Source organism: Mesocricetus auratus, unplaced genomic scaffold (genome assembly GCF_017639785.1).
Source record: "Mesocricetus auratus isolate SY011 unplaced genomic scaffold, BCM_Maur_2.0 Super-Scaffold_4256, whole genome shotgun sequence".
NCBI classification, from domain to species: domain Eukaryota; kingdom Metazoa; phylum Chordata; class Mammalia; order Rodentia; family Cricetidae; genus Mesocricetus; species Mesocricetus auratus.
The window spans coordinates 80,651,802-80,795,980 of record NW_024429182.1 but is presented as its reverse complement, the minus strand read 5'-3'; the positions used below and the strand labels follow the sequence as shown (position 1 = coordinate 80,795,980).

At 46.4% G+C, this 144,179-nt stretch overlaps 3 protein-coding genes across 15 annotated transcripts; all 3 read right to left on the bottom strand.

Annotated features, from left to right (window-relative positions):
• Nucleotides 1-5,909: 5,909 nt before the first annotated feature.
• LOC121134659 (mucin-5AC-like) lies at nt 5,910-11,657 on the bottom strand. 5 transcript variants are annotated; one of them, XM_040733224.1, is made up of 5 exons: nt 11,493-11,657; nt 10,436-10,579; nt 9,123-9,171; nt 7,935-8,042; nt 5,910-7,292 (listed from the first exon to the last, which is right to left on the bottom strand). In XM_040733224.1, the coding sequence occupies exon 5, from the start codon at nt 7,150-7,152 to the stop codon at nt 5,938-5,940; it is 1,215 nt and encodes a 404-aa protein (XP_040589158.1). In that variant the 5' UTR covers nt 7,153-7,292; nt 7,935-8,042; nt 9,123-9,171; nt 10,436-10,579; nt 11,493-11,657; the 3' UTR covers nt 5,910-5,937. The 5 variants fall into 5 exon arrangements, with proteins under 5 accessions (XP_040589158.1, XP_040589154.1, XP_040589162.1 ...); XM_040733220.1 differs by lacking the exon at nt 7,935-8,042; XM_040733228.1 differs by lacking the exon at nt 10,436-10,579.
• Nucleotides 11,658-37,035: 25,378 nt separating this feature from the next.
• Clec19a (C-type lectin domain containing 19A) lies at nt 37,036-53,944 on the bottom strand. Its single transcript, XM_005075746.4, has 5 exons — nt 53,857-53,944; nt 43,632-43,872; nt 41,148-41,241; nt 38,742-38,871; nt 37,036-37,658 (listed from the first exon to the last, which is right to left on the bottom strand). The coding sequence occupies exons 1-5, from the start codon at nt 53,942-53,944 to the stop codon at nt 37,579-37,581; spliced, it is 633 nt and encodes a 210-aa protein (XP_005075803.1). The 3' UTR covers nt 37,036-37,578.
• An 11,101-nt stretch (nt 53,945-65,045) lies between these two features.
• Syt17 (synaptotagmin 17) lies at nt 65,046-135,819 on the bottom strand. 9 transcript variants are annotated; one of them, XM_040755788.1, is made up of 8 exons: nt 135,695-135,819; nt 123,481-123,498; nt 122,716-122,864; nt 115,076-115,224; nt 112,780-113,399; nt 89,899-90,019; nt 88,245-88,400; nt 65,046-66,379 (listed from the first exon to the last, which is right to left on the bottom strand). In XM_040755788.1, exons 1-8 carry the CDS (start codon nt 135,752-135,754, stop codon nt 66,183-66,185), a joined length of 1,470 nt encoding a protein of 489 aa, XP_040611722.1. In that variant the 5' UTR covers nt 135,755-135,819; the 3' UTR covers nt 65,046-66,182. The 9 variants fall into 9 exon arrangements, with proteins under 9 accessions (XP_040611722.1, XP_005075680.1, XP_040611742.1 ...); XM_005075623.4 differs by lacking the exon at nt 135,695-135,819 and adding an exon at nt 128,265-128,758; XM_040755808.1 differs by lacking the exon at nt 135,695-135,819 and adding an exon at nt 128,265-128,657 and having other exon boundaries at nt 123,481-123,503.
• Between the last annotated feature and the right edge of the window lie 8,360 nt (nt 135,820-144,179).

The window sequence follows — 144,179 nt, the reverse complement described above, 5'->3', positions numbered from 1 at the left end:
CCTTTTTCCTTTCACTTCTTTTTATCTCTACCTGTGCTAATTTACTTGTCCCCACCCTCATAATAGCTTTCTGATGAGATTAAGATCCACTTAAAAGGAAGGAACTCATCCTGGAACTATAAACCTGACCAAGAACTTGTGGCTAGAGAGAATGCCTGGGCATCCTACCTTTAGGTAGTTACATGACATCTCCTTGACTCTGTAGTGACCAGTCCTCTATTTTAGCAGCCATTACAGGCTAACATGTGCTTGCATGACCTTGCCGCTCCTGTCCTGGTCACTAAGGTCAGATGCCCTCCTCGTGGCAAGGAACCAATCAGAAGTTAGCTGGCAGCCAGGCGGTGGTGGTGCACGGCTTTAATCCCAGCACTCGGTAGGCAGAGGCAGGTGGATCTCTGTGAGTTTGAGGCCAGCCTGGTCTACAGAGCGAGTTCCAGGACAGCCTCTAAAACAATACAGAGAAACCCTGTCTCGAAAAACCAAAAAGAAAAAAAGAAGTTAGCTGGCAGGGCTGTGCTTTACGGCTCTGGGTGTGCTTTACGGACACAACAGTGACGTGCAAAACATAACAACTGCCCTGGGAGGGCCTATGGACCATAACAACCAGTTGACCAATCAACATAGGGCAGGTAACCCAAACCTGGAAGCACACCAATCCTGAGACTGTTTCATACCCCTAGACACTCTCTACATAGTCCTGGGTGGAACTCACTGTGTTGGCCAGGATGGTTTTGAACTCACAGAGATCCACCTGCCTCTGCCTCCTGAGTGCTGGGACTAAAGTCATGGGCCACCACATCCAGCCACACAGTTTTTTAAAAACTCCAGGGGCTGAGGATGAAATTCAGAGGTAGGGTGCTTGCCTAGCATGCATAAGTTCTTGGGTTTGATTCCCAGCACCACAAAACAACTCCCCCTTCCCCACCACAAACAAAAAAATCTCAGCAAGCAGAAAAATGGTGTTTAGCAGACAACGGAGGAGGGTACGTGAGCAGTGATTTGGGGTACTGAAAAGTGATCAAGACCCATGCACAGCACTGTGGTTGTGTTTAACATTTTCAATTGCACATTTAAAATGGTCACGATGGTAAATACATTTAGTGTTCTTATTAACATTAAAAATATGACTATCTAGCCAAAATGTCAGATGTCAAAAATTCAGTAATGGTCTATGTAAATGTCAGATGTACTATTTTTCTGTATGAATGTGTTCTCCAATAAACAGAAGTGTATTTTAAAAATTCTACTAGTCCTAGATTCTGTATTTTCATGGTGCCTGGACATGATCTCAAATGAAGCTTTATATATGATATCTAGAAAATATTTCATAGTTGGGCCTAGTGGTACAGGCCTGTGTTCCTAGTTACTTGGGAGGCCAAAGTAAGAAGATCACAAGCCTTGGCTATAGAGGGAGTTCAAGGCCAGCTTGGTCTACAAAGGGAGTTCAAGGAAAGCCTGACCTACAGAGGGAGTTCAAGTCAAAGTTGGGCAATTTCATGATACATCATCTTGTAAGAAAAAGTAAAAAGAGAGCATGGATGTAGCTTAGTGATGGAATGTGGGAGGACAGAGGTCCTTGTGCTCACAGATAAGCCTTAGGGGAACCAGTGGTGTCGAGCACACAAGGTTGTCTCTCCAAGGGGAGAGACCTCTGACCTGTTTTCTGCCTTCTGGGAATGGATGTGGCTAATAGCCTGGTGACCTCTGTGCTATCTGTGAGTACAAGCCCACATCAGATCCTTGCCCAGCCCCTTACTATGAGCTTGTCAATCTATAGACCCATCTTTATGAAAGATGCTACAGTACTCTATAAAGAGTGTTGATGTAGTTGTGTCTTAAGCTTTATTGTGCTCATGGGGTTGAATTAATTGTCTCCCTTGAGCCCTGAGGCTGAAACTGATGAACGTCTAGTTCCAGTGTGACTGGGCCAGGCACACTGTAGCCTGGAGCTGGAAGACCACTGTGGAAGGTGGGTACTAAGATTCTATTTGAAAATCACTTTCTGAGAGGAGGGGAGGACTCTGAGAATGGGCTTTTCAATAAAGTGGAAACCTGCCCAAGGTGATGCAGGTCTCAGTCATGTTATTGGCTCTTCTGGAACCTGGAGTGCTCAGAGCAAGCATGAAGGAAGGGCAGATGCTGAGGCACCAGGCATGTGGAACCCAGTAACACAGTTAATCTGGTCCCTGGATCCAGACACTCTTTGATTTTGCAATAAGTGACACAAGTCAGTAAGTTCCCCACACTTTTGCCGAAGCCAGTTTAAATGTCACTGTAAACAAAAAGTATAACATAGCTCATTCAAGCCAGGTTTGGGAGTTAGGAAGCCAGGCATGTCAACACGAAGGCCAGCATTTCCTCCACTGCACATATGAAAAGCTTAGCCATGACCTGAACATATACTGTGTGTCCCCTAGACTTAAGAACCAGTGCAGGTGACTCGTGGAGAGCACATGACACATGGGTGAACAGTCACAGCCTCCCATCACTATGGAGGATAGAGGTACTGCAACCTGCTCAGCCAGGCTAGGTTCCTGGACCTTCATTCTGTTCTCCCCAGTGTTAGTCCAAAGTGGGCCCGCCAAAATGGTGGACAATATGCTGCTGACAATGTCCTAAATGACAGCCTGGGTTCAACTCAGGCTGGACTCTGACTGGGTAAATGGTAGGATTGCTACCAGGTAAATAAGAGCCCAAACTCAACATTCCTCAGAATTCTAGTGAAGGGGGTTTCTGTTTGTCAAGAAAAGACATTACTTCCTGTATCTACCCCACCCCAGAATGGTCTACTACCTTGGACAAAGGTCATCTAGTTCCTCATTAACTCAAACAGTCTGCAACAGGTCAAAGCTCTTATACTGGGTCCCAGGCTGCCCTGGCTCACACCCCTCCTTCACTGCCAACTGTCCCCATAAAGCTGACAAGGCTTTCCCAGTACACACCATTCTTTGCCCCTTGAGAAATAACAGCTCAACAGTTTGATTCCCCAAATAAACTGTCTTCCTACCCACATTGTGGTCTAGTTCGGTGGATTCACTGAGCCTTTGCCTATAACCCAGGATCTCATGAAAATTTCAGAAATGTGCACCTGCTCTCTATTCAGGAGATGTTTTTGTGTGTGTGCAGAGATTCAGGTCTGGAAATTTGATGGGCTGACATACTCAGACAGAAATGACTTGTAGCCAAATGCCAGAGTGACAATGTCACTGGGCTGCAATGACTTAGCAGTGAGAGAATGCTTTCCCATGTCTCAGAATCTGCTGCCCAATCAAAGTCTGTCTGGGGGGCATTTTCTAAAGAGCCTAGAAGAAGTGGGGTGGTGTTGCCCTATCTTGTTAGTTAGTGTGAAGATTTGATTGTTAGACACAAGACTCAAAATCAGTGTGTGTGTGTATTTGTGGTAGGAGATAGCTTGTTTGATTTAGAGTCCTCTGAGGACCTACCTGAGTTTGGCTCCCATGTGAAAACTGGGTGCAGTGGTGGGTGATTGTAATTCCATTGACGGGGAAACAGAGACAGATGGCTCCCTGGGGCCCATTGGCTAGGTAGTTTAGCAGAGTGGACGAGCTCCAGGTTCCTTGAGAGATTCCATCTCAAAAAACTAAGATGGAGAGGACAGCAGGATGGCTTAGGAGTCAAGGCGCCTGCCACCACGCCCGACAACCCGAGTTGAATTCTCAGAGACCACAGGGTAGAGGGAAGGAGAGCGTCAGCTCTGTCAGTTGTCTCGTACTCTTCACACATGCGCCACAGCAATGCTCCTCCCCCTAAAATAAATCAAATTTTAATTAAGTAAAAACAAAGTGAATGAGAGACACTGGATTGTAAAGAGAAGCTTTTTCCTTGAGAGAAACCTTCCCGCCGTCCTGGTTCTAGAGCCGCATCAGTCCCAAATAAACACACAGGAGGCTATATTCATTATGAAGCTGTTGGCCTTGCTTGTTTCTTCCTGGCTATCTCTGACTTAAGTAATTACCCCATGATTGTTAATCTATGTATTTCTCTTACCGGAGACGTTTCCGGGCTTCCTACCCCATGGTGTTACTTCTCAACTCTCCTGTGTTTCTCCTTCCCAGAGTCCTCCTGGACTCCTAGTCCTTCCTATCTTGGTTCCCTATTGGCTCAATAGTGCTTTATTGACATAAGACTTCCCCAACACTGGATGTCACCAACCTTTGGCATTTATGAATGTACATGCACCCAAACACACAACACACACAATAAGTAATGATAATAATCATAATAATAATTAATATTAACAAGATGAAATTTTGTTTCTGTCTCCCATGAAAGCTGCTGGCCTGACAGCTCTTCCCAGCTGTTCTCCTGAGCCCAGGATGCTGACTCCCACCTGCAGGTTTGAAGGTGAGGCATTCCTCTTTTAAGGGTATGCTACAGATGTCCAAAGAAGAGAAGAAGGCTCATCTGTTAAAAGCACCTACTGCTCAGTCATGACTAGTGAAGTTTGCATTCCAGGTTTCATATAGAGCAGCTCACAAACACCTGTAACTCTAGCTCCAAGAGATCTGATACCCTCTTCTGGCCTCTGAGGGTACATATACATGTGTACACACACTCACATATACACACACATCCATATACACACATAAAATAAATTGTCAAAAAACTATAGAATTTGAGTCTGGTTAACTTTGGTGCAAAATGTTTTTACTTTCTTGCAAGTTTTTAAAAAAATAATAAAGTTTATAAAATTAAAATAAAAAAGGAAATTGGTCAAGTTCCCTTGGCCAGAACTTAGTCACGTGACCACCCAGAGCCACAGCAGCTCATTATTCTAGGCAGCTGCATGTCCAGCTGAGGAACTGGAAGCCTGTTGCTGAACATTGTAGACTCTCACCTCAGACTCAATGATTTTGCCCAAGTGATTCTTCCATAAGGGTGTATGGACTAAGTAGCCCTTCTCTAAACTGTGATAACCAAAACCTGCAGGCATCAGTCAATGTCCCTATGAAGTCCAGGTGACCTTTGGCTGAGAACTACTACTGTGAAGGGAGATATGAGAAATAGGGAGATATGGACAACAGCTGTTTCTGCCAGTTTCTGGGGTGTTCTTTCTTTTCTCCTAAAAGGCAGAAGAGGGTGACACCTAAGAATACTTAGAATTCAAGTCGACCTGACTCCAAATTCCACCCTTGGTTCCATATGAACCATAATTCTTTCCTGAAGAAAAACTGACTCGGTTGCTAGGTGCATAGAAACAAGAGTTGGTAAGAATGTTCAGCACAGTTACAAGAATCCCTTCCCTGGGACATTAAACAACATCCACTCCTCTTAAGGTCTCAACAACAAACCAAAGTGTGATTCTAACAGAGCCCATCAAGGGATTAAATGTGTTCACTGGGCTTTCCTGAGCATGGATGAGGGGTTACTTTCAATTCTTTTTGAGATGGGGTTTCTCTGTGTAGCCCTGACTGTTCTGGAACCTGCTCTGTAGATCAAACTGGCCTCGAACTCAAGAGATATACCTGCATCTTCCTCAAACCTTGAGCCATGATTGACCTCAGAAACTCTATGTTGCCAAGGATTATCTTGAACTTTTGATTTTTCTACTTTTGTCTCTCAAATTCTGGGAGTACAGACACATGCCACCTCACAGCTTACACAGTTTCTGGATCTTGAACTCAGGGCTTTACGTGTGTTAGACAATCATTCTACCAACTGAGCTGCAACTCCAAGTCGTCAATAGCTCTTTGGATGTTTTTCTTTAATTAAAAGATTCTGGTTCTCCAAGACACATTACTGCCATCTGCTGAATTTGTCAAAGCAAAGACACAAATCTATGACATCTGTACAACAATGTGAACAACAGGCTGTAGATGCAGGCTGACCTTGCACAGTGCACAGCCCACTCAGCTGGGAGCACTAGACTCAATGTAGGGGACAGAAACTGCAGTCAGATGTTTATTGTATGGTAGTTCAATAAATAACATGGGTTCCTGGGATTGTGACCTTTGTGGCCTCTGGAATAGGGAGATGTTGGATGCCTGGAACTAACCAGTTTGGGTTGACAAGCACCAGGTCAAGAGAAAGGCTAAGTTTTTCTTTGTCTTGCTTCTTTTGGTTCTTAGGGTGAGTCCTGGTTCTTGATTTCATGGCCCCTGCAGAGGGTTGTTTTGAGGCTACCAAAGAGGGTGCCTTCACAATTGTTGTAGAGGGTACCTTCAGGTTATCTGCAGAGGGTGTCTTTATGGTTGATGCAGAGGGTGCCTTCATGGTATCTGCAGAGGGTGTCTTTATGGTTGATTCAGAGGGTACCTTCATGGTATCTACAGAGGATGTCTTCATGGTTGATACAGAGGGCACCTTCAGGGTATCTGCAGAGGGTGTCTTCATGGTTGATACAGAGGGTACCTTCATGGAATCTGCAAAGGGTGTCTTCATGAGTAATGCAGAGGGTACCTTAATAGCATCTGCAAAGGGTGTCTTCATGAGTGATGCAGAGGGTACCTTCATGGCATTTGTAGAGGATGCCTTCGTAACTGATATAGCAGGTACCTTCATGAGGTCTGTAGAAGGTGTCATCATGGTTGATGTAGAGGGCATCTTCATGGTATCTGTAGACAGCATCTTCATGGTTGATGTAGAGGGTACCTTCATGGTATCTATAGAGGATGTCTTCATGTTTGATGCAGAGGGTATCTTAATGGTGTCTTCAGAGGATGCCTTCATGACTGATATAGAGGGTACCTTCATGGTATCTGCAGAGGGTACCTTCATGATTGATTCAGTGGGTGAATTACTAGGAGAGCACAGGGTTGGGTTGATACTGTTTCTGAACCCATATGTCTGATCAATCAGTTGAAGCCTAGCTGTGGAATCCTCAGGGATGTAGACTTTTGTGGCCTTGGGAATAGGGATATGTTTCAGCAGCTCTGGGGCCAGAAGCTTTCCTACTGTAAGGGGACACAGGTCCAGGTGGTAGAAATTTTTAGGCTCAGAAAGATAGCACCCACAATTCTCTGGAGACTTCTTGGACCAATTTCCTACCAAGTCCGGCGTTTTGAGGAGGGATCCTTTGGACTTGTTGGTCTTGAAAGATTTGGTGATATGTTTGGGGGCTTCTGAAGATGTCTGGTACAGGATGTAGGTCAATGGCTTTGAGCCTGGGGAAATGTTCTTGGCTGTCATCATAGGGGGATGTCCTATGACTCGTTGAGTGACTTTAGTCTGGGTCAGGGATCACAGGAGGCAAGTGGTTCATGGGTGGTGGGTGTGATACAGAGGTCCCTGGAGATGCTGTCACTGAGTTGACCTCAAAGGCTACTCCATTCCTACAGGAAAAGAAATTTGTGATACTGAAGCAGGAATTCTAGGGAAACTCTCCCAGAAAAGAGGTTCTCTTTTTTCCTACTTCCCAATCATTTATCTAGTTATTCTTGCATTTATTCATATGTTCATTCATTCCCTTCTCATTTCCTTGTAGGTTGATTTATATATTCAACCATTCATTCTACACCATTAATTGACTCATACTTTCATTAATTTATCCAATAAATGCTGAACCTGTTGGAACTGGAAACATCTACAAGGGTTATGTTCATGCCAGTTATACTGACAAGGGCTTAACACTAGCTTAAGGGCTGGGGAGATGCTTGGTGGTTCAGGGATGGGGAGATGTTCTGTGGTTCAGCGATGAGAAGATGTTCAGTGGTTAAGAGCTCTTGATACTCTTGCTGAGAACCTGAGTTCAATTCCTATCACCCAAATGTCAGCTTAAAACCATTTATAACTCCAGTTCCAGGGAACTGGTCTCCATGGGCATCAGGCATGCATACAGTTCATATGCAGACATGCAAGTAAAATGCTCATACACATAAAATAAAAATAAATAAATCTTTTAAAAATTCAGCTTATACCTCTTAAAATTTTCCTGAGGAAAGTAATTATTATAGACTGAATATTTGTAACCCTACCCCATGTTCCTGTTGAAGACTGCATTTAGGAGGTGTCATGTAGCAATTTCTTTAGACCTGGAACGTTCCATGTGTCCTGGAGGTAAGCTCCTTAAGACTCAGAAAATTCTAAAGGGAGGATATAAAGACTGATACTGTAAAAAAAACTCTCTGGATTCAGGAAGCCCCTGAAACTTAACTGATTCACAAGGTTCCACTCCCTTCAAACTTATATGAATATCAGGCGTTGTTATATGAGCAGACACTTTGAGCACTCAATAGCTTTTCCTATCTAAAGTTCAAAAAATGCTACCACAATCCTACCAAAACACAGTTAGGTCTGTCACAGCAATGCCCCATGATCTGGTATCAATTTCTGTCATAGAGTTTCTATTGCTGTGGTAAAACACCATGACCAAAAGTAACTTGGTCAGGAAAGGGTTCATTCCATTCCACCTCTCAGCTTGTAGTCTGTCACGCAGGGAAGTTAAGGCCGAAACAGATGCAGAGGCCATGGAGGAGCGCTGCTTATTGACTTGCTCCCCATGAGTTACTCAGCCTGTTTTCCTGTGAACTAGGACCACTAGTCCAGGGGTGGCCCCACCCACAGTAAGCTGGGTCTTTCCATATCAATACTTCAGAAAGTGCCCAAAGACTTGTATACAGGTCAATCTTATGGAGGGGTTTTCTTAACTGAGGCTCCTTCTTGTCAGGTGACTCTAGCTTGTGTCATGTTGACAGGAAACGAGTCAGGCCAGCTGCTGAGGAGAGAAGGCTCTCCAACCGATAGAGCTGCCTGCAAGTTGAGTAAAGAGCTCCAGGGCTCTAACTTTATGAACTGTCACCTGTATTGGTGTGAGCTCATGGTGATACAAATTGCTCTTGTAGAAAAACCCCTTACTCATACTTTGTAGGTAATCCCAGTGAACTCATTGGTTTACCAAGTTAGACTTTGATCATACTGTTACTTTGGTCTGTCATTGGTTCTCTATCTGGGATGAGTTGATATTTGTTCGTGTTTTCCCGGGAAGGATGCCATACAGCAAGAGGTTATGGGGGTGGGGCCCTGTGGTGGGATTGTGTCTTAAGTAAGAAAAAGAAGGAAGACCAGAGTGATCTCTTCCTTTTTCATCTCCCCACCCCCACTCTGGCTCATTCCCTCTGCCACATAAGGACACAACATGAATACAGCCACAAAGAAAGCCTTACCTGTAGCAGAGCCATTTGGCACTTGCTTCTGTGTTTCCAGTCTTCAAAACTGTGAGGAATAAATGTCTTCCGTTTAAACCATTCAGTTTAAGGTGTTTTGTTACAGCAGCTTCAGCTGACTAATGCACAATTAAGATCACATTCTTATTTTTGTATTTTGGAGGAGGGTACTGGAGGTGAGGTATCTATCATTCATGTCAGGCAAGCACTCTAATATTGAGTTGCTTCCCAGCGCTAATGCCCGACTCCCCTGACTTCTCTGAGGCAGGGTTACTCTGCATAGCCCTGGCTATATTGGAACTCACTCTGTAGACCAGGCTGGCTTCTAACTCAGAGATCTAACTGCTCCTGCCTCCCAAGTGTTGGGATTAAGAGTATGCCACTACCACCCAGCCTAATTCCCCATTTTTATAGGTAAGCTGTTTTTACAGTTTGTGAATGCCCCCAAAGGCCCAGGTATTGAAGGCTGGGTGCCCAGCTTGTGGTGCCACTGGGAGGGGGCAGAACATTTAAGAGGTAGGGCCTGATTGAAGGAAGTTAGGTCGTTGAGGCATATCATTGAAGGGGATAGCAGGCCCTGTCCTCCCTTTCTGCCCCCTTCTCTCTGCTTCTCCCCTGACTCAAGGCAAGCAACTTCCTCTATCCTACCTTCCTCACTGTGATGTGTTGCCTTGTCACAGGACTGAAGATGATAGGGTCAAGCAACAAGGTCTGAGACTTCTGCAACCATGAGCAAAACGGACACAAGCATCTCTGTCTCTGTCTGTCTGTCTGTCTGTCTGTCTGTCTGTCTGTCTGTCTGTCTGTCTGTCTCATATGCTGAGGATGGAGTCCAAGTCCTGATGCTTTGTGTTTGAGTTATATTCCCAGATTTATATTCCTTTTCTTTTTTTCTCTTTCTTTTTTGATAGTATCTCCTGTGGCCTGGAACTTGCTATTCAGAGATCCACCAGCCCAGTCTCCCGAGTGCTGGGATTAAAGGCATGCATCACTATACCTGGTTCCTTTCATTTTTTAAAGTTGAGTATCTCAAGTATTTTGCCACAGCAATGTAAAGCTGACTAACATAGCATTCTCCACAGAGCTAGGCATCAGCAAAGCATGGTTTGGAATCCAGGCAGGTAGTTCTCAGAGTGTGACCTCTTCCCTGCTATGCTGGACCACCTTCTGAAAACAAGGCCACCTCTCTGTTCCCAAGCCACACTTTAATGGGGTAAGTACTACCCACTAAGAGATCAGAATACTGGGCAGGTCTAAGACTCAGGGACCTCACCAACTGCTGTGGGAATCATGGGGCAGGCTCTCTTACTTACCTGAGGGAGATGTGGGTGACATGAAGGTTCCCTTGTTTACTGGCTAATCATACCCTCCTTATCTGTGACATCAAATCCATGTCTGGAAGAGGTCTTCATGCACCTATGCAGTGACTTGATGACTCAGTCACCACTGAGCACTAACTGTGGCATCAGGGTTAGAGAAAGGGGAAAATTATCTCTGTCCATCTGGAGTGCACAATCCAGTGAATGAGACAGCAGGGTGGCCATGCACAAAGCCATTTCACACAGCTCCCCTTACCCCTCAGAGCTCCTGTCTTGGTCTTTGAGGCCCATGCTCCACGTAGCTGTGGGCTACAAGGGTCAGTGAGTTGGGAATCCTGGCTCTAACCTGCTTGGCCTCAATTCCATCAAGCTGTATATTCAGCTCTGAACCTTTATTTCCTAGTATCTAACATGGGATAGTGCTAGGTAAACTCTTAATGCTATTAATCTAGTCATCTCCCACATCCATTTTCCACTTTCTCCACAGTCAAGAAGTCTGATGGCACAGTGGCATATCATTTAAAAAATTTATTGCATTTTAAATTAACTCTGTGTGTGTGTGTGTGTGTGTGTGTGTGTGTGTGTGTGTGTGTGTGTGTACAGCATGTGAGTAGAGGCCAGAGGATACCTTGCAAGAGTCTGTTCTCTTCCTCCACCATGAGAGTGCTGGCAATCAAACTTAGTCAGGCTTAACAGCAGGTTCCTTTGCTTTCTGGGCCATTCACCAGCCCCTTGTCAGTGTTTTAACAAATGAATTGATTAGTCAGTTAATATCATTGTGTGTGTGAGAGTTTAGATGCGTGCATATGACAGCACATGCGTGGAGGTCAGAGGGCAGCTTGTGGAATTTGGTTCTCTCATTTCACTTGCTCTGAGGTAGGGTCTCTCTTGTTGCTGCTTGGCTGAGTGCTCTAGGCTAAGCTGGTCCTCAAGCTTTCAGACGGTTCTTCTGCCTCTGCCCCTCCCCTTGCCCTAAGAGTGCTGGGATTACAGACGCTCCGGCATCTGGCTTTTTATGAGTTCAGGGGTTCAAACTCAAGCTGTCTTTTACCTGCTGAATCATCTTGCAGACCCCAGCCTCACCACTCTTGTCCACCATTCCAGGCCTCCTTTTCAGGGAGACGTGGTGACTTGACTAAGTCCTCGTCTTTGGACAGTGAGCCCAAGTGTAGTGGGTAAACATAGGCATCTCTCACTTCCAAGCCAACTTCCTGCTCCACCCTCTCTCCTTCCCATGAGTGAGTGGCAGTCAGGGAGGGTACCATCTATGACATAGAACAAAGTGAAAAGAAATTTGACCCCACATGACTGTGTACTCATAGTCATTTCACTTGCCCAGACCACTAACCTCTGAAGCCTCCCAAAAGCTAGAAATAAAACCCCTAATGGTCTGAGCCATGTTGCTTTGGGATTTCTTTTTTTCCTTTTTTTCTTTGAGACAGGGTTTCTCTGTATTGTTTTGGAGGCTGTCCTGGAACTCACTCTGTAGACCAGGTTGGCCTCAAACTCACAGAGATCTGCCTGCCTCTGCCTCCCGAGTGCTGGGATTAAAGGCGTGCGCCACTAACGCCTGGCCTGGGATTTCTTTGTTACTTTGCACAAGTACATGGAATACAGGACATGGGTTGTCTGCGGTTTTATTATTCATTCTTGTCTTCCCTTTGTGTTAGCTTCTCCTGCCCCAATTTAGCTATAGATGACAAGCACTGTCATTTTGGGGTTTTGCCTACTTCTCTAAGAATGGGTTATCTCCCCGTGGGGCTCATCAGATGGGGAGCCAGTGTGACATCAGAAAGACGGTGGTAGAACCCCATCCCATTGTCAAGAGGCTACTGCATCATCTCCTCCCAAGAGGGGTGCCCTCCCAGAGTGTCCATCTTCACAGTGAGCAGAAACACACCTCGAATAATCACCATGGGAGGATAGTCTCGTGATTGTGGGATCCTTGCATCTGTGAAAAAAATAAAAATAGTGATGATAAATGAGAAAGTCTGTCTCTTCAAGCATATTCAACTCACTCTGGCCAGGTGGGTGATACTCACCCTCTCTCTCCTCTTTCCTTCTCTGTCTCCTTTCCACTTCACTCTCTCTCTCACTTTCCCAGGATCTTGTCGTGCCAGGAAAGCACTCTGTCATGGAGCTGTACCTCTGGCCCCTATCATTTTCTGCTTTGTTTTAAGACAGGGTTTCACACTGTAGTCTAAGCTGGGCTTGAATTTGTGATCCTCCTGCCTCAGCCTTCTGAGTACTGGGATTACAGGTGTGTACTATCTTACAGGTATGTACCATTGTATCTCCTTCTAGTGTTTTCTGGCATGCATGAGTGCGCACACGCACGCAAGCGCGCACGTGTGTGTGAGTGTGTGTGTATACATGATGCACACTTGGAGGTCAGAGGACAACTTGCTTAGAGTCAGCTCTCTCCTACTGTGTGGGTCCTTGGGAATCAAACCAAAGTTATCCGACTTGGCATTTTGACTGTAAGTGTACTTATCCATTGAGTTATCTCACCACCACCCCCTCTTTCAGATATAGGGTCTCCTGGTGTTGACCTATGAACTCCTGGGGCACAAACCATCCTCCCACTTGACCTCTGGAATTGCTGGGCCTACTGGGGCATGCCATCATGCCCAGCTATTATTAACCCATCACCACTTAACAAATGAGGAACTGAGACACAGACAGCACAGCAAGCCCAAGATCATACGGTCTGCAAGTGGGAGAATGGAGTAGGCATATGCTCTATAGTACAATTTCACTGATGCAAAATTCAGTTGCCGCTGGGCGGTGGTGGCATACACCTGTAATCCCAGCACTCGGGAGGCAGATGCAGGCAGATCTCTGTGAGTTTGAGACCAGCCTGGTCTACAAGAGCTAGTTATAGGACAGCCTCCAAAGCCACAGAGAAACTTACCATGAACTCACAGGGAATCCACCTGCCTTCCAAAGTGCTGGGATTAAAGGCATGTACTTCCATGCATAGCCTAAATGACACTTCTTTAGATGTGTCTCATGCCCATAGAGAAAGAATTCCTTCCTCCTTATTGTTCCAGGAATACATGTGGCTTAGAAATGAGACGGGAGAGATGGCTTAGTGGTTAAAACCACTGACTGTTTTTCCAGAGGACCTGGGTTCAATTCCAGCACCTACATGGCAGCTCACAACTCTCTGTAACTCTAGTTCCGGGGTACCTGGCACCCTCATAGAGACATACATGTAGGCAAAAACACCAATGCAGATAAATAAAAACTAAAAAGAAAAGAAATGAGACTTTGCGAATCTTAGGTCAGGCCTTCTGTGTGTGTTGGCTTCTCAGGTATGAATCAGGTCAAAAGCCATGGCCCAGGGACTGGTGTGAGGCTCCATCCGTAACATGCTTGCTGCATAAACATAGGGATCTGAGTTTGGGTCTCCAGAACCCACACAAAAGCTGGGCACTGCAGCACTGGGGGAAGAGACTGATGGGTCTTGGGTTCACTGGCCACTCAGACAAATCAGTGAACTATGAGTGAGGGACCTTGTCCTAAAAAACGAGGTGGAAATCGATAGAAGAATACACCCAGCATCTAACTGTGGCCTTCACACATACCCATACGGATGAATGCACACGGCTATGTGTCCCCACTAAGAGTGTAAAAGGTCTTTTTCATAGTGTCATCTTCAATACCAGGTATTTTTCTGTCCTTTTACCTTCTATTCATTGTAAGGGCAACATGGAACTTTTTGTTGCTGTTTACACTTCTCTTTCTCTTACTGTGGAGTCCAAGCACTGTTTCATGTGGCTACTGGACACTTGGGTCTCCTCCAGGGACACTTTGGAGCCTCAGGGGCTGCACAGCTCTGACAAACATACTGGAGTCCCATTTTCGTGTTTCCTAATATTTGCATACCTTTCCTCCTAATGCCTTCTCTCAAAAAGCCAGACCTGGCTGGCATCTGCCTGTGCCTGATGAAGGGCACTGAGTCTCTTTGTAGTCATTCCCTGTAGTTGGAAATCATATAGAACAAATTGCAGAGTGCCTGGAATAAATATGTCAGTATTTCTAAACTGTGGTGACTGGTTGTTAATCTGGTGCCTTGCTGTGGGCCAGGTTCCTGAGAATGACTGCTCGCAGGCTGTGGAGGCTGTGTGATCTGGCAAACCTGCCCCCAAAGCCTCATTTGGAAGCTGTAGAGTGCAGCACTGCCTCTCAAGACATATATTGGATATGATGTCTGTGTGAGTCAGGGGCCTCTCGGTGGCAAAGAACTTGTAAGATCCAGCATTACCTCCCTGTCCTCCATGACAGATAAATTAACCTTCCAATTACCTCAAATACCCTGGGCCTTAGAGACTGGTCTGAGCCTGACTCCCATCCTCCCTCCCAACTCAGCCATCACTGATTCTATTTCTGCTCCCTGAGAGCAATTGCTCCTGGTTTCTTGAGTACGATCACAAAATTTGAAATCAGAGAGTTCTGTACTGGAGTAACGACTTCATTCTCACAGTCTGAGTGCTATGTGCAATGACATACACAGAGAAGACTTGACAACTCTATCTATCTATCTATCTGTCTGTCTATCTATCTATCTATCTATCTATCTATCTATCTATCTATCTATCTATCTATAGACTTAGTTTCTCTGTGGGATGGTCCTGGCTGTCCTGGAACTCACTCTGTAGACCAGACTGTCTTGGAACTCACAGAGATCCACCTGCCTCTGCCTCCCAAGTGCTGGGATTAAAGACGTGTGCTACCACCTGGTAACGAGTTGCTTTCAGACAAATTACTCCTGGGGCCTGAGAGATGGCTTAGTCAGTAAAGTGCTTGCTGCTCAAGCCTGGGGACCTGAGTTCAAATCCCAGCCCCCGTGTGAAAGTCAGACATGGGAACACACTGTCTGTAACCCCAGCATCGGGGAACAGAAACAGGTGTCCCTGCCACTCACTGACTGTCCAGTCTAGCCAAATCTATAACCTCCAGGGTTGATAAAGACTCTGCCTCAAAAATAAGGTGGAGAAGCCGGGCGGTGGTGGCGCATGCCTTTAATCCCAGCACTCGGGAGGCAGAGGCAGGCAGATCTCTATGAGTTCGAGGCCGGGCTGGACTGATAGCCTCCAAAACAATACAGAGAAACCCTGTCTCATAAAAACCCCCCAAAAAAAGGTGGAGAGCAACTGAGGATTTCTGGCCTCTAAAAGCACACACACACACACACACACACACACACACACACACACACCAGACATTTCAGATGTGGTCTTTTAGTATTTTGAAGATGTCATGGGATTCAGGGCCTTGCACATGGTGGACAAGTGTCTTACTACTGAGTTGCATCCCCAGTACCATCAAATATGGTTCTCAGACTAGATAGCAGGAATAGGTTTGTGTGAATGGAGAGCCTCAGGCCCTGTTCCCTTCATACTTCTGCCTTAGCACATGTAAAATTCCTGGAGTTGGAGACCCTGCTTCATTTCTCTTGAGGTTTCCAGTCATGTCTAGCTCCTGGATTGTTGTTCAGCAAATTGTTAAGTGCTGACGACTTGGCACAGTTTAGTGCAAATGTTTTTCAAACTTTTTGGTGTGTTGGGAAAAAAGTTAGTGGATGGTAAACATTTTAAAAATATTTTTGATTTTTAACATTTTTTTAAAAGCTAGAAAAAGATTCTAGAAACATGGGAGACCAGGGAGCTTCACTGGACATTAGACCTGAGAAATGCAATATAGCTGAAGCACAAGACAATCATGAATATGCACAAGGGCCTTAAAGGGAATATGAACAAGTCCATTAATGAAATCTATGAAATCACTGTAAAACAGTGGAATTAATGATGAAAACAGACTTGCAAGTGGAAATAGGATAAATAAGGAAAAACCAAACTGAGGGGAAACTGGAAATGAAAAATTTAGAAATTCCAACAGGAGTCAAGCCTCACAAACAGAATTCAAGAGATAAAAGCAAAAATCTCAGGTATTGAAGACAAGATAAAAGAAACAAATACCTCAGTTGAAGAAAATGTTAAATATAAAAAATAATTAGAAAATCCAGGCATAAAACATTTAGGAAATTTGGGACATTATGGAAAGATCAAATCCACAAATAATAGGAATAGATGAAGGAGAAGAAACCTAAGTCAAAGGCACATAAAATATTTTCAACAAAATCATAGAAGAAAATTTCCCCCATCTATGGAAGGAGATGCCTATTAAGATATAAAAGCATACAGACTAGACTGAACCAGAAAAGAAATTCCCCATGGCACATGATAATGAGAATACTAAATGTACAGACCAAAGAAAGCCTTTTAAAATCTGCAAGGGAAAAAGATCAAGTAACATATGAAGGCAGACCTATTAGAATTACACCCGATTTGCCAATGGAGACTCTAAAAGCCAGAAGGTTCTGGACAGATGTTCTATGAACTCTAAGAGAGCACAGATGCCAGCCCAGACTACTATACCAAGCAAAACTTTCAATCACAATAGTTGGAGAAAGACATTCCATGATAGAACCAAATTTAAGCAGTACCTATGTATAATTCAGCCCTACAGAAGATGCTAAGGAAAACTTCAGCCAGAAGAGTCTAACCACACCCAAGAAAACACAAAAAATAAATAACATCAGACCAGAAAATTGGAGACTGGACATCTCTTGTCACCAAATGAAGTTTCCAATACTAGGAATGAGTTACATCTAATCCAGTTGTTGGCCAAAAGGGTCCCATGGGGACCTCCAAATAATCCAGGGTATTGCCAAGACTTTTGGTGGCTCTCCAAAAACTGACAGCAAGGCCCATATGGCTGAAGACAACACACACATAACTTATTGAACGTGAAGAGATCAAACTGGTGCCTACAAAGGGCCTTCACTGCTATGGACTAGTGTTCCTGGTATTGGAAGGTACTCTGCATGCTACCAAAGGAGAAATGTGAATACCAATACAGTTACAAATCTTTGACTTGCAATAGTGACCTCCTTGCAAGATATGTTGGTGCAATAATAATAATAAGCTGGATGTGGTAGCAGCTATTTTTTTGGGTATATTTATTTATTTGGTTTTGAGACAGGGTTTCTCTGTGTAACAGCCCTGGCTGTCCTGAAACTTGATTTGTAGACTGGTTGGCCTTGAACTGACAGAGATCTGCCTGACTCTGCTTCTGAGTGCTGGGATTAAGTCATGTGCCACCATGCCTAGTCTGATGGCAGCCATTTTTAATAACAGAATATGGGAAGCTGAGGCAAGATCCTCCCCCAAAGTTATTAATAAAGGAAATACAAGATATTAAAGAACGTTACATGCAATAATATTTTATGATTTTTTTGGCTTAGTTTTGTGTGTATATAGGTGTCACTGTGTGGTCACTGCATTAAATGCATTTCCTGATGGTTGTTGTGTAAAAAGTGTGAAAACCAAGGTGTGGTGGCTTTGTGCACAGTTGTAGAGTCATGTAGATATGTATCCAAACTGCCTTCTACTATTGCTGAGTGTAACTCTTGTGCAAGCTCATTAATCACTCTGAGCTCCACTTTCCTAACGGAAGACAAGTATAAGGGCCCACGCTCTAGAACTACTGTGCAGATAAAGCTGGATGGTTTGAATGTGAACTGCCCCGTGAGTTCAGAAGTTTGAATGCTTGGTCCGCAGCTGGTGGAGCGGATTGAGAAGGCTGTGGAACCTTTAGGAAGAGGAGCTCCGATGAAGGAAGTGGTCACTGGGGGCAGGCCTTGAGATTTGCTAGCCTGGCCTCACTTCCTGTTCCCTCTCTGCTTCCTGGCTGTAGACACTATGTGACCAGTTGCCTCAGGCTCCTACTGCTCTTGTAGCTAAAATTTCTTCCCTTGCCAAGGGATATAAACATTTATTCCTCCCCCGGGGCCCCAACAACAGTGAAGTTTCTATCAAAGTTCACCAGGGGGCACCAATAAGTGACCTTAAATCAGCTACACTGGAAGGTTGTACCCAGCAGGGATGATGACTCCCCAAGGATTTGTAGATAGAACCTATCCTCCTCCTCCCCATCTGTATCCTCCAGCCCCTCCCCCAAGACTATGAACAATTAGGGCAGAAATGCAAATAACTGATTGGGAGGGGTGGCTGGATACTCAGGTGAGAGTCAGATACCTCTCCCCAGCTCTTGGGGATATCAACAGCCACCAAGTCCAGCAATGATAATCTTTGGTGAGGAGGCCCAGCTTGACCTGCAGCAGTTTGACTCTGAGGATAGTTCTGTACAATCACCTCTTACCCACAGTGGACTGTATCTTCTCCTCAAACTGTGAGTTGCAATAAACCCCATTTTCTTAAGTTGCCTCTACCTCCTCCTCCTCCTCCTCTTCTTCTTCTTTTCTTCCTCCTCCTTCTTTTCTTCTAAGATTTATTTATTATGCTTACAGTGTCCTGCCAGCATGTATGCCTACATACCAGAAGAGGGTCAGATCTCACCGTAGATGTTTGTGAGCCACCCTGTGTTTGCTGGGAATTGAACTAAGGACCTCTGGAAGAGCAGCCAGTACTGCTGGTTAACTGCTGAGCCATCTTTCCAGCCCCTTAACTTGCTTCTTATCTTTTCATGACAAGAAGAAAAACAACCCAGGTGGCATTCTGCCTGGCACATTTTTGGTGTTTCCTGAATGCCACCTATTGTCACTCATAAATTGAGTCACATTTCCTATCTAGATGGGGAATCTAGGAAACAATACAGCCAGCTGGGAGATATGTATTTTTGTCTTTAGGAAACAGTAGGCATTTCCTTCAGCCTTTTGCAGCCTCAAGTTTGGCAGAGATAGAGACTTCCTGAAGGAAGCAAGCCTTAGGGATATCCCTTAATGATAGAGAAGACACAGGCGGATGGGTCAGGTGTGCAGGCTCTCTGGAAGCTAGCAGGTTGCAAGCCCACAACTCTAGTGTGGGGGCTCAGAAATGTGTGCCTCTCCCTGGCTTTCAGTAACTGATGAGTCTCACTCCTCTCAGGTGTGTGTGTGTGTGTGTGTGTGTGTGTGTGTGTGTGTGTTCATTCCTCCTTTTGCTGGGAAAAAACTTGCACATTTGAGGAGAAACTCAGGGTAAGGCTATTTTCAGTTGTGAGAACACTGGGATGAGAATAAAAATGGGCCTCCATCTGCCCAGCTGGGTTATTAGCATCCATTCGGAGGAAGTAGGGTTTGAAAGTACAGGGGGGCTGCCCACAGCTAGCTCTTTAGTAGAGTGGGGGCTGCCCACAGCTAGCTCTTTAGTAGAGTGGGGGCTATCCACAGCTAGCTCTTTAGTAGAGTGGGGGCTATCCACAGCTAGCTCTTCTTTTCTCTGTGCAAAACCTCTGGATTTAGACCGTTGAAATCATTCTCAGTCAGACACTGTTGGAAGAAAGTCTTAAAAATCTAGGAAGCCTTAACAGATTTGTTTATTTATTTCTAGTTATCTAAATGGACATAGAATATTGGCTAACACTACTAACACTACCAGCTAACACTCTACCATTGACCTACATCCTCAGCCCTATATGTTTATTTCCTGTATGGATGCATGTAGAGGTCAGAGGTCAATGCCAGGTGTCTTCCTTAACTGCTCTTCATCCTTTAATCTTATTTTTGTGTGTATGTGTGTATGGTGGTATGCACGTGTGTGTGTGTGTGTGTGTGTGTGTGTGTACGTGTACACAAGTCTGTGTGTGTGTGGAGAGCAAGGGAGGAGGTAAGACATCCTGTTCTATCACTCTGTATCTTGACCTTTCACACAGGATCCTTAGCTTGGAGCCTGTCAGGGCTCATAGGAGTGGCTCCATTTCATCTTGACTTATTAAGGTCAGAGAGTTCAAACCTACTCTTGCTCTTTCAAGGTTAAACAACAGAATGTATGGCCTAAGGTGTGGCTCTTGTGTGTCTTGTTTTGACAACAGGACATCTGACCTAAAGTGTAGCTAATGGATGTTGCACATTGACAACAGGATATTTGTTTAGGGTATGGGTACTTGATGTTTTGGGTATTGATTTTTGTTTTTTGTTTTTGGAGACAGGGTTTCTCTGTATTGTTCTGGAGGCTGTCCTGGAATTCACTCTGTAGACCAGGCTGGCCTCGAACTCCCAGAGATCTGCCTGCCTGTGCTTCCTGAGTGCTGGGATTAAAGGCGTGTGCCACCAACACCCAGCAGATGTTTTGGGTATTGTGAAGGTAATTTCGCTTGCTTGTTCTTTGTATCTTGGTAAGGAAGTCTTTTGCCTTCCCCCTTTGATTGGTTTATGTAAGAGCCTTGAGTAATACATTTGGGGCATTCACTGGGCGCCCTCCCAGCTCTATCTCTGTCTCTTGTCTAATTCTTTCCTCCTTCCAAACATGGACTGGATAAGTCTGCTGGACTAGACAGATGCCCCTCAGTGTGGGGCCAGGCCGAATGGCCCCTGAACATGGGACAATGACAGGAACTATGCTGCTTGCTGGTCAGACCTATCAGCCCTCCAGTCTCTGCTTCCATAGTGCTGGGGTATTGGCGAGTGCTAGGCCACCCTATGGGTCTCTGTTCTTATTCACAGAACCATCTCTCCAGGCCCCGCCACCTTAGTTTTTGAGACAGAGTCTCTCACTGAACCTGGAGGTTACAGCATGGCTAGGCTAGCTGGCCAGTGGGTTCTAGGTATCCATCTGTTTTCATTCCCAACATCACTAAGGTTATAGAAAAATGGTTCTGGGAACCCAAACTCAAGTCCTTATGCTTGTGTGGTAAGCGCTTTGCCAACTAGGCGCTCTGCCCGTTATTTATTTATTTATTTTTCTTGTGACAAAATATAGTTGCCATAGACTAAGTGGCTACTATGGCCTGAGAGGGATTTTGTGGGTGGAGAGGGGTTGGAGGCAAGGATGTAGTCGGATAAGGATAAGGGTAATAATTCTTTTTTTTTGGCTTTTCGAGACAGGGTTTCTCTGTGGTTTTAGAGGCTGTCCTGGAACTAACTCTTGTATATCATGCTGGTCTTGAACTCACAGAGACCCGCCTGTCTCTGCCTCCCGAGTTTTGGAATTAAAGGCATGTGCCACCACCACCCGGCTAAAGGTAATAATTCTTATGCTCTATAGTGATTATGATGCACAGTAATCATATATTTCAAAATGGCTGGTGGAGAACTTTAACATTCCCAACATGTTAAATATTTGAAAATATAGAAAATGATAAATATCTGAGGTGATATAAACACTAGTGACCCTGACCTGGCCCTCACACACTGCATGCATGCCGAAATGCCACACTGTACCTCATAAGCATATGCAGTTACTATTATCAGGGACCGGTTGGGGGATGAGTAAAATCACCTGCCACCAAGCCTGATGATCTGAATTCAATCCCCAGAACCTTCATGGTGAGAGAGAGGACTGACTCTCACAAGTTGTCCTTTGACCTTCACACAGTCCCATGGTACAGGCAGCCCCCAAACAAACTTTTAAAAATTTAGATGCTATTATACGTCGATTAAAAATAAAATATTATGAATATATAAATACAATTCATTATTTTAGCCACCATTTAAAAAGTTCTTTGGCTATTTCATATGTGAATATAGTGAATTTTGGTTGTTTTTAACCTCTCATTACCTTCTCTCATGACTTGCCCCCCTCCATGCTGAAACCCTTTGTCATGTTGAACACGTTCCTGCTCTGATACTGGTGTGTGTGTGCGTGCGTGCGTGCGTGCGTGCGTGAGAGAGAGAGAGAGAGAGAGAGAGAGAGAGAGAGAGAGAGAGAGAGAGAGAGAGAGAGAGAGAGATCCACTGAGCTTAGCAGTGGCTGCCTGTCTGAGCACAGGTTTTTTACTGGAATATGGGGAACTGATCAGTGGCTGCAGCACTGAAGAAAATGACAACCCTTTCCCCAGTCACCATCAGGTGCCCAGTTCCTCAGTGAAGGAGCAAGGGTGGGTCCTCATCCAGCTTTCCCTTCCACTTTGAACATGTTTAAAGTGTGAGACTTAGTGAAACTGAGTACAGTCACAGTGTTGTGAAATGACCACTTCTGTCCATCTCTATAGTTCTTTCACTTACCCTTAAAAGGAATCTCTGTGTCCACTAAATGGTGGCTCCAGTCCCGTTTCCCCATCTCCTCTGATCTGCCATTTGTCTCTATGGCTTTGCCTACTCTTGTTACCTCATCTCAGTGGGATCATACTCGGGCCCCCACCCTGTGTATATGCTTCACTACTCTAGGCATTTATCAATCCAATCAGGAAGATAAAGTAAGCCATCAAAAGTCCACTCACCCCCTGTCAATTGGACATTCAAACTCATTTCCTTAAACCACTGTCTGACTCTACAATTACCTCCTTCCCTATTTGTACTTCTTAAAAATGTGGTACTATAGTCAGAGAGATGGCTCAGTAGGCAAAGGTATTGCCTTATAAGCATGAGACCCTGAGTTCAATGCACAGAATTCACATTCAAAAGCCAGACATGGCAACGTGCTTGTAATCTCAGTGCTGGAGAAAGCCAAGATAAGACATCACCAGTGCTTGATGGCCAGCCAGCTTAGCTTGTGTAGTGAGCCTCACCTCAAAAAGAAAAAAAAAGATGGACCACATCTGAAGAACAATATTTTTCATTGACCTCTACATACCTGAACAAACCTGAAGCCACACACACACACACACACACACACACACACACACACACACACACACACACACACATACACACACACACACACACCAACACAGATAGACACACACGTGCACACACAGAGTGAGGACTTCCTGCCCCACATGACTAGAAGCCAATATTAAAGCACCAGGTTTTGATTATGCAGTCAAACAGCAAGGAGCCCAGATCACAAAATGCAGCACAAATGTCCTTCCCAGATCAGTCAGCAGTGGGGTGGCTATAGGGAGGGAGGCATTCCTTGTTGGTTGGACAGCAACCCCAGGGGACTCTGGGGTTGTGACTTGGCTTCTTGTGTTCGTGTCCACGCTTAAAAAGTCAGTTTTGAGCTGTAAGACTTGGGAACAGGAGGCTGGAGGCCTTTCCTTAAAGACCTTCCTTACTTAAGAAACCTATGTCTGAGTGTGCACAGGCTGTAGTCTATTTACATAATCACCCTTCCATAAATCTCCTGGAGCCACTTTAGATCTTCAATTCAGAGAGCTCCCTGGGAGAGGAGCTCATCCTCCATCTTCAGTTGTAATGACTTAGTGATCACTGCGTGGGTACATGTGTACGCAGGTGGACATCATGTGTGTGCACGTGTTTAGAGGCCAGAGGTAGACATCATGTGTCTTCCTCAGCTGCTCTTACTTTAAAATATTTTTAGATTTATTTTAGGGGTACGAATGTCTTGTCTGTGGTATGCCTACCACATGAGAGACTAGTGCCTATGCAGGTCAGAAGGTGGCATTGTATCCCCCTGGAGCTGGAGCTAGAGCTAGGATGCCCGTGTGCCAGCCTGTGGGTACTGGGTCCTCTGCAAGTGCTCTTAACCAGGGAACCATTTCTCCATCGCTCTCTTACATTTTTGAGGCAGGATCTCTCACTTAGTTGGAGCTCTCCAATTTGCAGGCATTTACTTGGCTCCATCTCCTCAGTGCATGGATTGCATGTGTGTGCTACTGTACCTGGCTTTTTCTGTGGGTGCTGGGATCTGAACTCAGGTCCTCATGCTTGCACAGCAAGTGCTTTACTGACTGAGCCACCTTTCAAGCCCTACTTCATGATCTCTTGATTTCAAATGTTAAGAACAAGTGTCAAAAACTCTGGAACAAAGCAGAAAGCTTACAGCATAAGTTTTCAAAATCCCATGGAACTTTTCAAGGGTTATCAGACTCTGGAGACAGATTTGACTCCAGCTTATAGGATGAGATGTTACCTCACAGAAAATTGCATGTGATCTTTATCCTATGGAGATAATGCCATTCATTTCTAAGTTAAAACATTTTGTGCTATCTTTAGCTGCATTCATAGCCATTTATCGCCCACCTCAGTGTCTGACCTAATATCCTTGTGACTCAGGTAAAACCTTTTGGAATGTATTGATAGACCACTAGCTTCCCCAAACCCCAAAGCTAGGAATGTTTCCCGATAGCATCTGAGGTCTGTAATAGAGATTCCCCATTCTGCTGCAACCACCCACCTGATGGGTTTGAAATGCCTTGATCATGCCTTTCTTTTGCTCGGTCACTATAAAAGGTCATTAAACTGTTTCCATGCTGGAGAATGGTATTTGGGGCAACAGAAGTGCATGTCCTGGGCCGCAGTTCTTCATGCTTGCCTCCAGAAGACACTTACCTCCTTTGAGGTAAGAGCTGGGTTTTGCATGGACAATTCATTGTGTTTCCTGGGATTTTGGACAGTCTTACAGACAAACATTAAGAGATGGGTCATTATTCATGAGTTAAAGTGGGTGGCAGTCAGGAGTGCACTGGAGGTTTTCTGACAACAGGGTATACTCCACTTTTGTGTCCTTACATGGGGTGACCTAGTGTCAGATGATGGCAGCAGTCAGTTGGGAAACCAGTGAGGGACAGGTGTGTGAGTCCATGTCTTGGTCAGTCAGGGCGGTCATAGCTGGTTTGGTGTGGTCTGTGTGGTCTTGTTTTGCACTTGTTTTGTACACCATGATGTCTGGTGTGATGAAGCCCTGCAGCTGTAATCAACTTCTCCCCACCATGCACTTGGCTTCTTTTTATACTATGGCTTCTTCTTATACTATGCCTGCTATGTCCACTTTAGTGCCGTTTCCTGTTTTCTTCTTCTTATTACTATTACTAGTCTTATGATTGTGACACATGCACACGATGTGTCTGCGGCGTGTGTAGATACTAGGAGACAACTTTGTTGGTCTTTTTCTTCCATCATTACATGGGTCCCAGGGATGGTACTCAGGTCTCCAGGCTAGCACAGCATGAGCTTTTTACCAGCTGAGCCGTCTTGCCAGTCCTCAGTAACTTTTTCCTATATTACAAAATACAACACACACATAATGTTTCCTTTCTTTTTTCTTCTTTTTATTTAAATTAGAAACAAGCTTGTTTTACATGCCAATCCCAGTTCCCTCTCCCTCCCCTCCTCCCCTGCTCCCCACTAACTCCCTATCCTATCCCCTTTCTGGTCCTCAGGGAGGGTGAGGCCTTCCATGGGGGATCTTCAAAGTCTGTCATATCATTTGGAGCAGGGCCTAGGCCCTCCCACATGTGTTTAGGTTGACAGAATATCCCTCTATGTGGAATGGGCTCTCAAAGTCCATTTGTATACTAGGGATAAATACTGATCCACTACTAGAGGCCCCATAGATTAACCAGACCTCCTAACTGACATTCACGTTCAGGGGTTCTGGATTGTCTTCTGATGGTTTCCCAGCTATCAGTCTGGCATGCATGAGCTCCCCCTTGTTCAAGTCAGCTGTTTCTGTGCGTTTCTCCAGCCTGGTATTGACCCCTTTGCTCATCATTCCTCCCTCTCTGAAACTGGATTCCAGGAGTTCAGTTCAGTGTTTAGCTGGGGGTGTCTGCTTCTGTTTCCATCAGCTACTGGATGAAGGCTCTAGGATGGCATATAAGGTAGTCATCAATCTCATTACCAGGGAAAGACTTTCAAGGTAGCCTCTCCATTATTGCTAAATTGTTAGTTGGGGTCATCCTTGTAGATCTCTGGGCATTTCCCTAGTGCTAGATTTCTCTTTAAATCTATAATGCCTCCTTTTATTATGGTATCTCTTTTCTTGCTCTCCTCTATTCTTCCCCCAACTCAGTCTTCCTGCCCCCTCATGTCCTCCTCTTCTCCTCTTCTCTTTCTCCCAGCTCCCTCCCTCCCCATGCTCCCATTTAGCTCAGGAGATCTTGTCCCTTTCCCCTTCTCTGGAGGACCATGTATGTCTCTCTTAGGATCCTCCTTGTTTCCTAGCTTCACTGGCGGTGTGGATTGTAAGCTGGTAATCCTTTGCTCTACGTCTGAAATCCATATATGAGTGAGTAGATACCATGTTTGTCTTTTTGTGACTGGGTTACCTCACTCAGGATGGTTTCTTCTAGTCCTATCCATTTTCCTGTGCATTTCAAGATTCCATTGTTTTTTTCTGCTGAGTAGTACTCTGTGTTTCCTTTCTTTATATGTATGAATGTGTGGTATATCTGTGTGCATGTGTTCGTATGTTTGGGTTTACATGCTTGTTGAGGCCAGGTCAACATCAAGTGCCTTCCTCTATCATTATCTGCCTTACTTTTCTGAGGCATGGCTCCTCACTAAACCTGCTTAGCTAGAATTGGCTGGCCAGTTAGCTTGGGGATCTTCTGTTTCTGCCTCCCACCCCCAGCACAGGTGCTACAGCTGTGCACCACCATGCCCGGCTCCCACACTGGTCCTGGGGATCTGAACTCAGGTCCTCATGCTTGGACAGCAACACTTTACCCACTGAGTCGTCTCTCCAGACCACTGAATGCCATTTTCCTTTTTTCCTTTTTTTTTCATTTTTTTTTTGAGACAGGGTTTCCCTGTGTAACAACCATGGCTGTCCTAGAACTGGCTCTGTAGACCACGCTGGCCTCAAACTCAGAGATTGCCTGCCTTTGCCTGCCAAGAGATGGGATTAGAGGTGTGCACCACCACCATCCAGCCCACCACATACCATAAAACATGTTCTTCATGCAGTTTTCCCCCAGTCATTTGAAAAACCGTAAGAGCCACTTGGAGTTGGTGGATCCTACCTAGAGAGCTTTTTTAAAATCCTGTTTTAGGCCATTAACTAATTTTGTGTTTAGCTAGATGTTTACTCAGCAGCCTTTCTGGTCAGTGTTTACACGTTTGTATACAGACACTTAGTGTGTGTTTTCATCTCTCTGATCCTCTTTGAACCAGAGTAGAATCCCACTGCTTCCACCATTAACAAGATGAAAGACTGTAATATGCCTTCACTATAGAATTGTAGAATTGCTGTTTTTAGCTTGAAAACATGTTCTGAAAATTACACACTGATGAATGGGAAAGAATTTTCTGTGAGCTAGCATCTTCCTTTATGTCCACTCCAAATTTATTATTTGTCTGTTTGAGACAGCGTCTCTCTACTAGTCATATCTGAAACTCACCTTGCTGCCTGAGATGGTCTCAGGCCTGCAGAAATCCTTCTTCTTTGATTTTCTGAGTGCTGGGACTACTGGCTGCACCATACTTGGCTCTAAATATCCCAATTTTGAATGTACACTTGTATGGTTTACACTTCAGTGGCCTTGACTTCCCTCCCCTACATCAAAGGCTTTATGGAGTGGGAGAGATGGCTCAGTGGTTAAGAGAAGACAGGCTTGGTTCCCATGTCAGCTCACAACCACTTTTAACTTCAATCTCAGAGGATCTGACACTCTTTCCTGTCTTCTGAGGGTACTTGCACAAATGTCACACACACACACACACACACACACACACGCACACACACACACAATCCCCTAAAACTAAATATACCTATGTTTTCCTGGGTCTGGGGATATGTCTGGGGAGATGGTATAAGGACCTATGAGGACCTCAGCCTCATACCATCTGAACCTCATTAGTTCAGATCTTAGCTAGACATCCTTGAGTGCTCCTGTAACTTTGGTGTGTTTGGCCAAGAAGGACCACTGAGGTTTGCTGGCTGCCAGTCTAGCTCCAGGTTTAGTGAGAGACCCTATCTCATGGGAACAACAAGTTGGAGAGTGACCCTGATGTCCTCCCCTGGCCTCTGCATACTCTTGTACAGGTGTGTACGTACATGTACATATAAGTGGACACATAGATATTTTCATAAATAAAGGCAGGTCTGTCCTTAAGAGAAATTCAGAGGCTTGCAATTCCCCTACCATCCTAGTATCACTATGAGTTCCCTTTTGTAACACCCTCTCCTGGAGATGGCAGCCAGGACAAGTACCCAGACTAGGAGTGGAGCTGGTGATGGGCAGGTTTGCATGGGTGAAAGGTAATGAGTTAATGACACTGTGAGTGGGTGATGCACCAAGGGGTTTATCAAGGAGGTGCCAGGGACATCAGGCTGTCAACAGCTCTGTGGAAGAGAGCAGAGCATGTGGAGGCTCTGAGGGCTCCTGCAGGGCCTCTTCCACCCTCTTCTGGCAGCTGGGGACTTGCCTCTGTAGATCTACGGTATCATTAGTGCAGGCCAAGGCTTCCCACCACCCTTGGATTTGACAGACCGGTGATGCTGGTGGGTTCTTTCTATTGTAAAGTGAATAGGAGTGACTCCAGTGGGTGGAGGGCAAAGTATAGGTTCCTGCCTCGTGGTTGCTGGGTACCATGGTGGGACAGGTATTAATTAAGTGGTCCTTAGGCTGTGGGAGTTGGGTTTTCCTAACTTAGAAGCAAGGGGAAAACCTGGTGCTCCTTCCCCTGCCAGCTCAAGAGGATGTCCAAGAGTCTATGGAAGAAAAGAAAGACTTACAATTACTTATGATTCAAGAAAAAAATTATACCTTGCTTTGCCTTCCAGTCAAGGTCACAGATATGTTTTGAATTTGTACTTACCAACTGCTTAGAACTCCCCTGGATGAATGTGCTATATTTACTGGCCGTTTATTAAGAAATTAAATATTATTAAATAAAATAATATTGATATTAAACACATTTAATATTAAATAAAAATAAAATATTATCTAAATAAAAGTTTATGAGTGTGTGTGTGTATATGGGCTTATATGTATGTGTCACAGGCATGCATGGAAGTCAGAGGACAACTTGAACCATGTAGGTCCTGGAAATAGAACTAGGGTTGGCAGTCTTGGTTTCAGGTACTTTTACCCACTGAATCATTTTTCTGACCCATAACAATTTAGTTTTAGACCATTGGTTCTAGTCTTAGGATGTCATAGATGATAGAGGAGGCTCACATTTGATGTTTTGGAAGTTTTTTTTTAATCCCTCAAGGGTTCATATGTTCAGAGTTTTGTCTCCAATATGGAAATATTGGGAGGTGGTAGGACCTTCAAGAGATGAGACCTGGACAGGTCAGGTCATTGAGGGCATTGAATTGGAAGGAATTTGTGCTGGTCTTGTAAGGTGAATTAGTTCCTAGGACAAAGGGTCATTATTAATGAGTGAGGAAGCTGGAGAGATGGTGGAAAGAGTACTTACCGTGCAAGCATGAGGATCTGGGTTCAAATGTCTAGCACATATGTACGGTTTCAGAAGTCGCTACTTGTGTGCCTGTAGCTCCTATGCTCTGGGGTCAGAGACAGGAGGGTCACTGGAGTTTGCTGCTCACCAGTCTAGCTTCAGATTCAGTGACAGAACCTGAATTGTTGAGAGTGATAGAGTAGGACACCCAAGGCCTCCTCTGGCCCTTGGGAGTCACTCATATGTATGTATACCATGCTCACACATGCCTGTGAGACTGAGACTGGCCCCCGAGTCTTTTTTCTGGCTTCCTGTCTCACCATGGAATCTCATACTCTCAACATGCTTCCACCACAATGGCATTTGCCATGTTGTGACCTGCAAGGGGAGTCTCACCAGGAGCTGAACATGAGGAACTGTCCAGACTATGTGCAAATCTAGACTCTAGAGAAAGAGAGCATAGGAATGTGCTTGGATGTCCTAAAAAACCAAGGCAATCTCAATGAGACCCTAGCACTCCACAACCACCAACAGGGAACCCCGTTTCTTCCTGAGCACCCTGCATATGCTTACCTCACACGTGCACACATACACTTCTCTGCTTCTGTAGAGTAACACATTTAAAAACCAGCTTTATTGACATGTGCCTTAGTTATTTTTATGTTGCTGTGATGAAATACCATGACCAAAAGCAACTTATGGAAGGAAGAGTGTAATTTGGCTCCCAGTTCCACAGGGAGAGTCCATAATGACAGGGAAAACATGGCAGCAGGTGGCTGGAGTGAGAAGCTAAGAGATCAGATCTCAGCGGTAAATGTGAAACAGTTGAAATGGCTATGGGACAAGGTTATTGTCTTAGTCACTGTCCTACTGCTGTAAAGAGACACCATGACCATGGTAACTCTTATAAAGGAAAACATTTAATTAGGCTAGCTTACAGTTTCAGACATTCAGTCAATTGTCATCATGGCAGCACACAGGCAGACATGGTGCTGGAGAAGTAGCTGAGAGTTCTACATCTGAATTCATAGGCAGCAGGAAGAAAGAGACACTGGGACTGGCTTGGACTCTTGAAAGCCCAAAGCCCACCACCAGTGACATACTTCCTCTAACAAGACCACACCTACTCCAACAAGGACACACCTCCTAATCCCTCTCAAGTAGGGCCACTCTCTAATGACCAAGTACTCAAATATATGAGCCTACGGGGCCATTCTCATTCAAAGCACTGCAACTCTGAACCCTCAAAGCTCAACCCCAGTAAAGTAATTTCTCCAGTGATGTTCTACCTTCTAAAGGTTTGATGATCTTTCCAAATTGTGTCACCAGTTGGGGACCAAGTGTTTTATACCATCACCACAATCAAGGATATAAACACACACCATCTGCAAAAGCCACATACATTGTTTTCATAATGAAAATGCAATCTTGTTTTAAATGTTCATTAACTTTGAACCAGAAATGCCATTTCTAGGACCAGCTACCTAAGGAAGCAGTTAAGCAGATGTGGAGATGCTTATCACTGTGCTGTCAGTAGTAATGAACAATTAGGTGCAACTAAATGACCAGCAATACAGGAGAAGTTAAGTATTGTGATGCAGTCACACCATGGGGCCCAGCACATCATTTACAAAGATTGAATGTAGGGTGCATATTCATTGTCATGAACATCAGCTTGTCCATCTGTCCATCTTCTATAAGAGAGATGATATCTAGATATCCATCCTCTATCTCTCCAGCTGTCTATCATCTATCAACTTATCCACCCATTTCTTATCTATTCATCATCTGCCATCTATCAATCATAATCTATAATCCATTATCTATCATCTTTTCATTGCTCTCTCATCTGTCAACCTACTATCATCTATCTATCTATCTATCTATCTATCTATCTATCTATCTATCTATCTATCATCTCTATAATTGTGCTAGTTAGTTTTTTGTCAACTTGACACAAGTCATCAGGAAACAGGGAACCTCTACTGAGGAAATACCTCCATCAGATTGGCCTGTATGCAAATCTGTGGGACATTTTCTTGATTAATGATTGATGTGGTAGGGCCCATCCCACTGTGAGCCATGCTACCACTGAGTAGGTGATCTGGGAGGTAAAAGAAACTTAACTGAATGTGATCTTAGAGAGCAAGCCAGGAAGCAGCATTTCTCCATGGTTTCTGTATCAGTTCCTGCCTCGAGTTTCTGCCTTGGTTTCCCTCACTGATGGACTGTAAAGTATAATATGAAATTAAACTCTTTCCTCCTTAAGCTGCTTTTCGTCATGGTGTCTATCCCAGCAATAGGAAAGTGACTAGGACACATACATTTTCTATGCATCTATCTGTCTGTCTGTCTGCCCATCCATCCGTCTGCCCATCCATCCGTCCGTCCATCCATCCATCCATCCGTCCATCCATCCATCCATCCATCCATTATCAGTGACCATCTATCCATCATATACTGTCTATCTATTATATTAGTTATAGCTTCTATCACCGTGAAGAGACACTATGACCATGGCAACTCTTATAAAGGAAAGACATTTAATTGGGGTGGTGTACATTTTCAGAGGTTTAGACCATTATCATCATGGTGTGGCATGGTCCCATGCAGCTGTCAGACATGGCGCTAGAGAAGTAGCTGAGAATCTTACATCTTGACTTGAAGGCAACAGGAAATGGCCTGTCTCACTGGGTATGACTTGAGTCTGCCTCCATAATGACACACTTCCTCCAACAAGACCACACCTACTCCAACAAAGCAACACTTCCTAATAGTGCCACTCCCTTTAGAGACCATTTTCTTTCAAACCACCACTGTCTGTCAGTCAGTCTGTCAGTCAGTCTGTCTGTCTGTCTGTCTGTCTCCCTCCATCATCCATCAGTCCATTCATCCTTTCATCAATCACAGTATCTCTCTACTGCATCTAGGTATCAATCATTTATTTTTTAATCACCTAGCCTTTGTTCTCTGTCTCTATTCTACTCTTATCTCAGCCACCTCTGTCTGTCTGTCTGTCATTCCTAAGGACTATTCTCAGGTATCATTGTCTGGCTTTCCTCAGTATAGTATGCTTACAATAACAATCTAGGGAAGGTCCTATGGGAAGAGTGTGCCCCATGGGCTTTTTACAGATCATATAGAGACACTCATATGTTATAGGAGACAAATACTCAGATTGGTAATGTATGCCCTGGAGTCATCAAAAAATGACAAGGCCCTGGAGCATCTTTAGCTGAAGAAAACAGGACAGTTTGGATAATTTCCACCCTAAATGCAAGAGCAGAGGTGGTCATGGTTAGAGGAGGTTTGTTTTTAAAATCTGTTGTATAGGGCATGGTGACACATGCCTTTAATCCTGGAACCCAGGAGGCAGAGGCAGGTGGATCTCTGTAAGTTCCAGGCTAGCCTGGTCTATAGAATGAGTACCAGGACAGTCAGGGCCACACAGAGAAGCCTTGTCTCAGAAAACCAAAAAAGAAAAACAATCTGCCATGTTGAGCTCTTTGTTCTCTGAAGTCAATGTCGAAGCTAGAAGGGCCCCTGTCTCCATTTTGCCAACAAATGGGACAGAGAAGTGATGTCACTCCCATGAGATCACAGTCAATGACAGCAGTGGGGGTCTACACCCCCATCTGATTCTCTGTGTTGTATTGTGGAGGTGCCACATAGGTCCTCCCTTGAGGAGGAGGCAGAGGGTCATCTCCAGCTGTCAGAGACTTCAGGCTCATCCACTGTTGCCTTACCTAAAGAAACCTCTGAGCTAGGTAAGTCTACTGTGAAGACAGAGAGTACAGGTGAAAGGCATGTCTCCCCTGACAGTCTGTTGACCACACATCTCATTCCTGGGTTGGCTGAGAATGTTTTAGGGAACAACAAATCTCCAGCCTTTCCTTGCTTTTCTTTCACGGGCATTAATTCCTGATAAGCAACCTGGACTCCAAAATATCTCGGCAGCTCCTCCCACGGATGCCTGACTCTACTTGTGATCCCAGGAACAAGCTACAGACGCAGAGGACAAGCTGGGGCAGGTAAGCAGGACATTGGCTTCCCAGCTGCTCATCTTGCTGTAGCAGAAGTGAAATACAGATGGCCCCTGGAAGAAGCTGAGTTCCACTTGTTAAAACTTGGATAGGGGCCGGGCGTTGGTGTCACACGCCTTTAATCCCAGTACTCGGGAGGCAGAGGCAGGCAGATCTCTGTGAGTTCGAGGCCAGCCTGGTCTACAGAGTGAGTTCCGGGACAGCCTCCAAAACAATACAGAGAAATTCTGTCTGGAAAACCAAACCAAACCAAACCAAACCAAACCAAACCAAACCAAACAAAACAAAAAACAAAAAACAAGTTGGATAGGGACACCACCAAGATGGCTCAGCAGGCAATGTGTTTGCCACAGAAGCCTGACTACCTGAGTATGATCCCCAGAGCCCTTATAAAGGTGGAAGAGAAATCTGACTCCATAGAGTTGCTTTCTGACATGCATACTCCTCACATGCCCCCCCCTCTCACACACACACACACACACACACACACACACACACACACACACACACACATTAATAAAATGAAACAAAAAACTTTGACAGGCACTGGGAAAGGGATGTACCAGGCAGAGGAGAATATTCTGTGCTCTAGAAGAACCAGTTTTAGGGCAAAGTTACCAGCTTTGGGAGTCCCAGGGACTAGGCTTGGCTAGCCATTCCAATATGCCAATCAAAGAGGTGAGTAATAGTGAGAAGCAGAGGCAGGAGAGATTTAATCAATGTTCACAATGAAAGATGAAAATGAAGAGGAGTCCAGTGATCCCCCAAGTCCATCTTCAGGGCATGGATGAGAGCTTTAAGTTTAAACAGAGGGAGAATTGCACCAGGGGACAAGAGCTGAACATAATTAAGCTGACCTGGTCAAGGTGTGGTCTGGATGTTCTTGCCCAGCTCTGGTTCTGCTGGATGGTCCAAAGAAGACCTCATTGCTTGCGAGGAGCAACCTGGTGACCATGGGTGACACCCCCTTCTCCAGGGTACAGCTTTGCTTTTATAGACAGTTACCCTCATTTCAGTGGAGGGGAAGGTCTGAGAGGCTCTGTTGTTAGTGGATTCCAAGGCCAAGGCCTGCAGAGTTTTACATGTCTTTTGCAGGCTTGGAATAGAATGCTGTAAAAAGTTGATAGTAAGTGGTCTGGGGAATGGCTCGGTCAGTACCTGCCTTACAGACATGAGGAACTGGGTTCAGATCTCTAGAACGCGTATAAAACTCCAGATGTGGCAGTGGGTCTGTAACTCCAGTGCTGGGGGTTGAGGGGTTGGACGGGTGGGTGGAGGCAAGCATATCTCTGAAGCTCATTTACCAGCCAACTTAGCTGAATGGATGGGGTTCAGACTCAGCTAGAGACCCTGTTTCAGAAAGTAAAGGTGGAACTTGATCAAGAAAAGACCCCTGACATTGACCTTTCCCTGCTCCTACATGCACACCTATCTAGAAAGTGATGAATTGTGCTTGCATAGGTTAAGCATGTCACTCAGTGTTAAGGAGATAGATGCAAACAAGGCAGAGATGCCTGGCTTTATATCTGGTATTTAGTTACCTTGTGGGATTGAGTGAGAAGTCAATCTTTATAGTAAGTACAGTTTCTGTCCTGCTGTATCAGAGGGAGCTGTGTAACAGGAGCAGACAGCAGCTGTGTGGTTAACAGGACTGAACATCTATACACAAAAGGCTTTGGTCCTACAAAAAGAGTCAACAGCCAGAACAGGTTTGAGGCACCTCTGGATGAAAGTCATAAAGACACTGTGGCTGCAGGCCAAGAAATTCTCATTGGCTGTGGCCCAGGGGCAAACCTCGCCAGGACTCACTGGGACAGAACTTCCAAGGTAGCTGGTTGTGCCAAAGTCAGAACCCTGATGCATGGGACAAGGTCATTTATTTGATGTTCCCTAAAGTATGAACTCCCCCAGGCCTCTCTGCAGCTTCCAAGGCTATCAGCATGGTCTACATGGTATCTAGGCATTTTCCTATCACTTGGCTTATAGTTGGATCCATCTCACACTGGCAACAGAGGAAACTGGTGGAAAGGATGGAGATGCTGGGTGTCTCTAGCCCCCACTCCCGGTCAGGGCTTTCCAGTAGCCATTTTGGGGAGGACCCTTTCCTACAGTGACAGCTCTAACTTCCCATGGCACCATCTCTGTTCTTACCCACTCAAGCCTAGATGCGTTTCTGAGATCATTTGCTAACCTCCAGCTATCCTCTAACCCTGCTCATCCCTTGAAAAACACCTCCTTTAGACAACTCTTTCCCATGACTCTGTTCAGAATTGCATTTATTCCCACCTAAGACTGACTGTAAGATCTACACAGGAGCTTTCATCTCTGATAACTGCAGACATCTGCACTGGCGTCCTGACTCAGCTGTGAACTGTGAGGCAGAATACACCTTTCCTTACTTGGCTTGCTTTTGTCAGGGAATTTTATCACAGTAACAGAAAAGAAGCAACTGAGATAACTTGCCAAGAGAGGTACAGTGCTCTGCTTGGAACCCTGGACTCCCGAACCTTATTCCCGTACAGTCCTTGCTGCTCCTGTCTTCCCTCCCACAGGGGCCAGCACACTGCAGCCCCATTTCATTTGATGCTTGTCTTATGCAATGTGAGAGTTAAAAATAAAATTTATGTAATTGGAAAAAGGGGTGCAAAGATAATATTACATGACACGTTGTCATGGTTACCTCTAGCCGTCAACGTGACACAAATCTGGAGACGTTTAGGAAGAGGGAACCTCAACTGAAGAGTTACCTTAATCAGATAGGCCCTTGGCCATGTCTGGGATGCATCACCTCCCTCTTCTTGGTTTTTTGAGAAAGGGTTTCTCTGTGTAGTACTGTCCTAGAATGCTCTCTGTAGACCAGGCTGGCTTTGAACTCACAGAGATCCACCTGCCTCTGCCTCCTAAGTGCTGGGATTAAAGGCGTGCACTACCACACCACCTGACACAGGCATTTTCTTGATTAACAATCAATGGAAGAGGGCCCAGCTCGCTGTAATAGGTGCCATTTCTAGGCGGTGAGCCTGGGCTGTATAAGAAAGCAGGCTGAGCAAGTCAGGGGAGCAAGCCCATAAGCAGCATTCCTCTGTGGTTTCTGCTTCAGGCACCTGCCTCGAATCCCTTCAGTGATGAACTGTAAAGTGTAAGATGAAATAAACCCTCCCTGTGCAGCTTTTGTTTCTGGTGTTTGTCACAGCAACAGAACAGTAACATGACCCTTCTACAAGGTTTGGATTTTTAGACAATAGTCCCGAACCCACAGCGGCTATAAAACAATGGCAGAGTTTCACAGTTGCTGAGGGTACATGAATCTCAAATATCTGCTTATGATCCTTCATTGAAAAAGTTTATGGACACAACTTTGCCTCCTTGAATCCTCTGATGTGTGTTGAATGTAACCCACTTTTCTGGCCAGGAGATCTGAGTAGTAAAGCCCCATAACTGGCATTAGTAATAGTAACATCTTCCACACACTGAAGTCTTCCGACACATCAGGCCCTTTGAAACTGACATTCCTTAGACATTTTAATGTATTTCTTTTCTACTCACTGTACAGACCAAGGTTCTCAGAAGAGAAGTAACTTATCTGGGGTCATGTATTAAGGGTGCAACTTAGAACTGAATCCAGTTCTTTTGTTTCCACACTTTGCAATTAAACCCAACTCTTCAGATCAGAACTGAAGCTCACACCCACTGGCCAACAGCTTATTTTCATTCCTCAGAGTCCCACGGAGGGTCTCAACTCCCACTCCACTCTTCCTCAGTGGTGCACATCACATCAGGGCTAACCAGTTAACCAGTGTGAAAGTGACCGCTTCAAGCATGAACTGGAGACCTGACCAGAATGGCAAAATTCAGTTCCGTCCAGGATGCTGGAACCTGTGTGAGTTGGTCCACTGTCTCTTGGCCACTGAATAATGAGACCAGTGTTTTGAGAATCTCTGCCTGGAGGATTTCCTTTCTGTGTGTTTAGCGTGAGTTCTGTTCTAGACACCACTGCAAGACCTCCTGGTGCCGAGTCCATGTGGTGTGTGTGTGGTGGGGGGCACAGGAGTGCATTAGTGAATGCTCAGAGATGGGATCTTGCAGACAAAGGGGAACTTCCTGTGGCAGGTGTTATCATTCCAGGACCTCCGTGCTGTGAACAGAAGAAGCAGAGAGTCTGGGTGAAGATTCACCTACTGCAGTTAAAGTCCCTGCACCACTTCTCTGGAGTAAAAGTCCTCTCCAGCTTGCCAAGACAGCTCTCTGATCTTCATCTGGGTTTCATCTGACACTGGTCTGGGGAGGGCAAACTTCACTTAGAGACCGCTCCAGCTTTGCATGTTGGACTGCAGGATGGTCCCTAGGATAAGTCATTTTTATCTCCCACCGTTCCTCAGGGGAGAGGGAAGGAATAGAGAAGAGCAGAGAGATGCTTGGTCTGGGATTCTGTGCATGTTTCAAACCTGGCTTCATTTATTGTCTGCTCTGTGACCTTGAAGAAGTTGCTCAACTCCCTGGAGCCTGGATTCACCTTGACTTCACAGCTGATAGAGCATAGAATGTGCGTTCAGACGATAACTCGAGCTCATGTTGCTATCACTGTGCTCTGCCAGCTGTCCCTTAGTTATCTCAGCAGTCTTTACGTAGGGGTGAATATTAAGCCCATTATCCAGGACAGGAAACAGACTCTCAGAGAGGGTGACTTACTCTCTACAAGGGCATAGCTATAAAGCAATGGGGCTGGAATTCAAAGCCAGGTATGTGCTCACACAACTATATTCTAACATGCACAAGTACCAGCCTGGGCTTGGGGTTTGGACTTTAGTGCCCTGCTGAGCTGACCCAGGAGACTAACTCTCAATGCAAAAAAATTTAAAAAATGGATATAGGCTGCACTATGCACATCAAAGAACTTAATGAAATCTCTGCTACCCACACTAATTCTCTAATGCCTTTTCATCCATTTAGAGCCCGAATGTCAGAAAATCATTAAAGATCACTTGAAACACTTCTACCCTAGACAGTATTCCATCCCCAGGGACTCTAGCTGCTTTCCACGGTGCTGAAAAAAGACCGTCTCTTAATCTCACCATGCCCCTACTTTCCCCATGGTGCCTCTCCACGCTCCTTGATGCCTCCCCATCTCTCATGGTGACTCCACTCCTCATTGTGTCCCCCCATCCTTCATGGTGTCTCTCCAGAATCTCTGTGAGAGTTCAGGTCCCAGGGTACCTACCACTACTTGGCCGGTACCACATCTGCACACAGTCTTCCTCTGAGTCTGTATGGATGCCGTCACCAGGCTGGTTCCTGTCCCAGTAACTGTAGTCATAAGGAGAGCCATCCGTCCATTCAAACTGCCCTTCCTGGAGTCCACTCAGAAGCAAGGAAGTAGAGAGGAAGACCAAATACTGGGTCAGCTCCAATGTAGGTACAACGTTATAGTATTTCATTCCTGCCACCTTGCATCAAAGCTCTTACTTGTAATGTGTACTATTGTGGGATATTCCTATACAGTGTGTGAATATATGTTGCAGTGATTGGTTTCACAGAGAATCTGGCTGGCCAATAGCTGAATAGGATAAAGTTAGTCAGGAGAGCCAAACTAAAGAATGCTGGAAAGGAGAAGGGTGGAGTCTGGAGTCCCAAGCAGATTCAGAGAAGCAAAATGGGCATGCCATACTGAAAAAAAAGGTACCAAGCCACATGGTAAAGCATAGATAAAAATATGGATTAATTTAAATGTAAGAGTTAGCTATTTACAAGCCTGAGATATTGGCTAAGCATTTGTAATTAATTTTAAGTCTCCATGTCGGTTATTTGGCAACTGGCATATGGGAAAGACATGATTGTCTGCATACTATCACTGTCAGTACTGCTCTTCACAGATACCCTGTTTGGCCGTTAGCATGTGAACTTGACTTTCTTTGTCCTACTACTCTGCACTGCAGGGAATGTCGTCCTCAGAAAACTGGCACATGGATAGTTGGCCCAGATCCATCAGTGTTGGTACCCAAGCCCAGGATGTCTTGACTCCAGTACCCAACACCTAAGCACTGTCCTTTCTCAGTCAGTGAGACTTACTCTTTCTCACTTCCTTTTATTCAAATGTCCATGCTTTTCTTTCCTGGTCTGGAATTACGCCGTCCTATTGCAAGAGATGTCCTGCTGGAAATCTGATGGGTGCTGCAGTGTTTGTGCAAACCAACTGCAGAAAGAATGACACCAGCAGCAATGGTGCCATCTCTTCTGGTCTTTAGAAAAGTACCTCTTGAAGCATGAATGATTCTGAAGCCCTTTCTATACAGTGGGATAGTAGAGAGGGGGCGGTCGGAGCTCAAGATCTCCCCTCTATTCACCTTCCTTGCCGTGTGACTTGGGCACATTACTCAACCTTTCTGAGACTTAGTTTCCCATTCAATACAGCAGGGTGAATATCCTGGAGAGGTTTGAGGGTTGAGTGACTTTCAAAGTCTTTTCTCTTTCTTTCTCTCTCTCTCTCTCTCTCTCTCTCTCTCTCTCTCTCTCTCTCTCTCTCTCTCTCTCCTTCTTTCTTCCTCCCCCTTCCTCTTTTCTTTTTCCTGAGACAGGGTTTCTCTGTGTAGCCTTGGCTGTCCTGGAACTCACTCTATGACCAGGCTGGCCTCATAGAGGTCTGCCTGCCTCTGCTTTCCCAAGTGCTTGGATTAAAGGTGTATGCCACTACTGCCAGACTATAATACATACTCTTTAAATTATAATTAATGTTGTTCTAATCCTATTTCATTTATTTTTATTGGTTAGGATGATTTTAATTAAAAAAACCTCCCAAGTCTCTGGGAAATACTCTAAAATATAGTTAAAACTAAGCAAGAGTTTTAGTTGCACACTTTAGTTGGCACACAGTGGTTCCTTCAGCAGAAATTCCCATACCATTTCACTTCTTCCCCCTTTAGAAGTCCTTATTAAAAGGAGGACACTGGAACAGAGGTAAGGGGCTGGCATGATGTCTAGACTAATTTTAATGCTGCTGCTTTAATAGGCAACATTTGTTTTATTACATGTTCATTTAGTCATTAGTTTTATGGTGCTGGGGATGGAATCCGGGGCTTCTGTGGGCTCTATCACTCTCTCTCAAGTCCATATTACTAGTTCCTAGTTTTTGTTCGTTTATTTGTTTCAGGTTCTAGGGACTTAACCTAGGGTCTTCCACAATAAAGAATGAGCTCAGGGTGAGCCCAGGCAACCAAAAGACACTTCATCTCCAAAGAAACACTGGGCTGGGGCTGTCGCTCAGTGATTAAGTTCTTGCTTATCTACAGTGTGTCGAGCCTTGGGTTCAGTGATGCTGAAGGGGTAAGAAAAAAAAAGACCCTCATGTATCTTGTTTCAGAGAATCCAAGTCAAAACAAAGGCCTTTTTTTTTATTATCCTCTATGTTTTGGTCACACCCACTTCTAGGACTAACTGGGACAGGTCATTGTCACACCCACTTTCAGGACTAACTGGGACAGGTCAGTGTCTCATTCTCTTCCATGGTTGACTAGGCAGGTAGGTGTCTATGTGCTGGGTGCATAGCTGTGACCTAGCCTTGCTAAATGAAAGTGGAGTCTTGGCTTGAGTTTCTGCATGGGATCTGGTAGCTGTGGCTTCCTCAGCTCACCTGCCTGTGGTCATGAAGGCCCATCCAAATGTCAGCAGGGATGTCAGGAGCACAGCTGTTCACCAGGTCATACACAAAGATGTTCTCATCCCAGCTGTGGATGCAGGAAACACAGCAGGAGTTACCACTGCTCCTTTCCATAGGATGGAGTCTAAAGCACACTTGTTATTGTTTCTGGGCTAAGTAAAAAAAGAGGACAGGGTGTAACTCTGCTTTCCTTTTCTGTTCTCTTCAGACTTCAGTTAATTAACTAACTGTTATGTTTTATTGTGTGTGTCTGCCTGAGTGTATGCACATGTGTGTATGGGTATGCACACTTGTTTATAGGTGCAGCAGCCAGAGAGAGTCTCCCTCCACCACTCTCTGAGTGATACTCCTTTGAGACAGTCTATCCATGAACCCGGGACTTGTGCTTTCATGGCTAGGCTGGAAGCCAACAAGTGCCAGCAATCATTCTGTCTTACCATTCCTGGAACTGGGGCTAGAGGCATTTGTTGAGGCACTTGACATGTTATGTAGATGCTGGGATCTGAACTCTGATCTTCCCAATTGTGGAGTGAGTGCTCTTAACAACTGAGCCATCTCTCTAGTCCTCCAATCATTCTTAATTAGGTCAACTCTATATGGCCATCCATGCCAGCTTAGAGAAAGACTCAGCACAATACTAACTACCACTTCAAATACACTACAAATGATGTGTGTTATATTGAAGATAAAAAGAACAATGAAAATACCACACATTGTATTGTGTATACTGAATGACTAAATGAGATTTCTAACACCAACTTTTGTTTTCTCTCCGAGACCCAACTTGCACTGGCAGTCCTTACACAGCTTCCCCTTGCCTAATTTTTTTTCTCACATAGCACCACTAAAATATTTTCTGTCTGTCTCTCTTTTTTTTTCTGGGAAATTCAGCTCTAGGCTTGAAGTTGCTTAGTCCAATCAGAGTCTTTTTGGGGGAGTTCCAGCCTTGATTTAAAAAACTTATCAACAAAGAAACCAGTGGGGGGATCCTGGTGTTTACCCATTGTCTAAAGCAATGAAGAAATAGAGATGAATGAATGGAAGGACAAAGAGATGGGTGAATAGATGGAAGGATGTAGGAATGGATAAATGGATGGATAATAGCTGAAGGATGGATGATGAATGGATAGAAAAATAGAGGAACATAGGGAGGAAAGGATGAATGGATAGGCATAGTAAGACAGGCTCACAGATTACAAGTACTCATTTATGTTAGGAATGTGTTTCATGTTATATAGCCATGGATTCATTTCATCCTTACAGCAAGCTAGACTTGGAGCAGATGCGACTTGCTGTCTGCACCAAAGCCATTCCCATAAGATGATTTCATCTTACTACTGTAAATGTAAGAGCCTAGGAAGGCATATTTCTTTCTCCAGTTACCTTTAAAGTTAGCACTGCCAAAGGTCCCAGCTCAAATACCTAACTGGAAGGCACAACTTCCAGGGAGTGTCTGGGAAGCGCTTTTCTTCCTGGCAGAAGGAAGAAGATGTGTGGAGAAGGCCCCAGTCTTTGCTCTGTCCTTCCTGTTTGCAAACTTTCTTGAAGAAAGTCAAGGTAACTGCTCACCCAAAGCATGGCTCACCTAGTGCCTTATTATCAGTGAGCCCAGAAAAAGCCACCAACTGAAGTCAGGAGGGCAGAGGAAGGATGTGAGGGCAACAGACAAACGGCAGCACAGGTGACTCAGTTGGTCACACGACCAGATGGACAGATCCCCCTGCCAAGCATTTTCCATCATGGGTAAGAGGTGAACTTCAGTGCATCAGGGAAGTCTTTACACTAGTCCTGGACCAAAGGTCTACCAGCCCCCATGAGCTTGTTCCAAATGCATTTGGAGGGGCTCCCATTCTGTGTGAGTATCCACCATGGGGTGTGTCTCACCTGGAGAGGAGGTGCTTGCGACTTCCACCTTGTTGAGGAAAGGCCTCTCTGGCTTCTGCCTTGTTGCTAACTCCAGGGAGCCAACCTGCAAGCTTCCAGGAAACTCTGTCTCTACCTACCTCATGCAAGAAGTCCTGGATACAGATGTGTCAGATGCAGATGTATCTGCCCTCCCCTCCCCGCCCCATCCCGCCTAGTTTCTGAGGATCAAACTGCAGTCGTCAGGCTTGCATAGCTGGTGCTTTTGCCTACCAAGCCATCTTGCTGTCCCACCTATTCCTCTTCCACACGTGTTTATTAGGTCAGCCGTGTCACTGGATCCAGGGCTCTCATGCCCTGCAGTTCATGGCACAAAACTGGCCATTATAAAGTTGATTCTCCCAGCATGCTCTCTGTTGCCACCACTGAGTTATTTGCCCTCTGTTTCACCCAGGATAACTTCAGTGAGAAATTGTGCTGGGTAAAAAGTTGTTTCCACGACCTGAGCCAGAGACCAGCTGGAGACACCAGACTCCAAATCCTGTCCCCAAAGGACACTTGGCTAGGCCACAGAGGCCTGAGTAGTTCACTCACCTGTGAATAGAGGCCAGCTTGGCAGATTTCCTACCAACAGTGAACTGAGAGCAGTGCAGGTCAGCCTCGGCCCAGGTCTTGTTGATGGGGAAGAATCTGTAGCAGTGACCTTTGAACTCTGTCCAGAACAGGGGACATAGCAGGGTCATCTGGGGCACCTCTGACAGGACTGGGGATAGAGAGAAAACGGAGCAGGAGGAAGACTGGTGGTGCTCACACTGTCTCTGCCGCTTATTATACACTTTTAAGAGGAAAACACGTCCATCGTGATTAACACAGTTCCGTGCCTGAAGTCTAAAAATACAGGCACACCCCAAGGCTACATAGAAAGAGCCTGTTTCAAACAAACGAAAACCAGAAAAGGGGGCTATTTTAAATATTTATGCATTATGCGTATGTATATGCTGTGCCTGTGTAGGTGCCACAAGTATGACAATGCCCACTGAGCCAGAAGGGGGCACTGGCTCCCCTGGTGTTGTAATTACAGGTGGTTGTGAGCCAGCATGTGGGTGCTGGGACAGATCTCTTAACTGCTTAGTCACTTTTGCAGCCCTTATTAAGATTGTTTTAAACAGCTCTTGAATAGCCCCTAAGTAGCCTTCCTAGACTTTAGTAACTACCTTATTTTTGGATAATGAGATTCCTCCCTCCCTCCCTCCCTCCCTCCCTCCCTCCCTCCCTCCCTCCCTCCCTCCCTCCCTCCCTCCCTCCCTCCCTCCCTTTCTCCCCCTTTCTAAATAAAAACCTACTAAGGACAATACAGAGACAACGGTTTTTATGCAACAAGGTTTGTCAGTGTTTTTGGTGGTTTTCTGAGGAGAGTACCGGATGGCTTTGATACAATTTCTAAATTGTCTCCTGAAAGCAATTTCCCCTCTCACTGTCATGGCTGAGGGGACTCATCTCACTCTGCCCTTGCTAGTCTTTACTGCCATCATTTCCTTGGGAATCTTTGCAAATTTTATAAGCAAGAAATTGTACCTTGTTTCAATTTACAATTCCAGGCTATCTGGCAAGTGTGTGCATTTACTGACAAGTTAGACGCAGGGCTTTTTATCTTTTGCCCATGACATTGCTGGGGTCAGAATCCGTTGTTAATTGTGAAAAGTAACACATTGAAAACAACAAGGTTATGGTGCTTGAGATGATAAAGTTCTCTCAAGTCTTGGTTCCTCTTTAAACTTCTTGGGGGTGTTGTTCTTGGAAACAGAAGGTGGCTGTTGGGAGAGGGAGACAATTGAGAACCTTCCGTCCACTAGGCTGGGAGACCCATGCAGTGAGCAGCAGGTCTCTGGATGCCTACATACTGGCCACTGAGCAGCACTCCCCAGACACCTGTGTACTGGTCAGCTCTGTGTCTGACCTGCTGTGAATCATGGGCACAATCTCCTCTTTCTCAGATGCCTGCAGACACCTGGGGTCTCTTTTGTAGCAACCCAGACCATGGCCGACTGACTCTGAGAATCATAACATAGTGAATGGGGGCTGGGGAGATGGATCAGTGGGTAAAGTGCTCTCTGTGCAACCATGAGGACCCAAGTTCAGAGCCCCAGCAGCCACAGAAAAAGCTCAGCTTGGTGATCCATGTTTGTAATCCCAGTGTTGGGGTGAGCGTGTAGAGACAGGCAGATCCCTGGAGCTTGCTGGCTAGCCAGTCTAGCTGCATAGGTGAAGCTTCAGGATTAGTGAGGGACCCCACCTCCAAAAGGACCTGGCATTGTGGCACATACCTTTAATCACAAAACTCAGGAGGCAGAGGCAGATGAATCTCTATGGGTTCATAGCTTGTCTGGTCTACATAGTGAGTTCCAAGCCAGCCAGGGCTACATAAGAAAGAGATCCTGTCACTGCCCCCCAACAAAGCACAAAGTGGAGAATAACAACTCTTTTTTTCACACATTCATAGAGCAACAGCATTCACAGAGCATTTATTTGTTTATTTGTGTGTATACATAGGTGCACATCCATATGGAGGTCAGAGGACAACTTCAGGTGTGGTCCTCAGGAACGCCATTCACTTCCTTTGAGACAGTCTCTCATTGGTCTGAATCTTGCCAGTTAGGCTGGGCTGGTTGGTCAGTGAGCCCTAGGGATGCCCCTGCCCCTGCCTCCCCAGTGCTGGGATTACAAGTACAGCTACTACATCTGTTTGTTTAAATGTGGTCTCTGGCGTGATTGAACTCAGATCCTCTTGCTGTCAAGTAATCATTTACAGCCTGAGCCATCTCCCTAGACCCCATGGAGCATTTCTGAAGTGCCAAACAGAGAGAAACTGAGGCTTCAGTAAGATCAGCCTGGCAAGAAATTGGTAGAGACCTACAGATTCCAAAGACTTCCTTTGCAGCATCGCATACTGCTTCCTCAGGGGGCATCAGCAGGCTGAGGATGCTTCATGGCAGATCCCCAGAGCTCATGCCCTCTGCTCTCAGGTCGACTCACATCCTACCATCCTCAAATACCTAGTCAGACCTCTGTGGGCATGTCTCTTGCCCTGACTCTGGCTAACTCCTGTTTCTCTTCTAGTCTCAACTGCAAGGAGGCTCTGGGTACTGTTTCAATCAGGGCTTCTATTGTTGTGATGAAACACCATGATCAAAAGCTAGTTGGGGAGGAAAGGGCTTATTTGGCTTACTCTTCCACATTGCTGCTCATCACCAAAGGAAGTCAGGACAGGAACTCAAACGGCATGGGATCCTGGAGGCAGGAGCTGATGCAGAGGCCATGGAGGGTGCTGCTTACTGGCTTGCTCCCCATGACTTTCTCAGCCTGCTGTCTTATAGAATCCAGGGCCAACAGCTCAGGCATGACAGCACCCACCATGGACTGGGCCCTCCTGCATCAACCATTAGATAAGAAAATGCCTTACAACCAGATCTTATGGAGGCATTTTTCTCAACTGAGGTTCCCTCCTTTCAGACAACTCTAGTTAGTGTGTCAAGCTGACATAAGACCAATCAGATGGGAATCTTTGGAAGTGCTTATGCACCCTGACTCCCATATGCACTCAGGATTCTTGTCCAATGCCGCCCCTGTTTGGTTAATAACTGCAAGTATTTATCTTTTCCCAGCATCTTGGCACACAGGAGTTCTTAGGACTTAGATTTAAGCATTTTTATATTAACTATGGGTTGCATGCATATGAGTGCAGTGTCCTTGGAAGCCAGAAAAAGGCATTGAATCCCCTAGAACTAGAGTTACAAGCAGTTGTGAGCCACCTGATGTGTTTGCTGAGGTGAGAACTGAACTTGGGTCCTCTGAAAGAGCCCTAAGCTTAACTTCGGAGCCATCTCTTTAGTCCAGGTTTTGAATGAATACAAGCATGTAGCAATGTATTAAAATGGCACTGAAGGGCTGGAGAGATGGCTCAGTTGATAAGAACACTAGCTGGTCTTCCAGAGGTCCTGAGTTCAATTCCCAACAACCATCTGTAATGAGATCTGATGCCCTCTTCTGGCTTGCATAGATACATGCAGGCAGAAGGCTGTGCACATAATAAATTAACAAACAAACAAAACAGCACTGAACCTTCTAGCCTGATCTGAGTTTTCCAGATTACTCTGTTCTATCATGTGCTGAGCACTGTGCCATGGCCTGGACTCTCACTGGCCATACAGACTCTTGGGAATACTTTCTCAATTACCCATGCTTGAAATCTGGGAACTGCTGGTCTGAAAGTAGGAAGATGACACCTGGAGAAGGAACTTCCTTTTCCTGTCCCCCCTCCTTCCCCTCTTTTCCTCTCCCTTTCCCTCTCTCCCTTTCTTCTCTCTTTTTCTTCATTCTTCTTGTCCTTCTCTCCTTTCTTCCTGCCTTGGACAGAGCTTGGCAAAGAATTAATAATTAATTAAATGAAAGGTGGCTGGGTGGGAAGAGGAGGAGGTAAAAGCCCTTGGTCTCAAAGCCTTCTTCCCCAAGGTAGAAAATACTTCCGGAACTACTTTGCATCTTCCCAATCTGGTCCCTTTGAGGTTGCTTCCCCCCACTAAGGAAAAAGGAATTTCTGCATGCCTGGGTTGAAATAAACCAGAAAATGGGGCTGTGGCAGGTCACTGCCCAATTTCTCTCCTTCCATCCAGGCAAGAAAAAACCATTAATTGGAGGGTTGGGAGGCAACAGAATGAACCCCAGCTGTCCGGTGTTTCCCCTCTCCCTTTGCCTCTGGAGCTTAGAAGCTGGGGTTAGAAGGGTTTTCATCAACTGGACCTCTCACGAGCCTTTGCTGGCCTATTTGTCTTCACGGGCATGCCTTTGGATTTGCACATTGACCTTCAGAAAATGATGGTAATGCGAAAACCAGAACCAAACTTACTGACCACTTACTGTGTGTTGGGCACTGTGCTGCGTTCTTTGAACGTAGTATTATTTTAATCTTCACATCCTACCAGGTATGTACTACAGTCACTGCTACTTTACAAAGACACTCAGAACACACAGAGGTAGATGACCTTGTTAAAGGTCACAGTATTGCTCAGAGGTAGCCCATGGCGCCCAAGATATTTTTTTTAGACACACACACATACACAGAGAGCGAGCACAGAAATAATGATAGCATTAATATTTAACTTGTGGATGTGAGGCTTGCAGGCAAAATTGGAAACTTATTATTTGTTTACCTCTTTGAGGGAAAGAATTAATGGCTCTCTGGTCCTTGTCAGAAAGGACCTTACAAGTAGTTAGGGTAGAGCACCAAAAGGGGCCCCCAGATGGGTAATGGCAAGGACTGCTCCTAAAGCATTTAAACACAGAACACAGGCCGGACTCGAAGATCTGAGGGGCTTCCTGTAACAGTTAATGAATCAGCAGAGGCCTGGATGATGTTAAGAGTCAGAGAGTGCTCCGGGCAGCAGTCATGGAGCAAGGAGAGGGCATGGCGCAAGCAGAGGCTGGTGTGTGTGTGTGTGTGTGTAATGGGAGTGGTCCAACAGGCCTAAGAATCTGAGAAGGAATCCAAGGTGAGGCTGGAGGGAGCTGTGGGGGATAGAGGGAGAGAGGCAGACCGGAGATACAGGACTACAGGACAGGAGGAGGAGGCTCGTTGCTCAGGAAACCAAGAAGCCAAACTGCTTGGTCTTTTTCTCAATTAGCAACAGCCAAGGTCTCCCAGCTGGGGGTGTGTGGGGAGGGAGTCAAAGCCTTTGGGAGCTGAGTTTGTTCTGGGATGAAAACACATCCTTGGAATCCAGCTCTCCCACTTTGAAAGAATAAATTGTCACCTTCCCACTCAATCTGGCTGTGAGCTTCCCTGGCCCCCCTCCAGCCGCCCACAGATGCAACACTCTGCTCTCTGCTGCCTCCTGCAGATGCACTGCTCTCCTGCCTCCTCCTCCTGCCCAGATCAGCCTCTGGACCAGACAAGGAGAGGAGGTAGGGAGGCCCTGAAGCCACATTCACCTTCCCCATCCCCAGAGTGGGCCCCCAGCACTCCTGGGATTTAAAGGGAAGTGTCTTCCAGACTCCAGCAGGGTAGAGGGCTGGGCCACCTTTATCACCCTCCTGTTGCCTCTCTGGTCTCAATGCACAGCAGTCCTTAAAGCAAGTCTTGCTCTTTCCATCTTGAGCTTTGCCTTTTCTTCCCTGAGACACTCTGGTGGACCCAGAGCAAACCATTGCTTAGATTGATCCTAGCAGGAGGCACTTACTGGGTGCTTAGTGCTTGATTCCCAGAGGCAGCCCAGGAGAGATATTAGACTCATACTTTGCAGACAAGGATTGGAGAGGCTGCTACTTGTTCCAGGTTTGTTACTCTCTGGAACTCCTAAGCCCTTTAGTGCTGCTGGAAGATGTGGTTCCAAGCTCATGGTTCCATGGCTCATTGGTAGAATAAATACAGTTGAACTTCACGCCTACAGGCTCTGGTCCATGAACTTAACCAATAGTAGAGAGAAAGCATCTGCGGAGGCACCACACCTGTGCTGAGCATAGACTTCTGGATGCTGGGAATCATGCCTGGGGATTTACAAGTGTTAGGCAAACATTCTGTGAAGCCCCCAACCTTTGGTTCATTCAGATAGGGTCTCACTCTGTAGCTCAGGCTGGCCTTGGATTTAAGATTCTGTCCAAGATTCCTAAGTGCCATAATTGGGGGTTAGACAGTTTTTCTTTTGTGTCATCTTTCTCTACACAATGTAACCCAGAACACAGGAAATGGACATTGGTTAGATGTAGCTACTGCATCCTTCTACAGCAGGGACCCAGCATCGGAGAATTTTGGCATCTACAGGAATGCTGGAACCAATCCTCTGCAGATGGCTGAGGGACCACAGTATGTTAGACACCAAGTTATCCAAGATTTAATGAAAGAAATCAGCATTTACTGAGTTCCTATATGTTCCTAAGTGTGTGACATGCTGTTCCCACATGGTATTAGTTATTGTATGCTAAGGAGTATTGCAAAGTAAGTGTAGAGTGTCCTGTGACTACAGAGGGGGAGCAGGAATGGCCAGAGTGTCAAGGCAAGCTCCAGGATTGGGTCTACACTAGGAGGTAGGACTTCTAGTTGCTTGAGCCTCTGTGGCTCAGCTGAGGAGCTTGGACTCTGGCACTGTATGACCCTGGTTGGAAACTGCTCCTTGAGCCTCAGTTTTATCCAGAAAATGCGCATGGGTGGGACTGGGGAGATGACTCAGTGGGTGAAGTGCCAGCTGTGCAAGCATGAGGACCGGAGTTCATCAGATCCCCAGCACCAATGTAAAAAGCCAGGCATAGTGATATAACTCTGTCATCTCATTGCTGGGGAGTTAGAGACAGGCAGATCCCTGAAACTCATTAGCCAACTAGCCTAACCGAATCAGTGAGCTTCAGGATGAGTGGGAGACCCTGCCTCAAAATAAATAAACAAATAAATAAATAGGCAGAGAGCAACTGAGGAAGACACCAAATGTCAATCTCTGGTCCCTACACAGCCTTACACACACACACACACACACACACACACACACACACACACACACACACACACACGGCTTGGCTGAGTACTTGCTTCCCTGCAAAGATGCCTAGGCAGAGTGAGCGTCCTAATAGACTTCAAGTATTACCACAGCAGAAGCAGCAGCAGTCTGGGCCCCAGAATCTTCCCAAAGCTAAGAATGCAATGCCATGTTTCTGGAGGGTCAGGAGAAGGTGGAATAGCTCGACTGATCCCCTATCTGTACCCTGGACCCTTCAGAGGCAGGTGCTGAGTTTCAAGTCACTTTGTCTTGATGTCACATGGAAAGTTCTGGGTTCAGGAGCTGGGGGAAGGAACCAGAGATAGCTGAAGAATCCCAATGGTAATTATCTTTGTTATTGCTATTAGGCGCTAGCTCTAAGTACTCGCTCAAATCCACAGAAGCAATGAGATCAAAGGCAATTTCAGAGGAAAAACTTGGGAGAAAGTCTAGTTTGGTTAAATCCCTGCAGGTATGTATGAAGGATATTTTCTGCAAGAAAGCCCAGGACTGATGCTGAGCATATCTGTGCATAGATCAGCATGCTTAGGGGATGGATAATGAAAAGTGGGAGCTGTGGGAGAATGGCTGATGGATGCTCTGGACAGCTTTATATAGAATAACCAGGGGTATTCAGAAGAGGAAGGAAACCAAGCTCATTCAACACAAGAGGACTTTGGGGTGCACATCCACCCTCAAGGTTTGCAAGGAACCACAGAACCCCTATTAAGTCCTCTCAAGTCACCAAGCAATGTATGCTTTCATGCTTGCAAGTCAGTCTCTTTGTGTTGATACCATTTTCCTAGAATCCTAGTCTGGGTGGGGAATCTGGGGAATGCAATAAGTGCTGTGTGAACAGTGATGATCCTGGTCAGCAATCTACAGCCTCAGTTTCCCCGCTGTAGACCTCGGTCAGCGCACCCTCAGTGTGTATAGTGCGTCCCCCACTCCCTCCGCTCAGTCAGTCTGTAGCTTCAGTCCCTCCCCACACCCTGCTGTAGACCTCGGTCGGTCTGCCCTCTCAATTGCTGAGGTAGGGAAAGATTGAGTAGAATGGATTTCTAAGTCAGAGGTCCCCAAGATTTCTGGGTTTCACATGATCCTGGTTTGCCCTGTCTATAAAAGAGGGTGGTGCATGGGACAGGGGTGCTGTCTGGAAGTTCCTGTCTCTGATGAATCCTGATTGTCATAGTGTAACTCTCCTGCCTGTAGCATCATAGCATCAACAACTTCAATGACAGATGTGCTCAAAGAAAAATGCTATTTTTTTCAAATGCTTGTCATGGGGCCAGCACCTTATGAGCACTGCCACCTCATTATCACCCCAACCTCTGGTGTGCATGTGTGCATGTGCGTGCGTGTGTGTGTGTGTGTGTGTGTGTGTGTGTGTGTGTGTGTGTGTGCGTACGTGTACTCAAGCATGTGTGCAGTGGATATGTGCGCGAGTGGATTCAGGTGTTCATGTGATTGAAGTTGGGTTTCTGCCTCCCTCACTCTCCATCTTGTTTTGTTTTTGTTTTTGTTTTTTGATGCAGGGTCTTTCACAGAACCACAGCTCACTGATTCAGCTGGGCTGGCTGACCAGCAAGGCCCAGGCATCCTCCTGTCTCTGTTTCCCCAGCTCTGGGATTACGGGCACACCATAGTGCCAGGCTTCTAATTTGGCTTTAGGGATAAACCTTAACTCCTTATGCTTATACAGCAAGCACTTCCAGCACAGGCTAAGAGACACATTTCTGCAGTTTCAGGCCCCCGTCTGTGGGTTCTGCATTGGCAGCCCAAGCTGACTAATACACACAGAGCTTGGCCAGGTGAGTCAAGGCTACCCACCTTCCTATCAGGGGATTGCCAAGCAAATAAACAGAAGAGTGGTTAGTGAAATCAGAATTTCATATGATTTTAGTATAAGTTTGTCCATGCAATAGTTGAGGTACACTTAGACTAACAAAGGATTTACTAGTATCTGTCTACTGGCATTTTATCTGGTAACTTTGAGCATCCCACACTGTGACAGCCAAATAACTGGCCTTATGACAATCTCCATATGGAGATTTCATTTAAATGGTGATGAAAATAACTGGTCTCCACCACAGGGTTTTTAAAAAGATTACATAAAGCTACGATGAAAATACTTAGAACTATGGATATATAGTTAGGAAATTAGTGAGTCTTCCCTCAGAATTGTGGTGTTTGTGTACACATATATACACATATACATGTATATATGTATTTAAGATAGCATCACATATTACCACAGGCTAGCCTGTCACTTCATTTGTAATCCATTCAGGCTTTGAACTCTCTGTCCTCTTGCCTCAGCATCCTGAATGCTGGGTTTACAGACACGTACCACTGTTCTTGGCATTAAGGGATCTTTTAAACAATGCTTGAAAAGAACTTGGTGGAGGTTTCAGATAAGAGCCATGCACATGTGCACAAGGAGGTTCAGGATGCTGCCCAGCCTTCGAGCAGTTCCCTGGTGTTAGTGCCCCAGCCTCCCCTTTGCAATATGGAAGAATTCAAACTCACTGACTGCCTCTCATCCCACAAATGGTATATAGGGAGGTCACATGCCCGAGGTTTATGAGTCCTATTTCCTGGGGACATCCCACAAAGCACATAGGGATGGATATCACTGGAGCCAGACTGCCAGGGAGATCAGTAGAAGGACAACTGTATCCATCCTACACTTCTATTTCCAGAGCACCTGCATCTGAAAGTTCCGCGGGAATGGTTGGTATTGCCAAAGTTGGAGTTGGGGGAGGGTCCTGGAGATCAGATTTCTAACAAAAATACCATTTTCCATTTCCCTGTGGTACCTGGTACTGTGCTAAGCAGTTTCTCCACAACCTGGAGGAGGTGATCTTATGGCCGCCCCCACCCCCACCCCAGCACTCTGGAGCAGGAAGCAGGAGGATTGAGATTTCAGTACAAGCCTGGGATAATAGCAAGATTCTGTCTCAAAAATAAATGACTGAATAAGTAAAATTTAAAGGGAGGGAGGGAAGGAGGGAGGGAGAGGGAGAAAGGGAGGGAGAGAGACACACGGAGAGAAAGAATCCAGTCTCCCAGGTTACACAGCCTGTAAACTATAAAGCTGGGGTTTGAACTTTAAGGGTCTTGGGATGCTCCCTTGTTAGGGGCTGAGGCTGAGCTATCAGGAAGGACATCTTAGCCCCGCCCTGCAATGCTCCCCCTCAGCGTTCCTGCAGCCCAGGCAGCTGGCCTCACTAGTGAGCCTTCAACTCCCTGGAAGTGACCTCCCCCAACGTGCCCTTGTCCCTGGTCCCCGTGCTCACCTGAGTAGATACTGATGTCAGTGTGTGGAAAGGCCCACGCTGACAGGAGGGCCAGGAAGGCCACAGCCCGCAGTCCCCACTTCTGCATGCTGAGCCCAGAGGACACTGCCTCTGGCTGGAGCAGAGCACCACAGAGCTTGGGTGCCTGATGGCTTTCTAGGTTCAGGCAAGGCCTCCGACAGCTAAGGCGGATGGGATGGACCCCAGTCCCTCCTTCTCCTGTCTCTCCCCTACTCCTCTGCATCACTGAACACAATGCAGAATGACAGCTAAGAGCAAAGCAGTGCCCCAGTGCCGTGGGAACCCCGGAGCCACTTGAATTCCCAGCTCCCAGCCATGTCACCTCTTCTTTGAGCCTCAGTTCCTGCCTCTGTGAGACAGGATCATGAGGTAGGTGGCCAGTGTTCCAGCCTGTCCTAGGCCACCAATCATCCCTGTCCTCTTGAGTGGATACCTATCAAAAGGTGAAAACACAAGTCGAGGCTGATTACAGAAGGCCCCCAGCCGTAGAGGTGATTTGTGTGGTCCACATAATGTCTTTTTTTAAATTTAAATTTAAATTAGAAACAAGGTTGCTTCACATGTCAATTCCAGGTCCCTCTCCATTTCCCTCCCCTCCTCCCGTGCCCTCCCACCAACCCTCCCAATATCTCCTCATTTCCCCAGGGAGGGTGAGGCCCTCCATGGGGGTGTCCATAGTCTGTCATTTCATCCAGGGCAGGTCCTAGACCCTTCCCCAAGAGTTCAGGGTGAGAGTGCACCTCACATTGTTGGATGGGAGTCCAAAGTCCATTTGTATACCCTGGATAAATACTGATCTACTGCCCAAGGCTCAATAGATTACACATAATGTCTTAAAATTAATATAAAAACAGGGCTGCTCAGCACATGTCAACAAACCTGATGACCTGAGACTTGCATGGATGCACATGATGGAAGGAAGAGCTGACTTTTGCAAGTTTTCCTGACTTCCAAGCAACACACACACACACACACACACACGCACGCACGCACGCACGCACGCACGCACGTACGTGCTGCACACATACATACCACATTGATACTAGGATATAAAAATCAGGACGTTTGCCAGGTAGTGGTGCACCCCTTTAATCTCAGCACTCGAGAGGCAGAGGCAGGCAGAGTGTTAGGCTAGTCTGGTCTACAAAGTGAGTTCCAGGATATGCTCCAAAGCTACATAGAGAAACCCAGTCTTGAAAACAAAAAAACAAAAACAAATAAAAAGACCAGGAGGTTTTCACCTAAGGGACCATTCCTGTTTCCTGCTGCAAATCTGAAAGCTGGATGAGACTGGGCCCCCATTTCTGCCTCAGAGTCACTGCCCAGAGGTGTGGAGGGCACTCAGGTCAGGAGGGCTCTGTGAACTCAGGTGTACTGAGGTCCTGTCCACTAGTCTGATGTTGAGGCCATCAAGGTCTTTCAAGCTCTTGCACAGTTAAAGGAGGCATCTCCAGAAGGGTCACACAATGAGTTACAAATGTCACCATGGTGTCCTTTGAGCCTAGCTCTCCTGTGTGGTTGTTCATTCTTAAAAGTCATGAAACCCTCTGGTGTTTCTATCAGGATTTCACTGCATGTAGGAGACTTCCTAGTTTTTCTTTTCATTTTGCATATGTGTGTGTATTCACGCGGGCTGTGCATGCGGAAGGCTGAGGTTGGTGTCAAATGTCTTCTTTAACGGCTCTAGACTTATTTTACTTGTAGAGATGGTCTCTCCCTGAACTCATCGATTCTGCTGTGCTGGCTTTAAGGGCTCCTCCTTCATCAGTTCTGGGATTACTGCTATGTGTGGCTCCACACAGCTTCTTACATAGGTGTGGAGATTCAAAGCCAGGTCCTCATGCTTCAGTAGCAAGCTATTTATCAACTGAGCCATGTCCACAGCCTGAGAATTCCTACTTGTGAAAACAAGAATTGTTCTCTCTTCTGTTCTGTGTATTCTCGGGCAAGTTGGTGTGCCTGACTGAGGTGGTTTCTCCCTCCATCTAATTAATAATAAATAGTATGTGTCTCCAAGAAATTAAATGAAATTCATTCCTCTGCTCACACTATTTTTTTTCTTGGAATTTTGAGAGACCTCACTGTATAGTCCTACCTGGCCAGGAATTCAAGATCCTTCTGTGTCAGTCTCCCCAGTGCAGGGATGGCAGGCGTGCCCCACCACAGCCAGGTGTTTATTTAGTGTAGCATGGATGCTGGCCAGTAGAAGGTGCTCACTAAATAACAGTGTGAGCTGCTATTATTGAGCTTGAGCTCATGAAAGACTTACCTTATCACCACCTGCATTCTCTCCATCTTGTATGCCCCTTATCCTCCCCCAAAACGCTCAGCGGGGTGCTCTGACACTTCACGTAACTGGCATTAGTGAGTAAGATGGGAATATGTCAACTTGGTTTCCAAGTCACTCATTTTCTCTCTGGAACCCTGACTGCTGTGCTTGTGAGGAACAACTTAGCTCCCACCCACACAGCATGCCTTGCCCCACCGGTACTGGCACTGATGTCTGACAAGGCATGACTCAGCATACAGGCTCGACTCAGGTCCAACTCCAGCTTTCTGTAGAAAGTCTGGGGGTACCAGTTGTCTCCAGACCATTGTATTAGGGCAGCTGCCAAAGCATGTCTATTTATTCAGAAGCGGTGAGCATTTAGCACATGCTTATGAGAGAGCTGACATTACTGTGAATGTAAATGTTAATGTGCGAATAGCAGTCTTCATCCAGTTTTGACTGGATTTGGAACCACTTAGAACATACATTTCTGAGTGTGTCTGTGCATTTCCAGAGACATTTACCTGAAGAGGGATGACCCACCCTGAATGTGGGCATCCAATGACCTGGAATGTCAGACTGAAAAGAGGAGAAGAGGAGGAAGCCAGTCTGGCATCAGTATTTATGTCTCGTTGCTTCCTGTCTGTGGATGCCATATGTCCAGTTGCCCTACCCACCATGTGTTTCCTGCTACCATGGGCTACACCCTCAAAACTATAAGCCCAAACAAACCCTTCCTTCCTTGAGTGTCTGTGTCAGGGGTTTTCTCACAGCAATGAGCAAAGGTAACCCTTGTTACTTGCTATACTAGCACCTCTGATCTTAACACCCCTAATCTGACATTAGTGAAGGGACATAAAAACATAAAGTAGTTGGCTACCCTTCAGTGCTATTATCCTGTGGGTAGAAATAGAGAGGCCCTACTGCTATGTTATTGGGGGAATACCAGGAACCCAAACATATCTGCCTTAGTTTATGTTTGATGCTATAACAAAATACTTGAGACTGGATGACTTATAATGAAAAGAGATTATTTGTTTTCCGTTTAAAGCTTGTAAAATTCAATATCAGTGTATCTGCATCTTCTTGCTGCAGCATCACAGGTGGGGGGAGGGGAAGAATCAAAGGGAGGAGAGAGAGGAAGTGGCAGAAGAGGGGAGAAACTCCGGAGATCAGCACCTTAATCCATTCTTTATGATACTGAAACACCCTCTCATTGACAAAATTCAATATGAATTTTTGTGGGGACAAACATTCCAATCACAGCAATGTCTTTCTGAGTATGAATGTTCTAGATGGGAGATGGAGAATAGGCCAAAAGAGGCCACTGGAAATTCTTGTGGAAGGAGTATGGATGGTAGGTAGATAGATAGCTTATAGATGATAGATAGATACATGATAGATGATGACAGATAGATGACATTAGACAGACAGACAGACAGACAGATAGATAGACAGATAGATAGGTAATAGATAGGAAACTTTAGGCAGATAGGTCTTGCTGAATCCACACCTATAGTCATCTGTCCTGTGTCTGAGTGTTACTGTCTATTAGTCCCATCCCTCTCTGAATGTGACCTTTGCTCATTTGCAGGTATAGCCTGTGGAAGTGCACCAGAACTGCAGCCTCAGGCCATGCCAAGAGCTACTGAATCAGAAACTGTTCCTGGTTTACTGTTCCCTAGTGGCTTGTGTGTTCATTAAAGTTTACAGAATATTGCTCTAGGCAGGGGTACAGAACTTTTCTGTAAAGAAAGAGTACATTTTTTAAGGTTTTGTAGGCTTTGCTAATCTATCACTGTTCAGCTCTACCAGAGATACAGAAATAGGCCTGGAAGTGTTTCAATAAAACTTTATTTATAAAGACAGGCAATAGGTTACGTCAACTCCTGATCTAAGTCTCAAGTTTACAGACAAAAAACGGATGATCTTTTTCACAAGTATTATGTTCACTGTCAATTGGAGATTGTAAGGATCTCTTTGTAGTACAGTGTATGTGTGTGTGTGTGTGTGTGTGTGTATTTTCTAGTTTCTTAAAATGATATTTACTGAATGATAGTCCTCCCTCTATATATAAGTTTATGGGAGGCTGGGCAAGTCAGGTAAGATCTGTCTGAAACACCTACCAATTATTATCTACATATCTAGTCATCTATCATCTATTTGTTTCTCTCATAATTTTTTAGCTTCTAAAATGTTATTTATGAGGCTGGAGAGATGGTTCAGAGGTTGAGAGCATTTGATATGCAATCACGAGGAGGAGAATTTGGATCCCAGAACCCAGGAAACAAGCTGGACATCTCGAATATTTTGGTAACTGCAGCTCCAAGGGAGGCAGAAACAGAAAGATTGTTGTGGCTTCCTGGTTTCCAGTTTAACCAAGAAAACAGAAGCTCCAGGTTCAGGGAGAGACCATACTTCAACTCAAAGGGATATGTGTAGAATGATGAAAGGGAATACCTGGTGTCCTCTTCTGGTCTCTGCTTGTTCATACACCTGCATAACACATGTATACACACTCAAACAAACATTTAAAAAATTGCTCACTTAATAGCTAAAGTTCTCTGTCCCCAACCGTTATAAGAGTCAATGCTAATACATTTTGTAAACTGTGAGGTAGATGTTTGCATGTTCTAGACTTGCTGCTGTGTGATTGGACACCAATTAGTATATCTCTCTCAGTTTTCTTGCCTACAAAATGTGAACAAACTAGTGCTTCTCCCATACAAGTACTTAGAAAATGCTTGGCTTGGGAGAAGCACTCACAATCTGGAACCTTAAATAATCCTGGGTATGATAACCTAAAGTTGGAAACTAAAGGAGCTGGTGTGGTCTGGGTACGACTTGAATGCCCCCAAAGGTCCCTATGATGCATCAGAGTGGCAGTATTGGGAAGTGGTTGAGTCTTTAAGAGGTTGGTCCTAATAGTAGGTCACTGGGGATGCCATCCTTAGAAGAGGTTAAGGACATTCATGTGTGAACTCTCAAGGATTATGAAATCATCTAGCCAGTACCCTCCCTCTTCAACACTCTCATCAAGATGTGACTCCATCTACTATCCTTAGCAGATGTCAAAACCATGGCCCATTTTGATCTTTTATTGCCTCAGGTACTTTGTTATAGTGACAGAACGCTAACACACTCTCTGAAGGTTAGTCACTTCAAACTTTTAAGGCATTGCCTTCTAACATTTTCTTCTAGGTGCAAACGATGAGGTTTTTACTTACCAGTCCCTCTGGAGTAATTTCTACTTGGAATTTATGGACATAATGAAGGGCAGTTATCTCACCAGAAGTGGACAATGGGATACCCAGAAAGGAAAGGGATGCTTCTTCCTTGCAATTATTCTTGGTTGGATAGGAGAAAAATGCCAGTGCCTCAAATGGCAGGCTGGTCTCAGTGCTGTATAGATGGGACTGTGCTTTCTGTACAGAAAATGCAAAGGTCTGTAGTTTGTGTCAAGTCTAGGGTGTTGTTGAAATCCCAAGGTGTTCTGGAGTTGACCTGAGCTCAGAGCTACAGTCGAGGAGGAAGACAGGAATGCCTTCTCTTCTAAGAGATGAGAACACCTAAGGGTATTGGTGAAATGGAAGTATCTTTAAAATTCCCTGCTACTGCTCCCCACCCACCTTCATTCTTTTAACTTGGGTCCCCACACCACACCAAGTGGTGAAGTGGTCCAGGCATCTCTTTCCCACCTCCTACCTGAGGAGGAGGATGCTAATTAAAACAATGGGTAGTTCAAAGCAGGGCACCTTGGGCTCTGGTTTCTATAGAAACTCAGTCCTTCTTTCACCTTTCAACACATCTTTCTGTCTCCTGACAAACTCTATTCCTGGAGATGTGGATGACTCCGATCTGAGCTGCCAATGTCCCTTCTTGTCCCCAGTAAAAGCTGTCTGATGCACACCAGGTAATAATAGCCACTGGGTGCTGTTCCAAGACTCAAGTGAGGATTTTGCCAGCTTGATTCCAGCATGTCCTTACATCTATTCCTTCAGATTGTCACTGATTGTCAGACAAAACAGACCAGAGGGGCAGTTTGCCATGCTTACTCTGGATTATAGATCTCTGAGGGTGACTTGTTCAAGGGCACCCACACATACTGAAAACAGCAGATACTCAAGTGTCTTCCATAAGATGGTGTGGTGCTTACATAGAACTAATCTAACCCTAATAAGTTAATATGGTATGCCCTTAGAAGATTGCATCATCTTAGACTACTTATAGTAATCTGTGCTCTGGCCATGCTATTGATACAGCTGTTGCACAGCATCATATGGGGAATGAGGATGAGAAAAGGAATATGTATGTATCTAATACAGACTGTGGTGGTTTGAATAAGAATGGTCTCCATAAGCTTATATATTTGAATGCTTGCTTAGTCACCAGGGAATGGTACTGTTTGAAAGGATTAGAAGGATTAAGAGGTTTGGCTTTGTTGGAGGAAGTGTGTCACTGGGGGGTGGGCTTTGAATTTTCAAAAGCCCATGCCAAGCCCAGAGTCTCTCTCTGTCTGTGGATCAGGATGCAGTTCTCAGTTACTGCACCATTGTCGGCCTGCATGATGCCATGCTTGCTGCCATGATGATAAACTAAACCTCTGAAACTGTAAGCAAGCTCTCAATTAAATGCTTTCTTTTATAATAGTTGTCTTGGTCACGGTGTCTCACAGCAATAGAACAGTGACAAATAAGACACAGATGTAACTTGAGAAGAATACTTATTATTACTTTTTTACTTTGTGCATTGGAGTGCAGATGTATGTGTGCTACCACAATCATGTGGAGGCTGGGCAGCTTCTGGGGAGTCAGTTTTCTCCCTCTATCTTGTTTCCTGGAACAGGGTCTCCCTTGTTTCTGCCACTGTACTTTGCACTACAGGTTATGTGGCCTGTGAGCTCCCAGCAGATTCTCTTTAAGAGTGCTGGGATTGTAGATAGGTACCATCACATCTGGTTCTTTATGTGGGCTCCAGAGATGAACCTTTCGTCATTGTCAAGCATATGTGGTAAGTGCACCTGGGCTGGCCTTCCAGCATCACTACTTGCTTCATTAAACAGAACAGCACCGTCACCACTGTAGGTTCCTGTGGGGAGATGTCTGGTACTTCACACTGTTAGCCCTCTTGTTATTGCTGAGGAGGCCAGCAGGGACTGGGGCTGTCTGATCTCGAATCTGCAGTCCAGCTGAGCTCCACAGTGGTAGCCACAGTGGTCCACACTGTGCATGTGCAAAGCTCACCCCATCAAACTCATGCATGCCTCTCTCTGCCCAGGAGTTTCTCTGCTGCTGTAGGAGTTTGCCCCACCTGCACAGCGCAGTCCTGAAGGAACAACCCGAGGGAGAAGACTCAGTACTCAAATCCTCCACGATAGAGTCTGAGCTCCTGGTGTCCCCACTGTTAATGCAGGCAGCCTTTATCTGCCCTTCATCCTTTAACTTATGTTTCTTGGGGCTGTCTCCTCAGTAAATAATTTACTTCCAAGTTGCCTCCTTGAATCTGCTTTTGAGTGACCCTAACTAAGACAACAGGAAAACAGAAGGTTGGAGGAGTTGCCTAGTTCCTGTCTGACAGGTGTGCTTTCTTTGGTTCTGTAGCCCAGGAGTCTGACCATTGTCAGGAGAGTCAAGGCCTTTTTCAGTCTGTGTAGTGTTTACCTGGCCAAGTCCTGAGCAGGGCATGGCCAGTAAAAAGCTAAGCTGTGACTCTGGTTTGGCACAATGAGAAGTTTTATGGAGAACAAATGTAGAATAACTGACTATAGGATTCTTCTTAAATCAGGTGGACACATGCACACCATATCCCTGTGTGACATGATGAGTGACACTTGATGTCAGAGTGCTGTTTCCACATCTAAAAGGTGGAGAGATCATAACAGATCATATTTCAAAAGGTTGCTGTGAGGACTAAATAGCACCCAGACTTATCACAGTGCACAGCAGAAAGTAAGTGGTAGCTTTTATTACTATAGTTAAATATAAATGGAAGTTTCCTGCTGTTGGCAGGACAGGAAGGAGATGTTATTTCATCCTTGGACAATCTGGAAGTAGAAGCTTAAGATAGGCCTTAGAACACAGGTTGTTACCTGGTGTGCACAAGGCCGTGGGTTCAATAAGGAGGATGAGTTAGGACTATTGGTAGTCACCAAGATGCTTATGAAGTGGGAGAGAGACTAGCCAAGAGATGAAGTGAGAAATGAAGTCCCCATGGGCCCCAGCTGAACCCCTAGATCCATCTATGTCTAAAGCTGTAACTTCTGTTGCAGACAAGCAAAGGCATATGACATTCGCCCTCTGTATAGACTGTGTTTTCCAAAGATGACTGCACTGCACATACCTTACAAGTTCTTCATACAATCTAACTGCTTATTTCTTATTTATTTATTTATTTATTTATTTATTTATTTATTTATTTATTTGTTAATGGTTTTTCAAGACAGCGTTTCTCTGTGTAGCTTTTAGATCAGGCTGGCCTCGAACTCTCAGAGATCCACCTGCCTCTGCTTCCTGAGTACTGGGATTAAAGGCATGTGCCACCACCGTCCTGTCCTGCTTAACTGTTTCTTTCTTTCTTTTTTTTGTTGGTTTTTCGAGACATGGTTTCTCTGTGGCTTTGGAGGCTTCCTGGAACTCACTTTGTAGACCAGGCTGGCCTCGAACTCACAGAGATCCACCTGCCTCTGCCTCCCGAGTGCTGGGATTAAAGGCGTGTGCCACCAACGCCCGGCCTACTGTTTCTTTCTTGATATTCCCCCATGTCCTCAATCAGAGCATGTTTTTGTGACTATTTGAACCAAGGCATGATGTTTAGCCTGGGTTGTCAACTGCTTGAGACCTATAATCTCCTGGGATAGGCACCCTGGTATAGGTCATGCCTATGAGGGATTACCTTGATAAACTTAATTGAGGTGAGAAATCCTGCCCACAGTGAGTGGCTTGGGTCCCAGACTGCATAAAATGGAGAAAGCTAACAGAGTACCAGCATGCATTCATGCTCTCTGCTTCCCAACTGTTGGTGCAATGCGATGCTGTAGACTTCTGCTGCCTTGATTTCTCTACCATGATGGGCTGGAACCGTGATCTGTGAGCCAAAATCATCATTTTGGTTACAATGATGAGAAAAGCATATGATAAGAAGTTCATAAGGAAAGCAAAGGGAAGGGAAGAGAGGGGGAAGTAGGGGGAGGGAGGGAGAGAGAAAGGGAAAGGGAGAGGGAGAGGGAGAGAGAGAGAGAGAGAGAGAGAGAGAGAGAGAGAGAGAGAGAGAGAGAGAGAGAGAGAGAGAGAGAGACCGAGACAGACCATGTTTTTGGTTTTGTTTTTGAGAAGGGGTTTTCCTGTGTAGTATTGGCTGTCCTGGAACTTGCTCTGTAGTCCAGGCTGGCCTTGAATCTGCCTGCCTCTGCCTCCTGAGTGCTGGGATTAAAGGTATGCATGTGTCCTTCTTATGCCCTGTCTTCAGAAGTCACAGAGAATCATTTCTGCCCTTTCCCCTGCGTAACGTCATTTGCCCCACTGTTGTGTCTTAAGGAAGGGATTCTTTACTTTATCTCACAGTATCAGAGGACCCTGTCTGTGCCGGTGTGGCCGGTCCTTGGGTAGAACACTACCGTGGCAGGAGTGTGTGGCTCCACTATCTTGGGACCAAGCATTCAATACATTAACCTGTGGGAATATTTCATATTCAAACCATCACATCTGGTACTGTGCTGTGAGGAAGCCAAGGCTAGCCCGCTATAGAAGCAGCCTGTGCTAAGGCCTCCAAGGATAGGGAACAAGTCCTCAGTTATCAGCCAGCACCAAGCACCAAACAAGAAGGGGAAAGCCTTCAGGGAGTTCCATGCCGTAGACCTTAAGTGTTATGGCTTAGGTCGAGGTGCAGGGAGCAGAGCTAAGCCATCCCTGCTGGGCCTGAGCTAGAATCTTATAGAAAAACAATCTGTTATCCAGATAAACATCACTGCTCTGAATAGTTGGGAGTGTGTGTGTATATGTATGCGTTTCTGTGTGTATGCTAATATGTAGGTATGTATGTGGAGGCCAGAGGCCAACTCATCACTTCCATACTATGTTTTGAAATACTATCTCACTGGATTCAGGACTCACTGATTGACTAGACTGACTGGTCAGTGAGCCCCAGGGATTCACTTGGTCATACACACACACACACACACACACACACACACACACACACACACACACACACCCCACAGTGGTGCAGCAGTTTCCTCCTTGAAACATTCTGTCCTGCTGGGAAGTTTGTCCCTGAAGCAGTACAGAATCCCTAGGCCCCTCACTCCTAAGAGTAAACAAGAAAGAGAGCAGAGAATCTCTCAGACAAGCCAGAGGGCAAAGAAGACTCCAAGACCAGACTGCTGCCTGGAAGAAGGAGAAGTCAGTGGAGCTGCCTGCAGGCTATACAGTGAACTGTCACCCATGCTGGGGTGGGCTTTGATGATGCAGCTGTCTTTGAGTTGTTTCTGCTCCTGTGAGTAACCCCTTCCTATAACCTGTAAGCAACCCCAATAAAACCCATTAGTTAACAAATCTGGCTTTGGTGGTGGAACCTGTGCTTAGTCTGTTGTAGGCTCCTTATCTGGGGTAAGTTGGACATGTGTGTTGTATTTGTCCAAGAAAAGTCTTGTGACACAACACTTACGCACGCACGCGCGCACACACACATATACACACACACACACACACACACACACACACACACACACACGCACCAACGTTATTCCCTGTTAGGCCTGTCTTTTTAAGTGGCTGCTAGGGATTCAACATCGAGTGCTTCACTGAGCTGCCTCTTGGCTCTGGTTGGATTGCTTCATTAGGCACACTAGTAGTCAGACACCCTCCCATCTTCTATGACGTGAACAAAACAGATAACTCCAATGCATGGCACAAATAAATAATCTTTAATTTCAACAAATAATTCCCTGTCACAGAGGACAATACGCTGTGGAGAAAGATACAGAAGCATCCCAGGAGGGAGGATCTATTCTAACTACACTAAAGCCTTAGCACACGAGACATGACTGTGGTGCACACACAGACACAGAAGGATCATTGGAACGTGATCCAGGGGAGAGGTCATGGTGGAGGGATGAGGCACCATTTCCATTCCTGTGCCAGACCCCTGGTGGGTCAAAACCACCGTGATTCAGTCAGAAAATGTTACCTTTTTGCTCTATCATAACCCTATTTATGGGACACATTCACACTATTGCTACCTGAGGTGGCATCTCCGATGGATGTATGGGAGGACATGAGGTGAAATTGCACCGGATGGAAGGCAGAGATAAGGGAACTTTTGAGGATGGAGGCTCTGGCTGCCACCTTGTTGTCTAACAGGATGAGCAGGCACACACATGCTCACCTGGGAGGGCACATACACAGTAACACACAGACACATACGTACCCACAGGGAGTCCCAGAAATAAGCTAACACGAGGACAAAGCAGGTGAGCCTGGGTTCCTGACACTGAATTACTGTCTTTAGTCACCCTCGGTCTCTCCAAAGAGTCTAATCTATTTATCACATTTACTAAGGAGAAAACAAAGATACTTACACCTTTGGAGAAAGATTTCAGGTATGGCAACCCCAGGAAACAGTGGCCTGTTCAGAAGTTTCCTGGCAAGTATATTTTTGAAGTGGGGATCAAGTCCCCGACCTACCAGCCAAACTCTGAGTAAACCGAGTCGGGCTCTTTTCAGGAAGGCCTCCTTTCTCGGGCCTGAGGTTGAAAGTACATCTTGGGACAGGGGAACGGATAAGAGCAGGCACTGCCAACAAGTCTCCCAGCAGAGCCCATTCAGCTTGTGACTTATGAATGGAGTTTCCGGAAATGTCACAACTTCCCTCAGTGAGGGTGGCTATTTCGTGATCAACTGTCAGCTTGCTCTCAGTGCTGAGAGGACATTGTGTATGCACGTGCACATGTGTGAGAGTGTATGTAGGTGTGGGTTGAATATTTATGTGACACATTTTTTTTCTCTTTTTTAACAAATGAAGGCTATCTTCTCCATGGCAATCAGGTCACTTCCAGGGAGGCAGGAGACACACGGTCACACTCGGCCCGGGATCTCAGGCTGTGCCACTGTTCCACAGCAGTGCGGTGGGTGTTTAGCATCCGCCTCCAGTGGTTGGATTCAGAGGGGCCGGAGGAATACTGGCCAATGACGATCCTCCCGATGAAGTCGTTGCTGCTTTTCATGTTGTGACCAAACACTAGAGAGCCAGAGAGGCGAGGGCGGGAAGGGAGGAAGTGAGGAGCAGGGGAAGCGGCATGGGGAAGGCATGAGACAGAAGTCATTAGTTCACACATTGCTCAGCAGCAAACATGGGGTTGTTGCTGTGGGGACATAGCTTCTTCTCATGGGGCCGTCTCCTAAGCCCAGCTGAGGCTCCTGCTGCCTGTTACCAGGCTAGCCATGTTCTGACTTATCAACTTATGCACTGGCTGTCCCTTCTTTGAGATAGCTGTACCACCCATAATATGCAACTGTAAGATTACATATCACTGACTCACACATTGCCTATGAAACTCCATGAATGGACTTAGAGTTCTGGTGGGGCAGCAGGCTATCACCATAGTCCAGCTAAGTGGACAGACCAGGATTTCTTGCATGTGTTTTAAGTGCACATATTTGTGCCTTTGTGGGCACTTGCAGAGACCAGAAGAGGAAGTTGTGTTCTGCTCTGCTATACTCTGCTCATTCCCATGTGAAGGGTCTCTCAGTGAACCTGGAGCTAGACTGGTGACCACCAAGTCCCAGTGGTCCTCCTGTCTCTATCACTCCAAAGCACTTGAGCTACAGGCATGCACACTCAGTTATACTCAGCTTTTTAACGAGTGCTGGGGAATCGAATTTAAATCCTCACGCTTGCATAGCAAGCATTCTTAAATAACTGATCCATCTCTCCAGGATCAAACAAGAGTATATCAACAGCAGTATTGTTGATATCATAGTCTGAATAATCCTTTACTGGAGAGGTTTGTCTGGTGATGTGAAGGGCACTTAGCATGATCACCAGAATCTTCCTACTAGATGCCAGGAGCATCATCTCTCCTTCAAGCTGTGACAACCACAAATGTCTCTTGACATGACCAACAGTCTAATGGGAGGGGGTCAATCCAACACAGATGAGAGCAACTAGGGTAGAACTAAAAGGGTAGACATTCTGAGGTAAATATTGGGACTCTGAAGCAAACAAGGGTGATTATTAACCTCAGCTGTCAACTTCTAAGGATCTAGAATCACCCTGGGCATACCTGCCCACTGTGGGTGGCACCATTCCCTGGGCTTGGGTTTTGAGTTGTATGGGAAAGGAGAAAATTGCTGAATATATTGATTACTGTTTCTTGACTGGTACTCAATGTAGTCAGTTCCCTCAAACTCCTTCTGCCTTAATTTCTGCTATGATGGACTGTACCAGAACTGTGAGCTGAAATAAACTCCTTTTGTAGGTTGCTTTTGTCAAGGTATTTTATCACAGCAAACAAAGTATCTATGACCCAAGGTAAAGTCTCTTTTGCTTCCCTTTCCTCAATGAGTGGAGAGAATTCTCACTACACTTTATTGTAACGAGCATTCTTTCCATAAGCCTAGGCTCTGAGCCATGTCAGCCCCAAATAACACACAGAGACTCTAGTAGTTACAGTGGTGTTGGCCAATGTCTGGGGTTTCTCACTGGCTAGTTCTGTCTTTAGTATTATCCATAACTACTAATATATATATATATGTATATATATGTATTTCTATAAGGTCTTATCTTACAGAGGATGCCAACCTCATGCATTCTTTCTTCCTGGGATCACATGGTGACTCTCCACTCTTGACTACATTTCTCAAAATCCTCAACTCCTAGTCCCACCTACCTTGCTTTCCTATTGGCCAACAGTGCTTCATTTACTAACTAACAAGACAAACATATACACAGAAGGACTTCCCCATCACTTTATCTTGAAAGTTAATGCATGATGGAGATGAACTAAAGTGTATAAGGCTCTCAGCACACAATGTCTAATACATGACAAATGATGTATCACTGTTTAGATCTTAAATTTCTGTCCATTGACTCCATGAAAAAGAGACTACACACTTCCTCTATTTCTTACAGTGGAGGCAAGTTCACAGAGAGAAATGGCCAGGGTAGTTTATTCCATCCCTTGTCATACCTTCTGTCTCTCAGAAGGATTCTCTGTTAATTCCAATGCAAGCTTAATTAGTGTCTTTCAAACCTAATGAGATGGTTGGGTTGATTTATCTTCCTAGCCAAGTTCAACCTCATTCTTTATCTGTGTGTGGGTAGTTCAAGCATGCCATTGCACTAATGGGGAAGCAGGCTGTGCCTGTGTTATAAATGAAAGGCTACAGAATGGGAAATATCACAGATTCACCCAGCATGAGCCAAGCAAAGGGAGGCTAGATCCCAGGAGGGGTGCTGATTATCAAACAAAACAGCTCTAATCCACAGCCCCAAAAAGAGCTTGAATGCTAGTAGTGTGCCTCCATTCCCCCTCGTTGGGTTCACATAGAGAATTCCAAATGATAGAAATAGGGGCTGGAGGAAGAAAAGTGGAAACACAAAATTGGGAACACCATCTAGCATCTGAAAACCAAAACACCTACCAAAACAGGGCAGGAGAAACACGATGCTTGCTCAAGGTTGTCAGGTGTTTGTCAGCTCTGTGGGGGAAACTGGAGCATGTATATTTTTTGTACAGTTGGTAATGAGCTTGGTGTGCATAGATGGACTTCACTGTATGAAAATCCCTTATGACAGACGAGCAACAGTAGTGATAGAATCTTGGTTTAGTAAGGAAATTGCTAAGGTGATGCACAGCAAAAAAATTTTGAGTCATTAACAATCAAGACCTTTCTGAACCAGGTTTAGTAAGGAACATACAGTTTTATCTCACCAGTCAAGAAAAGGTTGCCAGGGTTTCTGTCCCTGTGAATCTCAGTCTAGAACAAGATTTTATCAGGCAACCATCCCAGCCTCATGTTCTGACCGTCTCTGCTTCTGCAAAGCTCAAGAATAATGGAATAGTCCTGTGGTTCATGCCTCCAATCCCAGCATGTGAGAGGGTAAGGCAGGAGAAATCCTGTGTCAAGTCAGACTAGACTGTAGACTGAGGCCCCATCTCAAGAACTCCAATGAAAAATAGCCATACACAGTAGTATCCCTCAAATGAACATAGGTTTTATATACTTAAGAAAGCAGTTTTAAGGAGAAGCGTTGGGGAGAAGGCTCATTAGGTAAAGTGCTTACCCGTGTAAGCATGAGGACAAGAGTTTAGACCCCCAGCATCCACATAAGCAGACCCTGTGCACCCACTGGTCTTGGCCTATCCTAATTGATGAGTTCCAGGTTTAGAGAGAGAGAGAGAGAAAGAGAGAGAGAGAGATCCTATCTTAAAACTAAAGTGGAGAGAGAGAGATTGAGGTAGACACCCAACCTTGACTTCACTTGCATATGTACACACACATACAAATGGGTATGTGCACATACACACATACAGAGACAGAGACTGTAGACAGAGACATACATACATAGAGGGAGAGACAGAGAGAGAGACTGAGAAGAAAGGAAAGATTTAAATACTCTAATGTAAGGAAGACTGAGTTGGTTCAACTTTTGGAGTTGGTTCAAAATAAAAAGCAACTTGTGACCCGGCACATCTGCTCTAAGAATGAGTCCCACAGCACCACCTACAGAAACAGACACAGATAAATACACACAAGGATGTTTTATACAGCAGGAATTGACAACATAAAGCTTCCAAGACAAATACAGCTCTTCACCTGTTTTTGTAAATAAAGTTTTATTGAAACATGATCAACCCCATTTGCTTATATAATGATGCACTTGGTTTGCATCATTATATCTTTGTTTAGGTTGCTTTGGCAAAAGGCCGGCACCCAGTGGCTTGTAAACAACAGAAATTTATTTCTCATGGTTCTAAAGATTGGCAGTACAAGATCAAGGTGCAGCAAGCTTTGCCTCTGGGGAGGGCCCTCTTCAGAGACGGCATCTTGCTGTGTGCTCACACACAGTGGGAGGGACAAGTCAGCTCTCTGAGGCCTTCTTCTTCAAGCCACAAAGCCCACATGCGAGTGCTCTGTCCTTGCGGCTTACCCACCTCCTCCCAGTCCTACATCCTGATGCAATCACTCTAAAGTGAAGGCCTCAGAGAATCTGGATTTGGTGGCATGTACGAGGGTGATCGCTGGAGCCCAATCACTTAATCATCTCCTGGGGGTCCCATCACTCTCATTTGGTAGCTCATTTGCGTTCATGTCATCAACTCAGAATATGCTTTGTGGATGCTAACAGTAAGAGCAGAGGACACTAATTAACCTCTGGTGTAATAGAATGCCTGCCTTGAATCTGCATGATCGCTGGAAATGAGACAGAGACACATTCAAAAGGAGGGGGTGGAGAATCTCAAAGACACACAGTTCACCAAATTGGCAAGAGAGACTTTCTCCGGAAAGTCCCACTTTTTGTGTTACATAAGTCTGTAGAGTTTGAACTTCATATAACAAGTACATATTATGTTGGGAGAAAGCAAAAAACAGCCGTTATTAGAGAATCCACATCTAAATTGCCAGAAGGCAAGGCAAGGAAACGGAAGGGTATAGCCTACGCTTCCGAGCCCTATTTGCAAAGTAACTTGGCTGGTAAATTGTTCGGCCCTGGGGAGGTGGGAGCTCTCCTGGTGATTCAGTCCTGGTGGATGGGAAGGCTGCCTCTATGGCCATCTGAATTAACTGGCAGGCATTGGCACTGCAAAGTACTTAGTAAAGTTATGCGCTCCCAACAGTCTGTGAGAAAATGTGCAATTTCAGATGCAAACGTAAGTCGAAGTTGAGTAAAGCTAATGGCATCAAGTGTAAAGGCTGTGTGGGGAAAATCAAGAATTGGCATCTATAGTGGCATCTTGCTTTGCCAGTGAACTTTTGGTGGTGGCCACACACTGGGGTGGGGAGTGGCTCCAAGTGTTCAGACATGACCCCTTATAAGGTAGAGGAGGGGCTGGCTCACTCTCTTGGGTTGTGGTCAGAGTATCGGAAGGGCAGAGACTGCGTCTTGTGGAGCAGGAAGACAGCAGCAGTTAATTATTATTATTTGCATAAGTGCTTCCCTAATACATACCTAAATATCATTTATCTTGAATCTGGTGGACTCATTTAAACCCCACCTTCAATTGGGAGAGGGTTCATATCCCGCATGCCCTTGTGGTGCTGGTATTCATGTGACGGCCTCTGCTCCAGGCCTGCATGGCCATGGCTGCAGTTCCAGAGTTGCTGGGGCAGCAGGATGAGGACCACAGCAAGGTGAGGTCCTCCCTGCTTCACTACCTAGGGTTGGAGGTCTCGCTGGCCTCCCTGGGCTGACTGTTCCTTCTCCAGGGTTCAGGCGGTCCTCACAAGGGAAGCACAAATAATAATAAATAATAATAAATAACCGCTGTGGTCTTCCTGTTTCAAAAGATGCAGTCTCTGCCCTTCTGATGCTCTCACCACAACCCAAGAGAGCCAGCCAGCCCTTCCTCTACCTTCTAAGTGGTCACATCTCAACACGGGAAACCACGCCTATAGGGTGTGGCCACTACTGCAAGTTCACTGGCAAAGCAAAATGCCACCTCAGGCATCACCACAAATACTAAGTTCCATGCCACTGGAGAGAACAGAGAATTAAGATTAGAGGCCAGGTGTGGTGTTGCTCACCTTTAATCTCAACACACAAGGAGGCAGAGGCTTGTGGGTCTCAGTGAGTTCAAGGCCAGTCTGGTCTACATAGTAAGTTCCAGGACTGCCAGGGCTACGTAGTGAGACCCTGTCTCAAAAACAAAAACAAAAAAGATTAGACATAAAATTCAGAAAAGGAATGTAGCATGCTGGGGTATCCCTGTAATCCCAGCCTGTATGAGTCTGAGACAGGAGGATTAAAAGTTTGAGGTAAGTAAAGTATAGACAATGTCTCAAGTAAGAAAATCCAAAAGAATCCAACCTGGTGTCTGAGACAGTGGGCAGCTATCCCTGCTTCTCCATCTATGGCTTAGGAAACCAAGTCCTACAGCTAGTGAGTGACCACACTCACAGAAGTGACTCAAAGGAAAGTAACCTCTAACTAGATCCTCACATTTCTTCTCCCTGCAAACATCCCTCACTGGTTGTCATGGAGCATGCATGTGAAAGCAGACATTCATGAATTACTATAGTATGCACACACACAGAGAAAGAGAGAGAGAGAGAATCCGAGAATCCATTTACCCATTTTATATCTGGGAAGACTGACGTCCAGAGAAGTAACTAGAAATTCCTTGAGCTTTGGTCAAAATCTAGCGATCCTGACCCAGTTGTGGCAAGCTGAAGCATCCCATGGTTGCACTTGCTGTGAAAATGAATTTGTTACTCCCTACTGGGGCTGAACTCTTTTGATTGCTAATTCCCTTTGCCAAGGCAGATGGTTCTAGAAGGGAAGCTGGATGCCTTCAAATGTGGGTGTGATAAAGAGGGAGAGGTGGTCCTCTGTTCTGTCAAGGAGAACAGATTCAGCTCCTCTTGTGCATGCTGGGCCACAGGTAATGATGGATTGTCCTCCATGACACCAGGCCAACACTGCACCCTCAGTGCAACCTTGGGCCCACAGCACAGGGGCACAGTCAGATCATGTGATACTACACTCTGTGGCCCACCTCTTGGGTGTTGGAATAAGTCACCTACCCATTTCTACAAAAAAAAGCATTAACATTAAGTTAGCAAGACCCACACTGGACATTTCCCAACCCTTCCGGCTCACACAGGTGGGGTGAGGGTGCCTGCCTCTCAGGATGTTCATGAGTTAATGGCAGAAACACACAGGGTCTGTGCTTCTGATTCCCCCACCCTTACACAGGTCAGTTCTGCACACCCCAATGAGGGATCCCCATATTCTTTACATTCTACAAAATCCCCTCAGCAGCCAGCACTCCTCACTCTGTTCTTTCTGAAATCAGCAGGCTGCTCCAGTATTGTCTCCACAGCAAGTTACCTCAGGAGACTGTCGAGGAGACTCAGTCATTGAAGTGACTGTTGTTTAAGCAGGAAGACTTGGGCTTGATCCCAGAACCCCTGTAAAGAGCTGACTATGGTGGCATGTGCTTGTAATTCCAGAGCTGGGGAGGTGGACATGGGTGGATGTCTGGGGCTCACTGGCCAACCAACCCAACTTCACTTGCAGTTCCCAGATGTTGGTGAAAGACTTTGTCTCAAAGGGTTGATCTCTGGCCTCCACACACACAAGCACACACATGAATGAGCACATACATGCACACTCTTCCTTATACAGGTACTATCTAGTCCCTTTCTGGCTCTCAGTTTCCACACTTACAAATGGGTGGGCAGATGCAGGGTTCATGTGCCCCTTCACATGCTTGTTTCTCTGTTTCCAAGACCTTTCACGGGGCTGAGGCTGCAGCTCAGCGGTAAAGCGCTTGCCTGAGAGATTTCACCCTGACTCAACGCTTTACAAGCTTTCCTGGCTCCGTCCAGGACTCAGAGCAGCTGCTCAGGCAGATCTGTTTGCCTCCGCCTTTTTCATTCCCACAGCCATAAGGACAGTCTGGGTAACCACACTTTAATCACTGGAAACCAGCATCGCTGGTCCAGACTTCTGCCACCCAGGCACGGGGAAAGCACTTCATCCACACCACAGCCCTACTGGGAAGGGACCATTCATACCCCCTCCCTGCCCCCACTTTGCAGATGGGATCTCCAGGGATCAGAGGCGTTAGTGGTTCAGTGTCCAAAGTCATCCGCAGCCCAGAAACAGAACTGGAAAGCTAGGCATCACCTTTCCTTTCTTACCACAAAATTAAAGGTCTTAGCTGGTCTCTCCTTCTTCCCAAAGGGAGAGAGTAAGAAAGTATGATATAATGCAGGATAGGGATAGGGAGATGACTCAGTCAGCACAATGCTTGCCACACAAGCCCGAGGACCTGAACCAGGCAGAGTAGTGTGCACCTGCAATCCCAGTGCTGGGGAGTCAGAGACAAGTGGACCCCTGGAGTTCGCTGGCAACCATTCTAGCCAATCTACAAGCACAAAGTTATGTGACAGACCCTGCTTCAGAGAATACTCTGTGAACCTCTGGCTAACACACACACACACACACACACACACACACACACACACACACACACACAAAAGATACATGGACTTTCCTTGATTTATGACACTTGTGTCCCAGTATACCTATCATAACTTAACTGGGAGGATATTTAGTTCACAGTTCCATGTCATAGTCCATTACAGGGAAGTCAAGGGGTCAGAAACAGAAGCAGAGAAGTTCACATTCACAGTCAAGAGCAGAGAGAAGTGGGTGCTTGCATGCCCATGCTCAGTTCACTCCTCTACTTACACAGTTCAGAAATTCCTTCTTAGGGAATGGTGCCACCCACAGTGTGTGTGTGTGTGTGTGTGTGTGTGTGTGTGTGTGTGTGTGTGTGTGTATGGTTCTTTCCACCTCAATTAATGGAATCAAAATACTGCCCCTCCCTACACCCACAGGCACCTCACTAGACAGTCTACCCAGGTGATTACAGGCTTCACCAAGTAGATAATGAAAACTAACCATTAAGACGGTTTATCAGTCAGATCTCATTTTCTTCCTTAAGAAATGGAAACCAAGATTAAGCTCTCTTAAAACCCCTCTGAGATCATGGACCACTTTATGCATCTATGTGGACTATGTGGAGCCTGTGTCTAAGACGATGTATGAGCTGAAGCACCACTCTCAGATCTGGGTGTGAATCATACCATTTTGTTGGAAGCCTCTGAAGGTGTGATTATAGAGTGATGTTTTTGTTTTTACTCAAAGCTCCAAATTTTATACATTGGACTGAAGACTGTCTCTGAGATGCTGGCAAGGCTTCTGTGAGAACATTCTCTACCAACTGTCTTCATAGCTAGTCACAAGACACCTACCGATGCTGTAGGGGCACCATTGGTTATATCTTCCTTGCTCAGCTAACATGCTTCAGAGAGCTTCTGTTGATGTTTAGACCTGGGGGACTTTGACAGGTGGTTTTCAAACACACCCCAGGCGATTCTCATGTATCAGGCTCTATGCAGAATAAAAGCTGCAGGTGGACTGAGGGGGACTGTATAAAGGGACCCATCATGATCTGATCTTTGTTGCCAACTTGATAGGATCAGGAAATGTATTAAGACCTTAGTAAGTACAACTCTGGAGTGCCTGAGGGTGTTTGCAGAGATGATCATGAGGGATCTGATATCATCAATAGATTAGTGTCTTGATGGAGTCTTAATATGGTTGCTTTATGGAGAGGTGGCAAAAGGAGTAGGGGCCTAGCTAGAGGAAGTAGGCCATTGTGGGGGTGGGGGTGAGGTGAGGATGGGGTGGGGGTGGGGTGGGGATGGGGGTGGGGAGTTGTCCTTGGAGTTGCATTTAACCCTGACCCCTTCCTGTACTCTTCCACTACTCTGCTTCCTGCCTGCTAGGAAGAAGCTCTCCTGCCACAAAGCTGGGCACTGAACACACATGGTGAGCCCAGACCTCGATCCTGTCCGCAACTGCTCTCTCAGGCACTGGCCACAGCTTTACAGCAGTGACTGACACAGCAGCTGACCCCATTCTCTGCTCCCATTGGAGTAAACCTCTGTGAACACAACAGTCTGGACCACAGGCTCACTGAGGGGTTATGGAGAACACTGCCTAGGATGGGCAGGTCCGTTTAACACTTCACTCACTGCAGGAGTGAACAGGTGCCTGGAAGAAAGCAGAGGTGTTACTTTAGGCCAGAGTACACAAAGCTATTTCCATGAACGATCAGATTATGAAGATTGTAGGCTCTGAGGGCCACCCAAGTTCTCTGGTGAAATGATTCAGACTTACTGTTGAAGGAGAAAGAAGCTGTAGACAGTTGTTGTCCGTAAGCAAGATATGGCTAGTCTTCAATAAAACTTTATTGTAAAACAAGGAGTGGGTCAGATTTAGACTATGGGCTGTAGTTCTCAAAGTGTGGGCCCCAGACCACAGCATCTGAAATATCCTTCAAAAGCTAAAATCTTGGTGCAGGAGGCTGGCCTGGAGGACTATGCTGGAGAGGCCAGCAAGATGGCTCAGCTGGCCAAGTGCTTGCTGCTGCACCAGTCTGAGCACTTGGTAGATCCTTGGACCCACAGTAGAAGGAGAGGACTGTCTTAGTGTTCTGTTGCTGTGAAGAGACACCATGACCATGGCAACTCTCATAATGAAAAACACTAATTGGGGTGGCTTACAGTTTCAGAGGTTCAGTCCATTCTCATCATGGCATAGAGCATTGTGACTGAGTATGATGCAGGCAGACATGGTAATGGAGAATTCTACACCTTGATCCAAAGGCAACAGGAAGTAAACTGACTCACTGGGCATGGTTTGAGCATACATGAGACCTCAAAGTCCACTTTCACAGTGACACACTTCCTCTAACAAGACCTTAGTACTCCAACAAGGTCGGGGCCATTTTCCTTTAAACCACTACAGGACTGCTTTCCAAAGGTTGTTCTGGCACAGGTTTGCGCACACACACACACACACACACACACACACACACACACACACACACACACTACCACCATTACCATTACCACCACTGCCATCACCACCACCATCAACATCATCACCATCAACATCACTGCCATCACCACCGCCGCCATCAACACCACTGCTGCCATCACTTCATCATGATCATTATTATTGAAAGATCCTCCTGCTTCTTTTCTTCTCTCTCCCTGCCCTGACTCAGTTCTACCAGTCCTGCACAAAGCACTGCCTCACCACAGTTCTAAAAGCAACCAGGCCAACTGACCACAGACCCTGCTGAGGCTGCTAGCCCAACACAAATCTTCCCGTCTTTAGAATGCTCTATCTCAGGCATTGAGTGTGATGGGATGAATCTCAGGTATTCTGTCCCAGGGCTGGGATGTGATGAATACAGGTTCCCAGCTCTGTTGCTTTTTTTGTTTTTTGAGACTGGGTATGTATGTATCTCAGCAGGTGGCTCAGGCTGGTCTGGAATCAGCCAATCTCTTGCTTCCACCTCTAAATGCCAGGATAATAGGTGTACCCAGTGGGCATGGGGACTCTTAGAATCTGTCACAGGTGATGCATGGACAACCAGGTTCCACAGTCACTGCTGCCTAGTAGGGGTTCCTAGGGGACTAGAATCCCCACAAAAATACCCAAAGAAATCAGCTTCTTGTCTTTGGAGTGGTGCCTCAGCCTTCCTTTTTGATAAGCTTCGTTTCCTACCTGTTGCATACCTCTCACTTCAAAGGATGAAAACCTCTACCACAGTGCTTTTCTTTTAAGGTGGTATGATTTTAAGATAAAAGTGAGGTTACACTCTGTTAAAATTCCTTTGAGGGACCTGCATGATGGCTCAGCAGGTAAAGGCACTTGCCTCTGAGCTTGATGACCTGAGTGTGATCCTCAAGATTCATACCGTGGAAGGAGAGAACTGATGCCTGAAAGATGTCCTCTGATTTCCACACACGCTATCACACACACACACACACACACACACATAGATGCACACACACAGACACATACAGGAGCACATTCCTATATGAAAGTGACAATAAAACTGTTCAAAATGACTCCTTCATGTAAGTGAAACTTGGGACTTCTAGTTTTTCTTTTTAACAATGCAAATTTTATTTTATCTAAATATTACGAGTATATATGATAATTAGTGGATTTACAGAAATGTATAGTAATCCATACATATAAAATATAAGCTATATAAATAAATTACACATATGTGCTCATGTATATGTACATATACGAAGTATGTGTGTGCATGCATGTGGATGAGTATGTGGGTGCAGGGGCGCATGTGTGTAGAGGTCAGAGGTCAACCTCATGTGTTATTCCTCAGTCACCTTTTATTTTGAGACAGGGTCTCTCATTGGCCTCAGCTTGTCAAATGAGCTGACAACCCCAGAGAGTCACCTGTCTTCGCCTGCACAGTGCTGGGGTTCCTGGGGGTTCAAGCCAGGTCCTCATGCTTGCATGGCAATCATTCTTCTAACTGATCTATCTCTCAAACCCTGGTGTCTGAGGTTCCGTTTCTTTATAATGATGTGGCCCCTCTGTGTCCCCATATACAGATGACATTTACCCATGAGTCACAAGACGGTGAAGGAATAGAGAACTGACAGTAAAACTCTGTTCATTCTCCAGGTTTCCTGACCTTCTTTGCTGGGCCTGCAGTCCACCTGCCTAAACCATGGCAGTCCACCTGCCTAAACCACAGCAGTCCACCTGCCTAAACCACAGCAGTCCACCTGCCTAAACCACGGCAGTCCACCTGCCTAAACCACAGCAGTCCACCTGCCTAAACCATGGCAGTCCACCTGCCTAAACCACAGCAGTCCACCTGCCTAGGCCACGGCAGTCCACCTGCCTAAACCACAGCAGTCCACCTGCCTAAACCACGGCAATCCACCTGCCTAGGCCACGGCAGTCCACCTGCCTAAACCACAGCAGTCCACCTGCCTAAACCACAGCAGTCCACCTGCCTAAACCACAGCAGTCCACCTGCCTAAACCACAGCAGTCCACCTGCCTAAACCACAGCAGTCCACCTGCCTAAACCACAGCAGTCCACCTGCCTAAACCACAGCAGTCCACCTGCCTAAACCACAGCAGTCCACCTGCCTAAACCACAGCAGTCCACCTGCCTAGGCCACAACAGCTGGGCTACAGAATTTGCTCAAGGGAGAGTAACCAAACCCAGACAGGGAAGGCAGAAGCCCCTGAGCTCTGCCTTCCCTGTGCCAGTCTACCTCTCTGGACTTCTACCAGAGGCCACACCCCTGTTCTAGCTCAGAATGTCTCAGTCTGTGCAGCACTGCCGCGGGGCGGTAAACTTCCCTTACCCGCACTGCTGTACACCTCTGGGTGCTTAGCAGTGTCTCTGGCCCTTCCCATACACTAGATACCCCAGACATTGCCAGACATCTGCTGGAGGGTTAAGTCAATCCAGCTGTGAACCGCAGGTCTAAACTGACAGCTGCGCAGGACATCGCAGGTTACTACTAGGCATTTAGTTAGTGATGGGACCCCCCTAAAGTTGACTCTGGTCCTGAACCTGGAGGCAAACAGTACTCAGGAGGGCCAGAGAGGAAACAGGGCGAACTATGTGAGGCACAGGATATCTCTGCTATTTGCTGACTGCAGAGAAGGCTGTGTGATCCTCAAAGTCTGATGGTCACGCTCCCTGGACTGCACAGCTGGACTACATTTCCCAGCTTCCCCTGCAGTGATATGTATTCCTTCCAGTCCTAGTATAAAATCTCCCCATGCAACAATCAATGTGTGTCCCTCTCTGCCTCTCTGTCCCTGTCTCTTGTTTCTGTTGTACGAAGTGGTTGGAAATGAAAGCCAGAAAAGCTTGAGATCATAGCAGAGCCTGGGAGGAACCTGGGTCACACCTCAGCACGTAAGTCACTCATGGAAGGAGCCTCAGGACCATTGTGCTGGGAAGTAGCAAGCTTCTGTTACTGCAAAGCACAGGGCCTCGCCTGCAGGCTGACCTATCACGGCAAGCCAGCCTTCCCTTAACTATACACAGCCTCTAGCCTTTTAGCAAATCATCTGAACTTCCTGGCCAACTCCCCAGTCCTGAATAATGGATTGATAACAACACAAAGTGTGCACTTCTGATTTGAACATCCAAAACCTCACACTTCCTGAGTAGACATGATGCTACAAGTGGAGAGTGTCACACCATAAAATCTGGTTTTGCAAATTCCCTTTAGATTTGTGTATAAGGTATAGATGGAAGATGAATGAACTTCATGTTTACACTTGGGTCTCATCCCCAAAATAGCTCGTTATGAATATGCAAACAATCAGAAAAATTAAAATCTGAAGCACTTTTGGTCCCACACATTTTTCACAAGTGGCATGCACTCCTCTGGTCATTGTGAAGGTCACTGGACGGTGTTACAGAGTGTCTGGGACAGCGCCAGGCAGACACTGCGCACTTTATAAAGGTTGGTTATTTCTACTATGGGACCATTAAGTCCCTTCCCCTCTCGGTTAAGAGTCACCTGATGTCCATTTTACCTTCTTGTCTAGCATTGCTGAATAATTTGGAAAAGTTTTCAAACACCCCAGGGACTAATTGGGTTTTAGGGACACTGGTTTTTTTTTCTGTGTAGTACTGGGAATTGAACTCAGGACCTGGTGCACTCTAGACATGCATTCTCCCCCTTAGTTACATCCTCAGTTCCCCCTTTTTCCTTTCTTTCCTGTTTTGAAACAGGGGTTCATTAAGTTGATCAAGCTGGCTGTGAATTCACTCTGTACCCCCAAGCAGGCCTTGAACTTTCAATCTTCCTCCTTGCAATCCTGAGCCACTAGGTCCAGCTACAAACACTTCTTATAACAAGGGCAGGGGTGCTATCATTTGAGAACCGGGTTGTCCAGGCACATGATAGCCATACTGCCCCTCCTCACTCAGAGTCCACTAAGAATGTCAAGAATGGCCTTAAACAGGAATGGGAGGGGAATTCACCCACAACTCCCCCACAGACTCCTGTACACTCCAATGCATTAAATGGGATGAGGTCCATCCCACAGCAGACACAAGACAGGAACTTTGGCTGCCAGGTCAGTGGACAAGGCACAAGTGTTGGCCTATTAGGCAATCAGGATTCTAAAGGACATGCCACAAAGCCTCGAAGTCCCCCCTGTGGCCAGTGTGAGACACCTGTTGATGAAGCTTCTCTTTCGTCTGTTTGTTGGTGTGTGCACACATGTGTGTGCACTCATGTGGAAGTGAGCAGTTGACATAAGATGTCCCCCTCAACCACTCCCCACCTTACTTTTTGAGGCAGGGTTCACTGAACCTGGGGCTCACCGACTGGCTACCTGGCCCGGCTGGCCAGCAAGCCCCAGGGATCCTGTCTCCCTCCCCCTCGTGTTGAGATTATTAGTGTGTGCTGTCATACCCCACTGTATTGGGGTTCTAAGGATCAGAATCAGGTCCTCAGGTTACACAGTGAGCCATCTCCCCAGCCCCTGCCTGGCCTTCATTCCCAGTGTGTTCCAGGTAAGTGATGTCCCTGCCTAAGCCTCTCCAAGAGTGATTCCCGCAGAAGCAGCCATGCTGTGCTTTGATGCTGGGGGTTGAGGAAGCAGTACCCAGGGAAGAAGTTTTCATGTCGGCTTATAAACTGGAAAAGTGAGAAAGTGACGCCCATGGAGCATCTGCTCTGTACAAAGTCCTTGCGTGCACACCATCTTACCCAGTCCCTCACAGAGCCACGAGCCACATCTGTTCCAGCGCTTGCAGCCGTAGGTACACGGTAGACGTTGGATAAGTACTCGCATCTTCGCTCCTTACCATAGCCCTGACTTACTGTACAATCCACATCCTTCATTAATGCTGATCTGGACACTCTGGCCTTCTCTCTCTCTTTTAAAAACAAAACAAGCTCATTTCTGCCCCAGGGCCTTTGTACTTGTCATTTCCTCTGTCTAGAATATTTTTTTCTTGCCTTTTTCTTTTTCTTTCTTTCTTTTTTTTGCATAGATCGTTCTTTCTCAGTATTGATTACTCAAGGGTTTCCCTTGGGGTAGTGTCTAGCAAGTGCTGTATAAACCTCACTATTTACTATGGTCACTTATTTGTTTGAGGGAGGAGTATGGTGGTCAGGGAATAACATTTGGGAATTGGTTCTTTTAGCATGTAGATCCTGAGGATCACCCTTGGGTCATCAGGGTGGCAGCATGTGCCTTTACCCACTGAGCCATATCTCTGGCCCTGGAGATGGACTTTACTTGCATCTTGATAGGTGAAAGTTAGGGGCCAAAGAGATGAGAAGGTTTTGCTCTCAGTGGCACAGTGGCTAAGCTGTGGGACTTGAGCTTCCTGATTCCCAAGCCTAGGGTTGTTTCACACAGCAAAAGGCTTCCTTGAAATGCCAGACAGAGACGCTGGCCTGTGTCCTGAATTCGTGTGCCTTTTCCCGCTGACAGCAGCTCTAGGTGGAGGCAGGCGTGAGAGGTGTGTGTGAAGAGCTTTTTGATGCTCCTTCATTTCCATCACAGGCCTACCGTCAGGCTGGCCCTGGCTGCTGAACTTGAGGTGGCTTTGTGTGGCCTTTGAGACAGACTTGGGTAAAGGCCTGGTCTCTGCGGGCCTTCCTTTCCCACTCCTTCTAGCTCAGGTGCTGCAGGACAGACGTGCCTTGATGAACTCTGGGCTCCCAGGCTCTCACATCCCTCACAGTGTAGTATTAGGTACTCTGCTCATTGCTGGGATGAATTTCCTGAAAGAAGCCATTCAAGGGAGGAAGGCCTTAATCTGGCTGTGCTTGAAGGATGGAGCCCATTGCAGCAAGGAGGCATGGCGGTTCTCAGACACATCTGGGTGGTACTTTCTCTTGACCTGACTCCAGCTCACCAACTTTCCCATCTGCTGTGGGGTTCACAGGGTGAGCATTTTATTTCGGTTCCACTTTTTTGGTTCTAAAGGCTCCACGCTTCGCTTCTACTTCTCTGTTGGTTGCTGACATGTTCGTTCTCATCATCTTCTCAAGAGGCTTCACCATTATTTCTTAAAGCGGTGGCTCTCAACTTTCCTAATGCTGTGACCTTCTAATACAGTTCTTCATGTTGTGGTGACCCCCAACCATAAAATTATCTTTGTTGCTACTTCATAACTGTAATTTTGCTGTTATGAATCATAATGTAAATATCTGTTATGTGACCCCAAAGAGGTCGTGACCCATACATAGGTTCAGAAAGACTGTCTTAGAGTGTGACAGTTGGCTGCTCTGAAGCCCTGGGGGAATCCTGGCATCTGGGTGGTGCTATGTATGCACCATCAATTGTATGTTTCCCTAGGAATCTGTCAGATTTTCTTGGCTCTTTATTAATGAAGTCATTTTGGATTGTTACAACATATATTTGAACACTAAAAGACCCTGGATCTTGTTTGATCCCTATTAATATGCTGGTGTTTAATCAACTAAACTAATTGGTTTTAGGTCACAAGTTCTATCTGGCTTTCTGTGTGACATTATTCCACCATCAGCTCAATTCTCAATGCCTGTGATATGGTATTTGGTCTACCCTGGGTATGTCCCCTAGGGATCAGTGGAGGAGTTGGTGATAATCCACCCTCTCAAAGCCTTAGTTATACCATTTGAGGATCATATCTACTTCCACTGAGCTTGGAGTCCACACACAGGTTGATGGGGGCCCTTATCCAGTTCTCCCTTGGTGAGCTTCCCTAGTCTCTGGTTGCCAGCGTGGCTTTCATGATCCTCTGGCTGGACTGAGGGCATCAAGCTGCCCACTCAGCTCTTGCTGCTCATGAGCAGATCTGGGGCTGGAGCCTAGTGTAGATGCCAGCTCTTGCTCTGACCCATCTCACGCACTGCCAAGTCAGGATGCTGTGGGAGGCCACACTGGTCTGGTTCTGCAGCTGGGCTGGCGTAGGATATGTCATTTTCTGGACATGGTACCAGCTGATAACTTTGGGGTAATAATGATTAGGCAAGAAAGGTGCTGGGGCAGCAACTTCAGCCAGCTGGGCAGAGCTATGAATCTCTGAAGTGTCAGCACTTGCTCCCTCACACACTGAGATGATAAAACAACAGAGGAGTTGTCAAGTGACTTTCCTTTTTTTTTGAGACAGGGTTTCTCTGTGTAACAGTGTTGGCTGTCCTAGAACTCTCTCTGCAGATCAGGCTGGCCTCAAACTCACAGAGATCCACCTGCCTCTGCCTCCCTGAGTGCTGGGATTATAGGCGTGCACCACCGTTGCCCGGTGGCTTTAATTCTATAACAGGAACAATATGCTACATTTTACATGTGAAGAAGCTGGGCTCAGAGAGGTAGAATGACTTGCTTAAAGTCACAGCTGACTAACGGTGGACTCAAGATTCATCCCAAGTCTTTATAATTCAGGGTCTGATCCTTCTATGGTAGGGCCATCTAACAGCATAAGCATCATCATCACTACCAGCAGCAACATCAGCAGCAGCAACAACAACACCAGGAGCAGCAACAACAGCATCAGTGCCAGCACCATCATCATCACTATGATTAACACAGCAGCATCGCCATCCCCACCAGCAGCAGCATTATCAGCACCAACACTATTGCATCTGGTAAGTCTTAAGTATCAGCTGTGTGTGAAGCATACTCAAGGCTTATGCTATAAAATGCTGAATTAGAAACTCAGAGGAGAAACTGAGGTATGAAAGAGTGTATCGTTTGTCTGGTGTTACGGACTAGGTGGCACAGGTGAAATCTGAACCGAACGACATCTCCTTTCACACCATAGCATGCACAGCCTGTAGCCCTCTCTCCAGGACTCACAGGGTTTGTGCTCATGAAACCAGCTGCATGAGGAGAAGTGGGAGCTGCAGAGAAGTATGTCAAAACTTTGGGGAGACATTTGTGCCCCAGAATAAACCTATAATACCTCGGCACCTTAAAACAGCCATGTCTGTCTCAGACTAGCTTCCTTCTCTCTCCTTCAAGGATATGTTCAGCTTTCCACAAGCCTGGTCCCTAAACCTGATGTGTGTGTGTGGTGTGTATGTATGTATGTGTGTGTATGCATTTGAAGGTGTGTGTGCAAATGTGTGTATGCATTCATTCGCAGGTGTGTATGTGTGTGTGTGTTTACATGTGCATGCTGAGTTGTGTGTGTGGAGGCCAGAGGTCAACGTCAGATGTTTTCTTCGATCACTTCACTGTATTTATTTAAAGGTCTCACGTAATAGTCCTTGCTGGCCTTGAACTCAGAGATTTGTCTGTCCCCGTCTCCCCAGTGTTGGGACTAAAAGCTTGTGCCACCATCTTCCATCTGGTCTTCTACCTTATTTTTTGAGACAGCTTCTTTCACTAAATGTGAAGCTCAGTGATTGTCTAGACTAGCTGGTCATTGAGACCCCAGTACCATCCAATGCTGGAATTATATCCATGAACCATCGTGCCTGACTTTTCAAACCAAACACTTTTCATGCATGCCATCTGGTGCCCATCTGACCCCTGGCTCTTTCCAGGGAGGATGTTAGAGCCTCATCCCTTCCTTTGATCTGTACCCATTGCCTCCCCACCCATCTCACTGCTGCAGCAGATTCAATTAACCAAGTCTGTGCTCCAGCTGCAGAAAGACTGGCAGTTATGAAACACAGACCAGGTGCCTTGGAACTCGCTCTCACAGTGGGGCCTGGGAGACTTCCAACAGACAGTGGGTGGGAGGGAGCAGAGTGGACTCTAAGCCAAGTCCGGCTGACATAGTTTGTGCAAGAGAGCCACCCCAGAGCTTTGAGAGATAGATGCCATGGCAGGTGTGATAATTATGAGCCAAGCTCTGGACATCAGGCTTTTAAACAGTCCTTGTCAGGATCAGTGTTGTGGCACCTGTTTGTAACCACAGCACTCTGGAGGCAGAGGTGAAGGGAGGCAGGAGGTGGTGAGTTTGAAGCCAGCCTGGGTCAGAGCCCCTCCCCAACCCCAAAACAAGTCTACACTTTAATTTGCTTTCTGTTGCTGGGGTATTTATTAAGAATAGAGATTTATTTGGCTCACAAGTCTAGAGGCTAGAAACTATGTAGTTGGCTTAGAACCCACAATCTTCCTATTTCCATCTCCTATGCACCAGCATCAAGGCATGTGCCATCTTGGCTAGATCTTGCGTTGTCTGATGCATGTGAAAGTCAGAGGGCTCTAGCCCAGAGACCCCCATTCTCTTAGATTTTTGACTACTCTATATGATGCTTTTCCTTTTCTGGCTGACTCATTCTATAGCACATGATTTCAGGCTTCATGTTGTAGCAGGTATCCAAAGGGCTTCCTTTCTAGGTCTATTGGACACTGCATGGATAACATCTGGGTGGCTCTCCTCCTAGCTGTTTGTGGGTGCTGCTGGGGACACAGGAGCACAGACATCTAGGTCTTTTCTTTCGGTTCCTGTAGATTCCCTGCCCCCCTTTCTACACAGAGAAGTAGAATGGGTGGATGGTAATAGAGAACTATTTCTAAGTTCATGCATTGAACTGAGTCCCGTTCTTCCTCCCCTCTTCTTCCTGCCCCCTTCCTCTCTCCTCTACCTCTCCTAGCTTTTCCTTCCTCCCTTCTTCCCTCAATTCCCTCCCTCCTCCTCCTCCCTCACAATCACTTCATTGGCCAACTCACATTGCCTTACAAGCTGGACCTTTGTGGATTTTCTAGAAAGGTCCTGAACCATGTGTTTTGAGGTTAGGAAAGCAGCAATCATCCCCCCCCCTTTTTTTTAAACCTCAGCGTAAAAAAAAATCACCTAACTTAAGGCAGAAGCGTTCTTCCTCCTTGAGAATGAAACTGTTCAGAGCTCCCAGCCCCCAGTCCCAGTCTAATTACAGGTTTCCCCAGGGAGTATCAGCAAATGCTTAAATTGCAGATCAACCTGACTTTCCCTAAGAAGTGTTTGGAAACACTGGGCTGGGCTGGAATTCAGATCCTTGGCTTGGAGGCAATAGCACTCTTCCCTCAATCAGCCAATAAAGCAAGTCAGAGACCCGTGGAGTTGTAGGGGGGTTGTGGCTTTGTCTGGATCCAAAGGCACTCATCCACATTTCTGCTACTGTTCCAGCCAAAGCCTTTCAGGTACAATGCCAGCCAGCTGTAGTTCCCACTCTTAGCTGTGCATTAGAAGTATCTGGGGGTACTTTCTCATATCTTTATATATATCCAGTACACCCCCTTCGTCTGTAGGAAGACAATCCGAGAGGCCCAGTGGACACCCCTAACAGTTCACAGTTCCAACTCTGTATGTTATTTCCTATTCATACCTGTGATAAGAGTTTAACTTATAAACACAGCAGGGTAAGAGATGAACAACGACCAATAAGGAACTAGAACACTTACATCTCTATACTGCCCTCCAGGTTCTGTGAATACGGTTTGTGGGATTTTTCCATTGAGTGTTTTTGTACTTCATTTGACTGTGGTTGACTGAAACCCAGACAGCAAGACTGTGGTGAGGACCTGCTGTAGTCCCCAGGCCCAGCACTCTGTTCCAGTCTCTGGGGATGAGGCATGGTCACTGGCTACATTCTCAAGCTCCCTGATGATGCTGTAAGTAGCCCTGACACCGTGGCATATATATGACACCTGTACTTAAATTTTATATTCTCCATGCCTTTTACAACTGTCCTTTCTGAGTCAGGTGACCTCGCTTTCTTCTACACACACACACACACACACACACACACACACACACACACACTTAAGTTTTTTTATAATACAGTTTCCTCCTTCTATAGACTACACTAGACTTGAACTCAGAGATCTAACTGCCTCTGCTTCCCGAGTGCTGAGATTAAAGGTGTGCACCACCACCCAGCCTTCTATACTTATATTAAACCTAGCAACTTGACTCATAACCACCACCATCACTATCATTATCCCCATCATCATTGTCACCACTACCATCTCCAACATCAGTACCACCACCATCACCATCAAAGCTGTCATAATATGTATCAGATATTATTTAAGGGTTATAAAACATCTACTCAACACAGCAAACCTATAACACAAGAGCTAATATTATCAATATTTTATAGATGAGTAAACTGAGGCCCAGGGAGTTAAATTACTTGCCAAAGCCCTCGGTTATGTGGCAGTTTCAAGGAATCTAGCTTGAGTTAGATTTCTGACAATGACATAACAACTGTGTTTAGGCTCTATGGGTATTGTCTAAGTTTATGGATAGGAAGGGGGTTCAAATCTAGGTAGTTGAATGTCAGACACCAGATTCTTAGGCGTATCTCTCTAGATGCCTTCAGGTTTTTGTTTTTGTTTTTGGTTTTTGGTTTTTACGAGACAGGGTTTCTCTGTATTGTTTTGGAGGCTGTCGGTCCAGCCTGGCCTCTAACTCACAGAGATCCGCCTGCCTCTGCCTCCTGAGTGCTGGGATTAAAGGCGTGCGCCACCACCGCCCAGCTTGCCTTCAGTTTTTATGCAACAAGTTGAACATGCCTCACCAGGGCTTCCTCAGGGTCTAGGATGTTTAGTCTTACCTGTGAATACTAGGCTGGCATTTTCCAGTTCTTCCTGGGGAACTTTGAAGCTGAAGGATTCGTTGTAAAAAGGGTCAATTGTGCCTCTTAAGAATGATGTCTTCTTGGTTTTCACAAGCTTGAGTCCATGTACCAGCTGGATTTTTACAAATGGGTCTGAGGATTGGATACAACATTGTAGAATACTGGAGATGAGAAACATAATCTAGCCATCACTATCTCTTCAACTTCCCAGCCATCCTGTCATTCTCCCATTCTCCCGTTTATCCACCCATATACCCATCCATAATTTTTGCCTCTCAACCAATTCATTTATCCATCCATACAATCACTCATGTACTCTTTTGTCCACACATACATCTGACAACCAGTCTATCCATCCATCCTTCCATCCAAGTTATTATCTATGTAACAGAGTAAGCACCTATCTCCTCTCCATCTCTATATAGTCTGAGTGCTGGGGAGGGAGCCCAGAGCCTCCTGCACACTAGGCAAGGGCTCTACTACTGAGCTCTTTTTGTTTTTTCTATCATTCTGCCCACTGATTCATTTATTCATCTTACCACTTACCCATTTATTAATACAGGAATCAATCCACCCCTACTTTCATTTAATCATTCTTCCTTGTATCCAACTGTTCTGTTACCCATCCATGGCTTCCACATCTGTCTTCGTATCTCCTGATTCCTGTTCCTCTTTATCTACACTCCTAGCACTTATTGAACTCCTCCCCATGTTTTAGGCATTGTGTTCATCTTAGAAATGGGGGGAAATTGCAGGTTTAAAGATAAGGAATGAGTTGCTCAAGATCTAGCTGGTGGAGGCAGAACCAGGTTGGAGGCTATTCAAAAGCAGAAAGCCATTGCAGACCAGTGGGCTCACACAGCTCACACATAGGAGAAGAGCGAAGGTAGAATTAGGATTGCCATGCTTTGGTCATTTTATAGTTTAGAAAGGGATTTATGCAGGTTATTGTCACCTCATTGCAAAAAAAACTTCCTTTGGCTGTTGGATCTGGGGGTGGTGGTGGTGGTGGTGGTGAGACAGCATTTCTACCACCGAGCTAAAGGGAGAGAGCCTAGCAACCATGGCTTCTTTTATAATGGCATCCTCAGCAGTCATGGAAGAAACTACATACAGATGGAATGGAGTGTCAGCTTTTTAAAAAAATGTGTTTGAACTGGTCTTTGTTAGGAAGGAGACAACACAGTAGCTCTTTCAGAGCTGGGATTTATAAAGAATTATGGTACATAGGAAATGAGCTGCAACCCCTCCCCTGGGCTGGGCCCCTCTTCCTTGCCTATCAGAATGCCTAGTTACTATCGCCACCTAGAGCATGGCATCTGCATTACAGGCATAGGGTATAGGACAAGCAAGGTACCTCTCACTGACTTGTAAGTTCAAAGAGAAGATGGATTTCAGAAGTTGTCATGCCTGGTTACAGGTTCCCAAGATGACCTGTTTCATCCTAACACGTAGCTGATCATTTATTTTTTCTTTTTGAACTAGCATTCTAGTTCTAGATGCTGTCTACCCTTATGTGGGCACCCTTATGCTGTCCACCAACAATAGCATCCAGAACACAAAAAAACTGGGTCCCTCAAACAACAGAGAACCCCTTAGAGATATGGAGGATGATGGGATTCTGCCGTACCTGAACCCTGGCTCACATCAGTCTGCAGGAGCTGCTTGGCTCGAATGATGTCCACATTCAGTCTCCCTGCACTTGGTAGATAGTTTAGAGACAGAAGCAGCTCCCCCAACTCCACTTCATTCTGCAGGAAAGAAAATCCCATGGTTGCTTTGTTAGTTTTCCTCCTTTTGTGCCCCCTGTATAAGAAGCTGATTCCTGAAACTCATGAACAAGTAAGTGACTGAGGGTAGGCAAGTTGACAGTGGGTGCCTCTTTCTTGTACTTCTTTTGCATGGGTGTGTATGTATGTGTGCACATAGGGGGAACACGTTTATGTGCACATGTGTGAGTTTTCACGGAAGCAAGAGAACAGATAAACTTGGGTGTCATCCTCATGATCACTATCTATCTCCTTTGACACAGGATCTCTCATGGGTCTGGAGTTCATCAACTAGGCTAGACTGGATGGCCTGTGAGCCTCGGGATTCTCCTATCTCTGTCTCCCCAATGGTGAGATTACAAACATGTGCTACCATGCCCAGAATTTTTATGGGGGCTCTGGGGATTGAACTCAGATAATCAGGAATACAAGTGTTTCACCGACTAAGCCATATTTGACTTCTTGTAATTTCTGCATCTAATTATTTTGTCTATCTCAGAAAGTGTTTTTTTGTGTTTTGTTAGGACGTTTAACAGCAGCAACAACCAACATCGCAACAACAGAAATGATGCCCATGTGCTAAGCTAAGTGCTTTACATATAACTACCAATTTAATCCTCATGATGAGTCCAAGAGGCAACAATATTTACTTCACTTAGTAACCAGCAGAGAGTTTCTTGGGAAGATACCATTCATAACCCATAGCTAACAGAGCTCACCCCTTACCACAACCATGCTCAGCACATTACCTCTCTTACCAAAGAGCATCCCTTTCCTCTATGTCAGGGCTATCATACTTATGAAAAATCTACACAAGTACCCAAGACAGAGGACTCCATGCTGCCTAGAAAATAGGAACCTTTATTTCCATGCCTCTGTTGTAAAAAAATGTAAAAAAAGTCATCCACTTCAGAGTAGTGAATCATTTTCCATGTACCCACTACCAACTGTGTTAATCATAAACTTTTGCCAAATGGTGTTTTATCTATACTTACCTCTGCTTATAAAAATTAGCTGAATGTTTTAAACTAAGTCCCAAGTAGGTTGTAATCTTACCTGCTTACCCACCCCCCCAAGCATCTTTAGGTGATCAGGGCATTAAAATAAGCGTTCTTAATACTGTTGACTTCTAGGCATATTAGAAGTAAAAAACATCCAAGGAACCTCATTACATACTATCTCTCAGATTCAGGGATTACCTCATGGTCAATCTAGATTTCCACATCTTCATTTGGCCCCATATATGATTCTTAAGTAGCTCCTAGATATACACCATTTTATTAGTGATAATTCAGAATGTGTCTCTAAAGATGTTTCATCCATCCTCCCATCCATCCATCTACTTACTTATGCATACATGTGTGTCTCCATCCATCCATCCATCCATCTATCCATCCATCCATCCATCCATCCATTTACTCATGCATACATACATGTATGCATTCATCCTCCCATCCATCCAGCTTCTTACTCATACATACAAGCACGTACCCATTCTCCCAGCCATCCATCTACTTACTCATGAATACATGTGCGTACCCATTCATCCTCCCTTCCATCCATCTACTTACTCATGCATACATTCGTGTATCCATCCACGTTCTCTGTCTACTCCTTTAAGAAAACTGATGGCAAGGGGCAATTCTAAAACAACATTTATCACAAAAGGATTTCTATATGGCCTGGGCATGGTGGTGCATGCCTTTAATCACAGTACTTGAGAGGCAGAGGTAGGCAAATATCCATGAGTTTGAGGTCAAGCTGGTCTACATAAGAAGTTCCAGGCCAGCCAGGGTACAGAGTGAAACCTGATCTCAAACACAAAACTACAAAACCAGATCCTATATGGATCAACTTAGCCTATAAACAAGAAACAACCTCACACTTAACTACAGATTTCAAACTTGGGGTCCATTGGTGCATTTTGTTTGGCTTACGTCACTTTCAAACAGACAGTTACTAATTATTAAGTACTTTCAAAGACCAAGCTATGTCACATTTAAAAAATAGGATTTCTTGCTTTGATTGAAAAACAGGAAGGCCTGCTAGTGCTGGGGCCATCTGTGTACTGACTTGTGGAAAGCCAGTTTTACCAAAGGGCCTGCTCACTTCACTTACCAAGAACCCCTCCTTACTTTTCTCATTATATTTTGTTAATTTATTTAGTAGTTTGGGGGCACCCTTGCCCTGTGTGCCCTCTTGTTGGCCCCAAATCCCTGCTATCAAGATCTGAGTTCTCACTGTCTCAGGTTCCTCCGTCCCCAGTTGCCTGGTCAATCTTCAGCAAGGCTGATTTAGACAGAGTCCCTCTTCCTTCGGAGGCACCCCTCAGTCATATTCCATCATGGTCCTGGGTGAGGATTGAGCCCAAGCTCTGCCCCGCTACAAAATCTCATTGCTGTGTTCCCAGTGCCGTCAGGATGGCCCAGACTAAGCCTGATTGACTGTGCTTTAAAGTGTTGTTTGAGGACTGGGAAGACTGTTCTGGTGGTAAAGTATCTCTTCCCCAGCATATGGGTATGCCTCTGGATCCCCAGCATCCATATGAAACCTGGGTGTGGTGACACATGTGTCACTCCAGTGCTGGGGGGTGGGGGGCACAGACACAGGAGGCTCCCTGGAGCTCATTGGTAGACAGGTCACCCTAGCTCAACCTGTGAGTCCTATGTTCAGTGAGAGGTCCTGACTAAAAACTAAGATAGAGCATGAATGAGAAAAATATTTGTATGTACCCACACAAACACATACATATACATAAAACATATACTCACACCTATACAAATGTGTACACATACAAATGTGTATATCCACAAACACAGACACTCTTCACACATGTATACGTCCACACAAAGGTGCGTACTCATATATATACAAATTTGTACAAATACAAACATGCATACCCACAAACATATACACATCTACACCCCTACACAAACATGTACACACCCACAAACACATAAACATATACACATACAAACATACATACTATACATGCACACAAATATGTACACATATACACATGTGTACCCACAAACAGGTACATACACATGTACACACCTATAAAAACATCTACACAATGCACACACACAAATACTTGCAGACACATACACACAAACAAATATGTATACACCCATATACACACAAATATGTATGTATACCCACAAACATGGGTACACCCACACAAGTATGTGCACAAGCATGTACACACCTACAAACAAGTGCATAACCACACAAACATGTACACCCACAAATATGTATACCCACTTGTGTGCTCACGTACATGCATGTGTGTGTACACACATAGTGCCTCTGATGGGACTGGAGATGTAGTTCAGTGGTAGAATGTTTGCCTAGCAAGTATAACGGTTCTTTCCACCTCAGGACTGGAAACAAATGTATCATTGGGTATTTTTTCCTTAACACCTCCCATTACCTGTTTTGTGAGACCTGCCTTTATCATTAAGTCCCTGGTTATCTTTCCTCTTTCAGGTTTCTCCTGCCCTGGCCTGGAGGGTCAGATTTTCAAGAGAGGAACGCTAAACTGGGTACTCTGGGTCATAAGATAAGCCAAGGCTAACTAGTTACGCGACCCCTGAGCTTATAGGCTTGAGGAGAGAGCTGACACTAGTGAGATCTCCAGAGATCTACAAGGATAACACCAACTGGCAAACTAAGCAATAGTGGAGAGACTACATTAATAGCCCCTCCTTAATGGTAAGGTTGATGACTACCTTATATGCCATCCTAGAACCTTCATCCAGCGACTGATGGAAGCAGAGACAGATACCCACAGCTAAACACTGAACTGAACTCCTGGAACCTAGTGACAGAGATGGAGGAGTGATGAGCAAAGGGGTCAAGACCATGATGGTGAAACCCACAAAGACAGCTGACCAGAGAAGGGGGAGCTCTTGAATCCCAGACTGATGCCTGAGAAGCCAACAGGGGACTGATCCAGACTCCATGAATGTAGTGTCAGTGAGGAGGCCACAGAAATCACTGGGGCCTTGAGTAGTAGATCAGTGTTTACCATTGTGTATGAGTGATCTTTGGGAGCCCATTCCAAATAGAGGGATGCTCTCTCAGCCTGGACACATGGGGAAGGGCCTAGGTCCTGCCCTGGATGAAATGACAGACTTTGGAGATCCCTCCAAGGAGGGCCTCACCCTCCCTGGGGAATGATGTGGGGATGGGGTGGGAGGCTGGGGAGGCTGGTGGAGGGACAAAGGAGGAGGGGTGGGAGAGGGAGCTGGGATTGACATGTGAAGCATTCATGTTTCTAATTTAAATAAAAAAATTCTAAGTAAAAAAAAAAGCCAAGGGCTCTTGACATAGTTGCTAGTGGCCTCCTGCTGGTTCTCAGGGGCCTGGAGGGCACACATCCTTAGCATCTGACCCTGCAGGTGCATCTATCTTCCTGGTCAATAAGGCTGAGATTCCAGGGGAATCCAGGCTAGGGAAAGCCATCCAGGTTCTCATGAATTTTCCTCTTCCCAGGTTTATAATACAAAACAACACCTCCCTCATTCCTTCTGAAATGTACAAGACTCATAATGCCTTCTATATGGAGCTGGGGAGGTGGTGGTGGGAGGGATTAATAGTTCAGTCAGTCAAGCTGCCTAAACATGAAAGAATAAACTTTCTTTTTATTTTAAAGAATAAAATGTGTTTAAAGAACAAAATGAAGGGTAAGATGGCGGGGGTGTGGCATAGCCGGATTCCCGAGACATCCATGGGAGCCATGGCAAGCTGTTCAGTGACTGTCATCATGGGAGCCTGCTCAGCCTTGGCCATTCTCTAGGAAGTGGGAAGGGATAGGAGGCCATTTCCTGAACCTTCAGTACCCAGGGACCTCTTGAGTCCTTCCTGCCACCTTCAGGACCAGAGAGACCTGATGTTTCCCTCATCTGGGCCACTGACTGAACCCTCCGAGAAAGCTTCCTGGACTCAGACCCTTTATAGTCATTTCTTGCCTTAAATAAAACAAAGCTCTTTGATTCTCTTGCTTTTGTAGCCTTCAAGCTTACTGTTCCCTCTTCTTCCCAGGTCCACCCCACACCAATACCATAGCATCCACTCCTATGCTTCCGGAGAAATATGCACATTGATCCAGCTGCTCTTCTGCTTGCTCATCACGGGAGGGATCAATGTGCAGCCTGGGGGACAGTTAGTGAGAACTAAAGAGAAGGCTAACAGAACAGAGGGCTCAATGATTCATTTAATAACCTTCATTCAATAGTTCCTGGATTCTCAGCCCAGGGCAGTGTCATGGTCGTGACCACCACAGCAAACTGTCAGTAAGACATCAGCATAGGCCAGGCTCAGTCCCGTGTATGGCTGTTATTCTGTCCTTCCAGCAACTCTAGAGGCCCCCACATTACAAATGAAACAATCCATGCAAACCATGCCATTCATATTACGAATGACATAGGCAGGATGCAAGCTCTTCTCCTCTCTTTAATCTTGGCAGTTAAAGGGCAATCATAGGCATTCAGCAAGCCAAACACAGTCTACTAGGGGATAAGAGGTGAAAAACATGTCACGGCACCAGGGACTGCATGCCTACCTGCATGGCTCCCATCAAAAAAAACAAGTGAATATACAGAAGCAGAAAAACAGGACCAGTGAGACAGCTCAGAGCCCACAAGGCAGAAGGAGAAAACTGACTACGTTCTTCAGCACACCTACACACATATACAAACACATGAGCACATATGAGCACACATGTACAAACACATGTGCACACACACACACACACACACACACACACACACACACACACACACACACACAAGCAGCAAATAACAAGCACTGAAATGATGTCCTGAAATTAGAACCCTGGCCATAGCTGGTGGAAACGCAAAACACTCAACTGTCTGACTCTCAACACGGGAGCCAGGTGACGGTGAGGTGGGTAAAGTGCTAAGCAAGGATGAGGACAGTTTGGATCCCCAGAACCCATATAAAAGGTAGCAGACAGCACTGTTGTAATCCTACTGCTGGGGAGGCAGACACAGGTGGGTCCCTGGAGCTTGCTGGCTAGCTGGCCCAGAATTGGTGAGCCCCAGGTTCAGGAAGAGGGACACCCCCAGAAATGACGCCTGGACTTCCCATGTATGTGCGTACACACCACCCACATGTATTTACTCAATACACATACAACAGTCACATATACACTGTATTCATACATACAAAGTTTTGATACACAGCCACCATGGGATCCAGCAATTCTGCTACTAGAGAAAACAGATATTCACACAAAAATGTATCCATGAGCCAGGCTTTAAGGTAGGGGAACCTCAGCATTTGGGAGGTAGAGGCAGGAGGCTCATGAGTTCAAGACCAACGTGGACTGCATGGTGAGAGAGACCCTGTCTCAAAACAACAACAAAAAACTAAAACCAAAAGAGAAGAGAACCGGACAAATCTGCACCAGCTGTTCATGCAGTGCTATCCACAGCAGCCCAAAGCCCAGTGTCCATCAGTAAATGGAGAAGCACCATGGTGTGTGTGTAAAACCTAATGCGCTTCAGTCGTAAGAAGCATTGAGGGCTGGCATGACAGCTTGGTGGGTAAGTGCTTGCCGTGAAAGCCCGAGGACCTGAGTTCCATCCCTGAAACCCATGATGGGAGGAAGTGGTCCTCCAACCTTCGAACATGTGTGTGGTACATATGTGTATGCATGTGCACACAGATGAACACACACACACACTCACACTAAATTAAAAATATAAATGAAGGAATGAAACACTGACACATGCTACACATAGGTGGATCTGGAAAACATGCTTGACACAAAAGGTCATGTGCTGCATGATCCCATTAACGTATAAAACATACAAACTGTGGTGGTTAACTTTGACAGTCCACTTGACTGAGTTTTAAGTCACCTAAGAGATATACTCATGGGTGTGTCTGTGGGGATGTTTATCTGAGGAGGGAAGACTCACCCTAGGTTTGGGGTGTACTAGCCCATGGGCTGGGGTCCCAGACTGATACAGCAAGCTGAGGGCCAGAATTCATTGCTCTCTTCTCTGAATACAGATGCTATGTGACCAGCTGCTTCTCTCTCCTGCCATCAGGCCTTTCTTACCATGACTGTCTGGGAGCTCGGGTGATGAGCCAAACAACCCTTCCTTCCTCAAGCTGCTCTCTGCAGGCATTTTGTCACAGCAACAAGAGAAGTAACACAGCAACAGAGAGCACAGTAGTGCTCTCCAGGATCTGAGAAGAGCAGGAATGCAGGGTGACCACGTCACGGATACAGAGCCTTGTCTGAGTGATGGGATGTTCAGGAATTTGATTGTATGCCACTGTGGGTACCAATGCCGATGAACTATAGACTTTAAATGACCACATTAATATCATGTGAACTTAACCTCCATTTAAAAGGGCATCCTAAGGCCCATGGCACACTAGTCAGCCTGAAGTTTAATCTACCCTCAGCAGGATGTGGCCACCAAGGCTTCCTGGAGAAGGATGAACTGGGGACAGATCTTAAAATGTAAGTAGGATTTTGTTTAGTTTATCCTGTTGTAGACAAACATTGCAGGGAAATTGCCCCCCCCCAACAGATGGGATAGAATGCAGGAGTCTCTCACTCCAGTCCCCTTGGTCTTTCCTGTTCAGGTCTTAAATTCCTCAACTTCATCACAAAGTTTCAAATAACTTGTTATTAGTAATAAAGGAACTTAGCTTTTAAAAATGAATTAAGACTCTCTTTTATAAATAACCCCACCCCAGGCAATTTCAAGTTGTTATTGTTGAGTTGGTCAGTGGGAACTATAAGATGTCTTCCCAGGTAGGCAGATCAGGTGTGTGCTGGAGACCCCTGCAGAGGCAGGTGGGGCCTCCATCCCTTCTTCAAATAAGAGAGATGTGTCTCTTAGGGGCAAGAGTAGGATAAATAAATTATTGAGAAATGAGAAAGCTGGGGCCTGGGGGAGATGGGTAAGAGTGTTTGCTGCCCAAGCATGAGGGCCTGAGTCCAAATCCCCAGAATTTATATTAAAAAAGATGGGTACGACCACATATGGGCCTGTAGCCCCGGTGCTGTGTGGGGTGTGGAGAGAGACAGGATGGCTCTAACTCCAGGTGCACTGAGAGACCTTGTCTCAAGGGAATGAGGTCAAGAGTCACAGAGAAGGACAAGACACTGGATGTCCTCCTCATTCTCCATATGCATGTGCCCACACAAACATGTGCAAATGCCTGCCCCTCTCGCACTCAGACATACAGAGACAGACACACACACACAGAGAAACAGACACACACACACAGAGACATACACAGAGACAGACAGACGCACATGCACAGACACAGAGATAGAGAGACAGACAGACACACAGAGACAGACAGACAGACATATGCATGCACGCACACACACACACAGAATGAACAAAGGAAAATAAGACCATGGCTAGTGCAGGCGTCCTGCAGTTTCCAGGGAATCACAAATGTCACCTCCTCATCTAAGCTTCCCATTGAATTGAAATCAGCTTGGTCCCTCCATCACACAGCCTTGTTTTCTATCCTCTGTGGCACTCTGTCCTTACCAGATGTCTTCTTGTTCTCCATAAAGGTCAACACAATGCCCATCTGTCTGCTCCTATATAGAACAGGAGTGTTCAATCTTTTGAAATTATGACATGACATTATCATTTACAAATGAGTCAGGCCGCTTTCATAGCTACCGTGGGACACACATGGCATGCTGATAGGGATAGTCTCTAACTTACAGTGATTCAACTTGGGATTTCTTTTTTCCACCTTGTCTTTAAATTTAGTATTTTGATCATTGCCTAAGCTGGGGCTTGCAATGTTGTGAATGGTGAGTATAGCTTCTACCAGTCACGAAAGGACAGAGAGAGACACCAATCCACAGGTGTGCTGTGCTGCTAAACTGTGACATTTGCAAGGTTAGATGGCATTTCTGCATTCTAACTAGATGCCTGAGACAATCAACTTATAAAGAGGAAACGTCTATGGGGGTTTCAATGCACCGTAGGCTCACTCCTTTGCTTTGGGCCTGCGGTGAGGCAGCATAACACAGTGGGAGCTCATAGTGGAACAAAACCACTCATATCGTGGCTGGCGACATGGAAATGTATTGGTGAACTGTCATGTGTTGTTCAAGCTCACTGAGAAGCTAGCTCTGGACACAGGCATCATCCACCTATTTCAGACATAATCATGTTTGTCTCAAAGTGTCCTCCAAAGATCCCTGCCTTGGGGCACGCTGCCCTAATTCTGTAAGAGGGAGAAAAGAGAAGAGCAAACAGTTAAGGAGATTAAAAACTCTGTGCCTTTGAGAACAGTGAGATGGCAAATCATCTCCAACAGGGGTCACTATTGTTCATTCCACAGTATAAAAAAAACACCTGCAGCGAGGATGGAAGCCAGAAGATGGACCACAGAGGAACTGTGTTGGAAGCTCAGGTGACTGCTTTTTCCTCAATGTATTTCTTCTGGATGCGTGTGAGCCCTGATGGTGTTACCCTTGTTTGTTCTCTCAGACATCTGTCAGATGCTGTAAACACCCGGCTTGATGACTTGCTATTGGCCTACAGCCTCTGTTTACCTGCTGCTTGCTGCTCTTACACTATGTGCTTAATAAACAAACTCATCTGAAGCCCAAAGCACGGCCACCATAGATCTGTCATTGGCCCTTCTCTGAACCACACAGAACAGCTGGGATGCAAAGGAGAGGAGGAGAAAGGTCCAGGGTCTCTTAGATGGCATGTCCCCAGTGACCTAAAGACCTCCTACTGTGTCCCATTACCTCCCAGTAGCACCCCACTGAGGATCACACCCTCACCACAACGGGAGTCAATGATGATGCAGGCTGCAGCAGGCAGGTGAAATATGTTTTCAGCTTCCGACAGTTTTAATTCACAGTGGATCTGTGGGAATGTGACTGCACTGTAAGTTAGGCAGTACTCATGGCACCAGATAGCACTCCAATCTGGGTGGTCCTGAGAACAAACTATGCAGGCCCCCAAATGGAGATGGAACGGCTGTCACATCACGATGCCAGAGAGGACATGAGCAAGACACTGTGTCACTGGTCCTTCCCAGCCTCCCAACCTTAGGAGGCTGGAAGCTGAGACTGGGTAAGAGAATCATTTCTCTCTTTTCCCTTTTTGAGGAGATGTCACAAGCAAGCAAGCCTCATTTCCTTTTTTGTAAAAGCCTGATGAGCTTAATTGAGTAGTGCCACATGGGGTGGGCTAGGGAGACCCAAAATAGACCGTCTGTAAATTACTCAAGTGAAGCCAGAGCCCCCTCTCCCAGCTCTCTGGCAGCCTGCTTATGCGAATGCTGTAGCTCTCCCTCCACCCAGGCAAAAAAAGAAAGAAAACACAAATCCTCTCCTGCAGCCTTTGAATACAGTCAAGCTCTAATCAATAAGAAGGAAATCAAAGAAAGCCATGTGGGACAAAGGACATTTTCTGGGGAAACGAGAGCCAGGTTCTCTCCTCACAGGCTTTCTTTGAAGTGCCTCTAAATGCTCCTCCTGCTCACGCTCACCTCGCAGAGGGCTTCACAAATGTGCACACAACTTTTAATGAGGCGCAAACACAGCTGCTCCGCGGGCGCCGTAGCCTTTCATTCTGACTGCCTCAGAGAAGTCTTTGTTTCCTAATTTACTGTACAAGCAACCTTTCTAAAGAAAATGATTTTTTAAAAAAGCAAGATCCGTTTTACATAAGAATACATTTTTGTGTTTAGAAGATACGTTTAAAAAACACCCCACATTTTGCACAGTTCATCAATGTGTCCTTTCCTCCTCCCACATCTGTCAGTATATCTGCATGCATTTACATGGCTGCCCTGAGGACACAAGTAGATGCTGAAGTTCCCTTGTAATATTTCCATGTAATGACCTAGCCGTGCATCAGCTTTAATCTAACACTGTAGTCTGATATTCCACACTGGATTATAACTATTTTTCAATTGATAGATACCTAGGTTGTGTGTGGTATGTGCATGTGTGCATTCACATGTGTATGCAGCGTACAGGTGTGTGTGTGTGTGTGTGTGTGTGTGTGTGTGTGTGTGTGTAGGCCAGAGGCTGACATAGGGAGTCTTTCTCAATCTCTCTCCATCTTATTCACCAAGACAGGATTCCTCAGTAAAAACCCACAGCTCACAGGTACAGCTAGTCTCGCTAGCTGGCTTGCCCTGGGGATCCACTGTCTCGAGCATCTGTGCAATGTAATTACAGGTGCACTGCCATGTCCACTGGGCATTCACATGGGTCTTAGGGATCTAGTCATGCTTGTGCCGCTGAGAAATTTCAGGTCCCCAGTCCCACCAGTTATTTGTAATGACCTCAATGGAATACTTTAAAAATTTTTAAGATTCCATCATTATCATAAGTCCCTGAGGTAGGATAGTTGGCTCAAGAAACAGTAAGATTTTTTTTGACAATCAATATGAATTGGAGGATTGATTGCCAAGAGGGGTAAGCTAACTTTATGGCCACTAGCATACAAGATGTGAATTTATGTCTCCAGGAGAGACTAGAGAAGGGTGTTGATGCTTTAACAAATGGACACAAGGTCACAGTGACATCTAACATACGACAGTTGCATTCTTCCAATTGACTATTGTCATGACTTGGATCTGAAACACCCCCTACTGGCTTGTGTGTTTGAATACTGGTCCCAGTTCTCAGTGCTGACTGGAAAGACTATGTAACCTTTGGGACACATGATCAGTTGGTGGAAGCAGTTCGCTGGGGCAGGCCTTGAAGGTTTTATCTGCTTCTGGTGCCAGGGTAGGGAGTGATGTGACCAGTCCCAAGCTTTGCCACCATGGGTCAAGATGTTCTGGCCATCACACTGTCCCTACCATGACAGTCTTCACATCTGAATTGTGAGCCAAAAGAAACACAGTCTATCGGCAGGGAAGGCACAGCAGCGGAAGTATGAAACTGATGGTCATATTGCAAGCACCTGAGAAATGGAATAACGAGGGGCCTAGGGGGAGCTCTAGAGAAGTGGGAGGGAGTTCAATACAGGAGAAGGGTGGACAGATCACACGGGGTTGCTTGATAAAGACTCACGGAATCACATTATTTTATATTTACCTAAAATTACGGACAGTGCACGTGTATGTACAAACATATACATTAAGGTGTATATATATATATGATATAGCATATATATTACATATAAATATATTTAAAGTATATATGATATATATATATACATATATATATATATACATACATATATTGAGGTTAAGACATTTGAGGTGACAATGCTCCCTACAAGAACCATAGTCTAACAAGATCTCTAGTATCAGACAAGTAGGGCACAACATTTCAAAGGGCTGTTAAGGGTAATCCAGTGATTCCCCCAAACACACCTACAGAAGATAGTGTAGGTATAGGTTTGCTGGCCTACAGCAGACCCACCCCTCATCAAAGAAGCCTGTCTTTCAGAAGATGAAGGCCATCATAGAAAGCTACAACTGGACACAAGGCAGAGATGAACAACCACAGGGAGCCCAGCCCCACTGGTTAAAGCTACACCACAGCTCCCACATCTACAGGAAACAGCAGGGAAGAGGAGGTGAAAAGATTACAAGAGACAATATCAGGAAGTCTGCTGTGAAGCAGTCTCTCTTTGAAGACCTGAACAAGGGCAGTATCAATGGATGTGTTAACATGGGAGGGGGAGTTTCATCCTGTCCCTAGATAAGGAACTACCGATTGCTGGGAGAAGGAAAAGTAGCCTCTCCCAGGGATGAGGCCCCTTACTGGTTGTCTAGTTCAGAGTGGTCAGCCTGAAAATCATATATGTACACCACCAACAAAAATGGGTTTACAGGTCACGTGCACGTGCATGTGTGTGCGCACACACTGAATGTGTACATTAATGTATATACATCTATTTACATGCATGTTAGAAATATAACCAAAGAAAAAGATTATCAACTTGAAAGGGGGTGCTTGGGAGGGACTCAAGGGAGAATATCTGAGGGAGGGAGGGCTGGATGGAGGAGAGAGGGAAGTGATGGCCCATTTCCCGTGATGCATTTCTTCCAGCAAGGCATCTCCTCCTAAAATTGCCACAACGTCCCCAAGCAGCACCACTAGCTGAGGACCACATTTTCAAATGCGTGAGCACAAGCGGGACCTCTTAACTACAGCAGATGAGTAGCTCTTCGAGGAGTTTAGTTTGTATTTTCCTGACTGCTGAAGAGAGTGGGTATTTTTTCAGAGTTATCAGCTGTTCATACACTGTTATCTGCGAAAATCCTGTCCATTTCCTTCTGCTCATTTTTCTACTGGGCATTATTCTTTTCTTGAACACAGAGACAAAACATGTGCAGATGATGGTAGACGCCTAGATGACAGAGGACACAAAGGATGGACAGCAAAGCTTGGAGCAGATCATTCCTTAGGGCCTTCCTGGCGCACACAGGTCAAGCAGCACCTTCCAGAATCATGGGAACAGCTAGACTCTCTTGCTAGAGCCACTAGTGTGTGGTTCTTAGTTGTGTCAGCACTGGCAAACCAACAAACACGTTCTTTAGCTCACTTTCAGTGTCCATTACCAGAGTTTCTGGTCAACAAAAGCCCACCAATTTGACATGGTAAATGTATTCATCTTCTTCATTTATGGTTTGTAATTTATTTTTGACCATTACAAAAAAGATGCCTAGCTATGACTAAACTATGAAGATATTCTTTATTTCCTTCTAAGATGGGCTTCCAAATGTAAGTTCTTGACTATGTGGGCTTCTTTTGGTGTATGACACAAGCAAGGTAAGGACCATTTTCTTTCTCTTTTCCTTCCTCCTTTTTTTTTTAAAGATAAGGTTTCATGAAAGCCAGGCTAGCCTCAAGCTCAACATGTAGCTGAGGAAGACCTTGAACTTCTTGCCTCTACCTCTTGAGTACTGGAAATACAGACAGGTTCCATCACTTCCAGTTATGCAGTGCTGGGGACATAACCCAAGGCTTCACCCTTGCTAGGCACACACTGTATGGACTGAGCCCCACCCTCCAGCCTTCTATTTTTCTTTCTGTTCCTCAGGGCTATGAGCTCATTCAAAGCAGTGTCTCCATCTTCCCAGTATTTATGGCATACAGAAGACTTCCAGTAAATGTTGCCCAGTGAAATGTTTCCTTACAGCTTTGTGTGTGACCCCCAGTCTTCCAAGAGAGCTTGGAGAGCAGGTCAGTGTTCTGGTGTCTAAGAATTTCTGTCTTAGACTGAATGGTTGTCCAGACACAGCCAACACACTTCAGATCCACTCCATCACAAGAGAGTAAGATTCATTCTGTATCAACCAGGCAGCCAGTGAGTGTCTTATGGTAAGCACTCAGCCCCAACCTGAAACTGGTGTCTACCTACCCAGTGATTTCAGTGAAGAACTGATGGGGCGGCACTGTTAGACCGTGTGTTGCTGCACCAAACACTGGATGTACCCAGCTGAAGGAAAGGAGGATTTATTTCAGCTCACAGTTTCAGAGGCTTCTGCTCACATCATGGCAGAAGGAAGCAAAGTGGAATAGTACAGGGACAGGGAAGACAGGGGTCTTGAGGACATGTCCCAGTGACACATCTCCTCCAACCAGACTCCACTTTCCACAGCTTCACCACTTCATAACAGTCTATTGAATTTGAGACTCCACCAATGGATTAAACCATTCATTAGGCCAGAATCTTCGTGGTGTGATCATTTCTGGGCAGACACACCCAGGGATGTGCCTTACTAATCTCCAGACTTCTTCAACTCAATCAAACTGACAATCAAGACCAGTTACACAACAACCTTATCATTAAAGATGGTCCCTCCTCAAGCAAAAGCAGCACAAGCCAGGGTGGCCTTGGGGACCTCCAAAAGTCTTGTTCTATTCTGCATCGCACAGTCACTCAGAGAAACCTATCAGGCCCAGAGAAATGCATAGTAGGTGCTTGTAGTGGTTTGAATGAGAATGGCCCCCATACTCACATATGTTTGAATGATTGACTCCTAGTTGGTGAAACTGTTTAGGAAGGATTAGGAGGTGTGGCTTTATTGGAGGAGGTGTGTCACGAGGGGTGGGCTTCTAGATTTCAATAGTCTACATCATTCCAGTTAGCCCTCTCTGCCTCATGATTGTGAATCAGATGCAAACTCCCAACTACTGCTCTAGTGTGATGCCTGGCTGCTGGCTGCCATGCTCCCTGGCATGATGGCTACAGACTTACTCTCTGAAACTGTAGCAAGCCCCCAGGTAAGTGCTTTATTTTATGAGCTGCCTTCATCACTCCTCACCACAATTGAGTGTAACTAAGACAGTGGTCAATAATTACCCACCGTCTCAGTGACCCAAAGATGCAGCAGAGAAAAAGACAGGCAAGACCCGGCGACAGTCTCTCTAGTACACAAAGCACTCTCATAACCATTGCGTTAATTATGCAATGACTTAACTAAGAAGTCGGCTAGAGTTATAAAGAGTAAGAAATGCTATGGAAACTCACCTTCCCAAGCCTCCCCTGCACATATGATGCTGAGCTAAGAAAGGAAGAGAAACAGGAGTTCAGAGGTTGCCATACTTTGCATGACAAGTTCTCTGAAGGTCCATGTATCAAGAGCTTGGTCCCCAGGTTGGTGTTATTTGGAGGTGGAGCCTTCAACTTTCAGAGGTGTGGCCTATTTGGAGGCCCTTGGATGCCTCAGGGTTTGTTCTTGAAGGATAATGCAGGACTTTGGTCTCTCTCCACTTGTTCCCCAGCCACTTTGTGAGCAGTTTCCCCTTCACGTGTTGCCAGGGTGAGGTGCCATCTCATGCCCAAAGCAGTGTGGTTTCAAGTCAGTATCACTTAAGGATCTGACCGTTAGTGCAAATCACAGAGGAGCTCCCCTATCAACGTCAACATCCTGCACCCTAGACCATATTCGTCATCGTCGTCACAGCCATCTCCTCACCCACGTCCTCTCGCTCCCTGTCTAGCACCCAGCTCAGCAATCCTCTCTCTCAGGCAAACTTCATGACATTCTAGAGGCCCCTCCTTTTAGGTCATTCCCAACTCTTAAAACTCACTGGCAGTGAGTTGGGGCCTCACACCAACCTTGGCACATCTACAGCACCAGACTCTTTGCCCCACTCACTGAGGGGCACTGCTAAGGCCTGGATAGGAACTGCCCCTGGGGTTCACCTGTTGCATACGTGGTCCCCAGCGAGGGGTGTTGCTTTTGGAGGTTGTAGACATTTAGGAGGGGGAGTTTCAGTGGAGGAGGTGGGTCTCTCTGTGTGTCCTTGGAGAGAATGTGTTGTAACAGGATTTTCCTACCTGTCTCTCTCTAGTTCCTGCCCACCAAGAAGACCAGCCTCCAACACATACTCCTACTGCCGTGTTTCTCTACCACAGTGAACAGACAGTGGCTGGAGCCCTGATACACTCCTACCACCACGGGGCTCTGCTGCAATGAACAGGACCAAGCAAACACGGTCGGGGGCCTCTGAACTGTGAGCTAAAATAAATCCTCCTCCTCTAAGCTGTTTCCATCAGAACACATCAACAACAGCAATCCACAATGACAGCAAAACCCAAAACACTTGTTTTGCCAAAACGATGAGAAAAGTAATTAATACAGTTACCTTGCCCCTATTATCATGCATCTCAGAATCAAAGGATATCAGCTGTGTGACCATGTCCCAGGGGATGCTTCACAAAGTCTGAAGGCAGTGTTTTTTTGTTTATTTGTTTGTTTGATTTGGATAGCCAGGGAAGGGTCAGAGATTGGCTTTCCACAGAGAGGCCAGGGACATTGTTCAATATCCTCACTGGACAGGATGGTCTAGCCTGGGAAACCAAGGGCACCACAGAGCAAGCCTTGCTCTCTCTCCATCTATCTCATGTTCTGTCCCAGGAGCTTCTAGGATAGCTGGAACCCTTTCATTGGGAAGACTATTTTTTTGTATGCTGCTGAGGTTGCTTGATCACCAGGGGCCTCCAGATAACTTAACGGTGGGATTGGTTACCAGAAAGACCATGAGTAGAGAGTTAGAGGTTTTATCCCCACTCTCTGACCTCCAGGGAGAAGGGCCTGAGTGGAGCCTTAGTTCAGTCACCCATTGACAATGGTTCAATTCATTATGTTTGTACGGTCACCAAAACCCACAAGCATCAGTGAATTTGGAAAAGCTTGGTGATTCCAGTGTTGGTAGAGTGGTGTGCCTGAAATGGGTGGAGACTTCACACGAACCTCCCTCGTGCCTTTCTTTCTACATCCTTTCTACAGGAGGCTCCCAGGTCATATTCATTATAATGAACTCCCGTAGGCATGATGCTCTCTGTCCTAGTGCAAAAGGCCAAACCACCATGGACTGGACCTTGTGAAAATGTGAGCTAAAATAAGAAGTAAAGGGCTTTGTTGGGCTCTGTGGGCCTTGCTACAAATGACTAAACTTGAACATAGGACCCTGGGGACTTTTTATTTAACAGTTTGGGCAGCCAAAGTGGGAAACTGGAAAACATGACTGACATACACTAATTTAGGTAGGGTAGAGTCTGAACTGAAGCAAAATATAAGGCAGTTGGTGTCCAGAGAAATGGAGACATGGTTGTTCTGGGGGCAAACATACACATTTGGTGTCAGCATTGTGAGTCAAACAGCTCACAGTGGATGCTCCTGAGGAGACTAAAATAGGGACGTTGGACCATCACACTGTAAAAGCTTCCTGAGATAGATAGGACACTGAGGCTCAGTAACCTTCTTGAGCACATACCTCTAGTAGGTGGCAGAGTTAGAACGTGTGATTGTGGGGGCCCATGCTCTTACCTATCACTGGACCGTATTATTTGGGGGTATAAAGATGGCTGGCATAGTAGCCTGGAAATTAGGCAACCTAACTCTAGTTTCATTTCTACCATGAAAATCTGTGTGACCTTAGACTGGTCACTCAACCTTTCTGTGATGCAGCCTTCTCACTTAGACAATAGGAGGAGATTCACCCACATTGTTTCTGGTTCTTCCTTTAGTTCATGCTATAACTAGGGATCAAAAGCTCATGTTGGGGCCAGTGAGATGGCTCATCAGGTGTCCTGGCTGGGTTTTTATCAACTTGACACAAGTTAGATTTGCCCAGGGAAGAGTAACCTCTGTTGAGAAAATGTCTTCATCAGATTGCCTGAAGGCTAATCTGTGGGGCATTTTCTTGATTGCTAATTGATGGAGGAGGGCCCAGCCTCCTGTGGATGGTGCTGCTCCTGGATGGATGGTTCTGAGTTGTATAAGAAAGCAGGCTGAGCAATCTGTAGTAAGCAGCACTCCTCCATGGCTTCTGCTTTAGTACCTGTCTCAAGGTTCCTGCCTTGGCCATTCTCAATGGACTGCGACCCACATGTAAGTCAAGTAAACCCCTTCCTGCCCAAGTAGGTGTTGGTCATGGTGTTTGTCACAGAAACAGAAAGAGAACTAGAACAGCAGGTAACAGTGCTTGCTGCAGAGCCTGGTGACTTCCGTTGGACCCTGAATCCCACACGGTTCCCACAAGTTGTCCTCTGACCTCCACAGACGCTCCATAGTAGATACACAGTAAGTGAATAAGGAATGTAATTAAAAATTTTAATAAGCTCTCAAGTGTGAAATTGATTTTTACCGAGGGAGGAGGGGCACAAGAAGGCCCACGCACACGGAAACTTCTAGTTCCTGTGGCTCTGATGTGGTCCCCAGCACATCAGAAGCCAAGCCAGAAACGGTTTTAACACACATACACATTGGCCAGGGTTCTTAAGTCAAGGCTGACAGCAACTCAGGGCAAGTTTAAAACATTGCCATTTGCCTGGTTGAGAGCTGGACAGTGACAGGAGCAGTTGGTGAGGAATCTCAAAATACAGAAGGCAGTTAGGAGTCTCTGTTTACCAGGCTGTTTTTAGCAGTCCAGAAGGCAGGCTGGGGGCGTCCGTAACTCCAGGCAGTTTCCAGGTACTGGGTCCAATCAGCACAGAATGCCGAGCCTCTCAAATTATTTTTGCCTTGAAAACAAGCCCTGGTGACACCAATCTATCTGCTGCTATCACAGTGGACATATGTCACTAGACATTTACCCAGATATATAGGATGTACGCCTTAACAGTGTACCCCAAACTGCAATAATGATGTGTTAACGTGGGTTTGTCTCTGGTACCAAACATACTGCTGTGGTAAATGATGCCGGTAATGGGGAGACTGTGTGGGCAGGGGTGAAATGGAGTGATAGGAAACCTATAAATTTCCCTCTTGATTTTCCTGTGAGCCCCAAACAGTCCTGTGTGTGTGTGTGTGTGTGTGTGTGTGTGTGTGTGTGTGTGTATCCATCCGTGTGTGCATGTATGCACTGTGTATCTTCCTCAATGACTTTCCATCTTATTTTTTGAGGCAAGGTCTCACTGAACCTAGAACTCTCTAATCCAGCTGGACACACTGTCCAGCAAGGTCCAGGGACCCTTCTGCCCCTGCCCCCAAGCACTGGAATTACATATACCTGCCTTGAACTTGGGTTTTTAAATGGGCACTAAACGTGGGATTAAGAGGTAGACGGATCCCTGTGAGTCCAAGGTCACCCAGATCAACACAAGATTGATCCAGTCCTAAAGAGAAACAGCTCACACAAAGAGATCTCATCACCTGGGATCACATGCCTTTAATCCCAACATTAGGGAGGTGCATAAAACAGGAGCAGGGTCTTCAGCAGTCAGTATCAGACATCCATTCTCCAGCCACGTTGAGAATAGGAATGCCCCAGCCCTGTTAGAGGTATCAGCTCTCTGGTAGCTTGGCTGCTTCGCTTCCCTGATCTTCAGCTTGAAGCTTGAACTCCAATATCTGTCTCTGGGTCTTTTATTTATCACAATTCAGAGGGAAGCAAGCTACAGCACTGTACCAGGAGGACCAAGCTGAAAGGAAGCACTAACCAAGACCCGTAGGTGAGCAGTGTGGGTATCATGGAGATTCTCTGCAGCTCCAGGGTCTTGGATTAAAAAAAGGCATTTAGGAAAAAAAATGGAGTTTGGCAAGACGGAATGGTCCCCATTTCCCCAGTTGTGAACTTCCGAATGGCCGAGATAGGGTAATTCTTTGAACAGCAAGTGTCGTCAACTATTGCAGAAGGCACAGGAAGTTCCCAAAATGGCAGCGATGCAAGAGGGAAGACCTGTCCAGGGAAAGTGTCTGTGGTATGAAGCCAGGACCACAGCAGTCTCTGTGCCTGCTCTCTTCTTGTCCTCCCTGCTTCAGCACCAAGGGTTGTGTCCACATGCTACCCCACCATGGGTGCCAGAGGTCTCTCTCTCTCTCTCTCTCTCTCTCTCTCTCTCTCTCTCTCTCTCTCTCTCTCTCTCTCTCTCCCTGTGTGTGTGTGTGTTTCAAGACAGTGTTTCTCCGTGTAGCTTTGTAGACTAGACTGGCCTTGAACTCACAGAGATCCACCTGCCTCAGCCTCCCATGTTCTGGGATTAAAGGCTTGCGCCACCACTGACCAGCTTGTCAGAGGTCTCTTATCAGCTAAGACTGCAAACCAAAATTGCCAGAGAATTAAGCTCCCAGCTCCCAGTAGCTCTCACTCAACAATTCTGTGGATGAGCAACACTGGGCTCCTGCATGTGCCTTGCACAAACTCCAGGTCCCTGGCAGGTTTAAGAGGCAGACAACGGCCTGTTGTGCTGACCTGTCCATCGCACACCCTTCCTGACTTTCCGAATCCCTCCTGGTGTTCTCAGTTGGTGACATTTCCCTGATGTATGACTAGCCTTGCTTCAGGGCCTTCTTCACGGGGAATTCATATGAGGAAAGGGGTAGACATTCATCTCGGAAGACAAACTCACAGGCAGCTGACAGGGCAGTCCTGTCCCCATGTTGGAAACCCGTCTACTGCTGGGATATGACTTAGCTCGGTAGGAGAAGGTATGTTCAGCATGCACAATGCTCTGGATCTAATCCCTAGCACATAATTCACTATAAATCAACCAACCTGCCACCCCGAAAGCAGTCATGGGTCACTGAATTCTTGATCAGGATTGCACAGCTTTGAGATGCCCCAGCATGTTCATTTACTACCACCCAGTCAGTGTCTCCTTGCTCTGGACCATCCTCACCTGAGCAGCATGTGCCTCTCCCTGGCTGTGCCTTCCCCTTCCCTGGCCTGTCCAACTCTCTCTGTCTACAGAGAGTGCACTCAGTAGTGCTCAACAGCCTCTTGGAGTCACAACTCAGCCTGTGGCCTTAGGATGGCTTCCCCAGCGCTAATCACATCCCCCTTCAGGCTGGACATGAGGAAGGAGGTGATCACCACACAGTTTGCCTGAGAATCAGCCATGCATCATAGGTTCCTTTGCCTTCATTTTTGTTTTTGTCTTCCAAGTCACTTTCTGAAAGTCAGAATGATTGATATCTTTATACACTGGACAATCACTCCCCTGATTAAACTGTTTAGCATTGGTGGCAAAATCATCTCTAGGGTGGTGGTGCCATGAATCTCTATATATGGTAAGATTTTACAGAACCAGGGAGGAAGGCATGCCTCATGAGAGTCCTTGCTTCATAAGCATGGTGATCTGAGCTTGGATCCCAGAATCCACCAAAAAAACCAGGCATGGATATGCATAGATGGATATATATAACCTATGTGCTGTGGGGACAGAGGCAGGAGGATTGCTGGAACTTGCTGGCCTCCAGTCTATTCTAGGTTTACTGAGAGCCCCTGACTCAAAGAAATAAGGCTGAGCAGGACACATGACACCCTCCTCTGGCCTCCACACACAAATGCACATTCATACACCTTACATATTCCACACACATACATCCCCATACATACACCAAAGAGTGAAAAGATTTCATAGACCTACACATGCACACATTCTCTCTCTCTCTCTCCCCCACCTCTCTCATACAGGCACACACACACATGCATACCCATGCATGCACACACACACACACACACACAAACACATACTTACACATGTGCACATGTGTGCAGGCGCACACACACACAGACTCTTTTTCTCTCTCTCATACACACACATTCACATGCATACCCATGCATTCACACACACATACATACTCACACATGCACATGCATGCTCATGAGCACACACACATTCACGCATGAATGCATACACACACACATGCATGCCAATGTACACACATACATGTACACACACATTCTGTCTCTCACACACACCCACTCACATGTGCATGTCCACAATACATGCACACACACTCACATACATGCACACACACATGCATGTTCATGAGCATGTATGGGCATGCCCATGCATGCCCATGCACACACACACACACACACATGCACACGCATGCCCATGCACACATACACATGTACACATACACACTCACACATGCACACACAGGGTGTAATCTGAACTTGGCCTACTCTATCTAGTTCGCTGTGTCTTGTGGTATATCCTATATTCTCTGGGCTGTCAGATACCATTCTGGGGACAGGGGAGAAGAGAACAATTGGAACTCTTATGTTTTCGAAACTTCATGTGTGTATAACATATTTCAAAATAAAAACAACTTTGGCTTTTTTGAAACAGATCTCAAGTATCTCAGGCTATCCTCACATTCATAACATAGCCAAGGGTGACCCTGAACTTCTGATCCTCATTACAGGAACGTATCACCATACCCAGGTTCAAAAGAAAAAAATTAAATAGTAAAATAAGTTAGAATTGCAATCTTAAAAAGAAAACAATCCTCAGGAGGTGACATACATAGCAAAACTCAATCCTTACCTGAGAACTGGGGATCAGAGCTTTCCACCAGTGGCCACCCTTCACCAAGTCCACCTCGCACAGGGGCACTGCCACTTTCCCAATCACACAGTGGCGGGAGAATTTGTCAAAATCCACCACAGTGAGCAGCAGGGTCCTCCTCTGGGCTTCTAGGAAGGGGATCTCGAAGGTGTAGCGCTCCTCAAACACAGGCTTCTGAGTCTTGCGTTTGACTCCCGTCTGCTTGGAGTTCTTCTGGTCAGGCAGGAGGCAGATCTTGACGTAGGGGTTGGAGTGGGCCATGTCCTGGCGAGACCCGTCATGAGAGATGGGGGGTGGCAGGTCCCGGGCCTCAATCACCCTTACCGTGAGGTGGTTATGCAGCAGGTCATACTGTGTGCTGAAGTGCAGCATGCCCAGCTGGTACTTGGACATGATCTCCTCATCAGTCAGAGAGTCCACATCATCTAGGTTTGAATCAAGGGAGTAAAGTCGGGGCTCAAACTTTCTGAAGTAGTCATCAGGGGTGTAGGTCCGGCGCAGCACCGATGGCTGGATGGGCTCCTTCTTGGCACTGAGAACCCCGAACTCAATAGGTTTGATGTCAATGAGTGGGGAGCTGGGGCGCCGGGAATCCAGACCTAAACAGTCACCAAGAACAATGATCACTACCACTGGCCACCCGGTGACATCAGCAAAGGTTCCCAGATGCCCACATGGGCTTCTCTGTTTCAATGGACTCTTCTGTGCACACTGGAAATGCAGGTGTTCTGTGTGCTTTGGAATCCATTTCAGGATCCCTGACACACCTAAGCCCTCAGATGCTCAAAGGCCTTATTTGAAACAACATAGTGGCTGGCAAGATGGCTCAGTAGGTAAATGCACTTGCTACCAAGCCTGGGGACCTGAGCTGAATCCCATATGGTGGAAAGAAATAACCAGCTCCTAAAAGTTGTTTTGTGACCTCCACATATGGACTATAGTGTGTACCTTCATACACACACACACACTCACTAAAAATAAATACAAAAGAACAATACATAACATATATACACTCATCCATGTATGTTCATGCATGTCCAACCTGAAGCCCACAGGCAACATGTACTCCCAGGCTAGCTATGAATGCAGTTCAATACACTTGTAGATGACATTGCATCCCAGGGCCAAAAGGCTGGATACCCCTGCACTGTCTCCAAATAGATTAAAATGCTGAGTACAATACAAATGCAATGAAATGAAACTTCCTGCATCCTTCCTTTTCCTGCAGTGTGGTGGATTCATCCTAGGGCTTCATGCATCTAGGCAAGGCCCTACCACTGAGCTGTAGACCTGGGCCTCTCTTTAATTTTCATTTTTAAGATAGGGTATCGCCAACTTGCACAGACTGGCCTTGAACTCATAATCCCCCTGTCTCAGCCTCTTGAGTAGCTAGGCTTACAGACCAGCACCACCAAGCTTGGCTATTACACCATGTTCTTTAGGTAATAAAGACATGAAAAAAGTCTGTGTTAAGTATGGACACACACACACACAATCATTTTTTTCTTGGCTCTTTGAGACAGGGTCTTTCTAAGTAGCCCCCAATGGCCTGGAATTCACTATGTAACTTGGGCTGGCCTTGAATTCACAATTCTTCCACCTCAGGCTCCAAGTGCTGGGATTGGCTGACTCTGAGGATGCAAAATGTGTGCATATGGAGAGTTAATTGTATTCTTATTTATTGTGAGAGATGGTGGCTAGTAGCACCCCACCACAATCATCAGAGCAGCTCAGTGCCAGGTAGTACTCTAAATGGATGACATGCTCTGAGTCAGCTGCTGTTTACAGTCCCTGGATTATTAGACGAGACACTAGTCTACCAGTCCACCTTATGGATGAAGGTGTAGACTGGAGTTTGTTCCAGAGCCCTGCACCTGCAAATGCAAGAACCAAGAAGGAAATGTACTCTCCCCAACTGAGGTGCGGCACTGCCCCACTTTGGGAGGGTGAGCGTGCCTCAGTGACAGCCCAATTAGCCTACAAACAGATGGACAAGGTCTACAGGTGCAACAGCCCCCTGGTCTCCCTGTTTCAAGTTCTTGTGTTTCTTTTCCTGCTTCCATGACCCTGGGTATAAGTGCTGCTGTTGTTTTGAGACAGGATCTTACCCTATAGCTCAGGCTGGCCTGGAACTCATTCTACTCCAGGCAGTCCTCGATTCTCTTGCCTCAGACTCCCGAATGCTGGGATTTCTGGCAGAAGCCATCATGATCAGCTAGCTTTTTTCCCTGTACCAACAGAATGGCCCGCACCCCAACTGTCTCCAGGCACTTACTGGAGATTCTTCGAGTCAGGCTGTACGTGGACTTGGATGTGTCTGAGGATGAGCGTCTCCCATCAGGGGAGTTGGTCCTTGGGGTCAACGGGACATCACTGGCCGTGTGGACGGAGTCACCATCCTTGTCATTGCTCCGGCTGGCCATCCTAGAGGAGGAGAAGGGGTTTCAGTAGTTGCTGAGGTAGCCTCCACCAGATTCCCACCTGGGCCTCCACCCGCTCTCTGCATTCTCCCACAGTTCACCTTTCCCAGAGCATGAGCAAGCGTTCAGTGGCTGAACACAGGGACTTGTATCTTGGGGCACACAAGGTGATGATGCAACCTCTGACCCACACAGCATCACTTAGAATGATGGACATATAGTCTTGCTTTTTGCACAAACTATGAAATAATTCAAAGGTATCATCCGATTTAGAAAATAGCTTCAATTGGGCAGAAAGCATGCAAACTTACACTGTTGCCACATGGGGGCACCACCGTGGCAGGGTGAAGTTGGATACCTGTTAATCTTGGGTGTGGATGGGAACTATGTGGTTGTTTAGATATATCTGAACTTGTGAAAGTGACTCTTGGGGCTATGTGTCCTTCTGTTTCCATACTCTCCATGCTACTGATTAACATCCTTTCAAAATGTGCCATCACAATGTCACTCAAGGGTGGAGTGGCAGGTGGATGGCTACAAAATGGTCCTGTGAATCAATGATTTGAGAACAGAAGTTGGAGGTGGAGAAGCAGTTACGAATTAGCAGCAGCGATGACTCAACATGATGCTAATGAAGACGAGAAATGCTAAGAAACTGGGGGAGGCCTGGGAAAGACTCAGGGGGACAGGTGGTGAAGGCAGATGAGAGATGACTGATGACAGATGAATGATAGATAATAGGTAGGTAGGTAGGTAGATGAATGGATAGATACTTTCAGTTGGAACCATAGCTAGGTGACCCTGGGTGATTCCCTTCCCCCTCTCTGTCCCTCCATTTCCCCATCTGTAAAATGGGAATAACCACAAGATCACCTTCTCTGGCTGCTACATTCCCAAAATGAGTTAGCAAGTGTCAAGTGATACAGCAGTGACGCAGTTGGGTACTTGGTGTGCTCTAGCTGATATTACAACAGAGGTGGCTTTAAGATCCTCCCACGCTGGGTATGGTGTGCACCTATAATGCCCACACTCAGAAGGCTGAGGCAGACTAACCCTGAGCTTGAGGTCAGGATACCAAGAAAGACTTTGTCTTAAACAAGCAACAAAACAAGGTCTCCCAAGTACTCAGTCTGGGAATGGGTGCCGGGACAGGGAAAGACAGAGTGGGGAGCCTCATAGGTGGGATACTGTATGTAGACACTGCGCCCTGAGCCATAATGGCTGGTTAAGGTCATCCAGCCGCATCTCCTCAACTTGACATTTAAGCCTACAAGGAAACAGACGTGTCTTGAAACCAAAAAAAAAAAATGCAAGCTTTGAATTCTAGGATCTTTGGCGACACCTGATGGGTGGGACGAGGCCGACTTGACAACAGAGTGATGAACAGCAACAGCCAGGGCAAAGCGGGTTGGAAAGGGGGATGGATGCCTGCCGGCTGTGTGTGGGTGGCATGTGTGGGGCAGGCACATGGGGACAGGGGACAGGATCAAACTGGGGTAACTCTTCCTTCAAACAGAAGAGCAGCCTCTGGATGGAAAGGCCATGGCTCCTGGGCCCCTGCCTGCCTATGGCCCTGCTTCCCAGCTGCCAGGCTTCACTGTGACAACCGCCTCCTCGTATGAGACCCACACACCCTCAATGGTCAGCTTAAATGTCACCACCCTCTGGAGCCTCTCAAACACAAGTGTCGATGAGCACAGGGACTGCCTCACCTCTGTGTTCCCCCAGGTACCCTGGGCCTCCCTGTTCCCCCTGCCTGTGATGCTCCCCAGGCTCTTTCCTTGCCGAGTTTTTTTTTCTTTTAACCACTCAAGTTTTTGCCTCCGTGGTCCTGCCTCCAAGGACCAAAACCCTGCCCTGTGACCTCTCCCATCCCTCTGTGTATAGTTTCCTTTCTCTTTAGTGCTGCACACTCATCTTCAGGGCTGGGCCACTGGCTTGCCTTTTACATCCCAGAGTGAACTGGGATCAGCGGCATTGAGATGTGGTGTCACTCCTGAACAGTGATACCTGTACTCAGTGATCAAGGGGGGCAGGGAACGGTGAGTGACACCTATGGTGCCCACGAGCAGTCTTAGGCCATTCCCTGAGCCATCCTGCAGCCAGCTGCTATGAATCCCTCCCTTGCTGATGGGAAATGCAAGCTTGTGATGGGAGCTGATTTGCCTATTAATGAACGGTGGTACCCCAGGGGATCCCAGCTAGGCTTCAGTCCAGACACATGCTCCCTGCCACAGCTGGGCATCCCCTGCGCAACCCATGAGAGCCATACATAAAGCTGCTACTCCATATAGGCCTGTTGGACACACGCAACTTGGCGTTCATTCTCCCATAAGGATCCTCCCAGCTCTGCTACAACAGAGCCTTGTAGACACCGCAGTCACCTGTCCATGTGACATTAATACACATGATAATGAGGGCAGTGCCTTCAGAGGCTCACACAGAATACACAGAGGCCGGTTCATCCACCACACACCACTGTGTGGAGACAGGCCCCAGATGTCGTGATAGGAATGGCATTGCACAGCCCGAGCACTTGACATTTCTACTTCCTGTCTGTTTGATACCATGCAACTGCCCACTTGGTAAATAAATCTGGAGCAAAGGCAAGCTGCAGATATGCTTTCTGAATGATTGAACCTGCTTTCCCCCTTACAGATTTCTGTTCTACTTTACATTGTATCGGATGCCAAAAATGAACAAGGGGCTACTCAGGGTCTGAGGCAGCCTGGCTCATCCAGGGAGGCACAAAGGTCACATACAGCTGTTTACATCACAGACTGTCCAACTCCAGATGGTGCAGCGCACAATGCCATAATATAAATGGCACTGCTTGGAGTTCTGAAGTGTGCTGGCCCTGGAAGGAACATTCCAGTCCACGTCTCTGGTTTTGACTGCACACAGTATGAACCTCTTGCTCCAAAAAGAATCCTTTGCATTTTTTTTGCACAGAGGACCAGTTTTCAATGTAAAACAAAACTGTCTCCCAACTCAGTGTTATGATGAGGCTATGCACCTGCAGCAGGGAATCTCTAGCTGTCTGGGGGTGGGTGGCTGGGAGCCTGTACCTGACTGTACCTGGCAAGCTGCGTGAGGAAGAGAATCCAAATCTTTAACCTGGCACTCGAAGCCCTGCACAGGCTAAACTTGAGGCTCCTCTCCCAGGACCCCAACCCTTCAGTGGGGCAGCATCCGCGTGCTGCTTCCTCCCGTCAGGTTTATTCCTTCCTCTCTAGTTACAACACTTGAAGCATCTGCCCCAAGGGTCTGTGAGCTAAAGAGTCGTACCCACTGACTGGCTTCCTAACAACCATGACCCTCACTTCTCCTCTGTCTGTGATAGCCATCAGATGCTATGATGGGTCGCAGGTTACCTCAGGGTCACAGGCCCTGGAGGCGAAAATATTTACTCTCTAGCTCTTTAAGAAATGAATGTGCTTCAGACAGGAACAAACCTTCCCTAGCTCCAGGTGGATGGGCAACCTAGCATGACAGCTATCTTCTCTGCCTGAAAGTGGTGGGGACAAGTGACTGGCACAGGGCGAAAACCAGACAGGTGCAGTTTTCTGTCTTTGAATTTTTCTTTTGCTATGAAGTTGGTAGAATTTGAGTCAAGCACAGCAGCAAGGAGTAAGTGAGCTTAAGAATGAAGTCGATTCAAAGGAAAAAAAAAAGCGAGAAACCATGTGAGCCCCTGGATCCAGCCATGCCTGAAGCCATATCCCTGGGTTTTCCATGAGACCCTAAGCTAGGTTGTCACATATGGCATGCAAGGTATGAAAGTATGATGGGGGGGACAACCTGACTCCCACACCTGCCTTATGTCCTAGACACAATTGAAAAGTCCCAGAGCCTATTCACAAAAGCCCATCTAACCTTGTGAAGATGGCAGTGTCCCCTATACAGCATGCATTCAAAGAAATATCCATTGGGCCAGGAAGGTGGTTCAGTGTATAACCTTGTCATGTGTTACTAAGGACCTGAGTTCAGACCCTCACAAAAGTCAGCACTCCTACTGGAAGATAAGAGACAGAGACAGAAAAGTCCCCAGAAGGTCCCAGGCCAGCTAGCTTGGTGTAGTCAATGGAGAACAGCAAGAGGCCTTGTCTTGAGGTGCAAGGCGAAGACTTGGGATTGACACATGGCCACCATGTGGCTCACAAAATGTACACATGTGCATACACACCATACACCAAAGACCAAGGAGGGGCTGCTGTAGTGATACATTATTTATGATTTATTAAAGCTTGACTGAGGATTCAGAAAAGCAAAAACAGCCTCAAGCTATAGAGATCAGGCAGTGGTGATACACATCTTTAATCCCAGCAGCCAGAAGCCAGGAGGTGGGGGGGGGCACACCTTTAATCCTAGGACTCAGGATTAAGAGATAGAGGGATCTCTGTGAGTCCAAGGCCACCCAGATCTACACAAGACTGAATCAGTCTACAAGAGAATTATAGCTCACACCTTTAATTCCAACATTAGGGAAGTAGATAAGACAGAAGCAAGGTCTCAGAGAGGCATTCATTCTCCAGCCACGCTGAGGAGAGGTTATAGTCCAAGGCTTGGTGAGAGCTTGTGGAGACAGGATCAGTCCATTCCGTCTGAGCTAGAGGTGAGAGCTAGTGGCTGGCTGCTTTGCTCCCCTGATCTTCAGCTTGAATCCCAATATCTATCTCTGGGTCATTTATTTTTCATGTTACAGACTGCCAAGGAAACTGAGCTCTGCTTCTCTGTGATGGTGACTGGATAAGAGCATTTTCAGGGTTCAGTTTCTTTCTGTAGGCTACTCAGGTGGTCAACAGACTTTTGAAACTATATACATGCACATACTCACACATATATGCACACCTATGTGTGTGAATTTGGATTTATTTTCCCTTTTGTTTTATCTCCAGTTTGAGAATTAAACCTTGAGCCTCACACTTGTTGCAAACATGGAACTCCATCCCCAGCCTTTGAGTTCCTGAGACAGAGCATTACTGTGCAGCCCAGGCTGGCCTGGGACTCATGCTCCTGCCTCCATCTTTAGGACTGAGAATATGGGTCCTGGAACTCGCCCTGTAGACCAGGCTGACCTCCAACCCACAGAGATCCACCTGCCTCTGCCTCCCAAGTGCTGGGACTAAAGGCGTGCACCACCATTGCCCAGTCAGCTTTTCTTTTGAGTGACAGAGACTGTAGATTTTAGGATCCAAATGGTCTCAGTCACTCTGCAACAAGAAACCTATGAAATGGGATTGTCCCTTACACATTAGCTTCGTGACCACCTACTGGAAATCATGTCCTCAAGATGAGTGAAAGTTTTCTGTTGGCACCCAATGATGGCAGAAATAGTGCTAAGGGACCTCTTGCTCCTGGGCTAAATGCCTTCTGAAGGCAGCACATTCACAGTTGTTTGTTTTTGAGACAAAATCTCAATACATAGCTCAGGCTAGTCTTGAACTCACAATCCTCCTGCCTCCCCAGGCCTGGGATTAAAAGCATGCATTACTATGGTTAGCATTATTCACACACTCTAAATTACAGCCCTGTGAAATAAATCATTTTACTATTCTCATTCTCTAGATGAGGAAATCAAAGCCAAACCAGGGTTTTAAAAAATTGTATTCACTTGTTAGGTGGTGGGGGTGCACGCCTTTAATCCCAACACTCAGGAGGCAGAGGCAGATAGATCTCTGTGAGTTTGAGGTCAGTCTGGTCTACAGCATGAGTTCCAGGACAGCCAGAGAAACCTTGTCTTAAAAACAAAATACACACACACACACACACACACACACACACACACACACACACCACACAGCAAAAAACAAAAAAATTGCACTCACAGGGCTGGGGGCTTAGCTTAGTTGGTAGAATGCTTAACGGGCAAGCATAGGCCTAGGAATGGTGGCCCATGCCTGTAGTCCTAACACTCAGGAGGTAGATGCAGGAAGGTCAGAAGTTCAAGGTTATCTTTGGCAACATAGCAAGTTTAGGGACAGCCTAGGCTACATGAGACCCTGTCATAAAAAATAAAAATAAGAAAGATAGGGTGGCCTATGGCTTTAATCCTAGCTCCCAGGAGGCAGAGGCAGGGAGATCTTTGTTAGTTAAAGGTTAACCTGGTCTGTAAAGAGAATTCCAGGCCCATCAAGGCTACATAGTGAGGCCTTGCCTCAATAAATAAGTGATGTCCCATTTTTGGTCATCAACAAAGTCTCAAGTACTCTTAAATACTTTTCTAAACACATATTCAACAAACATGTTTGGTATACTATTGTTTATCACGCCCCCCCCTTATTTTTTCCAAGACAGGGTTTCTCTGTGTAGCCCTTGTTGTAGTAGAAATCACTCTGTAGACCAGGCTGCCCTCAAACTCACAGAGATCAGCCTGCCACTGCCTCCTGAATACCGGGATTAAAGGCATGTGCCACCGATGCTCAGCTTTTATCATCTCATTTTACAGATGGGAAACCAAGACTCATAGAAGTCAAGCAACTTTTCCAGGGTTAAAGAGCTAGAAAGCTGTGGTAGAAACTGAGCTTGAACTCACATAAGCTGACATGAAGCCACTGTGTTCTGGAAACATCTGAAACTTGCTTCTAAGAAGAAAAAATAAGAGCATGCATAGCATGACTTCCAACCCTGAGGAAAGATGGGGCTCCGGGTGCTTCTGGGATTGCAACACAAGATTCAGCCAAGACAGTTCTAAGTGTTACCCCTGCCCTCCATTTGTATCCAGCACCGTCTCCTTTCTGGGCCTCCCTCCCAGAGTCCCCAACAGCTGTTGTTGATTATTTCTAGGTCTTTCCCAGCCCAGGTCTCCTGGCTCCTCCCCAAGTCTCTGACCACATCCCTCTCCCTGCCACAGAGAGGTGGATCAGACATGTGGCCAAGCTTCAAAACTGCCTTCCCAAAATATCCAAGTGACTGGCAGATGGAGATGGTGTATGAGGGTGCGCAGGAGGGGAATGGATTAGAAATAAACCGAAAGATGCCAGAGTGAGCACCACCAGCACTGGAGGCAGGGTGGGCTGGGCACCCCTCCCCGTGGCTCCAAGGATACGGGCGTTGTTCAGGTCAACCTAAAGGCACCATTCCAAAGGTGCTAGCAGCTAAGACTGACTGAGCATCTACTTGGGACAAGCCTGGGGCTGGGCATTAGGACAGTCTGTCATGCTGTCTGGGAAGGAGACATTCAGACACTGGTCCTCCTTTTGAAGGCTGTTGCCTTCAAAAAGTTTTTCACAGAGAACCCAGATCTTTTTCTGCTTAGATACTTAGGCTACTTAAAGTGTCCCCAAGATTAGCATCACCCGGCTAGCATCTCAGAAGTGGCTGAGCAGGAGCCTCCCAGCCAGCTGGTGCTACCAGCTGGCCCACAAATGAGGGGGCACAGAGAAGCCCTTCTTGGCCTTGTCCATGGTAACTCAGCCTATCTCACCCTACCCTCTGCCAGTCCTTCAGTGGAGACGACGGTGCTGGGAGGTACATTTTCAAGTGGGTTACTCACAGCCAGGGAGGAGTCTGGGCAGGGAAAGGTCCCAAGATCTCCACTTCATCTTCACTGGACTGGCAGCAGCTGGACTCGTAGCACCTCTGGCAGCAGTGTCGGCAAGTCCATCCACACAGCAGCACGTCAGAGATTCTAGAAAGAAATCCCTGAGGCCATTGAGGGGAGGAGGAGGAGGGAGGGTGGAGGGTGAGGAAGAGGGAGAGCAGAGACAACACCCCAAATTATAAGCAGTCCATCTGGGATGTGCCCCACCCATGACAAATAGGCACCCTAGAGCAGAGTTGCCAGTAGGAGAAAAAGGTTTTTTTTCCCTTTCCTATTTATGCACCGTGGGCATGGGATGGCAAACATAAGTGGCTGTAGCCGTTCAGAACAAGCAAAACACTTGCAGGTGTTTGCCTTTGTATTTTATGTGTGAGCCTTTCTTGACAGGTGGGCGGTTATTGCAACATGGAGAGGGCCAGACAAACACACAATGCATAGGGTTCTCTCCTGGCAAAAGAAAAAAAAACATGCTTCAGGAAAACAGCCCCAGGGACATGCAACTAAACTGGGGGAGTCCGATTGAGTTGGGACACACATGCTGTCCAGGGACGTCCCTTTGCCAGGGTCTCCCCTGTGGTAGGAAGGAACAGAAACTGTACCCTCGCTAATACGATGTGACTCAGTACTCAATCATGCCCCAGCCCCACACCAGACTCCAAACGGAAAGGCAAGCATTTGATTAGAATCCAGGCCAAACAGATGATTGAATTAACCCACCTCGTTCAGTGGTTCCAACTGCCCTTTTAGAGAGCCACGGTGAAGCCAGGGTGAGGGGCGGAGAGGAGAGAGGAGAGAGGAGAGGGGAGAGGGGAGAGGGGAGAGAGAGAGAGAGAGAGAGAGAGAGAGAGAGAGAGAGAGAGAGAGAGAGAGAGAGAGAGAGAGAGAGAGAGAGAGAGACCAGTTTAGCAATATTCCAGCAACTCAAAGAACAGCAAGACAAAAACAACACAGAGCAGCACCCTGCATCTTTGCACTCACCATTCTGGGGAGGGAGCTGACTTTACTACCAAGGTATGGCTATGTTTGCAGGGCTGCTGGGAGCCTCTTGGTTAACTAACAGCGAATAAACGGGAAATGTGAGCTTTTCCATTGGATGTGCACCGTGTGCTGTTATGAATCAGAGCGGGTAGACAGATCGTCAAGCTACTCAACACGCAGCCACACTTCAGGGGACTCGCAAACCTTCCCAGACTGAAATAGCCAGAAGCCAACCCAAGAGGGCCTGATTAGCTAAACTGACAGGCTGACTCCCCCGCCCCGCCAGGGCCCTACCTTCCAATTCTGCTCCAATCCTGCTGGTGGAGAGCATCCTAGACCACCCACAAATCGGGGGAAGGGCTGGAAGGATGCCAGGAGCTGGTCCTCCCTCCCTCGTGTGGTTCTACCCTGCCCCACCCTCTTCTCATAGGTCCCCAAACTCCAGACTCCCTCCTCTTCTTCCAGAGAAGGTCTCCTCTATGAATCCAGGATTTCCTTATTTTAAAAGATATTACATTTCTTTAGTGCATGTGTGTGTGTGTGTGTGTGTGTGTGTGTGTGTGTGTGCACAACCATCCACTGCACTAGGTGGCTGTCAGAGGACAACTCCCAGGAGTCCATCCTCTCCTTCCTCCACCTGGCTGCAAGGATCAAATTCAGGTCATCAGATTTCGTGGCAAGTAACTTTGCCAGCTGAGCCATCTTTACAGCCCCAGAATTTTTTGATCCAAAACTAAACCGAATACATGATCATGTTAAACCACCAAGCAGGTATCAAATCCTGCTGACCAGATTAGGGCAGCTTCTAGACTGGAAGGGAGGTGAAGCCCAAATCCAGGGCTTTGGGGAGCATAGGAGCCAGTAGGGAGGAAACAGTCTGGGTTTGTTCCCAGATGTTAACATCATTCTACTCTTCCTCTTTCCTGTAAACAAAGCAAGATGAGTCCTCGAAGGCTGGGGATAGCCCAGTCCCACTCAGATTTAATACTGGAGCATTCCCCTTGTGTTTATTTTTCCAGCCACCTTCTGCTTCTGTCATGTGATCTTGGCTCCCTTTGCTCATGGGTGACAGTTTCCTTTACAGACCTTTTGTGTGCTCGGTGACTTACTAGCTGTCCTCAGACAGGGTGTAAATCTGTGTCCTAGGCTAACCTGGAAGACTTCATCCTCCTGTCTCATCCTCCCGAGTTCTGGGATTATAGGTGTGTACTATCATGCCCGACTTGATTTTTTTGTAAGTTAAAATAAAAGTTTTTTCCCACTGTGTGTGTGTGTGTGTGATATGTGTACATTTTCCTCTGAGTGCTTGTACACATGCACGTGTATGTGGAGCACAGAGGTCCATGTCAGGGGTCTTCCTTATTGTGACACAGGGAGCTCATCAACTCTAGGCTGGTTGACCTGTAAGCCATGGGCAGTCCCCTGTCGCTGCCTCCCTAGCACCAGTATAACACACCACCACACCCAGCTTTCACACGGGTGCTGAGGATCTGAACTCAAGAGAGTCCAATTCTAGAAAAAAAACATTAATAACAGCATAGGTGGCAGGACTATTAACTACAACTCAAACTCCTTGAAGCACTACTGGTCAGCTGGTGGGAAACCACATAAAGGTGTTCATCACAGATCCCTCCAAAACCCAAGCTCAGCCAGGTACAGAGTGCTAAAGGTCACAGGTCACAGATCACATGACCCGGTAAGCTGGGAGGGAGGTGGGTTCTGAGCCTGGATCACTTCTTTTGATGATTTCTTAATATAGAAATGCTGTGTGGCTCCCAACCTCCAAACAAATGTACCTTCTTCATGGCTTCTGAGACAGGGTGATGCCTCCTGGGCACCAAGAACCACCCTGGCAAGTTCAAGCCATAAAGATTGCTCCCTCATGGGGGTGGCACCAGAAACAGCTTGAAATGTTTGCTATAAACTGAGCGCAGGCCCGTTATCCTGGCCTCAGGAGGCTGAGAAAGGTGGTGGTGAAGGGAGGGGTAGCTTGAACTACACAGCAAGACCTTGTCTAAAAAGAAAGAAAGAAAAAAGAAGCCAAACAAACAACTGAGGGTTGGTAAGACGGTTCCGTGGGTAAAGGTGCTTGCCATCAAGCCCAATGACCTGGGTTAAATCCCAGAGACCCACACGGTGGAAGGAGAGAGCTGACTCCAGAGCTATTCTTTCTGTCACACACGCCCTGAGATGTTCAGTTCCCCAGTCCTCCAGGTGCCCCCAGTCACCACAAAGTGAAAAGTTCAACGTAAAGCAATGCTTTCCAATCATCTGTGCATTCTAGCAATTTACATGTGTGTTCTCATGGGTGGTCAAAAGAGAGCCACCTAGTCATTTATACAGCCATGGCGAGAAGAGAAGCTGCCAGAGGACGCACAGCTTCTCAAAGCCCAGTAAGAGAAGGTGGCCCAGAAGCAACCCAAGGGAATGGGAGAGAAGCCCCAGCTCAGGGCCTCATCCGGCCTCTCTCCATCCTCTGGGCTCCCGCTTCTGATACCGGTGGAGAACTGATTCCAGTCAGGAAGCATGAAGAGAAAACTCCAGGCATCCCACACAGGGCAGCAGACTCCCGGCTCACAGTCCCGTGGTAGGCTACTACCCAGTCCTCCAGCAAAGGATTGCTGTCTTGTTTGGTTTTGGTTTTTCAAGACAGGGTTTCCCTGCGTGTCAACTGGCTGTCCTGGAACTCGCTCTGTAGACCAGGCTGGCGGGGAACTCACAGAGATCCGCCTGCCTCTGCCTCCGGAGCTCTGGGAATAAAAGTGCCAACAACCACAGCCCAGTGGATTTGTGTATTTTTTAAATGACTGAAAAACATCACAGATGACTATTTCCTGACTTTCAGAAAGTTGAGACTCATTGACCAAAACAAATAAAGCTTTGTGGGTTCATAGCCATGCCCATTCTCTGACCCTACTCTGTGCTTGCTTTAGTACTGTTTTCCCAATTGAAAAACTGTCACAGAAGAAAAAGAATATTACTCTCTGTGTTCGGTAGAAGTTCAAAGCCTGCTTCTAAGAGGGAAGCAGAACCACTGGGATGCACAACTTACACATCCCCCTCCTAGCCTACAGTTCGGATACCACCATGACTGCTAAATAGCTGTGTGACCTTGGCAAGTGACTTAACTTCTCTGTGCTGAAATATGGTTTTAGATAGCTGATCAGTGACCTACACTGTAATCCCAGCACTCAGAAGACGGAGGCAAGAGAATCACAAGGCTAGCCTGACTATATAGTGAGAGCCAGTCGCAGAAAAAGAAAATGTGTTAATTCCACGAAAAGTCATAAAACTGGTTTCACTGCTCTCTGCTCACTCCCTTGGGCATCAGAGAGGCAGGGACTGTAACCTATGTCCTCAGTGCTGTTCCACAATTGTTGTCATCCTGGTGTCAATGAGCAACTATTGAACAGTATCCCAACAATTTCCAAGACACAGTAGATGTACCGTAAATGTGACCTTCATTGAACTTGAAATCAGGACCTAGGCAATCCATGAAAAATTTTGCAAACCATTCCTGAGGATCAAAGCCAGAGGAAGAGAGGGTCAAGTTCCACCAGGTGACGGATTATCAGAGGAGCAGGGGACAAGGGATCAGGTCGTGTCATGTGGTGTGTCCCCCCCTCCCCCGGCCAGCTTAGGCTGGGAGACAAAGATGAGTCCCTGGACCTGGGAGCCACTCTACTCCCTTCCTCTCCTACTAAGAGCAGGCAGCCCTAGAACCCCTCAGCAACTCCTATCTGTTTGCAGGTCTGGCCTCGTGACCTTGGCGATGACCTGTCACCACTTTTCAATTTGTAAAAGAAAACAGGTTTCTTTGCCAAGCAGAACAGTCCATTCCTATCCGCCCCCTCCATAGGTGTGTGTGTCGGGGGCTGGGGGGGGTACTTGGAAATTCTCTCCCTCTGAGAGTCTTGGGGGTGCTCTGTGAGAGGGATGGGCGGGGTGTCCTGCACTTCTCAGACCTCAACGGACTGAAGTAACAGCCCTCATGAGAGTGCTCTGGCCTCTGGATGTTCCCACCCCAATGCACCCAGTGCCGGGGCTAAGGATGTCCTTGTCCCTCCAGTCTGAACAGCTGCCTCCAGCTGGCTCCACCGGCCAATTAGCCCGAGCCGTCACCACGGCAACGGGCGCTGGCGGGCCGGGTGGCTGGCGCGCCCCGGGCCGCCCTCCCGCGGCCCCTCCCCTGGGGTGGGTGCCAGGGGGACGGGAGGGGGGGAGTGCAAAGTCACCCCCACGGTCTCCCCTTCCAGGGAGGCGAGCGCGAGGATGCAGCTCCCACGCAGAGCCCTCCATATCCGATCTGAGGTCCCTTGCCCTGGCTCCAGGACACGCACAGGTGCCTGCTCTGGGGCACCCGTTGTTTTGTTGTTTTTTGGGGGGGGGTTGTTTTTGTTTTTTGTTTTTCTCTAGTAAGTTTGTGGGAGCCGGCTGGTGCGCACTCCCGCGTCGCGCGCTCCCGGCGGAGGGGGCGCGGTCCCCACTTTTCCCCTGGCCGTTGCCCCCAGCCACAGTCCTACCTGGATGTACGCCATCTTCGCCCGCGCTCACTCACTCCGGCCCGGGCATGGCGTCGCCACAGCCCCTTTGCCCTCGCCGGCTCAGCAAGGTGGCACAGTCAGCCGGCAAGACACTAGCGGGCAGCCGGGTGGCCCCAGACGTGACTGGCGTGACTGATGAGCGGTGCCCGCCCCTCCACTGGCCGCCCCGTCCTTGCCCAGCCCTGCGGGGCCGCCTCCCTGGAGCGCAGAACCGGGATGCCCCGAGGTCCCCGGCTTCACCTTCTGGTGGACCAGCACCCACACCCACACCTTGGAGCGCTCCCGGGTTGCGATAAAGCTGGGGCGCCTGGCAAGGAAGTCCCGGGCGAGCCGCGGGGACTGCGGCGACCCCGGAGCAGGCGGGGCTGGCTGGCGACGCTGGGGCCCAAGCGCGGGAGGCGGGGGAGGAGATGGGAACCGCGAAGGGGTGGGCGGAGGCGGTGCCCAGGTCAGCGCCGCCGGCAGGCACTAGAGTGGTACCGATCCACTGCCTGATCGACAGCAGGGCTTCCGGGGCGACTGAGAGGCTGAGGTGACACCGCGCAGCCCGCTGTGAGGTCTGGAGTTGGAAGGTCCCCTTCATCCTTCCCTCTCCCCAAGCTGCTTAGCTAAAGTTTGATGCCAGCAGCACTCGACGCGCCTAGAACCGGGCCGAGGAGTGTTTAGAAGCTGAAGGGCAGGCGCCTCCTAGGATGGACCTGGCAGTCCCCAGGACAGTGCTGCGGCAGGGGAACTCTCATCCTCGCTCGGCTCGGTGTGGGACCCTTTACCCTAATCATCTGTGCTGGAGCCCAGAACGCAACAGGTCTGGGGCAGGGCGACTGCGCAGCGCCACCCAGCGTCTGGCTGCACCCGGGGCGTGACTGCTGGAGGGCAGATGGGATCCCAGTGCCCAGGACCTGTCGCTGCCGGTCCGCTTCGCCAGCCGGCCCGCGAGGCTAAACCCCGCCTCCCCGCCTCCCCGCACCAACCCCACCCCCACCCCCATCTTCCCCGCACTGGAAGATTGCCAGCTTGCATCGCATCTCCCAGCCCAGGGTCTCCATTGCAAGGCCACCGAGGTCGGCGCAACTATCCGGCTAGGGATTTGAGGTAGAACGTGGCCCTCCTCGAGTTTCTATTTTCCACGACTGGCAGCTGGTGTCGCTGCTCACCAACTCATCGAGCTTGTCATTTCAACCTCTTGGCGTCCCAATCTTTTCACCAATAAAAATGGGGTCAAATTTCTGCCCAGCCTAGTCTCCAGGGGAGATAAACGAGTAAAGGAATATGGAAGTAATTAAGTATGTAATGCACGCAAGGAAAAATCTAGCATTTGGGAGTACGACAGTTGTAGCACAGCATGCGACATGTTGAATAATTCGATCCTCTGAGTCTAACAGCTCGTTACCTTCATCAGAGCAGCTGTGCTGCTTGTAAGAGAACACAGAGGTAGGGCTTGTTGACTAGCAGCCTTCCCTCATATGAGGGGGGGTTGGGGAGGGTCGCTGGACCCTCGCCTTAGATTCTGGCTGCTCCCTCCTGAACCTCCCAGCCATTTGTATGTAATTCTGCCCTAATTGCATGCAGCCTCACTGTCTTCTGAGATGCTAGACTGTATAGACTGTGGAAGGTTAATTGAAGCCAGGTTGGTGGGGTGACTTTCATATATGCAGCTAAGAGGAAGTGAGAGTTTTTCCCAGTGGTGCAGCTGCTTTGGGAGGTTACCCACACTTCTGTAAGTAACCCCCCACCCATGCTCTGTAGTAAAGGCAAACTCTGGCCCTCCAAACTTCATTATGGTGAATTTGCACTTTGCTTTGTCTTTGGAGTCCTTTGTGGGGAGTGTTTGTGTTTCTCTTGGGGAAGAACACATTGAGTGTGAATAATGGGTCAAAGTCCATGTTTCCAGAACAACACTCCAGTGCCTTGGCCCTGTCATGTGTCTCTTCTACAGAGCAGGGTAGGTCCTCAGTAAGATGTCTGCTTGTTGCTTCAGACTCTGGTCCCTGTGCTGGGTTTAGCCCCTATTTAAAGATGGGGAGACTGAGGTACAGAGAGGTAAGGCTACTCCCCAAGGTACTGACTGCCTTCCTCCAACTAGGCAGGCTTATCCACATTACAGTATGTACTTGTGTTTATTCAGTGTTTCCCTTGTTGAGGAGGGGCTTCACAGAGGAAGCATACTCCTTGGAGAGATGTGGGGGAGCTAGAAGAGTTTGATAGAAATATAGATATTTCTAAAATAAAAATATCTAACTTATATTATTATTAATTTTGAAATCAATTCTCACTATGTAGCTCCATCTGGCCTCAGATTCCAGATCCTAGTGTCTTCACATCCAAGTCTGGTGTTACAAGTATGCATTACTGTGCCCTGCTAAACCTAAGCCATCTTCACTGTCCTCTCCCTTGGCACACATTAACATTTAACTTGAAGTAGACTCTCTTACTATCACTCTGCTTATATATGCAAAAAAGATGCAGATAGAGATAAAGAAACTTGTCTAGAGGGTACATGAGTTTCAGAAGCTGGGATCCAGCAGGAAACCTGAACTTGAGTCCTTCCCCTAGCCATTGTGGCTGCTGTCCTAGGAGGAGGGGAGATGAACTTTGGCGCAAGCTTAGCACATTGATATCTGCCCCCCCATCTGGTCCCTTCTCCCCTCTCCCCTCTCCTTTGCCCTCCTCCCCACCCCACTTCCATCCCCCCATCATCATTATCATCATAACTACTCCTTTTCCTCTCTTCTCTCTGACATTTTGTAGATAAGGTACCCCAGGTTTGCCTCAAAGTCATTATGTAGCCAAGGTTGTCCTTGAACTTTCCATTCTCCTGCCTCTACCTCCCTAGGTCTGAGATTACAGGCATGCACCACACCACACTTGGTCCCTGATCCTTAATCTCTTAAGATTTGAAGTCTGTGAGAATACTAAGGACCGTAGAAAGGAAACGGTTTACTTGGTGTGGGAATCATAGAATCTGCTAATCCACTTCTGCTATTATTAAATGTCTTGGTTGTATGCAAAGTATCCAGGACAATGATGCTTAATAAGTATTTAAGACGGTGCTCAATGATGTAAGTGGACAGTAATGGCTGCTAACAAGTGTGACTCCAACACTTAAGTAAGGTGTTGATTACACTGGGGTGCTGAGCACATCCCACCGATCCTTGTTTAATCTCTGTTGGAATTCTGCAAGGCTTGTGCAGTGGCATCTCTCCCCCTTTTACAAGTGAGGAGGATGTAGCACTAGATTGGAGGTCAAGGCAAGTTATCCACAGTAAAGAAGGGGTAAGCTGATCTATTTCCTAGAAACAGCCACACTGCTCATGCTGCCCATCCTCAGATGGAAGAGTCACCCAGAGGTCAGCTTAAGGCCTTCATCAGATGAGTGTACAAGGTCACTCCAAGACTAGATTCCAGGGTCCTGTGACTTCTTGATCATCTTCTTGGCCCTCACAGGAACTTGCAGTTCAGCTTTGAGATGCCACCGGAATGCAGACCAAGGCTGTGTCTGCTACAGTGAGATGACACCTCTTCTCATGATGGACACACAGAACTACCTGTGACTTGTGGATTGGCAACAAGGGGAAGCCCGAGAGTACAGAGCAGGGGCCGCTGAGCCAGAGTGATAAGGGTCAGAGAAGACTTCCTTGAGGGACTGTCATTAAACTGAGTCCCAGTAACTGCAGCCTGGGAGATTGTCCTAGGGACCAATAGTGCTGGATTTCAGGGATCTATGGAGAGATGTTCATGTGATCTATGAACTTAGACAGGAAGAGTTACTTCTCCTTCTCCCTCAGTTCTGCCAAATTCTACTATTTAAATTGCAAAGGCAGGCAACAAATCAGAACAGCATGTGCTCTGACCAAGGGAGAGCCTGTAGCATTATTCTGTCTTACAGCTGCTGGAGACACTTGAAATTCCATTTGTATCCTTTTTTATAATTTTTCATAAAACTTATTTATTGTGTGTAAATACGATGTCAGAGAGTGGGGCAGGCATGTATGTGCCACAGGAGGCATGCAGAAGTCAGAGGACAATTTTCAGGTATGTTTCCTTCTACCACGTGGGTCCAGGGATCTAACTCAGGTCATCAAGTTGGGCATCTACAGAGTCCATGTTTGGCCTCTTCATAGCTTGAAAATTGCAAATGCACTAGACCTTTGCATTGAGTGAATCAGTAAAGAAATATATATAAGTTGGGTTTGATGACACATGTCTATATTCCCAAACACCCAAGAGTCTGAGGTAAGATGACTAGGCATTCCAGGCCAGCCTGTGCTATGTGTTGACACCCTGAACCAAAACCCAGAAGATAACTACAGTCTAAATATTTTCCCTATACCCACAGATAGTCCTCATCCCTCTGCAAGGAAAGTTCTCTTTGCAACAGATGAAGACCATTACAGAAAACCACAGTCAATTAAAATACAGAGCTATGAAGCTCTGTACATCTTCAAAACAGCTTCTGTACTAAGGCTTAAGCAACTTTGCAGAAGGGTGGGTGGGAAGATCATGAGAGCCAGAGGATCAGGGGGTTCATTGTGAGATTGTGTGTCCTGGGAATGTCAAAACCACACCCATAAATCTCACCAACATGACTGCCTAAACATGAGCTGAACAATGACAGTAGACATGATGAATTGAACAGGGAAAAGACCATGAGGTCTCTGCCCTACACAAAGGACTACAAGTAACTAAGGAATGCTGAGAGCAGGGGAAGCAGTCTTTCCCAGGGAAGAGCACACCGATTGGTTATCCAATACCAAATGATCAGCCCTGAAAACATACATAGAAGTAGTATTATATAAACAGAGCAGGTTGTATCTAGCAATGCTTATGTATATGCATATATGCATGTAACAACAATTAGCGATAAAAGAGGTCGTGAATTCAAAAAGGAGCAAGGAGGGCATGTGGGAGAGTTTGGATAAAGGAAGAAGAGGAAGGAAATGATATAATTGTATTATAAATCTCAAAAATTAAAGAAAAACTAAAATCCAGTAAAGAGGAGGAAGAAAATATTCTTCTATTTCAATTTTGCTTAAGTACTTTGATAACTGCATGTCCAAGCAGCTAATTTCTCTGGTGTCTGATATATCGTGTTCTATACTTATAAATCCATTCTCCTGAAATGCTTCCATGTGGTACAGGGTTAAAGAACCCACCCTCAAAGCAACAGTGTGTGGCTTAGCAGAGACAGTGGGGACTGCAAGCAGTTCTCAGATCACAGTGAGGTTCAACAAGTGCAGAGGCCAGAGGTCAAGCAGTTTCCTGTCACTGCATGAGAAGCTCACTAATGGGAAGTCCAGGGGCAAATCCTCCAGACACAGCTGGTATTGGCAGTGTCTGTAGATTTGCTTCTTGAAAATGGCGGGGGTAGGGGGCAGGGGGTGGGGAGGGGGGATGGCTTGGTTTCTGTTTTTATGTCTGTGGGCCCAATGAAGAGAGATCTTATGTCACATGTAATGGTCCTGCTTTGGTCACATGCTGAGCCAGAGGACCCAGCACCCTACTAGAGTGAGACTGGGCAGGAAGCCAGATACGTGTGGCATCACTAGTCACACTACCTGGTGGGGACCACATAGATGGCAGGAAAGGCCAGTTTTTTAAGGAAAAGATGGTGGAGACAGAAGCATTATTTCACCACGATGTAGCCATAGCCCATCTAGGCCAGAGGGAAGTGTAGATGGTCCTGGAATTCTACCTTTCCTAACGCAGGACACTCTGGGGCTGATTTCCAGTTCCTCTTGTGGTACTGTTGTCATCTCCAGCTCTTAAGATGAACCAGCGGTCTCCCTAGAGCACCAATCTTGGGGTGGCAGACACATACACATAATAACAGTCTTCAGCAGGGAATTAGAGGTGGGAAAGCAGCCTCTAGCCCTTACAATACCTGTTATCATACAAAAGTGCCAGGGTGGCAGAAACGGCTGCTGCCACCCACCTAAGCAATGCAGCTTCTTGTTCAGGGACTGTCGGTTCTGGCCATTCTCTCTGATGGAGCATGAGCCTAAGTCAATTTTAATTCTGTGGCCTACTAGGGCATGTCCTTCAGATCCTGTCTTAGCTATGCCTGCGTCCCTCCCTGGGCTGTGTTTCTATCTAGAATGCCGGGGTAGTAAGAAGGCTGGAAGCTAATTAAACAACTATTCTGAAATAGGGAGGGAGGCCATTGGATAAACAGGGTCTCCAGAGCACAAGCTGTGCTGTGTAGTCATCAGAGTTCTTTTGCTCTCCATCTTTGCCAGGGGCAAAAGCTCTGTTTTATCTTTCTAATGGTGTGTGACTAGGGACAAGCCATTTCACCTCTGTGAACCTCAGTTTTTCTCATCTGCAAAACGAGTATCATACACTTTCATACTGGGACTGGAGAGAACTCTAGCCACTGGAAAAAATCCACAAAACATGGATGCATAGTTCACCAGAAGCAGTTCCCTTTCTTTCCCCCAAAGTATACATTTAACCTGGGGTTTCTTATTTTATTATATGCTTGGAAAAGTGGAGTTTGTCAGGAAGCAAGAAGGGACAACTTAGCGGTTGAAATTCTGGCTGCTGGAGTCAGCTAGCCCCCTGAAAGTCATACTGCTCACCTCTCACTAGCTGTGAGACCTGAGATGTGTCTCTGTGGATCTCAGCCTCCTCCTCAGTGAATGGGGTCAAAATCAGTGCTTCGTGGCAGGAAGCACTCTCCTTGATGGGGTATAGAATAACTCTGCATTTATCTCGTAACACTGTACCAGCCCCCAGGAGGTTCTCAGTAAATTCTCTTTGCTACTCTCTTTTCATTCTCAAAGTGTATGAGCTGAAGATATAGCACTTCCCTATTGGTGTGAGGCCCTGGGGCCCTGAGTGACACACACACACACACACACACACACACACACACACACACACACACACATGCAAGCACACACACGCAAGCACACACAGGCAGATATACATGAAGACACTCACAGCCCCCACCCACAAGTCCTTATCAATGTGAATGACCCCACTACTTGCTTACCCTGAATAGTTTTCCTTCTTTTTTCATGGCCATTATTGAGATAACAGGGCAACCCCAGACACAGGTTATTCTTAAATTGCACTCTTCAGAAGGAGGTAACAATCCCATTAAACTCCCTCTTCACTTAGACACTGGGATTTGGTAGGTTTAGAGGTAGAATCTAGGGAACCTCAGCTCCTATCAGTTTTCCAGAGGATGCTTATGGAAGCAGGTGCTACAAAGTCCACCCTTGACCTTAGCATGCTAGGACATCATCTCTCTGGTATCTCTGTACTTCCCAACTAGAAGAATGCTGTCCGTCAGCCAGACTGCCTGAGTGATGTTCACTCATTGGCTGTCAGGGCTCAGAGTAGGAGATGGCACGGAGGTGGGGCATGCGCCTGACAGGCATCAGCTCTGAAGACATTTGACTCACCCGTGCCGCTTGACCTCCTGCTGGTCCCTGCAACCTACCAGACATGGCTTCATCTTGCATGCTGTCTGCTGGCGTCTCCCCTAAGGATCTTGCTTAGGTGAAGGAGTCTGATGATCTAGTCTTTAAAAACCCCTGGAGCCCCTACACTAGCTCAACTGAGGTTGGTAAGTAGTCAGCCGAATCCTCTCCACCTCATGATTCAGAAAAGGATAGCTAATGATTTAGTCTTCAAGAAGGAAAATCTGAGGGCGATTTAATAACAGCCTGCAAACATATAAAAGGGGTATTTGCAGGGAATGAGTGACCACCTGTTTCTCTCTCCCTCCCTCCCTCCCTCCCTCCCCCTTACTCTCAGAAGAATGGAGATGGGATTTAACTGCAGAAATAGAAGAGGATGCTGGGGTTGGCATGGACGTGACAACACAGATGTGACTTCATGGGGAAGCACATGAAGTCTGCTTTCCTGGGTTGATGATGAGACACTAACTTGGATCTGCTGTGTAGTGTAGTTTTCTCCCAGAGGCAGGAAGAGGATCTGAGGCTGGGTGTTACTTCCAGATGACAATGGCACTGGCACTGTAGTCGGCCTTGCTTCCTGAGTTTTTGTGCCCTGAGTGGCATGATGATTTTCCTTTTTCTTTTCTCTCTCTGCTTTTGTTTTTCGAGACAAGGTCTCTCTGTGTAGCCCTGGCTGAGCTGGAACTCACTCTGTAGACCAGACTGGCCTCAAACTCAGTAGATCCTCCTGCCTCTGCCTCCTGAGACCTGGGATTAAAGGTGTGCACCACCACCGCCAGCTGATTCTCAAGACCCATTCTGGTCCTCATCTGAGGCAGCATCTGGGTGATGGATCCCGCCATCACAGAAGGGCAGAATCTTACCCTGCTGAATGAGATGCCCTGGGCACTGGGACAGGTCTGTGCTTGTACTGCCCCTGCAGAAGGTTCTGATGTTGGCCCCAGAATGAGCAACACAGAGCCTCCTGCTTCGTGGTGCAGTCCTCACCTGGAATCTCCCATTCAGGAGTTTGGGGGCAGGGCCTTTGATCTGATCCTGCATTTCTAGCAAGTTCTACTGGATGTGTCCAACTTTTCCACACTGATCTTATGTTGTCAAGTTGCAAAAAAAAATCTCATGTTTTAGCCCTGGTGAGGTTGGTTGCTCAGTGGTTGGAGCACTTGCCATGCAAGCCTGAGGACTAGAGTCCAACCTCTGGGATTCACATGCTGGAAGGAGCTAACTGACTCTCTCAAATGTTGTCCTCTACCTCCTCATGTGACCATGGGGGATGTGCACGCATGGGATCACACACATTTAATTCATTTAGAGTTGTTTGTAAAGAATGGCCCCCACTATTGGGAGCTGGTGAAATCTTTGAGAGGTGGGAGCCTAATGGGGTGTGCTCTTAAAGGGGACCTTGCTCTTCATCTCCTTGTCTTCTTTCTTCCTCCCTACCTTTGGAGTAGGTTTGCTCTGCCATAGTGAAGTGCTACCTTACCACAGGCCCAAAGTAGCCACACCAGCCAGTTGAACATAAACATCCTCCCCTTCTATGTTGATTAGCTTAGGGTCTAATTGCAGTGATGGGAAGCTGACTTGTGTAGAAAGTGATGCTGCTGTCTCTTGGACCGCTGTCTGAGTATCAGGGATGTAGAAAAGGCTCCTCTTAGATATGGGTGCCCTTTCATCCACAGCCTTCTCCCATAGAAAGGATGAGAAATGGCAGTGGGCGGATGGATCCTGTCCCTAGACAGGTGGAACACAGAAGTCAGGGTGTGCATCACAGAGACCCGGGTTCAGATAGGGAACAGGTCCACAGTGGCCAGTGTGAGGACACTAGGTTTCTTCATAAGTCCTTTAGATGAGCATAGCAGTTTAGATGAGCAAGTGGATGAAGGAGTTGGGAGCCCTAGAATCTTGTTGGCATGTGGCACGAAATTTACTTGTTCCTCGGTGATCAGCTGACACTTATTATATGGGAGGGAGTATGTACTGTGGAATAATCCTCTCATACACTGTAAAGATTTTTCACTCAATTTGGTTTAGTAAAACGCTGATTGGCCAGTAGCCAGGCAGGAAGTATAGGTGGGGTGACCAAACTAAGGATGATGTGAAGGAGAAGGATGGAGTCAAGGAATCACCATCCAGACGCAGGAGGAGTAGGAGATGGATGTGCCAGGTACTGCCATGTGGCAGAGTGTAAATAAGGAACAACGGTTAATTTAAAATGGCGAGCACTGATAAACAATATTAAGTCTTGGTGTATCTGCTTGGGAGTTGCTGGTGGGACAGAAACTTCTGCCTACAGGTACCATCAGGGGGGCATGGCAAGGCATCTTCTCCTTAGTGCCTGCTGTCTTCTAGAAGCTCACCCACAACAGGAAGCAGTAGGTAACTACCCAAATCCCTCTCTTTCTCCTCACCCATGTGTGTGCTTGCCCACGTGTCTGTGTGTGGAAGTGAGAGGCTGGTGTTTTCTACCTTATGAGACAAAGTCTCACACTGGACTTGGAGCTAGCTCACCAATTCAGCTAGGCTGGATGCCCAGCAAACCCAGGTATCTGCCTGTCTTCACTTCCAAGCACTAAGGTTATACCACCATGACCAGTTTTTACATTGGTACTGGGGATTTGAACTGAGGTCTTCATGTTTGCACACCAGACACTTTACCCACTAAGCCATTTCCCTATTCTACAGATCTGTCTCTTTTCCACGAAAGTCAAGCTGTGACTGCCTAATTGGCATCTGCACACTGGATGTGTGCTCCTGAGTGTCAGACAGAGCCAGTTCAGAACAGCCATGCTAGTGACTCTCCATCTCCAACTTTCCTTTCATCTTCAGGCTGTCTGAAGAGATCCTCTAAATGTGTGTGCAGCCCAAGTGCCTCCTCAGAGCACCAAAGTCCCCCCCCCCCCAACAGCTGCTCCATTTCTCCAGACACAGGTTTGGGAACGGGGCTCAGCAAACTGGACAAGTCCGGCTTTACTGGGATGCATGTTTCTGTAACAGCTGACAGGCAACAGTGGTAAGGTTGCTAATCGATGGCAGAGACCTGGTGCTCTGTACAGCTCAAACTACTTAGCTTTACGAAGTATCTGACCCGGTATACCCGGGCTAGAGTTCAGCAGTAGAATATCTGCTTAGCCTGTGTGAGACTTGGGCTTGATCCAAAACACCACAATAAAATAAAAATGCTAAATCAAGGTAGCACAATACATTGAATATTAAAAAACCAAGTTCCTGGCTTGCCCTCTCTGTCCTAAACCTGCTTTTCCCGCTGTCTTACTTCTCCAAGTTGATTGAGTTGGAACAGGAATGTTTTGAGTCATCCTTGATGTGTAGACGCGTATGCCATGATCATGCACCATGCAACAATGAGGTTACATTTATCAGAAACATATTATTGGGCAATGACCTCTCTCTCTCTCTCTCTCTCTCTCTCTCTCTCTCTCTCTCTCTCTCTCTCTCTCTCTCCCTCCCTCCCTCCCTCCCTCCCTCCCACTTGCTTGTTCATTTTATTTTGATTTTATTTTCTTTGAGACAAGGTCTCATGTATGTCAAGCTGCCTCCCGCTCACGATGCAGCTGAGGATGACCCAGAACTCCTGATCTTCCTGCTTCCACCTCTGGGGTGCTGGGGTGACAGGGTGGTACCACCACACCTGGTTTATGCAGTGCTGGGGGATCAAACCCAGAGCTTCATGCATGTTAGGCAAGCACTCCACCAGCTAAGCAACATGTACCCCAGCCAATGCAGTCTCTTGATGCAAGTGAAACATGAAATAGGCTTCGAGGCAATGAAAGGGTCATAATACACTGACCTTTTAAAGTGGTATTCTGGTCAAGTTCAAAGAACCTTTGTTGCCTGACCTTGTTCTCTAGATAAAGGGCACCAGCTTCAGGGCTCACTGCTCAAGCATCCACAGAGGGAAGAGAGCAGTCAGTACAGTGTGCCTTGAGACTACAGGGGATTGAGAGAGAATGAGATTCTCTGATTAGCCTGACCCTTGGTGACCTGCAATTTCCATTTCACTGCAATCAAAGGACAGAAGTAAGTCCTAAGAGCCATGCTGGCTCAATCACAGGTACAAGGAGAATCTAACACTATGATTGGCCTGGCCTGAATGACATGTACATGCCTGTGGCTGCATGATTAGCAACCTCACTAGGAATAAACGGAAAAGGACAAGAACAGTTCCCACAGGAAATAAGATATGAGAAGACAGAAATGCCAGGTGGCTTACATTATCCCATGTACAGGGAAATCACAGATGTCCAGTGGTGAAGGACAGGCCATGCCATAACTGACAACATGACATGTGTTCCTGTGAAAATTCTTACAGATTATATATGGGTCCCCCTTTTGGTGGGTAGGGTTTGAGACAGGGTTTTTCTACGTAGCCTTGGAGCCTGTTCTGGAACTCACTCTGCAGAACAGGCTGGCCTCAAACTCACAGAGATCTGCCTGTCCATACCTACCAAGTGCTGAGGTTCAAGGAGTGTACCACCACTGCCTGGTATGGGTCCCTTCTTAAAGCTAGTCTTACATACATTGTTAGGCCTTGAATATGAAGCAGCTTCCATAGGTTGTACTGAATTCTTAGTCCCTATTTGGGGAGGTTCTGGGAACTTTAGGAGGAGGGACCTAGCTGGAGGAAGTGAATCACTGGACACGTACCTTTGAAAGTTTCCTTCCCACCAGGAAGTGAAGAAGTCCCTTCTCTCTATGCTGTCCTAGGGCATGGTGTCAAGCAACCACAACTCGACCATCTGAAACCATGAGCCATAACTATCCTTCTTGGAGTTGCTTTGGTATTTTATTTACATTGCTTTAATGCCTGTGTCCCTGAGAATTTTCCTTGTAGTTATTTGTTACTAAAATGTTGTTAATGAACATTGAAATAAGATAGACAAGAAATATGATTTGAAGAGTAAAGAATGTAGAAGGATAAAGAATGTAGGAAAATGAAGGAGGAGGAGGAGGAGAAGAAGAGGAGGAGGAGGAGGAGGAGGAGGAGGAAGAGGATAATTGGTACAAAAATGAATTGGAACAGGATTTGTATTTGGAATCAGAATTGAGACAGAGAAATAGGGCTAAGAAATTATAGACAATTAGGGCAAGAAAATTAGAATTAAAACAAACAATAAAGGGGCATGACTGGAACTGCAAGCACTCTTTTCCCTCAGATTTGAGCTATCCGAAGATCCCTTTCGCTATGCTGAGGCAACTGACCTGGCAGGACAGTAGAGCTGACTCTGGTGGCTCCCAAAATGCTCTCTTTCCTCTATCGTGTGCGTGTGTGTGTGCGTGTGTGTGTGCGTGTGTGTGTGTGCGCGCGCGTGTCCATGTGTGTGTGCGCGTGCGTGCGTGTGTGTGTGTGAGAGAGTGTGTGTGTGTGTGTGTGTGTGTGTGTGTGTGTGTGTGTGTGTGTGGTCATCTCACCTGTTTTTGTGTAAGGACAGGAACAGGATGAGAGCTGAACTTGTACTTGTGCCACTTTGACTCTAGTGCTGGGTGCCTGGTAGGCCTGGTTGTCTCCTGGCCAACATGAATGCTAGCCTGCCTCTTTCTTTCTTTCTTTCTTTCTTTCTTTCTTTCTTTCTTTCTTTCTTTCTTTCTTTCTTTCTTCCTTCCTTCCCTCCCTCCCTCCCTCCCTCCCTCCCTCCTTTCTTTCTTTCTTTCTTTCTTTCTTTCTTTCTTTCTTTCTTTCTCTGCAAAGAAGTTGCAGGCCTACACTGGTTTACACTGCTTAGTTCCTGGTTTTCGTGCTAATAAAAGTCACTCCTGCTTACCATCGCTATTCCTCAGTTTCTCTGATTGCTTTCTCAAAGCACCAAACTCCTATGTGTTCACCAGAAATGCTGTGCCCCCCCCAGAAGCAAGGGACACATTATATGAACCCCTGTTTGTTTCTGTCACTATCCTGGATCCAGGAAGCCTGCCTTCAAAGTTGCCTTTCCTCCAGTACCTCTCTTGGTCTTTGCTAATCAGTCCCACACAGTATCACGAGCCTGAAGTCTCCCTAGAAAAATGCCATAGAAATCTGATACCAAGTACACCAAGAGTGGTGGTTCAGACCCCCAGTATCGGGGAGTCTGGGTAGGGAGATTGTTTGGCATTCCACCCCATCCCAGGCTGGAATGAGACACTGCCCCAAAAGAGCAAAGAAAGAAACTGTATAGCTGCCCTAATGCAATAGCAAATGACAACTAAGCTTTGGCAGGGGTGGGGGGGGGTGAGAAGCTTTTGTTACACAGCAATAGCTAACTGACATACTGCACTGGTATAACCTTGTGGTTCTACAATGACTGATCTCACCTTTTCAGACTCAGCCCTCAGTTCTGTCTTACAGCTGCTCCCCTGGCTGCTGTAGCCACTGGGAGCACACCCTAGCATAGGTTTTAGTTAGTCTGACCCTGTCCTTGTCTTTAGCAAGGAAATCAAGGAGCTGATGGGAGCTCCAAAGCTTTGCTGGTCAATAGAAACATAATGTAAGCCATATCCACATATGCAATTTAAAATTTCCCTGGAGTCACATCTTAAAAGAATTCAATGCAGCAGTGAAATTTTAATTTTCATAATATTATCTTATTGAATATTTTATGAGGTATAAGGTATTTTCTTTAATTCAGTATATCTAAAGTATTATCTTTTGGAGGGCATTTTTTGTATTTTTAAATTATACATTACATTTTTAATGAGCTGCATAAACACAATACCTTAACAAGAGTAGAAATATACATACAGTATAACAACATTAAATTTGTATCAATAACCTAAAATCCATTCCAGTTTACAGAATGATTTCCAGGATAGACGAGCTACACAGAGAAACCCTGTCTTGAAAAACCAAAACCAAACCAACCAAACAAACAAACAAATAAACAGACAAAAAAAGAGCTCACGTAGACCATAAGAAGTAATAAAGAAGCTGTTTTGGGGGGCCATTTTGAGACAGGGTTTCTCTGTGACTTTTGAGCCTGTCCTGGAACTAGCTCCTGTAGACCAGGCTGGTCTCGAACTCACAGAGATCTGCCTGCCTCTGCCTCCCGGGTGCTTACAACTCATGAAAGATGTAGGGTCTTTGGTTACACCCCAAGTCCATTGGATCAGAATCCACATTTTAACAAAATGTCTCATGTTTCATAGGAAGATTGAAGTACAAGGGGTACTAGCTGAGGCTAGCCTGCAATTTTTGTACTTTTCTAGGCATATGCTTCACTTGAGGTCACTAGCTCTTCTGGAGCTAAACAGTCACACAATTGAGTCCCATCCTCCCACCACGTAAACTACAATTAAGTTTACAAATTTGAAGCAGACTGTACTCACCGATATACTGGGGAGCACATAGCTCATGGGCCTCAGGTTGGACACGCTTACTACTCTGGCTCCTTCCTGTCCCTGCCAGCTTCCTGTCCACCCCAAAGTGAAGGATCTCCTCCCCCACACACTTCCATCACCATAATGTTCCTCCTCACCATGGCTCTGGAATCAGCAGAGCCAAGGACCGTAAACCAAAGTTTCTGAAACTGTGGGCCGAAATAAATCTTTTCCCCTTTTAAGTTGTTTATGACTGGCATCCTGTCACAGTTTTGAGAAAGCCATTAGCACAGACCAACACATTATTCAATCCCAGAAGGTACCACCTACAACCTGGATGCTAAGCCATTTCTCTTGTACCCATTTAAAAAGTAAATTTATAATTTTCTTTGTATTGTGTTTCTTTGGAGATATGTATGGCACACATGTGGAAGCCAGAGAACAACTTGTAGTAGTCTTTTCTCTTTCACTGTGGGGGTCCTGAGGATTGAACTCAGGTCATAAGCCTTGGCAGCAAACATTTATAAAGCAGGCATACACATACCAGAGTTATACAGTTCACTAATTGCTCAGCTACAGATACTAACTCACAGTAAGTGTAACCTTATGGACCCTCAACTTCCTCCAGGTTAATATAGATAATTATTCTAGGTCATTCTGAAGTCCCTTGTAAGATGCTATAAAGCACTGTGATGAACCATGTACATTCCCACAGGAGAACAGATGCCAAACGAGATCACCAAGGGCAGGAGAGATGGCTCAGCTCAAGAGCACTTACTGCTCATGCAAAGGACCTGCACTCCATGCACATACACCACCCCATGCACGCGCGCACACACCCACACATGCACATATACATGCGCACACACATATACTCTCACCCACATACACATGCACACACATGCACATATACTACCCCGCACACTCACACACACACATACACACATATACATGCGCATATACATGCGCACACATACACACATACATGTGCACACACACATACTCACACACACATACACATGCACACATACACACAAAATTTTTAAAGAACACCAAGACATCCTATATCTTCTCATGAAATCTGGGTGTTACTTTGTGGAATAGAATTCTGTTACAGAAGTGAATTGGTTATGAAATACATCCCCCTTCAGCTTTGGGGGGTTGT

Coding starts and splice junctions, on each gene's coding strand:
- LOC121134659 (XM_040733224.1), bottom strand. CDS start 7,152: ATGATGACAGCCAAGAACATTTCCCCAGGCTCAAAGCCATTGACCTAC.
- Syt17 (XM_040755788.1), bottom strand. CDS start 135,754: ATGCAAGATGAAGCCATGTCTGGTAGGTTGCAGGGACCAGCAGGAGGT. Junction 115,225..122,715: donor GCCCAGACTCCTCCCTGGCT/GTGAGTAACCCA, acceptor CTCCTCCTCTAG/GATGGCCAGCCGGAGCAATG. Junction 90,020..112,779: donor CTCTGATCCCCAGTTCTCAG/GTAAGGATTGAG, acceptor TCTTTCCTGCAG/AATGAAGTGGAGTTGGGGGA.
- Clec19a (XM_005075746.4), bottom strand. CDS start 53,944: ATGCAGAAGTGGGGACTGCGGGCTGTGGCCTTCCTGGCCCTCCTGTCA. Junction 43,873..53,856: donor TGACATCAGTATCTACTCAG/GTGAGCACGGGG, acceptor TCCTCTTAAAAG/TGTATAATAAGCGGCAGAGA. Junction 38,872..41,147: donor GCCTTCATGACCACAGGCAG/GTGAGCTGAGGA, acceptor AGTGGACTCCAG/GAAGGGCAGTTTGAATGGAC.